At 41.9% G+C, this 144,179-nt stretch overlaps 2 protein-coding genes across 17 annotated transcripts; one reads left to right on the plus strand and one right to left on the minus strand.

Moving 5' to 3' along the window:
* The first annotated feature begins 53,010 nt into the window (after window positions 1–53,010).
* Window positions 53,011–91,922, plus strand: LOC147627476 (uncharacterized). Of its 9 annotated transcripts, none has more exons than XR_015268246.1 (10): window positions 53,011–54,220; window positions 54,322–54,402; window positions 69,127–69,201; window positions 88,695–88,739; window positions 88,873–88,962; window positions 90,060–90,161; window positions 90,250–90,494; window positions 90,809–90,942; window positions 91,065–91,139; window positions 91,451–91,922. XR_015268246.1 is itself a non-coding variant. In XM_086814375.1 (8 exons), exons 1-8 carry the CDS (start codon window positions 53,267–53,269, stop codon window positions 91,470–91,472), a joined length of 1,614 nt encoding a protein of 537 aa, XP_086670501.1. In that variant the 5' UTR covers window positions 53,011–53,266; the 3' UTR covers window positions 91,473–91,922. The 9 variants fall into 9 exon arrangements, 5 of the variants coding, with proteins under 5 accessions (XP_086670501.1, XP_086670502.1, XP_086670503.1 ...); XR_015268248.1 differs by having other exon boundaries at window positions 90,849–90,942; XR_015268245.1 differs by having other exon boundaries at window positions 90,809–91,139.
* Window positions 91,923–99,440: 7,518 nt separating this feature from the next.
* LOC147627477 (uncharacterized protein At2g27730, mitochondrial-like) lies at window positions 99,441–107,776 on the minus strand. 8 transcript variants are annotated; one of them, XM_086814388.1, is made up of 4 exons: window positions 107,447–107,753; window positions 106,570–106,609; window positions 100,326–100,361; window positions 99,441–100,170 (listed from the first exon to the last, which is right to left on the minus strand). In XM_086814388.1, the coding sequence occupies exons 1-4, from the start codon at window positions 107,582–107,584 to the stop codon at window positions 100,157–100,159; spliced, it is 228 nt and encodes a 75-aa protein (XP_086670514.1). In that variant the 5' UTR covers window positions 107,585–107,753; the 3' UTR covers window positions 99,441–100,156. The 8 variants fall into 8 exon arrangements, with proteins under 8 accessions (XP_086670514.1, XP_086670512.1, XP_086670511.1 ...); XM_086814386.1 differs by having other exon boundaries at window positions 100,326–100,461; XM_086814385.1 differs by having other exon boundaries at window positions 100,255–100,361; window positions 107,447–107,751.
* Window positions 107,777–144,179: the final 36,403 nt, after the last annotated feature.

The raw sequence follows: 144,179 nt of genomic DNA on the forward strand, positions 1-144,179 counted from the left end.
ATAAAAATGAGAAATGGTCAGCCATACACAAAGGAGGTTATGGTCAAATTTTCCAGAATTTTGTGAAAAAGAAAGTTTATTTTTATGTTATTCCAAAAGAGTAATTCCCACCATTTTTGCATCTAAAAGAAATACTCTAATTACTCCATGTACATATTCACCTACGAATATGCATGGATATCACTGATATTAATTATTAAATTTGATTCTATGCATAGAAAGATGCATAATGGAATTTTTATTAAAAAAGTGTTATTCTTATTAAATTTGATTTTTATGCATAGAAAGATGCATAAAGGAATTTTTTTTATTATAAAAGTGTTATTCTTATTAAATTTGATTCTATGCATAAAAAGATGCATAAAGGAAATTCTTTTTATTACAAAAGTATTATTCTTATTAAATTTGATTTTTATACATAGAAAGATGCATAAAGAAATTTTTTATTATAAAAGTGTTATTCTTATTAAATTTAGTTTCTATGCATAGGAAGGAATTTTTTTATTACAAAAGTGTTATTCTTATTAAATTTGATTTTTATGCATAGAAAGATGCATAAAGGAATTTTTTATAGTAAAAGTGTTATTCTTATTAAATTTGATTCTATGCATAGAAAGATGCATAAAGAAATTTTTTTAATTACAAAAGTGTTATTCTTATTAAATTTGGTTTCTATGCATAGAAAGATGCATAAAGGAATTTTTTTTATTACAAAAGTGTTATTCTTATTAAATTTGATTTCTATGCATAGAAAGATGCATGATGGAATTTTTTTATTATAAAAGTGTTATTCCTATTACATTTGATTTTATGCCTAAATAGATGCATAAAAAGATTTTTTTCTTAAGTGTCATTCCCCATTGAAGTTGCTTTTTATGCATAAATAGATGCATAAAGAATTTTTATATCAAAATTAGAATTCTCTTAAATTCTATGTTTAAATTCTATGAGTATTTGATAAATGATTAATTAAATACTCTAAGAGAGAAATTTCTATCGTTTTATATTCACATGGATTGTAAAAAGAAAATCCAGGAACTCTATCAAGATCAAAATATTCAGATAAATTTTTAATCTATTCCTCATTGGAATTCGTATCTAGTTTAGAAATCAGTCAAGTGAATATTCAAAGAAAGAAATTCAATAAAATAGTAACTGAATTATCAAACCTTTTTGAGAAAGATAGTTCAGGAAAAATCTTATCCGACTCGAACCTTGAATCAGACTATGACCAAGACCAAACTCTTTCATCAGTTTTGAGGAAAGAAGGTGTGACCAGTTTAGAAAAATACACTCAAAACTCCCGCCAAATCTAAAACTAAGTTTGAGACCCTTCGAATTGATCTATGGATCAAGGTTATAGAATTCGAGGAATTCTAGTATGAAATTCAGAATTCCGATCATGAAGTTTTGGGGATACTGATTCAAGAAATACTCCTTGTATTCAAAAGAAAATCATACTGAAAACTTGCATAGAAACCCTGTTTTCTTAAAGGATTGTCTTACGCCAGAATGCTAGAGGGAGCATTTCGTATATGTTTTTCTAAGGGAAGTTCGGTTGCAATCAGTTGGCGGGGAGTGTTTAAAGGACGGCTCACGCTACAAAGCCTGCCTAGGTCTTGACCAGCCTCGGTATGGTTGAAAAAATGGTGTGCTTCCGGTACGATGGGCGAGGGCCGACGAAGCGGTCCCTGAGTGAATAGATGTGATGAGATGTGAATCGGGATGTAAATGATTGATAGGGGATGTGAATGGATGATCTGTGATGTGAATCAGGATAGATGTGAATGAATGGATGAGATGTAATGTGATGTGAATCTAGATGTGAATGAATGAGATGTGATGACATGTGAATCAAGATAGATGTGATGACATGTGAATCAGGATAGATGTGAATGACATGTGAATCAGGATAGATGTGAATGAATGGATGAGATGTAATGTGATGTGAATCTAGATGTCAATTAATGAGATGTGATGACATGTGAATCAGATAGATGTGAATGAATGAATGGATGGGTTGTGATGTGAATAGATGTGATGAGATGTAAATAGATGTGATGAGATGTGATGCGAATAGATGTGATGAGATGTCATGTAAATCAGTTAGATGTGAATGAATGGATGGATAGGATGTGATGTGAATAGATGTGAAGAGATGTGATGTGAATCACATAGATGTGAATGAATGGATGAGATGTAATGTGATGTGAATCGGGATGTGAATCGGGATGTGAATGAATGAGATGTGATGACATGTGAATCAGATAGATGTGAATGAATGGATGAGATGTAATGTGAATGAGATGTCATGTCATGTGAATCGGGATATAAATGAATGATATGGGATGTGAATGAATGATATGGGATGTGAATGGATGATATGTGATGTGATGTGAAACAAGATAGATGTGAATGAATAAGATGTGATGTGAATGGATGAGGTGTGATGTGAATATGGGTAGATGCGAGTGGATGAGGTGTGATATGAATATGGATAGATGTGAGTGGATGAGATGTGATGAGGATAAATGAGGAAAGATGTGATGAGATGGAAAATGATGTGATTGGATGAGAATGGGAATACATATGAAATGGATGTGGATTAAATAATGTGGATATGAATATGGGTAGATGCAAGTGGATGAGATGTGATGAGGATAAATGAGGAAAGATGTGATGAGATGGAAAATGATGTGATTGGATGAGAATGGGAATACATATGAAATGGATGTGGATTAAATAATGTGGATTGATGTGGAACAATGTGGAAAGACGAGAGTTTGTTATAGAAACTATATTTATAACCTATTTTTTTAAATAACTGTTTTATGTCAATAATGCTGGGGAAGCATTTTGACCATCTTGTGAATGAGGTCGTGGAGACCTATCTGTTAATTTTGCAAGAGCTGAACGGAGAGTCAACGGAGGACGTCTCGTGTAGCAAGGTCGATCGAGGTCTTGACCAGCCTCGGTTTGATTTAAATGGTGAGCTTCCGATACGGTGGATGAGGGACTAAGGAAGCGGCCTATGAGTGAATTTTGGTTGAAAAGCGATAAATTGAGCAAAACCACAAAGAGGATGAATGGGACGAGTCCCTATGATGATGTTCGTAACTATGGAGTTGCTGAGTGAAAAAACAGGCACATTGTGCAAAGATAGCACGAGCATTGATGGGGCAAAGAAGAATATGCCACATAACTATTGGGCTGAGACTGTCTACAACAGTTTATATCATGAACAGGACTCCTACTGCAACCATACATGATGTAACGCCAGAGGAGAAGTTTACTGGCAAGAAATCTAATTCATCTCACTTGAAAGTTTTTGCATGTATTGCATATGTGTATGTGCTAGATGAGTTGCGTACTAAGCTGGATCCAAAGGCCAAAAAATGTGTGTTTATTAGGTATTTCCTTGAGCAAAAGGGATATAGATGCTATAATCCTGCTACACATGAATTGAGTGTAAGTAGGGATGTTGTATTTAATGAGATGAGTAGCTAGTATGCTACTGAAAAATATGTTGTTGGGGCTAATGTAAGTGGAAATGTGGTTGCACAGAATGCAAGTGAGCAATCACAGTCATTGAGTGGTCCAGGAGAGTCCTCATCCAATGGTTCTGTTGATAGACCATGGAGTGGCAGGCTACGTTATAATACCAATCCTGGAAATGTAGTTGGTACATCACATAAAGGTAAAGAGAAAGTGGTTGAGCCCCTTGGTATGCCTAATATTTCTGCAGGGCATTCTCTTGTTGATGAAGAGTCTAATGGCTCGGAGATGAGCCTTGATGAGGAGCTTGGGATTCCAACAATGAGGACACCTGATGTGAAGAAGGCTATGGAAGCCATGAATGCAAAGTTACGAAGATCTAAAAGAGTCAAAATCCTGTGCAGAGGTTGACGTATGATGGTTATGTGGCACATCATTATGCTTATATGGCAAAAGTTGTGCAGGTTGTAGAACCCACATGTTTTGATGAGGCTATTGAAAATGTGTGTTGGGTGAAAGCTATGGATGAGGAAATAAATGCATTGTATGGAAATGAGACTTAGGATTTGGTGCCATTGCCTGAAGGCAAGAAAGCTATTGGTTGTAAGTGGGTGTATAAGGTGAAATATAACAGTGATGGTAGCATAAGCAGGTACAAGGCTAGATTGCTAGCCAAAGGATATGCGCAAACACATGGGATTGATTATGAGGAGACATTTTTCCCAGTTGTGCAAAGATGGCAGCTGTGAGAGTTTTGATTATGGTGGCTACAGCTAAAGGATGGTTTTTACATCAGATGGTTGTAAAAAATGTGTTCTTGCATGGTGACTTGCAAGAAGAAGTGTATATGGATTAGCCACCTGGTTTTGAGGATATAGGTCACTGGGAGTATGTATGTAAGCTTTGTAAGGCTTTTTATGGGCTGAAGCAACCTCCACAACCATGGCATGACAAGATTGCTAAGTATCTTGTCACTATTGGTTTTCATATGGCAGATGTAGATCACTCTTTGTATGTGCGCAAGAGTGATAAGGGTATTGTGATCATCACCATCTATATAGATGATCTTATTGTTGGGGGTGATGACTTGGATGAGATTGAGCATGTGAAAAGTCTTCTCAAAAGGAAGTTTGAGATGAAGGATTTGGGAGATCTACGCTACTTTTTGCGAATTGAGGTCATTCGTACACCTGATGGTATTTGGCTGTCACAAAGACATTATGTATTGAACATGCTGTTAAAGTATGGGATGGCTAATTGTAAGTCAATCTCAATGCCATTATGTATTGAACATGCTGTTAAAGTATGGAATGGCTAATTGTAAGTCAATCTCAATGCCATTAGATCAAAATGACAAGCTTAGTGCAGATGCACGTTATGTGTTGGAGGATCCCACTATATGCAGGAAGATTGTGGGGATCTATGTCACGATCAGCAGGCCGCTAGATTTGAGTTACACTGTTTGCTTAGAAAGCCAATTTATGCAGGTTCCACGTAAACCACATCTTGGCAGTGTGCGATGCACACTTCGGTATTTGAGGGCCAGTGTTGATTATGCATTGTTTTATAGAGCAGGTGTACCATTAGAGCTATATGGGTACAGAGATGTAGATTGGGCAGGTAGCATCTCAAACAGGAGATCTACCAGTGGATTTATCCTTTCATTAGGGAGTGGTGCTGTGACATGGAGCAGTAAGAAGTAGCCCACAGTTGCCTTGTTGAGTACAGAGGCAGAGTACAAAGGAGCTACGATGGCAGCGTGTGAGGTAGCTTGGTTACGCATGCTACTTGCCAATTTAGGGTTGTATGTGGAGTGAAAGGTTGTCATATATTGTGACAATCTTAGTAGTATCCAGTTGGCCAGGAGCCCAATTTTCCATGCGCGAACGAAACACATTGAGGTACATTACCACTTTATCAAGGAGAGAGTCTTGGTAGGCAACATCAACTTGGCCTACGTCAACACACAGGATGAGGTCGCTGACATCTTCACGAAGGCCTTAGGAGCTGAGAAGCTCCGTAGATTTCGAGATATGCTTGGAATTCATGAGCTGGAGTTGAGCTTGAGGGAGAGTGTTGAGATTTCAAGCTCAACATGAGCTGACACCACTCACGAGGCGTCCGGAGGGATGACCGTTCGACATTTACATTACTAGCAGGTATGGTAGCTAGCACCGACATATCTTCGCCAGAGATTCTATAGCTGGACTACAATGACTAGTCCACACCTACCCACTCCACTTAGCGTGTTCACATTATGGACCACTTGTATATGCTCTATTATGTGTGTTAGTCACTTTCTCTTCTTTGTAGACCTCTTTTGTTATATGAAGAAGAAGAATAATTTTCAGCCTCTCACCTTGTGTGTTCTCCTCTAGGGTTTGTGTGAGTGTGTGTGCTTACAAGAGCTCAAGCTCTCTTCTCCCCTACATCTTTTCATAGATGACTCTCTAGGTCCACTAAGCACCTATGATTACTACTCTACATGATGTGAGATAGTATGATTACTTCCTACATCTACATCTTTAGTTACCTTCATTGGTGTATACCAACTACTCATCTCATCAAAGACATCGTTGCTTACTCACATCTCACAAGTGGTAAGGTTATAGCATCTATAACCTTTTTGCTACCAAAGCATAACCAATGAAAATGCATTTCTCTGCCTTTGGATCCAACTTAATTCTCACTTCATCACACGAAATGAATATATGTAATACATCGAAATGCTTTCAACTGAGATGTATTTGGTTTTATGCCTGTAAACTTATATTCAAATGTAATTCCATGAACAACTACAGTGGGAGTCAAGTTAATAATACAAACAACAGTTGCTCTACTGCTTCACCCCAAAAAAATCCAACATATTCTTTCCAAACATCAAGGCACAAGTAACTTCTACAATGTGCTTATTTTCCTTTGTGTAACACCTTTCTGTTTAGCGGAGTGTGCTTGCATTTGAATTGTCTCTTGATTCTCTGTTTTCTCAAGAAACCACTAAACTCATTAGAGAAATAGTCTCCCCATCATCTGATTTTAGGCATTTTATCCACATACTTTTTTCCTTCTCAACGTAGGCGTTAAACCTCTGAAAGTGAGCAAATACCTCACTTTTCTCCTTCATGAAGTAAACCCACACTTTCCTAGTGTGATCATCAATGAATGTAAAATAGTACGAGCATAGTACCTGCAACCTCCAATTGTTGTTGTCTTGGTCGGTCCCTATACATCATAATGTAAAACATCTAATGACCTTGTATTGACATGCTTTTCTTGTAGGTAAGCATGTTTGGCCTGCTTTTACCAGCCCGGCATGCTTCAAATACTTTGTGAATACCATCAATCTTAAACTTTGGTAGACTTGCCACAATATTTTTGGCTTGCATAGACTTCAGTCGTGCTGTATATTCACATGACCAATGCACTTATACCATATGTCAATATCTACGAGACAACACTTATCTCATGTGCAAACATGGTTTTCTTCACCTCAAACATATTAACATCCAAAGTAAACATCTTGCCATTTTTGTTACCCTTTGCAATTAAGCAGCACTGATTTTTGAAGTCTTCCATAGAGCACCCTTGAGGATTGAACCTCACTTGTAGACCCTACTCAATACAAACCAATTTCTCTGTAATATTGAGAACATGAAGTACATCTATTGCAACTCTCAGATTCTGTGCACAAACTGTCCTAACCAAAATTACAGCACAACTCTGCATCAAAGTAGAAATGGGGCATACACTGTCAAAATCGACATTTTCACATAGTGCTTGTGGTGGAAAACTTGTAGAGAAAAAAACCAAGGCCCGAAATGGCCTCAAATCCAAATTTGAAAATTACCAAGGGCATCCTACATACCTTATCTACACAATATAATGCCCCTTTTCTTCACCGCCCGCGAAGGGTATCTCAAGATGTGACAGTGCACATTATTGTTGTGCTTGCATGCTACTCTTGCCTAGCAGCTACCTATAGAGATTTGTTTCCAAATCAAAGGGAAAGAGAGGAAGTTACCCTTACCTATACCGCTTCCTTTGCTTGCCTCTTGCTTTCTTCTTGATCTCTTCACATGAACTGACACTTTGATACCATGAGAACAATGTGGGGGGAGGATGAGCTTGATCTCCTTGTAAGCAAACACACACACACACACACACACACACACACGAGTAGACAAGCACACAAAAGATATGGTTAGTTGAATTTTATTCTATTCTCTTGGCTTCTCCATACCCATATTATTAAGAGATAAAAGCACATACTATAAGGGAAAATACTCTCCTACTATAACATACAAAGGTTGGCCCAGCGAGTCATCAATGTGAGCTTGATATCTCAACATTTATTGCAGCACTAATTGAGTCATCAATGTCCACAGCACTAGTTGAGCTTGATATCTCAACAATTATTTCCCATCACCACCTCTCATGCCTATGACAATGTGGATTGTGGTTATAAGGGGAAGGAAGCTCCTCCTCCACTTGATGTGCTTCCTCCTAGATTACCACGTCACCTTCACCATCATCTTCTTATCATGGATCCTTTGGCTCCATAGTTTGTGAGACATAAGAAGAATCATATTTTCTCTTTAAATCCACTTGGTTCTCTTAGCATTTAGCACATACCCAAAGTGGTCACAAACAAAGGTGCTTAAATTCACAATTAAAGGTCCGTTACTAAGGTATTGGTTTCATGCCATGCCTACCTGAATCGTCTAAAGACCTTCTTACCTCTAACAACCATTATTTGGTATTTGTTAGGCATTTTGGTTGCTTGAACATGGTATGCCTCATAAAGGAGACCTTACAAACATAATCTAGCCAACACCCATCATGTAGTACATATAAAGGGTGAACCATTGATGTACTACATATAAACATGAGCTACCAATACCCATCATGTATTGTATATAAAGGGTGGACCATTGATTTTTATAACATGCTTGATTAATGAATTGTCTCAAATGGTTACCAAACTCTTAGAAAGTTCTATTGCCAAAAAACATTTTCACAAGTTTTACATCTCTTTGAGAAATCACATTTCTTCTACGTTCCAAGTGTTCCCTTATAGTTCCTCAATATTTTTTCCATGTTTAATAACCAACAAGTATTAAATATCAAGCTAAAGTTTGATATACAAGTAATATACATGTAATAAATGCAAAAAGGTGAAAGGGTACACAAACTTGTTTTCTTCCAAGTGTTCCCCTTATAATTCCTCGATATTTTTTCCATGTTTAATAACCACAAGTATTAAATATCAAGCTAAAGTTTGATATACAAGTAATATACATGCAATAAATGCAAAAAGGTGAAAGGGTACACAAACGTGTTTTATTCACTTTGGAGAGGATTAGGCCAAAAACAATTGAATTATTAAAAAATTCAATGTAGATGGCTTAGGACAGGAGTAGAGTAATAGTGCATAAACACCATTAAGATTTTACAAAGGGAGGGCTTCTATTCATAGGAAAAAGTGAGACTCTAACCAAGCAAACTGATTCTAGAATTTTCTAGATCCGCTTGGTTAATTTTTGACCATTTTTGGGTCTGTTCAGCTTACTTTTTGGATCTTGTTTTGAAACAGGAGAGACTCTTGCTTCAAACAAGAGTAGAACCCTCAATCCCTCAAGCCAAAGGAGAACTTACAAGCTTCATGTAAGCTAATTTTCTTACTTTGTTTACGAATTTTAATAAAAAAATCTATGATTTTCTTTATTTTTATGTTTTGCAAAAGATTGAATTAAATTCAAATGCTATGCCTTTGATGAAAAGGCCATCCCCTTCTCTTCTTTACATTCCAACCTTTCTTAATCCTAGAAAGATTAACTAAGTGATTAATTAAACTCTTCTTATTATTTACTCTCTTGAATTTAGAAAATTGTGTAGATTAGAATTCTATAATTCTAAATTGGGTTAATTAAGTTAAGTAAAGAAAGATAAAAATTAGAAATGGTCAGCCATACAAAGGAGGTTATGGCCAAATTTTCCAGAATTTTGTGAAAAAAAAAGTTTGTTTTTATGTTATTCCAAAAGAGTAATTCCCACCATTTTTGCATCTAAAAGAAATACTCTAATTACTCCATGTACATATTCACCTATGAATATGCATGGATATCACTGATATTAATTATTAAATTTGATTCTATGCATAGAAAGATGCATAATAGATTTTTTTATTATAAAAGTGTTATTCTTATTAAATTTGATTTTTATGCATAGAAAGATGCATAAAGAAATTTTTTTATTATAAAAGTGTTATTCTTATTAAATTTGATTCTATGCATAGAAAGATGCATAAAGGAATTTTTTTATTATAAAAGTGTTATTCTTAATAAATTTGATTCTATGCATAGAAAGATGCATAAAGGAATTTTTTTTTATTACAAAAGTGTTATTCTTATTAAATTTGATTTTTATGCATAGAAAGATGCATAAAGAAATTTTTTTATTATAAAAGTGTTATTCTTATTAAATTTGGTTTCTATGCATAGAAAGATGCATAAAGGAATATTTTTTTTAATTACAAAAGTGTTATTCTTATTAAATTTGATTTTTATGCATAGAAAGATGCATAAAAGAATTTTTTTTATTATAAAAGTGTTATTCTTATTGAATTTGATTCTATGCATAGAAAGATGCATAATGGAATTTTTTTATTACAAAAGTGTTATTCTTATTAAATTTGGTTTCTATGCATAGAAAGATGCATAAAGGAAATTTTTTATTACAAAAGTGTTATTCTTATTAAATTTGGTTTCTATGCATAGAAAGATGCATAAAGGAATTTTTTTAATTACAAAAATGTTATTCTTATTAAATTGGATTTTTATGCATAGAAAGATGCATAAAGGAATTTTTTTAATTACAAAAGTTTTATTCTTATTAAATTTGGTTTCTATGCATAGAAAGATGCATAAAGGAATTTTTTTATTACAAAAGTGTTATTCTTGTTAAATTTGATTTCTATGCATAGAAAGATGCATAATGGAATTTTTTTTATTATAAAAGTGTTATTCCTATTACATTTGATTTTATACATAAATAGATGCATAACAAGATTTTTTTTTGTGTTATTCCCCACTAAAGTTGATTTTTATGCATAAATAGATGCATAAAGAATTTTTATATCAAAATTAGAATTCTCTTAAATTCTATGTTTAAATTCTATGAGTATTTGATAAATGAATAATTAAATACTCTAAGAGAGAAATTTCTATCGTTTTATATTCACACGGATTGTAAAAACAAAATCCAGGAACTCTATCGAGATCAAAATATTTAGATAAATGATTAATCTATTCCTCATTGGAATTTGTAACTAATTTAGAAATCAATTAAGTGAATATTCAAAGAAAGAAATTCAGTAAAATAGTAATTGAATTATCAAACCTTTTCGAGAAAGATAGTTCTGAAAAAATCTTATCCGACTCGAACCTTGAATCAGACTATGACCAAGACCAAACTCTTTCGTCAGTTTCGAGGAAAGAAGGTGTGACCAGTTTAGAAAAATACACTCAAAACTCCCACCAAATCTAAAACTAAGTTTGAGACCCTTCGAATTGATGTGTGAATCAAGGATATAGAATTCGAGGAATTCTGGTATGAAATTCAGAATTCCGATCAAAAGTTTTGGGGATACTAATTCAAGAAATACTCCTTGTATTTAAAAGAAAATCTTACTGAAAACTTGTATAGAAACCCTGTTTTCTTAAAGAACTGTCTTATGCCAGAATGCTCGAGGGAGCATTTGGTATATGTTTTTCTAAGGGAAGTTCGGTTATTGCAATCAGCTGGCGGCGGGGAGTGTTCAAAGGACGGCTCACGCGGAAAAGCCTGCCCATGTCTTGACCAGCCTTGGTATGGTTGAAAAAATGGTGCGCTTCCGATACGATGGGCGAGGGCCGACGAAGCGGTCCCTAAGTGAATAGATGTGATGTCATAAGAACCGAGATGTAAATGAATGATAGGGGATGTGAATGGATGATATGTTATGTTAATGAATGAGATGTGATGACATGTGAATCAGGATAGATGTGAATGAATGGATGAGATGTAATGTGATGTGAATCTGGATGTGAATGAATGAGATGTGATGACATGTGAATCATGATTGATGTGAATGAATGAGATGTGATGACATTTGAATCAGATAGATGTGAATGAATGGATGGATGGGATGTGATGAGATGTGATGTGAATAGATGTGATGAGATTTCATGTGAATCAGATAGATGTGAATGAATGGATGGATAGGATGTGATGTGAATAGATGTGATGAGATTTGATGTGAATAGATGTGATGAGATGTGATGTGAATCAAATAGATGTGAATGAATAAATGAGATGTAATGTGATGTGAATCAGGATATGAATGAATGAGATGTGATGACATGTGAATCAAATAGATGTGAATAAATGGATGAGATGTAATGTGATGTGAAATGGGATGTGAATGAATGAGATGTCATGTCATGTGAATCGGGATGTAAATGAATGATATGGGATGTGAATGGATGATATGTGATGTGAATGAATGTGATGTGATGTGAAACAGGATAGATGTGAATGAATGAGATGTGATGTGAATGGATGAGGTGTGATGTGAATATGGGTAGATGCGAGTGGATGCGACTGGATGAGATGTGAATGAATGTGATGTGATGTGAAACAGGATAGATGTGAATGAATGAGATGCCAGATGTGAATGGATGAGGTGTGATGTGAATATGGGTAGATGCAAGTGGATGAGATGTGATGTGAATATGGGTAGATGCGAGTGGATGAGATGTGATGAGGATAAATGAGGAAAGATGTGATGAGATGGAAAATGATGTGATTGGATGAGAATGGGAATACATATGAATTGGATGTGAAAATGATGTGATTGGATGAGAATGGGAATACATATGAATTGGATGTGGATTAAGTAATGTGGATTGATGTGGAACAATGTGGAAAGATGAGAGTTCGTTATAGAAACTGTATTTATGACCTGTTTTTTTTAATAACTATTTTATGTCAATAATGCTAGCGAAGCATTTTGAAAATGATGTGATTAGATGAGAATGGGAATACATATGAATTGGATGTGGATTAAGTAATGTGGATTGACGTGGAACAATGTGGAAAGACGAGAGTTTGTTATAGAAACTGTATTTATGATCTGTTTTTTTAAAATAACTGTTTTATGTAGTGAAGCATTTTGACCGTCTTGTGAATGAGGTCGTGGAGACCTACCTGTTAATTTTGCAATAGCTGATAGAGAGTCAACGGAGGACGTCTTGCGTATAGCAAGGTCGGTCGAGGTCTTGACCAGCCTTGGTTTGATTTAAATGGTGAGCTTCCGATACGGTGGATGAGGGACTAAGGAAGCGGCCTATGAGTGAAGCGCTAGGTAACCTGCAAAGGATCCTAGAGGTTGCTGACCATACGATGCTCGGGCTTTGGGTCGCCGAAGATACCCACACGTGCATCGTGGAAGATATTGGAACAAGGAGTAAGAGTTGTTTTCTAAATTTGGGCATGGATCTGGTTGATTGACCTTGCTGGTTCTCAACAAATGAGTCCATGGCTCTTTTATATGGATCTGTTGGTTGATCTTGCTGATCTTCAACGGAGATTCCATTTTGATTTTTTTAAGTGAATATATTGCCGGGTACTATGAGCTAGGAACTATCAAAAAGGCCCCTGAGTGGACAGGTGGTGAGCGTTCTAGTAGCCAATTATGCCATAGGTACACTGATGAAGGAAAAATTAGAAATTAGGATTCAACCAGATATTTTGGAGGATTATGATAAGTGATACTATAGTTCCATTATAAGATTGTTTTAAAGATAGCTGAATGTATGAAAAAGGCAATTTCATACTGGGTGTGTAAGTGGTGTGACTAGTTTTAAGTTTGCATGACTATCCGGCTAGGGGGCCTGGGAACTCTTTTCCCTGGTACCCGAGACAAAACCTAACCAAATTCTTAAATGGATCCCATCACTACAGTGGTTGGGCGATTGGCTAACCCATGGGACTGGATGGCTAGATTGATGGATCCCTCAAATGAGACTCAATTCTGTTATGATACGATAGATGAGTAAATCCCATATAAAAATTGTTCTATGGAAAAGAATCAATGGCTGTGCCTCTTAATGAGGAAAAAAGCATTGGTCTCTATGATCCAAGTGCAAGTCTTTTCCTTGATCTAACTATGGGACTTACGGGTTTGGTCAGATCAGTTCTGTTAGTTAAGGCTCTTGACTATGTTAGAGTAAAAATATCCTGGAGGAATCACCTGTGCTTTCCGGGCGAGGGAAGTTTTTCTGGGTTCGGTTTTGGAAAAACCGAGGGATTAGTCTCTTGTCCAGATATACGTGGGCAAGGCCCCAAGTGAGGGACCCTGCCCCATGCAAGAAGTGCTACTTCTGCTGCTAGTACCCCAGAATTCGTTGCCCAGAGGGGACAGGGATCTTTCACAAATGCTTCCTCCAACATTCTGGCGTAAAATAGTCCTTTAAAAGAAAACAGAGGTTCTATGCAAGTAAAATTTTCAGTTTGAGATTGGTTCCACAAAACCCTTTTTCCTTAATCCATAATTTCATAATGAGAATCATTGATCTCTCATCACGGTAATATACCCATCATTTTACTTGAAGATAGATCAAGTTTCTCTATCTTCATTCTTTTTATCATTATTTTTATAGAAACTAATAAAGCCTATTGATTCTTGGTGATTTCGGTCATCAAGGGAAAACTAGGTTAATTCAACGGTAGTCTACTCTTTATATTAAGAACTGGAATTGGTCACAAAGTTTTTGCTTGATTCAGATCGAGAGATGGACAAGTAGTTTACTGGCCGTCCCTCTCATAGTCGTGGCCTAACCAAAATCATTCGATTCAGTTCTAGCTTTGATTCTAAAGATTTTCTTCAGATAACATCTACTGAACTTCTTCTAACCATAAGAAAATTCCAACTTTATGAATTTCATTTGTTCTTAACCATAATAGATTAATAAATGGTTTCATATGAGAATATCCGATTTTTATGAAAATACTCTTCTTCCATTTAATCTAATTTTGGGTAAATATCACTTTGGTGATTTATCCACACAAAATATCTAAAAATATTCTTTCTACCACTTAATTTATCAACCCCAATTCTCTAGGTGGAATTATGGTAAAAATTCCTCTTTTGTTACCAAAATTTAATTTAAATCTTTCTCTAATTAAATACCATAAAAATTCTTCTTTTAACTAAATACAAATATCCATTTTTTTGAATAAGTTTACCATAATTTTATTAGCATAATTTTTTTATGGAATTAAATCATAAGTTTACCATAATTTTATTAGCATAAAAGCATAAAAAAACCATTTTCTTAACCTCTAGATTAACTAGCATAGAGTTTGATTTTTGAATTGAGAATTTATCAATGAGAAGCATCCATTTGAATAAAGAATTAGTCATAGGATTGACTATTCTTTTGGGAGAGAGAGATATACATAAAAAGCATCCTAATTAAGCATAAAGACCAACTTTTTTATGATTAATCATTAGAATTCTTATAGAAAGCTTGATTTGCATTGAAAACAATTAATTTGAAACTTCTCAAGCTTGAGAGGGGTTGAGAAGTGAAATCATTGAGAATATTAATGAAAACCATGAATTTACTTCTTACCTCTAGATTTTGCTTGCTTCTTTATCTTAGAAGGAAGTCCCCAACCAATCAATTGGTTTAGTATGTTGAGAAGAAAGCTCCAAGGATTGTTGAAGAGAGAGAGAAGCTCCAATCTCTCCAAAAGTAGAGGATTTTTAAGGGATAATAGAAAATATGAGTATTTTAATGTAATACTGACATGGTATAGTTCACAGATAAGAATACAAAAGAATGAGGGTCTATTTACAGTAGGTGAGGGAGGCTACTAACTGAGTCCAACTAAGTTCTAGAATTTTCCAGCTTCAGTTTGGCTAAATTTTTGACAAGATTTGGACCAATTTAGCTCCCATTTTGATCCAATTTGATCCAATAGAGAGGAGAGATAAAAAATATCTTAATATTTTTGAATTAAAAACCCTCCCACACATGTGAAGGAGGCGCCTACCTCAAAGGTCCCCCTCTCCTTACCAAGGTGTCAAAAATTCATCATTCCTCCAAAATATCTCATTTTTTAATAATATCTCTTAATTTTTAACTAATAAACCTTGTACTCAGTCAACTCTTCATCTTATGTGAGCATTTACTCATTTTTGGGTATTTTCTTTTATTCATTGGATTTATCTCAACCTCAATTGGACCATAATCCAAATTTTTTTGAAAATCTCAACCCTTAGGCTAAGGTCACTTATATCATTTTTAATTGATTCCTAATGCACCTTGGAGAATTTATTTTGAACTTCTGTTTCAAGGAAAAAAAATTTGATATTTGTAAAATTTTTATATCCAAAAATATCTCAATATTGAATTAACTCTCTCTAGAATTTTTCTTCTCTCTAGACAAAAACAAGGAGAAATAATATTTTCTTGTATTCAAAAATAGGGAATGATTATAGGGGATTGAGGTAAAAGCTTATTCTTTATTCAGGCTGAGGAGGAATCTTACATCCTCTCCCACTTGAAAAATGCGAGATGTCCTCATCTCGCAAAGTGGGGGTAATCTTTTGCCAACTCTTCTTCTTTCTCCGAGGTGGCATCTTCTAGAGAGAAGAACTTCCACTTTACTAAAAATTCTCTAAGGACTCTGCTCCTAAGAATCTTTTCCCGAACATCAAGGATTTCTTTAGGTTAGAGTACCATCTAGCCTTGAGTCATAGAAATCAATTGTTCGTCATCAAGCACGTGACTCCGGCTCGGTACATATTTCTTAGGCAAACTGACATGGAATACATTATGTACCTTGAAATGGGGAGGCAGAAGAAGTTTATAAGCTAGATCGCCCACTTTCTTTATAACAGCATATGGCCCACAGTATCTGGGAGAGAGCTTCTTGTACTTCCCTAAAGAAGATAAGGAACTTCTTTTTGGTCGTAGGCGAATGAAGACCGTATTTGATTCCTCAAACTCTCTCTCTGATCTCTTTTTATCTGCATACTACTTTTGCCTATCTTGGGCTGCCTTTATATCTTTACACGGATTGATTGCATTTGCTGGTCCATGTCATCAAGCATTTATCTAGACATCTCGACTCTGATCAATGGGTCGGACCAAGTCAACAGTGTAAGGAAATCTTGTCCATACAAAGCTTTGAAAGGACTCATCCCAATGCTTCAATGATAAGAAGCATTGTAAGCAAATTCAACCAGATGCAAATGGCTTAACCGCTTCATCTGAGAGAGGAATGTCTAGAGGCTGCAGTTTCTCTCTACCTTGACTCTCTCTCTACCTTGACTCTCTTACACATTAAGCATTTTCGCACATGATCAAGTACATCCTTTTTGAGTCCTGGCCTGAAGAAGCTTTTCTTCACAGACATATAGGTTTTTATAAACCCTGGATGTCCAGCTATCAGGATATCATGGGCTTCTCTCAGAATTCTTCCCTTTATTCCCTCATCATTGGGAATGCATAGCTGATTATTATAATACATGCATCCTTCATCCGATTTGTACCCAAAAACTTGACTCATTTCTTGAGGAGTCTTGCTTTCCTACACAAAGGGGTAGGAATAGGGGCAAAGAATTTGTCCTGCATGATTTTCTCCCTTGCTTCAGTGATCAATGGATTTGACACCACTGTAATTGCAAGCAAGAAGGCTTTTCTACTGAGCGCATCTACCACCACATTTTCTTTCCTCGGCCGATACTTCATTTCAAAACCAAATTCCTGTAGGGTCTGCATCCATCTCCTTTGACGCATGTTGAGATCCCTTTGGGTGAAGATCCACTTCAGACTTTGATGATCTGTCTCATCAAGGTGAACCTCTGTCTCCCAAAAGATAATGTCTCCACAACTTCAGAGCATAAACTACTGAGAGTAACCCCAAGTCATGGTGGACGGCATAATTTCTCTCATGTGTTCTGAGTTTTCTGGATTCATAGGCCACTGCATGACCTTCCTGCATAAGAGCACTGCCTAAGGCAAACCCAGTGGCATCAGTAACTACCTCAAAGGGTTTGGTAAAATGTGGTAATTTAAGGACAGGGTTGGTTACTAAGGCTGTCTTTAGTTTATCAAAGGCACTCTGACACATTGCAGTCCACTGAAAAAGGGTACTCTTCTTGAGAAGGTTAGTTAAAGGGGATGCTATCTAAGCATACCTGGGTATAAAGATCCTATACCATCCGGTTAATCCTAGGAATCCTCTAACTTCCTTTATCGTCTTGGGTTCCGACCATTCTACGACTGCTTGGATCTTTGCATGGTCACAAGAGAAATCCCATCTTTTGACACTATGAATCCCAGGTATTCCACCTGGTCAATAGAGAAAGAACACTTGCTCTTTTTTGCAAAGAGTTGGTGTTTCCTTAGGATTTCCACGACCTTGCGCACATGATCTTCATGATCTGCAGCATTCTTTGAGTATACCAAGATATCATCAAAGAAGACAAGAACAAAATGATCCAAGTAGTCTCTGAGAATATCCTGCATAAGATGATTAAATGTCGCAGGGGCATTAGTCAATCCAAACGGCATGACTGTGAACTCATTATGCCCATAGCGAGTATTGAATGCTGTCTTCGGGATGTCCTACTCCTTGATTCTGATCTGGTAGTACCTGGATTTGAGATCTATCTTTGTGAACATTTGGGTCCCACTTAACCAATCCAGAAGTTCATCAATCCTAGGGATAGGATACTTATTTTTAATTGTTAATTGATTCAATCCTCTGTAGTCAATACAGAGTCTTAACATTCCCATCTTTCTTCTTTTGAAAGAGAACGGGCACACTCCAAGGTGAGACATTGGGTCTGACAAATCCCCATTCTAACAGTTGTCTTAACTGCTCCTTAAGTTCTATGGCTTCAGGGACTGGCATTTTGTATGCACGTCTGGGGCTATTGGCTGAGCTCCGGGGGTTAACTCAATCTCATGATCTACTTCGCGAGATGGAGGCATCTCAATCAGCTCTTCGGGGAACACATGTGCATAATCACTTAACCACTTTGGTTCTTTATCCTTGCATTTTATGTCTATCGGATTCATCTTAACGACATAAACAGCTTGCCTCTTTCTGAGCCCTTTTAACAATTTAGAAGCCTTGACTAATTGCAGCACTGGGGATCTGGAAATTCCAATTCCTTGAACTTTATTCCTGTGAAGGTCAAGGAAAGAGATAGTTCCATTGTGACAATGAATGTCAGCTTGATTCTTATGGAGCCAATCCATTCCAAGGATTCCATCATAGATTCCCAAGGGTAGGACTCTGAACTAGCATTCTGTTACGTTCCCATCTAGACTAAACTGAATAAGGTCTATCTCAAGGTGTGTGAAAAGAATCTTTCCACTGGCCAATGCCACTTGCGTAGGTTTCCCTGATTTTTGATTTAGGACTATCTTACGCAGACATCCTGGGGAAATAAAATAATGAGTACTGCCCTGAATCAATCAAAAGCTTGAATTGCTTACCCTGGTACTCTGTTGGAGTCTAGAGGACTGAAAATTGAAGGTTATTCCCCTAATGCTCTATTGCGGCATAGATCTGTCCTTTTTCTTCCTCCACTTCCTCAGCGATAGTGATGGCTCTAGCCGCTACAGTCTGAGGTAGAACTCTCTCTTTTTGGTTACCCCAATTCTGGGAGGGAGTTCGGAGACTGCTTTGCATGGAGGCTGTAGACTGAGCTGGCGGGGGGTTGCCCTGATTTTGGCACTGGGGACCCTGATTGGGGACTGATATGAATGAGTCTCTCTCTGAATTCTCGGGCCTTGGCTTCCTTGAGAAGTCTTGCTTTCCTACATCAAAAGGATAGGAATAGGGACAAAGAATTTGTCGTGCACGATTTTCTCCCTTGCTTCAGTGATGAATGGATTTGACACCACTCTAATTGCAAGCAAGGAGGATTTTCTGCTGAGCGCATCTACCACCACATTTTCTTTCCTCGGCTGATACTTCATTTCAAAATTGAATTCCTGTGCAGGGTCTGCATCCATCTCCTTTAATGCATGTTGAGATCCCTTTGGGTGAAGATCCACTTCATACTTTGATGATCTGTCACATCAAGGTGAACCTCTATCCCAAAAGATAATGTCTCCACAACTTCAGAGCATAAACTACTGAGAGTAACTCCAAGTCATGGACGACATAATTTCTCTCATGTGTTCTGAGTTTTCTAGATTCATAAGCCACTGCATGACCTTCTTGCATAAGAGCACCGCCTAAGACAAACCCACTGGCATCAGTAACTACCTCAAAGGGTTTGGTAAAATATGGCAATTTAAGGACACGGTTGATTACTAAGGCTGTCTTCAGTTTATCAAAGGCACTCTAACACATTGCAGTCCACTGAAAAAGGGTACTCTTCTTGAGAAGGTTAGTTAAAGGGGATGCTATCTGAGCATACTTGGGTATAAAGATCCTATACCATCCGGTTAATCCTAGGAATCCTCTAACTTCCTTTACCGTATTGGGTTTCGACCATTCTACGACTAGGATATTTGCGGGGTGAAGAGAAATCCCATCTTTTGACACTATGAATCCCAGGTATTCCACCTGGTCAATAGAGAAAGAACACTTGCTCTTTTTTGCAAAGAGTTGGTGTTTCCTTAGGATTTCCACGACCTTGCGCACATGATCTTCATGATCTGCAACATTCTTTGAGTATACCAAGATATCATCAAAGAAGACAAGAACAAATCATCCAAGTATTCTCTGATAATATCCTGCATAAGACGATTAAATGTCACAGGGGCATTAGTCAATCCAAACGGCATGACTGTGAACTCATAATGCCCATAGCGAGTATTGAATGTTGTCTTCGGGATGTCTTGCTCCTTGATTCTGATTTGGTAGTACCCGAATTTAAGATCTATCTTTGTAAACATTTGGGTCCCACTTAACCGATCCAAAATTTCATCAATCCTAGGGATAGGATACTTATTTTTAATTGTTAATTGATTCAATCCTCTATAGTCAATCCAAAGTCTAAACGTTCCATCTTTCTTCTTTTGAAAGAGAACGGGCACACCCCAAGGTGAGACACTAGGTTTGACGAATCCCTGCTCTAACAGTTATCTTAACTGCTCCTTAAGCTCTATGGCTTCAGGGACTAGCATTTTGTATGCACGATGGGCTATTAGCTGAGCTCCGAGGGTTAACTCGATCTCATGATCTACTTCGCGAGATGGAGGCATCTCAGTTAGCTCTTCAGGGAACACATATGCATAATCACTTAACCACTCTGGTTCTTTAGCCTTGCATTTTATGTCTACCGGTGGATTCATCTTAACGACATAAACAACTTGCCTCTTTTAGAGCCCTTTTAACAATTTAGAAACCTTGACTAATTACAACACTGGGGATCCAAAAATTGCAGTTCTGTAAACTTTATTCCCGTGAAGGTTAAGGAAAGAGATGGTTCCATTGTGACAATGAATGGTAGCTTGATTCTTATGGAGCCAATCCATTCCAAGGATTCCATCATAGACTCCCAAGGGTAGGACTCTGAACGGGCACTCTGCTACGTTCCCATCTAGACCAAACTAAATAAGGTCTGTCTCAAGGTGTGTGAAAAGAATATTTCCACTGGCCAATTCCACTTGCATAGGTTTCCCTTATTTTCGATTTAGGACTAACTTACGTAGACATCTTGGGGAAATAAAAGAATGAGTACTGCCCTGAAACAATCAAAAGCTTGAATTGCTTACCCTGGTACTCTGCTAGAGTCTGGAGGACTATTGACGATTATTCCCCTGATGATCTATTGCAGCATAGATCTATCCTTTTTCTTCCTCCACTTCCTCAGCTATAGTGATGGCTCTAGCTACTGCAGTCTAAGGTGGAACTCTCTCTCTTTGGTTACCCCAATTCTGGGGAGGGAGTTCGGAGACTACTTTGCATGGAGGCTGTAGGTTGAGCTGGCACTTTTCTGGGGGGGGCTGCCCTGATTTTGGCATGGGGAACACTAATTGGACTGATACAAAGAAGTATTTCTCTGAATTCTGGGACCCTAGATTCCTTGTCCCACATAAGGAGATGGGCAATCCTTGAGCTGGTGCCCAAACCCCTGACATCCGCCGAAGCACCCATTCTCATTTTGAAGCTCTTCCCTTTGCATTCTTGAAAGAGCCTGAGTTCCTGAGAAAGAACTTCGAGGGAAAGGTCTTCCTTCATTCCTAAAACTTCCCGACTCCAGATTCTGGTTGGGACCTTGGTGTCTCTTTGGAGGTGGAAGGTTGGAAGAACTTCCCGGTGTCTGGAATCTCTTGAAGGATGAGGGAGCTGCTTTGGCGGGACTTTTACGATGAAAGCTTTGGCGAAGTCCTTTGCCATTCTTACAGCTTCTGCCATGGAAGCTGGCATGGCATTCTTTACCAGGGTGTCTAAAGGTTCATTCATTCCCCGAATGAACCTAGCCATAAGTTGATCTTCGTCTAGTGGTGGTGAGTACTTGAGGAGAAAGCAAATGCCTGATGATATTCTTCAATGGTTTTGCTCCCCTGGTTTAGCTCTAAAAATTCTTTCATCTTGGTTTCTAAAAATCCGGGGGGACAAAATCTCTTCCTTAGATATGCTTTAAGATCATTCTAGGACTGGGTATTCCTATCTAGATGGTTAGTGTCACAATGGTTTCTCCGTGCCACCCTGGCTGTTTCCAAAATTTTCAGCCTAGCAGAGCCATTTTCCTCCTCTCGTTGTATCCGGTGACATCAAAATATTCCTCCATTGCTTCAACCCACTTCTCCACAGCCTTTCCCAAGTTCTCCCCTTCACCTTTGAAGGGTCCTGGCTGAGTTCTGTGAAGAGCCTTACGAATGTCAGGGTCAAGCTCTTCTTCATCAGTGAGAGGATCTGGCTGACGGTTCCCTCGCCTCATGATTCTGGTAAAAATGATACATTATTAAATTTTTAATTTGATTTTGTCCACAAGATCCTAAGACTTAAGAGGTTTGGAAAATAATTTCTTAAACAAGATAAATGATCTTATTGGAGATCTATGACATATGTTCGATTACAGATTTGCTTCAACAATTCGTCACTTAATAACAATCACTTATACAACAGGGAATTTTCCCACAAAACATTTCTTTATTTATATAAAGGTTGCAATATGTACATAGAGCAGCTCGGCTCCAGAAGTCAAAATCTCCTTGAGAAGCGCATAAGACGGTGATACTAGGTTATAGACATGCCCTGATACAAATGTTCCCTTACTGCCAAGGGAGCTACTATCTTCTCCTTTTAGGAATAAAGCGACTAAGGAGTCTGTACCCAGTCCGAAACACCAGATAAGTGTGGAACTTCCATCTAAAAAACCAAATTCTTTATTTAAAATTCTTCATTAATAATGAAGCTTAAGGAATGAAAATACAATACGTAAATGCTCTTTCTGAGTTTTTATTATAAATTTCTAATTTTTCCTTATTAGCTTTCAACAAAGCTCTGATACCAGCTGTGAGACCCCTGTCCCCTCCGAGGACGCTGGCGGCGGAAGCAGGGTCAGCCTCTTGCACGGGGTAGGGATCCACACTCGCCTCACCTACTACGGATATCCGAACAAGAGATTAGTCCGGCGGTTCCTCCGAAACTGAACCCGGAAAAACTTCCCTCGCCCAGAAGGCACGGGCGATTCCGCCAAGAAAAAACATCTAACAGGAGAATTAATCTAACGAGTCAAAGTCTTAACTATTCAAACTGATCCGACCGAACCTAAAGTCACATGGTCAGATCAAAGAAGAGACTTGCACTTGGTCCATAGAATCACGGCTTTTTTCCTCCTTTAACGAGGCATAGCCGCCGCTGATTCCCTCCCACAGAACAAGGGTCTTCCTAGGACTTAATTTAACTAACGTAACTAATCGCAACTTATTTGTATCACAGGAATCCCCCGATCCAGCCTAACTAGCCCATGGGTTAGCCAACCGCCCGCCGACCACTATATTGGTGGGATTCCTTTATAAAGATTTGGTTATGTTTTGCCTAGGTACCGAGGAAAAGAGTTCCCAGGCCCCCTAGCCGATGTTTCATGCAAAAATTAAGGTAGGCATACCACGTACACACCCAATATGAAATTGCCATTATAACAGATTCGGTTGTCTTTAAATCAATGAAAATCATAGTATTACTGATCATAATCCTCCAAAATATTGAGTCCATTGTATTACAAAATATGTCATCTAGACTCTCCATTGAAGAGACCAGCTGGCCAACCAATGAGATCCAATATCAAAATTTGATTCACAAAAGTCATTCTTTTTGGTCCATCCAAATCATTCTCGATGCACGCATGGCTGTCCTAGCAACCACGAGCCCATGCATCACCTGGTCAGAGACCTCTAGAATCCTACTTAGGTGTCCTAGCACTTCACTCAGGTACCACTTCATCGGTCCTCGTCCATCGTACCAAAAGCATCGTACCAAAAGCGTACCATTTTAACCGTACTGAGGCTGGTCAAGACCTCGGTAGGCTTTGAACCGAGTGACGTCCCTCAACCACTCCCCGCCAGCTATTGCAACGAAATGCTTCCTCCAGCATTCTGGCGTAAAACAGTCCTTTAAAAGAAAACAGAGGTTCTATGCAAGTAAAATTCCCAATTTGAGATTGGTTCCACAAAACCCTTTTTTCTTAATCCATAATTTCATAATGAGAATCATTGATCTCTCATCAGGGTAATCTACGCATCATTTGACTGAATATCCAACTAGATTCTTGGTGATTTCGGTCAAGGGAAAACTAGGTTAATTCAACGGTAGTCTACTCTTTGTATTAAGAACTGGAATTGGTCACGAAGTTTTTGCTTGATTCAGATCAAGAGATGAACAAGTAGTTTATTGGCCGTCCCTCTCATAGTCGTGGTCTAACCAAAATCATTCGGTTTAGTTCTAGCTTTGATTCTAAGGATTTTCTTTAGATAACATCTAACCGTAAGAAAATTCTAACTTTGTGAATTTCATTCCTTCTTAACCATCGTAGATTAAGAAATGGTTTCATATGAGAATATCGGATTTTTATGAAATTACTCTTCTTCCATTTAATCTAATTTTGGGTAAATATCACTTTGGTGATTTATCCACATAAAATATCTAAAGATATTCTTTCTACCACTTAATTTATCAACCCTAATTCTCTAGGTGGAATTATGGTAAAAAATTCTCTTTTTTACCAAAATTTAATTAAAATCTTTCTCTAATTAAATACCATAAAAATTCTTCTTTTAACTAAATACAAATATCCATTTTTTTAAATAAGCTTAAAATTCCTCTTTTTCTCATTTAATGATTGGATTCCGATTGTCATGGGAATTCCTCTTTTATCATAAAATTAATTTATCTAAAATTCTTGCTTGTAATATCCCTGCCCCCTCCGCGCAACGAATTCTAGGGTGCTAGCAGTGGAAATAGCACTTCTTGTGTAGGGCAGAGCCTCTCACTTGGGGCCTCGCCCACGGATATCCGGACAAGAGACTAATCCCTCGGTTCTTCCAAAACCGAACCCAGAAAAACTTCCCTCGCCCAGAAAGCACGGGCGATTCCTACAAGATATTTTTATTCTAACGTAGTCAAGGTCATCACTAACCAAACTGATCCAAACGAACCCGTAAGTCACATGGTTTGGAAAAGACTTGCACTTGGATCATAGAGACCAATGCCTTTTTCCTAATCAAGAGGCACAGCCGTTGATTCTTTTCCATAGAACAAGGACTGCCCAGGATTTACTTCATCTATTGTACCATAACAGAATTGAGTCTCATTTTAGGGATCCATCAGTCCAGCCTAACCCCATCCAGTCCCATGGGTTAGCCAACCGCCCAACCACTGTAGTGATAGAATCCGTTTAGGAATTTGGTTATGTTTTGTCTCGGGTACGAGGGAAAAGAGTTCCCGGGCCCCCTAGCTAGTGCTTCATGCAAACTTCAAGATAGTCACACCACTTACACACCCAATATGAAATTGCATGTTTCACAGATTCAGCTAACTTTAAAACAATCTTTTAATGAAATCATAGTATCACTGATCACAATCCTCCAAAATATCCGATTGATTTCTAGTTTCCAATCATTCCTTCATTGGTGTACCTATGGCGGCAACCCGAACGCTCAACACCTGTCTACTCAAGGGCCTTTTCAATAGTTCCTAGCTCATAGTACTCGGAAATATATTCACTTATAAAAATCCAAATGGACTCTGCATTGAAGATCAGCAAGATCAACCAGCGGATCCATATAAAAGAGCCATGGACTCATCCATTGAGGACCAGCAAGGTCAATCATCCAGATCCATGCCCGAATTCAGAAAACAACTCTTACTCCTTGTTCCAATATCTTCCTCAACGCACGCGTGAGTATCTTCGACGACCCAGAGCCCGAGCACAGTATGGTCAGCACCCTCTAGGATCCTTCGCAGGTCACCTAGCGCTTCACTCATAGGCCGCTTCATTGGTCCCTCATCCATCATACCGGAAGCTCACCATTTAAATCGAACCGAGGCTGGTCAAGACCTCGGCCAGCGACCGTGCTACGCGAGACGTCCTCCGTTGACTCTCCGTCAGCTATTGCAACTTTATCACTTAGGTCTCCACAACCTCATTCACAAGACAGTCAAAATGCTTTCCCAGCATTCTTGACATAAAACAGTCATTTAAAAACAAGTCATAAATACAATTTCTATAACGAACTCTTGTCTTTCCACATTGTTCCACATCAATCGACATTACTTAATCCAAATCTAATCATATGTATTCCCATCGTCCTTCATCCATCCAATTATATCATATTCCATTGTCCTTCATCCAATTCTCATCCAATTACATCATATTCTTATCCAATTACATCATATTCCATCGTCCTTCATCCATTCTCATCCAATTACATCATATTCCATCTCATCCAATTACATCATATTCTCATCCAATTACATCATATTCTCATCCAATTACCTCCATCTCATCCAATTACATCATATTCCATCGTCCTTCATCCATTCTCATCCAATTACATCCATTCTCATCCAATTACATCATATTCTCATCCAATTACATCATATTCCATCGTCCTTCATCCATTCTCATCCAATTACATCATATTCCATCGTCCTTCATTCATTCTCATCCAATTACATCATATTCTCATCCAATTACATCATATTCCATCGTCCTTCATCCATTCTCATCCAGTTACATCATATTCCATCGTCCTTCATCCATTCTCATCCAATTATATAATATTCTTCATCCAATTACATCATATTCCATTGTCCTTCATCCATTCTCATCCAGTTACGTCATATTCCATCGTCCTTCATCCATTCTCATCCAATTACATCATATTCCATCGTCCTTCATCCATTCTCATCCAATTACATCGTATTCCAATTACATCATATTCCATCGTCCTTCATCCATTCTCATCCAATTACATCGTATTCCAATTACATCATATTCCATCATCCAATTACATCATATTCCATCGTCCTTCATCCATTCTCATCCAATTACATCATATTCTATCGTCCTTCATCCAATTACATCCATTCTCATTACATCATATTCCATCTCATCACATCTATCCACATTTATCCTTATAACATCTCATCCATTCGCATCTACCTATGTCCACATCTCATCACATTACATTCATTCACATCTAATCCATTCATATCTACCCCGATCCACATCACATCACATCCATTTCACATCACATCTCATCCATTCACATCTATCCCGATTCACATCACATCTCTATTTCACATCACATCTCATCCATTCATATCTATCCCAACTCACATCACATCCATTTCACAACACATCTCATTCATTCACATCTATCCCGATTCACATCACATCTCATTCATTCATATCTATCTCGATTCACAGCACATCCATTTCACATCACATCTCATTCATTCACATCTATCCCGATTCACATCACATCTCGTTCATTCACATCTATCCCAATTCACATCACATTCATTTCACATCACATCACATCACATTCATTTCACATCACATCTCATCCATTCACATCACATCCATTTCACATCACATCTCATCCATTCACATCTATCCCGACTCACATCACATCACATCCATTCACATTCATCATATTCATTGTATCCCCATTCCATCACATACATTCTATCCACATTACATCACGTCCACATCATATCTCATTCATTGTATCCCCATTCCATCACATACATTCTATCCCCATTCCATCACATACATTCTATCCACATTACATCACGTCCACATCTATCCACATCATATCTCATTCATTCCATCCACTTTACATCACATCCACATCATATCTCATTCATACACATCCCATCTCATTCATCCACATCCATCCAATCATTCACATGCATGACTATCCACATCTATCCATACATTCACATCTATCACTTCACATCCACATATATTCACATCACACCACATTTCATCCACATCTCTTTACATCACATCACATCTCATCCACATCCACATCACATCACATCTCATCCACATCCACATCCACATCCCCTTACATCAGATCACATTCACATCCACATCCCCTTACATCACATTCTTTCACATACGCATCCACATCCATTTACATCATATTCTTTCTCATACACATCCACATCCATTTACTTCCTATCTCACCCTTTCACATATCCTCTCATCTCATCATTCACATCCACATTCATTTTCATCACACCACATCCTATCACATCCCATTCACATCTTATCGCATCCATTCACATCCTATCACATCCATTCACATCCTATCACATCCCATTTATATCTTATCACATCTATTCACATCCCATTTACATCTTATCACATCCATTCACATCCTATCGCATCCCATTCACATCTTATTCCCATTTCGTAGCTTTTCCTACTTCGATACTGATAATGGTACTTTTTCTAAATTTCTACCAATTGTTTGGCTTAGATAAAGGTTCTTTTTCTCGACGATTATTTCCATATTCTTTCTCAATTTCTCAAATGAATTATATTCAATATTCCTCTTTTGAATAAAAGAATTCATGGGATTTACAAAAATCAATTCTACCCATATTTTCACTTTTGATAATATTCATAAATTGAATTATACTAAAAATTCATCTTTTTCCCATTTAGTTTCTTGGATCTCAAATATCATGGGAATTCCTCTTTTTACATTTAATTGCTTGAATTCTAAATGTCATGGGAATTCCTCTTTTATCATCAAATAAATTTATCTAAAATTTCTCTTTTCTTTAATAAGAATATCCATTAATTCAATATGCCAAGAATTTCACTTTTACTATTTAAATGATTGAATTCCAAATGTCATGGGAATTCCTCTTTTATTATTTAAATATTTCTCATAAAATAAATTTATCTAAAATAAAATATCCATTAATTCCAATATACTAAGAATTTCACTTTTACTATTTAAATGATTGAATTCCAAATGTCATGGAAATTCCTCTTTTATCATTTAAATATTTCTCATGCATAAAATAAATTTATCTAAAATTTCTCTTTGAATTTATATAAAATATCCATTAATTCTAATATGCTAAGAATTCCACTCTTCTTATTTAAATGATTGAATTCCAAATTTCATGGGAATTTCTCTTTTATCATTTAAATAAAATTATCATAATTTTCTCTTTTCTTAATTATTTAATTATACATAAACCTTAAAAATTAGTTTTCCATTGAATGTGATGAAAATCATTCTTTTAGCCTAGGATATTCAATCCTAGAATATGGTAGGAAGTCCTCTTTTCACATTATGCATAAGAATGAATTATGTATCAATTTCTTAAAAAATTTACCATAGCTCCGCTGCTATTACTGATAATTTTTAATATTTTTGAAAAGAATAAGACGTAGTAATGTAATTATGATAGTATAACTATCTTTTAACCTTAAATCCAATTTATGGATTTAACTCATAAGATTACCATAATTTACTAGCATATAAGTATAAAAACCCATTTTCTTAACCTGTAGCTTCACAAGCCTAGAGGTTGATTTGTGAATTGAGAATTTCTCCATGAGAAGCATCAATTGAATAGAGAATTGGTCATAGGAATGACCATTCTTTGGGGGGGAGAGAGATAAACATAAAAAGCATCCTAATTAAGCATAAATGTAAACTTTTCTTAATTATTCATTACAACTCTTAAGAAAAGCTTGATTTGCATTATAAACACTTTAATTTAGAAACTTCTCAAGCTTGAGAGGGGTTAAGAAGTGAGAACATTGAGAATAGTTGAGAAAAAAACCATAAAATTACACTTTACCTCTTGTTTTTGCTTGCTTCTCTATCTTAGAAGAAGCCCCCAACCAATCAATTGGTTAGTGTGTTAAAAGGAAAGCTCCAAGGATGGTTGAAGAGAGAGAGAGAGGCTCCACTCTCTCCAAAAGTAGAGGGTTTTAAGGGATAATAAAAAATATCATTATTTTAATGTAATACTAGCATGGTATAGTTCACATATTTTTTTACAAAAGACTAAGGATCTATTTATAGGTGAGCGAGGCCTCTAACCAAGCCCAACTGGGTTCTAGAATTTCCTGAGTTCAGTTTGGCTGAATTTGGACAAGATTTGGACCTAGTTTGGCTCCCTTTTGATTTGGTTTGATCCAGGAGAGAGGAGAGATAAAAATATCACAATTTTATTGAATTAAAAACTCCACCACATGTGAAATAGGTGCCTCCTTGAAGTCTCCCCCCTCCTTACCAAGGTGTCAAAAATGTATCATTATACCAAAATATCTCATTTTTTTAGTAATATCTCATAGTTTTTAACTAATAAACCTTGTACTCAATCAACTCTTCATCTTATGTGGGCATTTACACATTTTTGGGTATTTTCTTTTATTCATTAGATTTATCTCCTCCCCACACTTGGATTAATCCTATTGACCCATAAGAACCTTAATTGGACCATAATCCAAATTTTTTTGAAAATCTAGACCCTTAGGCTAAGGTCCTTTATACACATTTTCAATTAATTCCAATTGCACACATTGGAAAGATCTTTTTGAGTTTTTGTTTCAGGGGAAACCATTTTAGACACCAGGAGGATTTTTATATCCAAAAATATCTCAATTTTGGATTACCTCCCTCTAGACATTTTGGATTAGCTCCCTCAATTTTGGATTAGCTCCCTCAATTTTGAATTACCTCCCTCTAGACATTTTCTCTCTCTAGGCCAAAACAAGGTAAAACAGGATCTTTCTTCTATTTCAGAGAGGGGAATAATTACATGATAAGATGTCCTCATCTCACAGCTGGAGGACAAACTCTTTCCCTTAAGATCCAACTGATTATGGGATTCCTTATAGTCTGGTCAACCCAACAGAATCCTCGGATAAAGATCCCTTCATATAGAACTCATTATCAGATAACAATTCATTCAGAACATATCATTCGTATCCTTAACACAATAATGGTCCATTAGACCGAAAATTCCATCTGAACATTCCTCCATGGGAATTTCAGTTATGCAGGTTTTTAATTTGTCATACCTTAACTTAATCCACTGGGTCAAGTGTTAACAGCAACAATCTGTCAGCACAATCCACTAATCTCATAGTGATTTGTTGAAGTCATTATCGTCATTCCAGTTATTAACATCATTACTGGGATTCATCCCATTCATCCTCATTGTGGTTTTGTTCAACTTATCTTCTTTCAACTAGAATTCACGAATCATCATCTTTTAATCAGAATCCAAATCAACTCATCAATTCTCAACCAGAATTTTAAAATCATATCAACCAGCATTCGAATTCATCATCTGGATAGCATTTTTGCTTATAATTTCAAGGTCTTAGATTTACTCGTATATACTGCCAGTAAAGAGTTGCAGTTATACCCTCGGTATATACGGGTCACGGTCCTTAGAATTATAAGATAAATACCATCATGTCTAGGCCTCAAGCAAGTCAGGGATTCCATACAATTCCGGTACTTCCATCTGAAGACCGAATTACCTATTTATGAATCTTCATTCTGAATATCAATTTGTATGAATTTCATCACATAATTACAACCTTTTACTGCTACTTCATAAATTTTTGACATTTCTAGCTTCTCGATTGATCTATTTTAGCCAAATCGCTCTAATACGAGCTGAAAGCTACCTGCCCCCTCCGCACAACGAATTCGGGGGTGCTAGCAGCGAAAGTAGCACTTCTTGCGCAGGGCAGAGCCTCTCACTCGGGACCCAAAAAAACTTCCCTTGCCCAGAAAGCACGGGTGATTCCTCCAGGATATTTTTATTCTAACGTAGTCAAGGTCATCACTAACCAAACCGATCCAACCAAACCCATAAGTGACATGGTCAGATCAAGGAAAACACTTGCACTTGGATCATAGAAATTAACGCTTTTTTCCTCATCGAGAGATACAGCCGTTAATTCTTTTCCATAGAATAAGGACTATCCAGGATTTACTTCATCTATCGTACCATAACAAAATTGAGTCTCATTTAAGGGATCCATCAGTCCAGCCAAACCCCATCCAGTCCAGCCTAACCCCATCCAGCAGTCCCATGGGTTAGCCAACCGCCCAACCACTGTAGTGATAGAATCTCTTTAGGAATTTCGTTATGTTTTGTGCAAACTTCATTATAGTCACATTCACAAGACAGTCAAAATGCTTCCTAGAGTAATAGCATGATAGTTTAATTCATAGATGAGAATACAAAGGAATGAGGGTCTATTTATAGGTGAGGGAGGCCACTAACTGAGTCCAACTGAGTTCTAGAATTTTCTAGCTTTAGTTTGGCTGAATTTGGACAAGTTTTGGACCAATTTGGTACCCTTTTTTATTTGGTTTGATTTAGGAAGAGATAAAAATATCCTATTATTTTTTAGTTTAAAACTCATCCACACATGTGAAATAGGCGCCTCTTGAAGGGCCCCCTTTTCCTTACCCATGTGTCAAAAATGAATGATTACTCTAAAATATCTCATTTTTTATTAATACTTCATAATTTTTAACTAATAAACCTAGTACTTAGTCAACTCTTCATCTTATGTGGACATTTACTCATTTTTGGGTATTTTCTTTTATTATTTGGATTTATCTTGTCCCCCTAACACTTGGATTAATCTTATTGGTCCATAGGAACCTTAATCCAAAATTTTCAGAAAATCTTGACCCTTAAGATAAGGTCTTCTAAATCAATTTTTATTAATTCCAATTGCACCTTGGAAAATATATTTTGATTTTCTGTTTCAGGAAAATATTTTTTTGATATCTATAGAATTTATTTATCTAAAAATATCCCAATATTGATTTACCACTCTCTAGAAATTTTCATCTCACTAGGCAAAACAAGGAAAAATAATATTTTCTTGTATTCAAAAACATAGAATGATTACAAGGGATTGAAGTAGAGATTTAATTAATATTCAGTCTAAGGAGGAATCTTACATCCTCTCCCACTTGAAAAATGCGAGATGTCCTCATCTCGCAAAGTGGGGGTAATCCTTCGCCAACTCTTCTTTCTCCCCCAGGTGGCGTCTTTTAGAGGGAAGAACTTCCACTTTACTAAGAATTCTCTGAGGACTTTGCTCCTGAGAATCTTCTCCTGAATGTCAAGGATTTCCTCAGGTTGGAGTACCATCTGGCCTTGAGTCGGAGAGATCAATTACTCATCATCAAGCACATGACTCGAGCTAGGTACATATTTCTTAAGCAAGCTGACATGAAATACATCATGTACCTTGAGATGGGGAGGCAGGAGAAATTTGTAAGCTAGATCACCCACTTTCTTAATGACAGCATACGGCCCACAGTATCTGGGAGAGAGAGCTTCTTGTACTTTCCTAAGGATAAGGAACTTCTTTTTGGTCATACTCGAATGAAGACCATATCTGATTCTTGGAACTCTCTCTCAGATCTCTTTTTATCTGCATACTACTTTTGCCTGTCTTGGGCTGCCTTTATATCTTTACGGATTGATTGCATCTGCTGGTTCATGTCATCAAGCATTTGTTTGGACATTTCGACTCTGATCAATGGGTCAAACCAAGTCAACGGTGTAAGCCAATCTTGTCCATACAAAGCTTTGAAAGGACTCATCCCAATGCTCCGATGATAAGAAGCACTGTAAGCAAATTCAACCAGATGTAGATGACTTAACCACTTCTTCGGTTCCCTGCCGCCGCAGCATGATCGAAGGATATCTTCAATTACTTGATTCACCCTTTCCGTCTAGCCATCTGTTTCGGGGTGATAGGCTGTGTTGAGATTCAAGAAAGTTCCTACTACTTCAAAGAGTAGTCCAGAATTTCAACACATCCATTTCACAACACATCTCATTCATTCATATCTACTCCGATTCACATCACATGACATCACATCCATTTCACATCACATCTCATTCATTCACATCTATCCTGATTCACATCACATCCATTTCACATCACATCTCATTCATTCACATTTATCCCGATTCACATCACATCCATTTCACATCACATCTATCCCAATTCACATCACATCACATCTCCCTTTTGATTTAGTTTGATCTAGGAGAGAGGAGAGATAAAAATATCCATTTCACATCACATCTCCCTTTTGATTTGGTTTGATCTAGGAGAGAGGAGAGATAAAAATATCACAATTTTATTGAATTAAAAACTCCACCACATGTGTGAAATAGGCGCCTCCTTGAAGTCTCCCCACCCCCTCCTTACCAAGGTGTCAAAAATGTATCATTATACCAAAATATCTCATTTTTTAGTAATATCTCATAGTTTTTAACTAATAAACCTTGTACTCAGTCAACTCTTCATCTTATGTGGACATTTTACTCATTTTTGGGTATTTTCTTTTATTCGTTGGATTTATCTCCTCCCCACACTTGGATTAATCCTATTGGCCCTAGGAACCTTAATTGGACCATAATCCATAAATTTTTGAAAATCTAGACCCTTAGGCTAAGGTCGTTTATACACATTTTCAATTAATTTCAATTGCACGTTGCAAAGATCTTTTTGAATTTTTGTTTCTGGGGAAACCATTTTAGACACTAGGAGGATTTTTATATCCAAAAATATCTCAATTTTGGATTACCTCCCTCTAACATTTTCTCTCTCCAGGCCAAAACAAGGTAAAACAGGATCTTTCTTCTATTTCAAAGAGAGGAATAATTACAAGATCAGAAGGGGAGATTCTTACACCTGTACACCTCAAAAGCTGGAGGGAGGAATCTTACATCCTACTCCACTTAAAAAACGTGAGATGTCCTCATCTTGCAGCTAGAGGACAAACTCTTTCCCTTAAGATCAAATCATTCTAGGGTTCCTTATAGTCTGGTCAACCCAACAAAATCCTGGGATAAAGATCCCTTCATATAGAACTCATTATCAGATAACAATTCATTCAAAACATATCAGTCATATCCTTAACACAATAATGGTCCATTAGAACGAAAATTCTATCTAAACATTCCTCCATGGGAATTTCAGTTATGCAAGTTTTTAATTTGTCATCCCTTAACTTGATCCATTGGGTCAAGTGTTAACAGCAGCAATCTATCAGCACAATCCACTAATCTCATAGTGATTTGTTGAAGTCATTATCTTCATTCCAGATCATATCAACCAGCATTCGAATTCATCATCTCGATAGCATTTTTGCTTATAATTCATCATCTGGATAGCATTCGAATTTATCATCTGGATACATTTTTGCTTATAATTTCAAGGTCAGATTTACTCGTATATACTGCCAGTAAAGAGCTACAGTTATACCCTCGGTATATACGGGTAGTCACGATCCTTGGAATTATAAGGTAAATACCATCATGTCTAGGCCTCAAGCAAGTCAGGGATTCCATACAATTGCGATACTTCCATCTGAAGACCCAATTACCTATTTATGAATCTTCATTCTGAATATCAATTTGTATGAATTTCATCACACAATTACAATCTTTTACTGCTACTTTATAAATTTTTGACATTTTTAGCTTCTCGGTTGATCCACTTTAGCCAATTCGCTCTAATACGAGCTGAAAGATACCTGCCCCCTCTGCGCAACGAATTCGGGGGTGCTAGCAGCGGAAGTAGCACTTCTTGCGCATGGCAGAGCCTCTCACTCGGGGCCTTGCCCATAGATGTCCGGACAAGAGACTAATCCCTCGGTTCTTCCAAAAACCGAACTCGAAAAAACTTCCCTTGCCCAGAAAGCACGGGCGATTCCTCCAGGATATTTTTATTCTAACGTAGTCAAGGTCATCACTAACCAAACTAATCCGATCGAACCCATAAGTCACATGGTCAGATCAAGGAAAAGACTTGCACTTGGATCATAGAAACCAACGCTTTTTTTCTCATCGAAAGGCACAGTCGTTGAATGTTTTCCATAGAACAAGGACTGTCTGGGATTTACTTCATCTATCATACCATAACAGAATTGACTCTCATTTTAGGGATCCATCAGTCCAGCCTAACCCTATCCAGTCCCATGGGTTAGCCAACCGCCCAACCACTGTAGTAATAGAATCTGTTTGGGAATTTGGTTATGTTTTATCCTGGGAACCACGGAAAAGAGTTCCCAGGCCCCCTAGCCTGCGCTTCTTGCAAACTTCAAGATAGTCACACCACTTACACACCCAATATGAAATTGCTTGTTTCACAGATTCAACTGACTTTAAAATAATCTTTTAATGAAATCATAATATCACTGATCATAATCCTCTAAAATATCTGGTTGATTTCTAGTTTCAAATCATTCCTTCATCGGTGTACCTATGGCATCATTGGCAACCCGAACGCTCACCACCTGTCCACTGAGGGGCCTTTTCAATAGTTCCTAGCTCATAGTACCCAGAAATATATTCACTTATAAAAATCCAGATGGACTCTCCATTGAAGATCAGCAAGATCAACCAACAGATCCATATAAAAGTGCCATGGACTCATCCGTTGAGGACCAACAAGGTCAATCAACCAGATCCATGCCCGAATTTAGAAAACAACTCTTATTTCTTGTTCCAATATCTTCCTCGACGCACGCGTGGGTATCTTCGGTGACCCAGAGCCCGAGCACCGTATGGTCAGCACCCTCTAGGATCCTTTACAGATCACCTAGCGCTTCACTCATAGGCCGCTTCGTTTGTCGCTCATCCACCGTATACCAGAAGCTCAAGACCTCGGCCGACCGTGCTACGCAAGATGTCCTCCGTTGACTCTCCGTCAGCTATTGCAACTTTATCACTTAGGTCTCCACGACCTCATTCTCACAAGATAGTCAAAATGCTTCCCCAGCATTCTTAACATAAAACAATCATTTAAAAACAGGTCATAAATACAGTTTCTATAACGAACTCTCGTCTTTTCACATTGTTCCACATCAATCCACATTACTTAATCCAAATCCAATCATATATATTCCCATTGTCCTTAATCCATTCTCATCCAATTACATCATATTCCATCTCATCACATCTATCCACATTTATCCTTATCACATCTCATCCATTCGCATCTACCCATGTCCACATCTCATCACATTACATTCATTCACATCTCATCCATTTATATCTACCCCGTTCCACATCTCATCCATTCACATCTATCCCGATTCACATCATATCTCATCCATTCACATCTATTCGGATTCACATCACATCCATTTCACAACACATCTCATTCATTACATTCATTCACATCTCATCCATTCATATCTACCCCGTTCCACATCACATCACATCTCATTTATTCACATCTATCCCGATTCACATCACATCTCATCCATTCACATCTATCCCGATTCACATCACATCCATTTCACAACACATCTCATTCATTCACATCTATTCCGATTCACATCACATCCGTTTCACATCACATCTCATTCATTCACATCTATCCCGATTCACATCACATCCATTTCACATCACATCTCATTCATTCACATCTATCCCGATTCATATCACATCCATTTCACATCACATCTCGTTCATTCACATCTATCTCAATTCACATCACATCCATTTCACATCACATCTCCCTTTTGATTTGGTTTGATCGAGGAGACAGGAGAGATAAAAATATCACAATTTTATTGAATTAAAAACTCCACCACATGTGTGAAATAGGCGCCTCCTTGAAGTCTCCCCCCCTCCTTACCAAGGTGTCAAAAATATATCATTATACCAAAATACCTCATTTTTCTAGTAATATCTTATAGTTTTTAACTAATAAACCTTGTACTCAGTCAACTCTTCATCTTATGTGGGCATTTACTCATTTTTGGGTATTTTCTTTTATTCATTGGATTTATCTCCTCCCCACACTTGGATTAATCCTATTGGCCCATAGGAACCTTAGTTGGACCATAATCCATAAATTTCTAAAAATCTAGACCCTTAGGCTAAGGTCCTTTATACACATTCTCAATTAATTTCAATTGCACATTGGAAAGTTCTTTTTGAATTTCTGTTTCAGGGGAAACCATTTTAGACAATAGGAGGATTTTTATATCCAGACATGAGTGTCCTAGCAACCGCGAGCCCATGCATCACCTCGTTAGAACCCTCTAGGATCCTCCTTAGGTGTCCTAGCACTTCACTCAGGGACCGCTTCGTCGGTCCTCGCCCATCGTACCGGAAGCGCACCATTTTAACCGTACCAAGGCTGGTCAAGACCTCGGCAGGCTTTGCCGCGAGCGACGTCCCTCAACGACTCCCCACCAGTTATTGCAACAACGAACCTCTTCTTAGTTAAACAAATACCAAATGCTTCCTCCAAGATTATGGCATACAATAGTCCTGTAAAAGAAAACAGAGGTTCTATGCAAGTAAAATTTTCAGTTTGAGATTGGTTCCATAAAACCCTTTTTCCTTAATCCATAATTTCATAATGAGAATCATTGATCTCTCATCACGGTATTCTACCCATCATTTGACTGAATGTCCAACTAGATTCTTGGTGATTTCGATCAAGGAAAAACTAGGTTAATTCAATGGTAGTCTACTCTTTGTATTAAGAACTGGAATTGGTCGAAGTTTTTGCTTGATTCAGATCGAGAGATGGACAAGTAGTTTACTGGCCGTCCCTCTCATAGTCGTGGTCTAACCAAAATCATTTGGTTTAGTTCTAGCTTTGATTCTAAGGATTTTCTTCAGATAACATCTATTGAACTTCTAACCGTAAGAAAATTCTAACTTTATGAATTTCATTCCTTCTTAACCATATTAGATTAAGAAATGGTTTCATATGAGAATATCGAATTTTTATGAAAATACTCTTCTTCCATTTAATCTAATTTTGGGTAAATATCACTTTGGTGATTTATCCACATAAAATATCTAAAGATATTCTTTCTACCACTTAATTTATCAACTCTAATTCTCTAGGTGGAATTATGGTGAAAATCCCTCTTTTGTTACCAAAAATTTTAAATCTTTCTCTAATTAAATATCATAAAAATCTTCTTTTAACTAAATACAAATATCCATTTTTTTGAATAAGCTGAAAATTTCTCTTTTTCTCATTTAATGATTGGATTCCAATTGTCATGGGAATTCCTCTTTTATCATAAAATAAATTCATCTAAAAATTTTCTTGAAATTAAATAAAAATATTCATTATTTCAATTATACCAAGAATTCCACTTTTACCATTTAAATGATTGAAACCCAAATGTCATGAGAATTCCTCTTTCATCATTTAAATTTTCTCATATATAAAATAAATTTATCTAAAATTTCTCTTTAAATTTAAATAAAAATATCCCTTAATTCAATTATGCCAAGAATTTCACTTTTACTATTTAAACGATTGAATTCCAAATGTCATGGGAATTATTCTTTTATCATTTAATTTTTCTCATGCATAAAATAAATTTATCTAAATTTTCTCTTTAAATTTAAATAACATATCCATTAATTCAATTATGCCAAGAATTCTACTTTTACCATTTAAATGATTGAATTCCAATTGTCATGGGAATTTCTCTTTTATCATTTAAATTTTCTCACGCATAAAATAAATTTATTTAAGATTTCTCTTAAAATTAAATAAAAATATTTATTATTTTAATATACCAAAATTTCTCTTTTTCCATTTAATTACATGGATCTCATTATCATGGGAATTCCTCTTTTTGCATAAAAATAAAAATATCAAAAAAATTTCTTATCTTTAATTAATTATTTATGCATAAATACTAAAAATTAGTTTTCCATGAATGTGATCAAAATCATTCTTTTAGCATAGGATGACTAATCCTAGAATATGGTAGGAAGTCCTCTTTTCACATTATGCATAAAAATGAGTTATGTATTAATTTCTGAAAATTTTACCATAGCTTCGCTGCTGCTATTACTAATAATTTTTAATATTTTTAGAAAGAATAAGACTTTGTAATACAATTATGATAGAATAACTATCCTTAGACTTAAATCCAATTTATGAAATTAAATCATAAGTTTACCATAATTTTATTAGCATAAAAGCATAAAAAAGTCATTTTCTTAACCTCTAGCTTAACTAGCATAGAGTTTGATTTTTGAATTGAGAATTTATCAATGAGAAGCATCCATTTGAATAAAGAATTAGTCATAGAAATGACTATTCTTTTGGGAGAGAGAGGTATACATAAAAAGCATCCTAATTAAGTATAAAGACTAACTTTTTTATGATTAATCATTAGAATTCTTATAGAAAGCTTGATTTGCATTGAAAATAATTAATTTAAAACTTCTCAAGGTTGAGAGGGGTTGAGAAGTAAAATCATTGAAAATATTAATGAAAACCATGAATTTACTTCTTACCTCTAGATTTTGCTTGCTTCTTTATCTTAGAAGGAAGTCCCCAACCAATCAATTGGTTTAGTATGTTGAGAAGAAAGCTCCAAGGATTGTTGAAAGGAGAGAGAAGCTCCAATCTCTCCAAAAGTAGAGGATTTTTAAGGGATAATAGAAAATATGAGTATTTTAATGTAATACTGGCATGGTATAGTTCACAGATGAGAATACAAAGAATGAGGGTCTATTTATAGGTGAGGGAGGCACTAACTGAGTCCAACTAAGTTCTAGAATTTTCCAGCTTCAGTTTGGCTGAATTTGGACAAGATTTGGACCCGTTTAGCTCCGACTTTGATCCAATTTTATCTAGGAGAGAGGAGAGATAAAAATATCTTAATGTTTTTGAATTAAAAACCCTCCCACACATGTGAAGGAGGAACCTACCTCAAAGGTCCTCCTCTCCTTACCAAGGTGTCAAAAATTCATCATTCCTCCAAAATATCTCATTTTTTTAGTAATATCTCTTAATTTTTTTAGTAATATCTCTTAATTTTTAACTAATAAACCTTGTACTCAGTCAACTCTTCATCTTATGTGAGCATTTACTCATTTTTGGGTATTTTCTTTTATTCATTGGATTTATCTCATCCCAACACTTGGATTATTCCTATTGGCCTATAGGAACCTCAATTGGACCATAATCTAGAAATTTCTGAAAATCTTGACCCTTAGGCTAAGGTCATTTATATCATTTTTAATTAATTTCTAATGCACCTTGGAGAATTTATTTTGAGCTTCTATTTCAAGGAAATATATTTTTGATATTTGTAAAATTTTTATATCCAAAAATATCTCAATATTGAATTACCTCTCTCTATAATTTTTCTTCTCTCTAGACAAAAACAAGAAAAAATAATATTTTCTTGTATTCAGAAATAGGGAATGATTACAGGGTATTGAGGTAAAAGCTTATTCATTATTCAGGCTGAGGAGGAATCTTACACATTGCTTATGAAAGCCTTGTAGGCTATTGGTATGCCTGGAGTCCTACCAATTTGTTTGTGTAAGCGAGGTCTGACTTTTGAGTCCTTTGTGGATTTTTTTTACTGTCCCCAAAAAAGGGTAGGGTTTCCCAGATTAGGCCATGTACACGCCGAGAGGCCTACATGCATAAAAAAAAGATTATTGTGTGTTTTTGACCCACTTTTTACCATGATGTATCATAGTACTGTGCGACATGGCATAACGCCATGGACCTAATGGAAAGTTCCATTTATAGGATTTTGTGGTCTCTCTTCCCTTCATGCTTTCTTTGCAAGGTCAAACGCATTTGCACACTCCATATTTCGTACACTACCAAAGGTATACCTGGAGAACCAATTGAACATCTCAGCAAGATAGTTAGTGCGCACTTGTCCTCCTCCATGCCGCGTGTCCTTGAAATAAACTCCTCTTGCACAATAATGGGACTTCTCCATGCCTTGTGTGCTAAACATATCTACATACTTATTCATGAAATACGCACCATGAGCATAAAGAATATGTTGCAGTTAAAGTTGGATAGAGTTAGCCATGGAAACATGGTACAAGAGAAACATTATAAATTTAGAAGAGGCATACCATGTAATGTGTTATGTTCATTTCTCCCCAAGGTGTCACAACGGACTTTGTGAACTCAAGTAAATTTGCTTGGAATTGAGTCCTCTGCTCCGTAGTGGTATGGCTTCGATTCATTAAGCATAGAACTTTATTGAAGGTTGCCCACACTTGTCTGTGTTGATTAACGACAATTGGATCGCCCTCATTATCAGTTGTGACTTTGCACAAGTCATATTATTCTTCTTCTCCTTCTTGTGGGGTTGGTTTTTGAGTTGAACCTTGGGCACCCACTTTTGTGTACCCTGCAACTTTGGGTATTGTTTGTGTAGGCTTTGTGGGACTGATGCTTGTTTTGTTTTATGAGTTGATGTTACTGTATTCGGTAACAATGCTCACTCATGCCCCCCCATCCAAGATTGTTGTGACCTAGAGGTCGTCAAAGGTTATCATCAATGCGACATTGACACTCGCAAAGTATTGTCTAAGCTTATTTACTCGAACTATGGGAGTGCCAGTGATCTCGTGGGGTTCAATGCGTTCTTCTTCCTCTGACTCACTAGAGCTGTCGCTCTATGTATTCTTACATGCCTGCCCTAAGGCGTTATTTACTCGAACTATGGGAGTGCCAGTGATCTCGTGGGGTTCAATGCGTTCTTCTTCCTCTGACTCACTAGAGCTGTCGCTCTATGTATTCTTACATGCCTGCCCTAAGGCGTCCCTCCATCCAACCCTTCAGATCTTTCCATAAGCTTGGGCTACCTTAAAGCAAGGTGCCAATGGAGATCCAGATCTGAGAAGAGTGGAAGGAAGAGAGACTAGCAATGTCTCTAGGAGCACAGGTTGTTCCGTGAGGAAGGTCACGATTGGCTTGTTCTCAAGCTCTTAATTGTATAAGGTGTTTAGATGAGGATCTCTGTGTATGTTCTTTTAAGGTGTTCATTCCCTAGGTTCTTGAGATATTCAGCTACTCGGTTTCCCTAGTGGGGGGTAGCTGCGTAGTGGGTGATGCTACTTCTGTTGGCCTATAAGGGGGTGACGGGTCTGGGAGCTCTCTATTATATACCTGAGCCTATTTAGAGGGTCTTATGTTGGAGACCAAAGGGCATGGCTCAAGGTAAGAAGTTGGAGACTCATCTTCTATCTGAGCTTGGCAATCCTTGACCAATTCTTGGGCTGCCACCAAGAGTCTTTCCTTTTCCTCAATGGGGTTAAGGTATTCGACAAGCTGGTTAGTGTCAATGGAGCTGGTTAGTGTCAATCGGTTCCCTAGCTCGAGTGGCTAAGTGTAGCAGATGTTCCTCTTGAACAGGTTGATGCATATGTGGTCGTGCCATCTTTCAAACCACTCTTAATAACCCTCCGGCTATCCCCTTTGCCGATTTTTTATGGTTTTCTTTCTTGAGTGTCTAGTTGTTCGTGTGCTTGTTTCAGGGACATTCTTTGAAGATAAGACCTTTGCGTGTCCCTGGTCTCACGAGGTTGATGCCTCTGCTACAGCATGAGCTACAGCCCTCTATCTATTTCGCAATCTAATCATGGCATTGAGAGGGACCGTATGGATGAAGCCGTCTCTTACACTCAGTAGGTTAATGCTGGTGCTCGGATTAGCTTCACGAGCTTTTCCTATTATCCTTGGTTTTAGCGAACAATCCTTATACATATGGTCTATCCACACCCAATTCATAAAGGGGTTAACGTGGAAGCGTCTACAAAGGTACTTTCCATCCCTTTCTTGATTGGACACACAGACACTCGGTGAGGTCTTGCACAATGGTAACATTGCATGGGTGGTCGTTTAGCCATTGTATTCATGTCTGGCCCTGTGGGATTGGGGGGCGACTAAGTATACCAAGAATATTTCATCACCCTCCATCACATAGTGGCTTAAAATTTGGGAGGGTGGATTGGTTGGCTCCAAAGGTTTGTAGGTGGGACCTTCAGGAATTTCCCCCTCATCCCCTTCTTCGAAAAATTTCATTAGGGTTAGCTGACGAACAGGTGTGTGAATTGTGGCAATGGGGGTTGAGGTGGGAGAACTGGGGGTGGTAAGGGCATTTCTAAGAATTCCTCTTTGGGCCACTTCTTGGCCTGGGCTGAGATACATTGTGAAGTGTAGGTGTTGGCAAAGCCAGTGGTTACCTTGGGTTTGCAGGTAGGGCTTGAGGTAGAGCGCGGGCTTGAGCAGCACTTTGTGATAGTAGTTTGTGATTTCATGATTGCCCCATCTTTGGCAATATGTGTAGTAGAGGGTGGAACGGGGTCACAAATGGGGACACTCTGTGTGTTGATATGGTTAGCTTGATAAATCGCGCACCATACTAGCTCCCTCTTCGGAGAGAGGGGTTGGCCAACCCAATCCCTGCCTTGGCCAGTTCTCAAATGTTGGGTCATTTGTTGCATTAATGCAATGGCCAATTGCTCCACGTATTGGACTCCTTGCTCTTTCCTTCAGACTTGGTGCTGGTGGTCTCTTGAATAAGGCTTCTGATGTACTCTCATGGAGTTCTTGGGAAGGTGTTCCCTTTAAGTTGTCCTCAGAGTCCATAGCACTCCTACAACATTGCTCGAAGGAGGTATGTGCCAAGGCATACAAGGAATTGTGTAGGGGTACATCATCTAGACCTTCCAGAAATCTCCTTATTAGCTTTTCATCAAAAAACTTGTCTTTGGCACTGTCAAAACAATGGGAGTGCAAATATCTGACTCTATCTCGGATGGTTTCACCATCCTTTTGTATAACATTATGTAGCTACTCAACAGGACTGCATCTGGTTCCTTGATGTTGAGAATATACAGCCTCTTTCAAGGCTTTGAAGGTGGCTTTATCTTATGTTTTCAAGGACCTAAACCATTGGCCAGCTTTACCATCTAGGGTGAGGCTAAAGATACTCTTCTTAACTTGACCACTTGACCTTCCACATGCCCAAAGGCTTCACAGATCTGGTTGAACATCTCTAAGTGTGGGATGGGATCTCCGGTCCCATCAATCTTAGTGATTAGCTTTGAGATGTTTGTGGGTTTGTTCCACTCTAGTTTGAGTCCTGGTATTGGTTGAGCTGGTACATGGGACGTGATGCCAACAACCACCCCCTCCCTATTTCCATGGCTATTCTCAACATTTCTAGTGTTAGCCTTGCCATGGTTGTTGGAGCGGGTGCTACTTGGGGAACAATGGGTGGAGGAGCTGGGCCATGTAGATAATAGACCATTGGAGATCCTTGTCTCATGGGTGGGTTGGGTTGTGCCTCATGTGGCCCCATGTGGTACCCTAGGTATGTCCCTGGGGTGGGTATTGTTGATATACAGGTGGCTGAGGCTGATATAATGGGGCCGAGTAGGCCCTTTATCTCTAGTATGACATTTCAGGCCCTTGGGGAGCGGCATTTGGCCCCGGGTTTTGTATGGGTCTTTGTTTGGCCCCGATATGAATCGGTCACCCTTGAGATGGACATGGCTCTTCAGACTGGTGGATGAGTCTAGGTTTGATGGCTCTCACTTTTCCCTATTTCCATTCTAGGATCTAGAGGTGGCATGGGCTCTCTTTCTTGTTAGTGTTCCATACCTCTCGCCTTGGATGTGGCTCTTCCGATTGTGTGTTTCCCAGAATAAAGTTGTGGAGCCTCGAAGCAAGGCTTCTCTGTGAATGTGTAGAAGAGGTAGGTGGTCTGTCCATACACTGAGCTTCAAGTTCTCTTGTTTTAAGGTCAGGAGTGTCTTGTCTCGTGTTGGGATAATCTTTTCTCTCACTGGTACTATCAAAGACAAGCATCGTTTCGCTCTAAGCTAAATTGACCGATGGATCTGACCTTATGAACGAGGGAGCTTTAGGAGATTTTATATCGTCAAAGAGAGGGGTTGTTTCGCACCAATTTTTCCAAACATAAGTGCATGAATGTGTGGAATTACTACTGTGCATGCCCCCCTTGTGAACAGTCTTTTTTTTAAAATGGTACGACCGTACGCTTTAACATGGTAAGTGCGTATGCTTTGTGGGGGACATGGTCCTATGCTTCTCAGAAGGAAGATGACATGAGCGTACGCTTCCTAAAAGACATGGACATGGCTTCAGAAAGGAACGGGCGTGTGCTTCTAAATGAGGAAGGTATAGGCGGCGCGACAAAAATGACACGGGCATGGTAAGGTTACCATGGGCGTATGCTTTAGAAGGGAGAGATGGTATGGGCGTGACAAGGTTGCCATAGGCGTATGCTTATAGTAGCTAGGTCAAAAGTGATGGAATAGACATGGCAAGTTTAAGGGCATTAATGGGCATGGCAAGGTTGCCACAGGCGTATGCTTTAGGGAAGGAACGACCGTGTGATTCAAATGGTACAGGCATACGTTGTAAGTGGTACATGCGTTCACTTCCAGTTTTCAAAGATTTTAATGCTGCAAGTCTGACTACCACCTACAAATATTCTCTAATAGTGCAACTATACCCCTTGTTTAATGCAATTTATGCTTACTTAATGCAATTATTCCCTCTTTACTACCCACTGCCAAATTAATGGCTAGAGATCTCACAAGATTTTCCCATGAGAAATGGAACGGGCGTGGCAAGTTTGCCACAACCGTTCACTGAGGATGGAATGACCATTCATTTCTCAGAGGTTCATCCAGAATGTAAATTTTGCCTACTTCCCTCCTATGACTTTTGCAGATTCAGGTATCTACCAAATATTTTTTTGAATTTTTGTTTTGATGGGAAGCTAGGGTAAATTAAGATTAATTTAATGATTAAACTATTGTGCAAACTTAGCAAAAGATGAACAAAAAATCAAAAATTGTATGAATGTCAACCAAAAATTGAACACTTACTTGTGTCTCCCACACTTGGTGAAGACTACAATGCTCCAATGCTCCGGTTGATCTCCATAGCTCCATTGAACACAATCAATCAAACAAGCAAGAAACTCAAACAACATGCAACTAACCAATGGATTTGCACTCCAATCAGGCAAAATAAAGACTCTAGCACATGAAATATGTGGAGGACCCTATGCTAAGTGCTAACCCCAAAGATGTTAAGCTAAACATACAACCTTGCACACAAGAGAGGGAAAGAAGAAGAGAAACAACCGTGCAAGGGTCAAGTTGGATATTTGCACTTAGCCAACCCTAATGAGGGTTAACTCCCCTTTGTGAGGCTGCTAGGGGTTTCTCCATGAACAAGAGATAATAACTCTGCTGAAATTGGCGCATCGCTGACACCAACAGCTACATCATTGTCACTCCTTTCACTTAGGCCACTCTCATGCCACACAAATGCATGTTGTAGCTGAAATGTGTCATCCCTGAACTCTTCAACCAGCTTCTCTTACTTTGCAAAAAAACTCTCCCACCATGCCAGAGAGCTCGCTGGAAAATACACATGATTTTCTTTCTCACCTTTTTGTGTCTCACTCATTGTAGAGAGTAGCATGTACTTTGCTCGTTTAATTTCACGATAAGGAACAAATAGTAAAAACTTCAAACCCTCTACTGGCAACCAATCTTCAGAGTTTGAGTATTTTTGGATGACATGACAGTATGTTCCTCCGCTTGCTTGATTCTAAGTTGATTCTAAAAACTATGATCATTGAGCTGTGTAAATGATGGCATGTTAGTGGCCTCGCCAGTTGCAAAGTATCTAAAGTCATATGTTTTTTCCATGATTTTGATGGAGGGCTTAGGAACATATGCATCCTCTAATAAAAGGTGTAGATCTATGGAATGTCAAATGCACTTTTCTCTACCAATTTGATTGAGAACCTGGTTTAGACTTTCTTTTTGAAGGTAATAAAGTTTCCCAACCATTGCTTTAGGAAACAATATTGGGGGGTTTCATGTGTGCTCAATGTTAAAGAAAAACTATCTTGTGCCACATTTGCTAAGATTTTTTAAATTCTTAGATTGCTTATACCAAATACCTTCAAGAAACTTGCTCTGCAAACTGGAAGATCTGCGACCGCATATTTAGTACAAGGTGGAGTGTCACACACACAACATTAGGAACACATTTTGTGGACCTCTCCCTGAACTGAAAAAATTCCTACACTCTAGTTGGATTTTCTGGAATCCTAAGCTCCTCAAACAATTTCTAGCACAATAAAAATCTCTATATGTCTCTCAAATTGCTAGCCTTGAAAAAAGCCGCTGCTTTCTCTCACCTCTTACCCATTTGAGGTTATCATTGCTCGTGATCTCTCTCATTGACTGCTGGTACATTCCCATTAAGCTGTTGTGGTTCTTGTTCGACCATAGCAAAAGAAACTCTTCTTGAGCACCATCTAAAACAAGGAGTTTCTTCATTAGCATTCAAATTTATGTTTACAAAATGTGTTAGCAAGATAGAAGGGCAAAAGGGTTATGAATTGCTAGGACTACTTAGAAGCTCCATTTGCTAGAGTGTGACAATCAAAATGAACTAACTTGGACTTCTGAAGGGGTGCCTTAGCAGGGTTATTCCTTTTTCAATGGAAAATAATTTTAATATTTAATTAAATAAATAATTCTAAATTTAGAAACCATGAGGCTTTAAAAGGGGAGGGAGGGGTTCATTTTCCACATGTGCAAGTTGTTTTTGGAGCTTTGGAGCACTAGACTATCTTCTCTACAAATGTGTCTTTTTTTGTGCAAACTCTACTTAATGGTAAGCGTGTCTTTTTGAAATTTGATTTTTTAAGGATCTTTTTTTTAATCACCACTTGTGTCACACCCAAGTGGAGATTCACAAGCTAAGTGAAGAGCAAAGAAGGAGGGAGCTATGGAAAGCTCAACCTTCACTCCATGCCAACATGCATGCAAGAGGGATCTTGGTACATAGATAAGAGAGGGGAGAGGAGAGGAGAAGCTAGATCAACACCATACCTATATGCATGCAAGAGGGATCTTGGTACATAGATAAGAGAGGGGAGAGGAGAGGAGAAGCTAGATCAACACCATACCTATCATGCACCAATCAAGCATGCAAGCATCTACAACACAAGCAAGCATCCACGAGAGAGAGAGAGAGAGAGAGAGAGAGAGAGAGAGAGAGAGAGAGAGAGAAACTCAATTGAGATTAATGGGATTGTCCCTTTTCATATTCCATAAAATGTCTTATATACAAGAGCTCTCATTTTACAATGGCCGGCCGCCCATTTACAATTTGGGGCCCAAAACTAGCTTCCTAGCTCTATGTACTTCTCATTTCTATGACCGGCATAACACAAGCCGCCGTAAGCTTGGTCATCCCATGTCTCTTTTATCAATTAGCACTTTGCGCGGTTACAAAAAGATAAGTTACAAGAAGCGTGGCCATCCTTGAAAAATGATGTTAACCAGAGTGGTTAACAACAAGTCAAGGAAGAGAATGATAGAATCTTAAAGTTGGGTTTCATTTATCTAGTAGATAAGGTGACTTGGCTGTCACCCATACTAATAGTTTCAAAGAAGAATGGGGAGTTGCGGGGATATGGGTTATAGAAAATTGATTGCATAGCAACTTGGATGAATCGTTTCCCACTTTAATTCACAGACTCTATCATGGATGTAGTAGGTCATGAAATGTATTCTTTCTTAGATGGCTTTAGCGGATATAATTAGGTTTTGATGGCCTAGAAGATGACCTTGGTGATAGAATAGGGAGTTTTTGATTCCAATGTGATGACTTTTAGCCTTAAGAATGCTTATCAACATTTTAAAGAATGGTCCAAACGATATTTTACGAATACTTGGTCAATGTTATGAGAGTGTTCTTGGATGATTTTAGTGTTTTTAGCAAAATAGTGGAGCATCTCTTATGTCTGTGGCCTGGCACTGTGTTTGGAAAAATGTCATTTTGCCCGCCTAAGCCTAAATTCGACTAAATGTGCCTTTGTGGTGGAGTCCTTCTGGGGTGGCAAATAGTGTTCGCGCAGCCAGAATTACAATGGATTCTAAAAAAGTAGAAGTGATTAAAGCTTTGAGGAGGGGGCACCTTACAACATGAAAGAATTAGGGTGATTCTTGCGGGCACCTCACAACATGAAAGAATTAGGGTGATTCTTGGGAACGATCAAATGGCATAATCGATTTCTGAAGATGTGGCATATCCCATGCATCTCCTTACAAAGAAGAAGGTATCATATGATTGGACATCACAATGTCAGTAAATTTTCAAATATTTACAGATTATGTTAGGTGTTGCCTAATCATTCAACCCACCGGATTGGTCAAAACCATTCCATGTATTTGTTTTATTGATGCATCTGAAGTGGCAATTAGGAGTGTGCTCATGCAAGAATCTGATGAAGGATGGTTCTACCTAGTGTATTATGCTAGCTGGATGTAGAGTGGAAAGAAATTACTCCACTATGAAAGAGAACTATGAAAGGGCAGCTCTTAGGGTGATTTATTTTGTTAACAAATTTTGGCATTATCTTTTGGGCAACAAATTTACTTTTAATGTGGATCACCAAGCCTTGTTGTTCTTGGTGTGAATAAGCTAGAAGATTCTTATTAAATACCTAGACAAGAAAATACATAGTGCATTAAAGAGACCTATAAGTTTCTGGTAAATGGTGCAATAGAGAGATTTATAAGTTTTTCCAAACTAAAATCTTAAGAATTTAAGGTTGAAGTACTAAAACACTATGCATGATCTTGCTCAATAACTTCATAGTGGAAGACTAGTTAGTCTTGTGTTACTTGGTAGGAACAAATAGTATGGCAAACGCTTGCATGGATCTTCATTGCCATTTTTGTAAGTGTAGAAAATGACCATGTATGCTATCACATGGAATTATCTAGCATACAATGAGCACCCATGGACCTTTGGGACCTTGGTTCCCAAAGCTTCAAGGGGATAGAGTCTTCCAAAGTCATTTTGGTGCTGCCTCTATCTACAAGCTATGGACCATGGCTACCTCACTCAAAGCACCATGGTTTGGGTGAGTGGTTGTGTTTGATCACCATTCATATTTGTTGCCAACCACAACTAATGTAGCCATGCATGTATTTGGTATTCCACCAGTATCTACATGTTGGGAACTCAACAAAAATGTCTCCTACAGCATAACAAGCCCCTTATCCTTATTATGTTCCCCTTCCACCTCCTTTATTTATACCTCCAAGCTCCCTGCACCCCCCCCCCCCCGGGCGGCCTAGAATGATCCATGTAGCACTTCAAGTGATTCTATTTGGCCCCATGGCGCGTGAGTGCTCATCTTGTTTTATATTGGTGGACACACTTTATAGATATTCTCTTTATAATAATGTGATCTTTTTTTGGGAGAATATGAAAATATAAATGGTGGCTATATTTTGTTTTTTGTTAATGTGAATGCATCTTTCACAAATGTAAAACTCTCAACACGAGAGAGAGAGAGAGAGAGAGAGAGAGAGAGAGAGAGAGAGAGAGAGAGAGAGAGAGAGAGAGTTCTACTAACTTCTACAAAATACTTAAGGGTTTATGAGACCAAAAGTGTTATAATGTGTATGAAGTGACAAAATCATGGAAAATAAAACACATGATTAAATAACTGGGGCTGAGAGAAGAAACAAATGTCTTGTAAGTGCCACTGGTACAATGCTACAATGGCACAATGTAATGGGATCTAGTGGGTCCTTGACATCTACAACTATATAGAGGGTCTCCACATCAATCGCCTATGGAGTGCCTATGGAGGGGCACTCCTATATTCCTGGAGGTTCTCTTGGATCTGAAGTTGTGGGGTGGAGGGTCTCCTCAGATTAGTGGGTCTTGATTGTCTAGCTTTCTCCACCTAAATTGTTGTGTTTAGGGAGACATCTTTTAGGCGGGTTGGTACATGTGTTGTCAGTGTGTGTTGCCTAGCCCGTCGAGTAGGGGCATCCATGTCAAGGCTATCTCATGGTCATCTCAATAAGAGCCTCCTCTTGGGTCACTCTGAGGTAGGGGCTATTCGGGTCAAGGCTATCTCATAGTCATCGACAAGAGCCTCCTCTTAGATCACTCTAAGGTAGGCGCTATTTGGGTCAGGGTTATCTTGTGGTCATCGACGAGAGCCTCCTCTTGGGTCACTCTAAGGTAGGGGCTATTCGGGTCAGGGCTATGTTGTGGTCATTGACCTCCTCCTGGGTCACTTTGAGGTATTTTTGACCTTCCTCTCTATGCCTCTTTACATAGCTGATCTTGGTTGCATAGCTGACCTTCCTTTCTATGCCTCTTTGCATAGCTCAATTAGGTAGAGTCCCAGACATTGCTTGTATGGGAAAGTAACGACCTAAGAAATAGTGGTAGTGGCCCAAAATGTTCCTTGAAGAGGCAAACCTCCCTCGTGTCTCGTGTGCATTGTGTAGCATCCGGGTATGGGCTATGTCGTGGTGGTAATCAACAAGAGCCTCCATCCTAGGTTGGTGAATATGAAAGAAACTCATGAATGAGGTAATTGTGGCCTGCCTTTATGTCTCTTTGCATAGTTGATTTGTGTGACAGTGTAGCTCAATCAGGTAGAGTCCTAGACATTGATGATCTAGGAAAGCAATGACCTGAGATAGTGGCCCAAAACCTTCCCTAAAGAGGCAATGAAACCTCCTTTGTATCTTATAGTACACATTGGGTGTCTACTAAGATAGTGCTCCTCTGTCTTAACCTATCTTGCAAAGTGAATCGATAAATCCTTTTCTCTCTCGTAATGACCTCTACTCGCCCAGTCTCCACCCCCATAAATGATGGGACCTCATCTGGATATAGTGTAGGAGAGAGCGGGCTTCCCACCTTAATCCCAATAGTACTACTGATGTCCTTAGAGAGGCCACCTACTAGTGCCAATAGCTTGCCAATCATGGCCTCATATAAGGCCATAACCCCCCATATCATGTCTAATGATGGAAAATGAAGCTCTTGTAGTAGGTGATCCATCAATCGGTATCAGGGACAATAAAGTCCCTTGATCAAGAGACAAAAAAAGCCTGCAAAACTACAATATACTCGTGCTTTATTAACTCATCTACCAACCTTGAGTTTATCAATCACTAAGTCAACCACCTTAAGTTCGACTTCATCCTAAACCTAATGGCCCACACCTCACATCTTATGATTAACTCTCTTTAATGTGTACAAAATACTTGCATGCACTTGGGAGAAACCACGACCATGATATTTTCTGCCTCCAATCCTGGAGTCACTCTCATCGTCCAAAGCAATCTCCAGGTTCTATCTTGCACTTGCCATTCCATACAACATCATTAGGTCACCTTTTCTCTCGCCTATATCAATTGACATGCAACTCAGTTTTTCTTCGGACATTTTGAAGGGAATTAATTCTAAGTGTGCTGATTTTGGAAGAGTGAAGGGAATTCTAAGTGTGCTGATTTTGAGAATACACGCGTATTTGAAGTGACCGTCAAGATGGCCACTGTCCTCTGCTCAGTGGGCGGCCACAGTGCAGCAGCGAGGGGAGAGCACCCACCAGTTCCTCCTCCTTTTTCTTCCACTCTCTGGAATTTCGAGCCAGTGAAGGTGAGAAGTAATGTAAGAATGGGATATGCACCTGACGAATGGCGCAAGGTCTATGCTTCTCCGCAACTACCTGTGAGAAGGACAGCCCTCACACATGAAGAGAGGGCCATCGATCGTTGGCCAACTATCCATGGCTATGACTTTGAACAGGAGCGTACCTCTGGCCACACAAAATCTCTTGGTCCCCACACAGAAGCGCCCAGTGGTCGCACACAAGCATTCAATGGCCGTACGGAGTCTGTAAGCTATGGTGAGATGGGGCTTAGAATTGAATCGCATGGAATCAGGCAAAGAAGGCAGGAAACCAAGTTCCTGGGTGACCGTCAAAAGGCCAGATTGCTTGGCAGTTTAAGGTCAAATGCAGGAGGAGCTGCGGGTAATGCACGCCCACATGAAGCTATCGGTCAAATTGGCCTTGAAGTCCAAGAAAAAACTGTTTATGCTGGCGGTCCTCGCCCATCATATGAGAATGGAGAGGCATCAAGATCCGAGTTAGGGACTGAAGGGGAGGCAACCAGTGTGAATGGTGGTGTCCTTTCGGTAGCAGAGCAAGAAGTTGTGAAAGGGGCATCCCCTCAACAAAGAGGGAGTGGCAAGCACGTTGCAAACATCGGGAAAGATACTTCCCAAATGAGTGTCGAAGAAGCTTTTGGGCTGTTGAAGGAACAAATTGAAGAAGATAATAGAAAACTGCTTGCAAGGGAGGCAGAGGTCGCGGCAGCGGTCATTGCAGACAATAGGAAACCATTGAAGAGGTCCAGGGTTATAGCCAAACAACTCATTAGCCAATCCTCAGCAAGGGCTATTGGATTTGTGTCACAAATGTGGGTCAGTGCAAGACTTGTAAGTTATTCCATTTTTTAAACCAAGGACCCCTCTCCTCTTTCTTTTTATTTGCTTAAACGGCTCATACTAAACTTCCAGAACTCTTTGGTTATTTGTAGTGTAAAGTGGTGGCATTGGAAGTACGACCAAGTTTACTATCTGGAGAGATTGATGGAGTTCTTCTTGATGATGTCTGCCAGGTTTGGTTTAAACTTTCCATCAAAGTGTCCAAGGCTGTGTAGTCGAGTTAGTAAAGGATTTCAGTCTCTAGTCAGATGCCTGAATTCAAATCCTGCTGGCTGCAGCCATATGGTGCGATAACTTATATGTAAATCAATCTTTCGTTTCCTTCAAAAGTAACGAGTCTGTTACTTAAGTTGTTCTGGTTTTCTGGCATTACAGACTTATGCATCTGTTAGGTTTCTGATGATGTTAGCCAATGTGGCTTTGAATCTTATGTTAATTGCATCAATTTATATCATTATTTTCATGTCTTGGATGGCAAAAATAAACCATCCACAAAAGAAAAAAAACGTACTCTGCAGAAGGTTGATCAAGCTCAAAACTCTGATACCAATGTTAGATGTGGAAGCTTATGGAATCTTTTACTTGATAAGTAGAGATTTTTGAAATTGAATTATGAGAGAGAGAGAGAGAGAGAGAGAGAGAGAGAGAGTACACAGTATTGGGTCCCAATAACCCTCAGAAAGGGTCCCTACCCGTAGGTGTATTCGCTTGTATTGCTGTATGTATTTCAGGGCTGTAAAACCCTGAAATACTGACTAATAAGATTTGCAGAATGCTAGTGTCTTGGGCATAATCTCTATTGGTGTAACATGCGGAAGCTCTGGGGTTCTTCTTTCAGCCCTAAACACCATCTAGAACATGCTGATGCAAAAACGCAGACAGAAGGGAGAGTAGAGAGAGAGATATGCTGGAAATTCAGTATATTCATATGGTACAAAAAGGTACCTAATCTACAGCCCTAGGCTGCCTTCTTGAAAAGGTGTAAATCACCAAAAACAGTCCTAAATTGGGACCCGCTCCCTAGTGGAGTGAATGACTCTTACAATGAGCATATGTGCCTATTTATAGGCCTTGGGACAAGTGGAGAACTGGCCGACTGCTGGTCGGCCAGCAGTCGTGGAATATATTCCATAAAAAATGCAGCGTTTTTTGATCTAGACCAGCCGCCTCTGATCAGGTCCAGCCGACCACCTTTGCAAGCAGCCGACAGCACAACCACATCCTTCCATGTCCTGCTCCAAGTCCGCACTGGCCTTTGCTGCACTTTGTGCTCTGATACCACTGTTACATGCGGAAGCTCTGGGGGTCTTCTTTCAGCCCTAAACACCATCTAGAACATGTTGATGCAAAAACGCAAAGAGAGATATGCTGGAAATTCAGTATATTCATATGGTACAAAAAGGTAGACTCTTACAATGAGCATATGTGCCTATTCATAGGCCTTGGGACAAGTAAAGAACTGGCCGACTGCTGGTCGGCCAGCAATCGTGGAATATATTCCATAAAAAATGGAGCGTTTTTTGATCTGGACCAGCCGCCTCTGATCTGGTCCAACCCGCCTCTAATCTGGTCCAGCCGACCACCTTTGCAAGCATCCAACAACACAACCAGATCCTTCCATGCCCTGCTGCAAGTCCACACTGGCCTCTGCTGCACTTTGTGCTCCTCTATCTGGTTCTTACTCTTTTTCTGGCTGCCTCTTCTGAACCAGCATCTCAGAATGTCCATGGCATTTTATGCACATGACATCCCCCTCTACTAAACTTGATGACGGGATTGTGAGTGTGAGACGGTGTGGACCACACGAAGAAAACAGAAGCAAAACGTGTGGAGGCAAGGAGCAAAACGATGGAGCTCAAAAAATGAAGATAAGTTTGTTACAAAACTTAGGGCATATAATAACCCTAACTGGTGCCCGTTTCACATAACGGTAAGTTGGGCGCCTTATTGGGCGCGGGGAAAAAACCTCACTTAAAGTGAGTAAAAAGTGCCCGGCCGGTCCTAATACATTGGCCACTGCCCATAATAATGTCAGGACATTATTTCTAACACCCCCCTGCAGTGCCAATGTGGGTACAAGGCATGATGTCAATCAATTAAAGGAAGTAAGCCTAAAGCTTTGCGGAAAGCTTCAAACTTTTCTCGAGGTAAAGCTTTGGTGAAAATGTCTGCGACATTGTCATGTGTTGGACAATAGATCATGCTGATCTCCCCTGCATGAAGTCTTTCTCTGACATAATGATAATGTATCTCTATGTGTTTCGTTCGTGCATGAAACACAGGATTCCGTGCTACTGCAATAGCACTCTGACTGTCAGTGAGAATCGGAGTAGGCTCCTCCAATAAAGGATGAAGATCTGCCAAGAGTCTGCGTAGCCAAACACATTCCACTGTCAATGTGAAAGCTGCCCTGTACTCAGCCTCACAAGACGAGGTAGCTACTGTAGATTGTTTCTTGCTCAACCATGAAATGCATGAGTGTCCCAAAAAGAAACAATTACCACTGGTAGACTGCCTTGTGTCGAAGTCACCAGCCCAATCTGAATCACTGTATGCATGTAAATGCAAGTCACCCCCCCTGGGAAACATCAAGCCATAAGACTTGGTGCCTTGCAAGTAACGAAACACACGCTTTACAGCTTGCCAATGAAGCAACCGTGGGCTGTGCATATATCTGCTCACCTGGGATACTGCATACTGAATATCCGGTCTGGTGTTGCACAAGTAAATCAGGCACCCAACAGCCTGACAATAGAGAATAGCATCAAAAGATTCACTGCCATCATGTACTGTAAGTTTCAGCCCTGGTTCCATAGGAGTGGAAATAGGCTTACAATCTTGAAATTTGAATCTTTCCAACAGTCTCTGTACATACTTCGACTGTAACATAAAGATACCCTTCTCACTTTGTATGAACTGTATGCCCAAGTAATAGTGCAACATACCCATATCTGACATCTCAAAAGCAGATTTGAGTTCGGACTTAAAATCTGAAATTTTATCCGCATCAGTACCTGTGAGCAACATATCATCTACATAAAGAATGATTATCAAAATATCCCCCCCATCTCTCTTGATGTAGAGGGTGCTTTCAGTTGGACTGTTGGTGAACCCCTGGCTAGTCAAAAATGCATCAATCTTTGCATACCAGGCACGCGGTGCTTGTTTTAAGTCATATAAAGCTTTCCTCAACTTGCACACCTTGTGCTCGTGACCAGACATAGCAAAACCAAGAGGTTGTATCACATAAACCTCTTCCTCAAGATCACCATTCAAAAAGGCTGTTTTTATGTCCAACTGATGTACAAACCAGCCATAATGTGCAGCCATAGCAACAACAACACGGATGGTGGTCATCCGAGAAGTGGGGGCAAAAGTTTCTTCATAATCTATGCCCTTTTTCTGAGCATAGCCCTTAGCAACCAGCCTTGCTTTGTACCTGTCAATGGTACCATCTGGTTTGCGTTTAACCTTATAAACCCACTTTGTACCAATTGCCTTCTTGCCAGGAGGCAAATCCACCAAATCCCATGTATGATTCTTAACAATAGAATCCAATTCAGCTTGCATGGCCTGCATCCAATGCTGATTTTCACTTGCATCTTCAAAACTCTCAGGTTCCTCTTCATCCATAATAGAACTCACCCAAGCTGACTCTGAAAAGTGAGAGCTTTCAGCCTCACGTGTACTCCTACGTGTCCTACCTGGTAATGGAGCAGCAAGTCTACTCTCTTGAAGAGTCTGTATAGCCCAACGAGGAATGGTTCTAGCTTCTTGCAAAGCTGTCCTCTCTTGTACAACAATATCCTCTTCTGCTTGCTGTATGTCAGGCTCAGCCTGGGGCTGATTTAAAGCATCAAACACACGAGGTGGTGGCTGCAAATTCTGAAATTCAGCCGGTATATCAGCTGTGGTCCCTATGCCAATGGGTATCAACCCTTCAAATACATCAAAAGACTCCTGAGGTTGCTGAAATTTAAATTCAGCAATGGGTTGTGCTGAATTCTCTGCAAAAACAACATCTCTGCTCACAAAAATCCTGCGTGTGACAGGATTATAGAGACGGTACCCTTTACTTTGACTGCTGTAGCCAACAAAGATGCACTTTATGGCTTTATCATCAAGCTTCCCACGAAGCTCCTGTGGTACATGTGCATAAGCCAAGCAACCAAACACACGAAAATAATCAACACTAGGTTTCCGATCAAACCAAGCTTCATAGGGTGTAACAGATCTGAGTGCCTTTGTAGGGCACCTGTTCAACACATGAGTGGCACACATAAGAGCTTCCACCCAAAATTTATGTGGCAATCCCTTTGCTTTCAGCATACACCTGGCCATCTCCATGAGTGACCTATTCTTTCGTTCGGCCACACCATTCTGCTGAGGTGTATATGGTGTAGTACATTGGTGTACTATGCCCTTCTCTAAACAAAAAGCATCAAATACTTTAGATAAGTATTCCCCCCCTCTGTCAGTTCTGAGAGTCTGCACTTTTTGTCCTGTTGCATTTTCAACCATGTTGACATAATGTCGGAAATGCATAAAGACGTCAGATTTGTTCTTCAAAGCATACACCCAGGCATATCTGGAAAAGTCATCAATAAAAGTAACAAAATACCAATGACCTCCCAAGGATTGTGTCCTCATTGGACCACATACATCACTGTGAATGAGCTGCAATTTGCGGACAGCTCTAACAACTCTATCCTTTTTGAAAGCCTGACGATGCATCTTTCCCAAAATACATCCCTCACACACATGTCTGGGAGGAGTCTCTAAATTAGGTAGGGCATCTACCATTTTCAGCTTCTGAAGTGCCATGAGACTGCCATAATTTACATGCCCAAACCTGGCATGCCACAACTCTGCATCCTGCATAGCAGATGTAAAGGTAGAAACAACACATGCACTGTGCCTCTCATAAGGATCAAGACGGTACAAACCGCGACATAAGGTCCCTGTAGCAACCAAAGCAAAGTCACTTTCCCTGTCACGGACCATACATTTAGTATCCTCAAAGGAAACAACCAGCCCTCTCTTTGCAAAAGAAGACACTGAGAGAAGATTCTTCTTTATCCCAGGCACATACAATACATCCTGAAGGAGAAATTCTGAGCCATTAATGGCTGTAAGCATAACATCCCCTGTGCCCTGAACTGGATACGAAGCATTATTTGCACATGTAACCTTTCTGCCACATGAAGAAGGTACCATCTTGCCAAACAAATCCTTTCTGGACGTGATGTGCCTTGAGGCACCACTGTCAAAGAACCATACATCACCACTTTCACTCACACTGAGTGAATGAACCTGATTTGAGGGATCATAGCTGCAAGTAAAGAAGCACCAATCCTCTTCCACAAGATTGACTGTGGCATCATCTTTCTTGTTATCCACATCTGAAGAGTCTTCAACTGAATTACCAGACTCTTTCTTCTTTTCCTTGGCTATCCTCTTATGACATTCATGAATATAGTGACCTGGCTTCTTGCAGTAATGGCACTTACCCTTCTTTTTAGGTTTCTGTGCATCATCCTTCTCTTGACTAGATGGCTGTCCTGATTCTGACTTAGGCTTATATGCACCAGATTTTCCTTTGCCCTTGTTCTTGGCAAATAATGCTTGCTCACCACCTCTTTGCATGACATTTTTCCGAGTCTGCTCTTCCTGCAGCAAAAGTCCAACCAAATCCTGAAAGGATAGAGGGACTGGATTACCCCTCATGGACAAGTGAAGAGATGTATGAAAACCCAAATAAGAGCTCGGCAAAGAGTTAAGTGTAGTGGTGACCATCTCAGCATCAGAAATGATTTCATCAATATTCAAGAGCTGTTCTCTCAAATCCTGAATCTTCGTAAGATGATCCTGCATAGAATCACCCTCATCCATGCACAAGTGTGATAGTTCCCGCTTCAAAAAGGCAACTCTAGCCTCATTGCGAGCCTGATACATGTGCTCCAAAGTATCCCATGCAGCCTGAGATGTCCTGCATGAACGGATATGCGGAATAATGGACCTCTTAACTGAAAGTGCAATCAAAGAGAGTGCCTGAGCATCCCTGGAATCCCACCTAGTTTGTTCCTGTGTAGGTGCTTGAGGAGCTGGTAGTACAACCTGCTGCCTGCCATGTTGTGGAGGGGTAGCTGGGGCCACATGCATAGGCCTTGCCTCAGCTCCACTTACATAATTCCACAAATTCTTTGCAACTAGCAGATTCCTGAGCATAAAGCTCCACAGGGAATAGTTGGTTCCATCCAACTTATCTTCCTGGGCTAAAAACCCAAACACATCAGCAGTGTTCTGTGCCATGAGAGCAAACTGTAACCTGCAAAAGAGACTGACTGCACAAGAGTCCACAAATATTGCTCGAGACTGTCTGTTTCACACAGATAGACAGCACAGCAACAAAAGCCCCAAATTTCTGGTGGCTCAAATTTCTCTGATTCCCACAAAAAACCTGTGGGAGCTGTCACAGATTGTGCAGCAACATAAAAACAGCAAAAGCCCCAAATTTCGGACTTGATTTGCTGACAAAATTCACAGTTAAGCTCCAAAATACAGCAGGTAGACTCACCCGAGTTGCTGCTGCAGATTGCTGAGTACGAACTGATGCAGAAGACGGTACAATGCTGTACGGAAGGCTGTACGGACAGCAAACAGCAACCAGCAGGTGCTGTACAGAACTGTACGGACAGAAAACAGCAGATAAAGCTGTACGACAGCTGTACGGCTGCTGTACTATCAGAAAACAGCAGCAAAACTGGTCGTACAGACCTGTACGAACAGAAAAACAGCAACCAGCAGCCACACGTGCTGCACAGATGCTGTACGGCCTGTAGAAAAACGACCAGCACTGCTTTTTGCACCAGAACAGTGCCCGAGACACACAGAAAGCAGTCGCCCAGGTCTGTAGAAGGAGGGCGACCTGTTTTTCAGCACCAGAAGCAGGCGACCAGCACTGTAGAGGTGTTTCTTCGCGACGAAAGTGCTTCACCAGCAGTAGGGAAGGCGGGAGCAGGAACAATAACCAGCTCTGATACCAATTGTGAGTGTGAGACGGTGTGGAGCACACGAAGAAAACAGAAGCAAAACGTGTGGAGGCAAGGAGCAAAACGATGGAGCTCAAAAAATGAAGATAAGTTTGTTACAAAACTTAGGGCATATAATAACCCTAACTGGTGCCCGTTTCACATAACGGTAAGTTGGGCGCCTTATTGGGCGCGGGGAAAAAACCTCACTTAAAGTGAGTAAAAAGTGCCCGGCCGGTCCTAATACATTGGCCACTGCCCATAATAATGTTAGGACATTATTTCTAACAGTCCAACCTGTTCTTGGATGACTGTCATCATCCCACTCTATTCCCGGAGTCCCTCTGTCATCCATCCAACTATGGCAACCCTTTTCACTGAAAACTTGGCCCGGTCTCGAAAACCACTCTGACTCTGAATAAGATCTATGCATCTGTTCCATCTAGTCCCCAATCCATTCCTGCCCTGACTCTGAACACTGTCTTGGTCTTCATTCTTGAGAAATGAGTCTGGCACTCTCACATCACCCCTTGGAGGATAATCCTCCCTTGGGACCGTTGCCCGAGAATCTATCTGGCTCACAGGATTGCCATCCCCTCTGGCTTTGTAGAACACCACCAACCAACCTGCTGGGAGTCGTATCCGTGTACTTTCTTGTACCTTGGACCTGTACACCATCATATGGGACTGATTCAGTGTTTAGCTTTGCTGAGCCTGATGCTCTGGTACCAATGTAACACGCGGAAGCTCTGGGGGTCTTCTTTCAGCCCTTAACACCATCTAGAACTTGCTGATGCAAAAACGCAAACAGAAGGGAGAGGAGAGAGAGAGAGAGAGATGCTGGAAATTCAGTATATTCATATGGTACAAAAAGGTACCTAATCTACAGCCCTAGGCTGCCTTCTTGAAAAGGTGTAAATCACCAAAAACAGTCCTAAATTGGGATCCACTCCCTAGTGGAGTGAATGACTCTTACAATGAGCATATGTGCCTATTTATAGGCCTTGGGACAAGTGGAGAACTGGCCGACTGCTGGTCGGCCAGTAGTCGTGGAATATATTCCATAAAAAATGCAGCGTTTTCTGATCTGGACCAGCCGCCTCTGATCTGGTCCAGCCGACCACCTTTGCAAGCAGCCAACAGCACAACCACATCCTTCCATGCCCTGCTGGCAAGTCCACACTGGCCTCTGCTGCACTTTGTGCTCCTCTATCTGGTTCTTATACTCTTTTTCTGGCTGCCTCTTCTGGACGAGCATCTGGGAATGTCCATGGCATTTTATGCACATGACAGTTGGACAGCTTTGTGATGTTTGTTTAGGCTTCTACAGGCTGGTTACACCTGCGTTTTGCTTCATAGCTGTGTTAACTGTTGAGGTCTGCCTCGGGCATTAGTATCAACCTTGGGTGAGCAAGAATGATGAGAGATGTTGTGACATGGGCTGAGAACACGCTTATATATGGGCTGGTATGCTGGCTGACTGGGACAGGGCAGGCCAACATGCTCCTTGGACAAGTCATGGTCATGGGCGCCTGGTTAATTGGGCCATGGGCCCTGGCTGTCTCAGCCCGTGGCCACCCAAACCCACTATGGCCCCACATTCGTTGGCCAAGAGGCTGCTCTAAGGCCATAAACATGGTTTTGTCTATGTCCTCCCAAATGGTGTTGCTAGGACTTTATTCAAAGGTTTGCACACACTGGGATGAGACATTTGACTTTGACATGATGATGGGTACCCGACTAGTGGCCTAGTAAGTGCTCAGGATGACACGATGCAGCACATCATACAAGAAGGTTACAATGGTGTGTGGGACGGGCATCGGTGCTGATGTGCACGGTGGATGACTACCCCTTGTTGGTGCTACACCGGTGACTCGTCCTTGAACAAGGGCTCACAAAATGCTTGGTGTCTGCCTTAGGGCCCTTGCACTTGACTTGGTGTAGTATGTCCACGGCATCCAAGTGCGGGATGCCTGTAACATCCCCTCTTGCTCAGCTTGACTATGGGGTCGGAAATGCCAGATAATCCTTCAACAATGCGGGATCTTGCGTCAGCTTTTTGGGGGTCTTGTGTACTGAATGTTGATGCCAGAATGTGGTACCCCCTTGGGTTGTCGGGAGATACCATGGTCTTGTGCTTCGGTAGCCATTGGGTTGTGGCTTTTGGCCAATTAGGTGAGTGGCTTTGTTGGGCAAGATGCTCAGAAATAACATCCTCGGTGCTACCGTAATCAAATAAGAATATGATAGGGTGTCTTGCTAAAGTGCCACGACATTTACGGAGACTCGCTAAATCTGGTCACCGTTCTGCCCACTGGTGTCAAATCTAAGTGGGTTTGTTGGGCAAGCTGCTCAGAAATAACATCCTCGGTGCTATGGTAATCAAATAAGACTACGATAGGGTCTCTTGCTAAAGTGCCGCCACGACACTCAAGTAGCTGTTCTTCCTTTACTTAAAGACTCATTCCATCGCTGTGACATGGGGAAGCCTTTACTTGCTTGATCCAGCCCTAAGCCTACTCATTAGGAACACTAATGCAAACACAATGATTAGATAGCAAAGATAAAAGAGAGATGAAGTGTGTTTTCAGTATATTGATATGATACACAAAGATGTCTTTGATTGTGGTTTGTGGCCTTCCAAAATGGACTGAATTCTGACTAAAGGACCGACTACTGACCTGCCCCATGTGGGGATCGGATAATCTAATGATTGACTAGCCTTGCTATTTATAGGCTCATGGGAACACCCCTACAGTAGCCCGATTGATGTCGTCCAGCCCCTATCTGAAGCCTTATGACCTGCTGGTTCTTTGACCTTGGGGGCTTCTTCACCTTCGCTTGTCAAAGCCTATTAAATGCCTTAAACTGATACTACACTTGTCACCAGGGATTAGCCATGTCCACGTGTGTGCACGTGACATTCCCTCTTGCTAAACTTGATGACGGGATTCGGCTGTCATTATCCCTTGTCTGCACATGGACTCCCAAAACTTGTCATGTGTCCTTGCTGGCAACCTTGATTGAAAACCTTGCCATTCCTTAGATTCCACTCCAAGTTTGATGTTGAAAATTGTGCATCTGTTCCACTTTGTCCCCTTGCTTGCAATCTCCCCGTCCCTTAACACAACAATGGTCTTCGAGGATGATCTTGCCTTTGCTCCACTCTTGGAATTGTTCCTGAGAGCCTTTGGTATGCCCTTTTGAGCATACAACTCTCAGGGTTGCTTTCCCGTGGTTTTGCCTGCTGCCGACCAGCCCCATGAGTGCTACCATGGCTGCGTCTCTTACTATGGATATGTGCACCTTCTTGGGACTTCTAGTGCTTAGCTTGGCTGAGCCTGATGCTCTGATACCAATGTGACATGCGGGAGCCTTGACTTACTCTCTCTCTCTCTCTCTCTCTCTCTCTCTCTCTTCTTTATGCATTTTGTATCAAGCATGTTCCAAGATGATGTTTAGGGCTGAAAGAAGACTCTTAGAGCTTCCGCATGTGACATTCTTTGTTATGACCATAGTCACAAAAAACGTGTTTCATCATTTCGAAACCTCTTGGCCAGGGAAGCTTCAAAAAAAAAAATCACTTTTTTTTTTTGGGTTCCTTTTGTAGTAGCAACTTGAGTGCCCATGTACATGTGTGTGTGTGTGTGTGTGTGTGTGTGTGTGTGTGTGTGTATAATGTATAATTTTTTGAAACCTGCGGTTTTTTTAGCGATAGACAAAACACTTTTGATTTTTCTTTGAAACCTTGAAACATTTCTTGTGACTTTTTGGTTATGACCAACATATGCTTGCTCCGTTCAATATGAGCTGAAACCTATGAAGCCATCTCATGACTAAAATCACGTTTGCACATGTTAAAGGTGTGACTGTGAAAGCACACATGAATTCCATATGTTGGATTACTAACTTCTATGGATTGAATTATAACTCATACCTATGTTGAAAGCAGCTATGACCCTATCTAATGGAGTAGTAAGCTTGATAGATAACTTGCTTGAGAGTCGAAGATGACATCCATTGTGCTGCTGCAATCAAACAAGACTACAACTTGTTGATCTCCTCTTTGACCATGGCAATAGAGTAGTTATGGTAACTCATCTGCCCATGTGGAACTCTCTACTTGCTTATCTTCGAATTCCCTGGAGGATCAATAAAGCAAGGCTGACCATTAACTATGGCTGTGGAAGAGTTGGAAGCAAAATATGTACGGTGTCCAACGGTGTGGAAGAAACAACATTGATTTTCTTGATGAAATTGCTGCACGTCAGTTTGGGACAAGTGGGCCCCTGTGACCTGTCGTGTCTTTGTGTGCCTTCTAATCTGGGGTCATGGTTGGCTTGGTTAGTGCAATGCACTATGGGCTCCCAATGCTTGGGGTTGGACCATAGAGGATTTTATACTATGCCCAATCTCCCCTTGCTTGGAGAGTTTTGAGCGTGTTGACTGGGGTGGACTTGGGCTTGACATGTTTGTATTTCATCTCCATGTTTTTTTTCCGGGAAAAAGATCCTTCAATTAGTTAAAGAGAAAACAGCCACAAAGGGCTAAGTATAACAACGAAGGGCTAAATACAAACTCGCCTATAAAGGCGGGAAACAAGTGATCATAAGGGGGAGAGATGCTTCTCCTCTGGCTGGCCGCTTTATGAGGAGAAAGCTATCTCATACAAGGGGGGGGGGGGGGGGGGGGAGAACAACCACACAGGTGGTATGTAGTACCAAATGGGGTCATGGCCTCTATCTGTGAGGAAAGGGCAAGACCTCCAAAGTGTGAAGAAGGCTTCCCACCACTTTCGCATGCGGTCAGAACCTCCCTCCAACTTCCCCCACTGACCGCGGAGGGTGTGAATGATGTCGAGCCATATGCTCCTTATGGTCTCAGCCGGTGGAGTGTGGGTACCCTCGATGGCCTCGCTACATCTAGCATGCCAGATGTGCCAAGCTGCTATGCTATTGCAAATCTCCCAGTGCTGGCATGAGCCTGGACACCAAACACCTACATGTGGGGCTGTGACTGGTACTACTGCAATACGATGGTGGGAGACCTGAAGGGCATGGCCTCCCCCATCCTCCTCGTAAGTCCTGACCACTCTAGCCTCAGTGGCCCAAGCAACAATACCCCAAGTGATAATTCGGGTCGATGCCCTATCCATAGTTTGCAAAGATGCGGAGAATCCTCTGCCAAATCTGTTGAGCCTTCGGGCAATCCCAAAGGCAACGTCACTGAGACTCCTGGGGGTGGCCGCACCTCGGGCAAGCTGCTGACTGCCCTCCGACTGCCAGCCAAGTACCCACTGCCAGACTCCCGTGTGCCGTCAACCAGAGGAAGAGAGTGATCTTCCTCGGCCGAAAGCTGTCCCAAAGCCTCTTCCAGAAATCTGAAAGGAAGCGGTATGATAGGCCCTGAGACTGCTAGTGTGCTGTTGTTGCTGGTGTGCTATCTATCTCCGATATCTGGATCCTGCGGCCGAGCCTCGTTGTATATGCAAAGAACCTCGTTGTATATGCAAAGAAAGGGGCATCCAGAGTCTCCACCCGATCTGTGGGATCATGCCACGTCCACTCTCTAGGGTCCCATTGCAACCGCGTGAGAGGTTGGCACTGCGAAATCCAAACCGCCAAAATCTCTCCCTGGCCACCTTGGCCGGTGCTGGATCTATTTGCTATGCACGTGCCCGAAAACCAATCACCCTCACCCTCTGCAAGGTGCAGCCTTTGAAATCCTCCAAGGGGTGCTCTGATCTCTCTAATTTGCCATGTAATCCAATAGAAAAAGTGAGTAGACAACTGTCCTCATCTACTCCATTGACCACCACGAGAATATCGTGTTTGGTGAACACGCCTAGCCACATCGGGGGGGCCGAGTCTGGAATAGGAGTCAGCCACTCCAGAGGAATAGCTGAGTCAATGTAGATGCTGAGCCTGTCTCTACCTTGGATCCCTCTTAGTTCTCTCTCCTGCTCCTCTTGAGGTAACTGCCTACGTGCAACCCTATCTCCAAGAGACCTGGCTGGTCCCATGCTCAAGGCGCCCCATTCATCTCCATGTTTTGCACCAATGTGACAGATTGGTGAATATTTGTGGAGAAAAACTCCGGATGTCCATTTGGAGTAGCTGGTCCAATTCCAAGAAGAGAATTTTAGCGTGTATAGAAAATGATTTAGAGCTGGATCTAACTGGGCATTGGAACTGCGGGAAAGTAAGCTGTAAAGTGATGCAACTAGGAATAAAGAGTATTAGGGTCGAGTTTACAATCACACTTTCTAAAGTGGATCTTTTTGGTAGATGGTTGGGTGCGACTGATGGTGTGGAGGCGTAAAGAGATGTTAAGGAACTTCCTTGGACATCTATTGTTAGCGTGGAAGTGGGCTTTGTCCTCCGCTTTGTGTCCAGCTTCTTCGGCCTTGCGGCATTCTTCCTCGGTAATCTTTGCTGCATTATTAGCTCTAAGGCGGTCTTCCGTGCAAATCTGGACTCTTCAGCTTCGCATTGCCTCTGTTGTTCGACCTCGAACTCCAGCGGAAGAGGCTCAAGTTCCATGGCCTGTTGATGTTCTTTATCTTGCTAACTAGAGTATGGTTTGGAGGTCCACCTGTAGTGGTGTAGGTGATAGTGTAGAAATAGGGTTACTTATGAAGTGTTCTCCGGGATTGGAACTTTTAAAGTCTTCTTTGGTACTGATGCTCCTGCTGGTGGGTGGCTCAAAAAATTCTGCATGAGCAGGTGCTTACCACTATCCACAAATCGTGTTAGTGTGCAGTTCCTACAGATCCCTGGAGCATCCATTTAACTATATCCACTAAACCTGCTGGTAGGTGAGCACTTCCGGGTTTTCCCTAGACGCAAAAAAGGCGTCCACTAGAAAAACGTGCTTGCAGCTTTCTTGCATAGCCTTAGATCAACGCCAAAGCTCTGATCCCAATGCTACATGTGTGTTGCGTGGAAGCATTAACAATGATTTAAGGTGTGCATTAATGCGTGCAAATGAATGATGAGGAATAAGAGAGAGAGAGAGTGAACGAGCCAGGAGAGAGTACTCCCGATTGAGTCCCAACTACCCATTTATGGGCCCCCACCACACATGCTGTATTTACTTGTATTGCGAGATTTTAAATACAATGGGTAATCTGAGTGAGCAGACCTCTTGTGGCATTGTGCATTAGTTGACATCGGGGCTGTCTGATGGCAGAAACTTGCTCACCACGACTGGATTTGTGTTAGGGCAGGGTGCTTGTAGAGCTTCAGAAGTTTGGACGCGTTTCTCCTGCAAGGAGGAAACATGGGGGCTGATCTTTGCTGTGGGAAGTTGCTGGACTGGTGCAGTACAAAAAGGGTTCCTTTTCTTGAACTTGCAGACACATTGGTTTCTAGGAAGGACAGGCATGACTGCAAAGATAGAACAATAAAATCGTGCCACCCAGCACTAAATCATTTCGTGAAGAGTTGTAGAACCATAGAAGCTGTAGTATTTTCAAGGCTTGTGATTGCTCTCATACCAAACATACAAATTAAGCAAGAAGTGTCATGATTAAATCACTGATGTGGTATGCTTATTACTAACTGAACACGTAACCTGTTGGGTAAGGAGGTACTATCTAAGTGCGACAAGTACGACCCAAGATTATGACTGGACTAAGAGTAATTAGGTATTGTATTCAATGATGATGTTCAAAAACTTATTGTAAAAATGTAGTCGTGGACAAATTGGTGCCTGTGCTATATGGTTTTGCCTTTTGAACGGACTTCAGTTGGCACATTATTCTATGATTTAGAATGTGATGGAGGTGGCTCGAATATTCAAAATGTCACAGCATTTGTTCATTGTTCAGATCGGGACATTACTTTTGTTCATTCTCTTTGACAGGTTGGCGACGTCATTCTGGTGAGTGATGAAAGTGCTCTGGAGAACGAGATGGCTGCTTTAGATTGTGAAACTCTGGTAGGTTCCAGAATCCGAACACTATGCGGTGCTATTTTGGAAAGTGCTGAAAGAATATTTTCATTCAAAAAACAAAAAAAAAAACAAAGACAAGACAACTATCAAATAATCAAAGAGAAGATGGGGTAAAAATCTCATGAATTTTCTTTCTTGTGGAGAAAGATCCTCTAGATTTAATGTCATATTGTTAAGGTTTGTTTTTTTCTCAAGTTTTTGATGTCAAAAAGCTTGTGGTCTATTTTTGTTTGCAATATTTATGGTTTATGCTGCCCTTTTACCCAATCTGTAGCATGTTATTGTGTAGGGTGTGTGTAACTGGTACCTAGCACCATTATTATATGAAAAGGTTGGCCCGCTCCCTTGTATTCTTTGAGTGGAGTGTCTGTAGAGTGGCTTCCTCAGTAGACACATAGCATTCTTCAGTGAAGGAGTAGGGAACAACGGAGTCCTGGCTGTTCCTACTTGAAACAGTGGAGGCCGATAGGCTGACCCCGCATTAGAGAGCAACCCGTATGAGCTGTTCCCTTCATCATCTGTGTCAGGCTCGTATTTCCTGGAGTGATGATCTGGATAAACTATGACTCGAGAAAAATTTATGTTGCCACAGATAGTGACAGACTGCTACAGGGATCTCCTATAATCTATTAGAATACTACTCCTTAAACCAAAGGGATTCAGGGCTTAGAAGAGAGGTTGGAGACGGATACCCCACATGGTCACCTTGGAAAAAATCAAATGGTCCTATTTGTCTTCTTCCCAAGGGTGGAGATGGGATGTATAACCCAGCTGAAGCCATCATCCCCCCCCCTCCCCCTTTTTTTCCCCCCTGCAAAGGGAATTTCTTTACAGTAGTGCCTCTTATTTGCAATTCCAGACACCTTCAATGTGGACAAAGTTGTCCCGGATGTAGCCCAAATACTCCCAACACTGCCCCCATATTGCTGATGTCAGCTTTGGAATATATACAATGCTGTTGCCCTCCGTACTGTCAACACAGCTGGCCATATTGGTTGCACCTGTCTGATGTTGCCGGTGGCTGTACAGCTGATTGTACAGCCCCTTCCATTGCCACTGCTGCTGCTGTTCACACGACTGGTTGTACAGTTTGTATAGCTGGTGCAGCTGCTATCAGATGAAAAGCATGGGGAATCCTCCAATGTTCTGGCAATCCAAGTTTATAACTCACCTCATTCATCTTTTGTCGTGTAATCCTGAAAGGTCCATAACACTTGTTGGAAAGTTTAGGGTACGTGGCCTCCTTCCCAGACCGTTTCTTGGGGCTAGCATTTTTGATTATCAACAACAGTGAGTCCTCTTGTTTGAGATCCATGTGTTGTCGATGCTTATTGGCAACCTTATTATGCTTCTCCTAAGAATTTCCAATGGTTGCACCTAGTTGTGCATTAGCCGTTTCAAGATCCTTGACATGTTGGTGAGCAGCAACAATTGTTTTTTTGTTCAGGTAGGCGGAAGTATTGCCTTACCATATAACACCTTAAAAGGAGTTTTCCCCAGCCTGTACCACAAATGTCACACATTTTCCGGCCCACATCATCTTACCTCTTCGATGCCCTCAATGTTACTAGGGTTCTTAAAAAGTTACATATGGGAGAGCAAAAGATCGTGAGCATCTACGCACAGGACACTTTGCCCACAGGCACCATGATTTGGCTTCCATTCTTGCAAGTTTTTTTAGCAGAGCACTTTGTGAAGGCTTTCCCCCCTCTTGGACCACCAACAGTATTGTCTCCATCCACAAAGCAGGAGACATCATGGATCCATGTAATTAGAGGACTATCACGATTTCCCACCCAATGGCCAACATCTATGGAGAGTAATAGAGGACATGATGAGCTCTATAGCAGAGAGGATGGGGCACAGAGCATCAGGCCAAGCATGCTTCAAGAGAAACTTCTCCATACTGGACCATATCTTTACTTTATGGGCTATCATAGAGGAGGCAATTCTCTGCACTTCCGATGGACAGGCTCCATAGTGTGGACATGACACCTCATGGGAGCAGATGACTTACATCTATGCGAGGTCATGTGGATTGGCACATCATGGTAGGGGACTTCTGTGTACACCAAGGGCTAGTAAGTTGGATCTGGTAGGTGGGGGACTTTGGTCCGCGCTTCGATTCAATGTACAGTATTCCAGTTGGCCCCACGCCGTAATGTCTACACCCGGAATGACCGCCATCTACAAGCTAAATGAAATTCATTCTAATCTTTTGCTTAGGTATTGTTTTGATGATTTCTGAGCATGGAAGATGCATCCTAGCACTACCATCAGAAAGCATGGAAGATGCATCCTAGCACTACCATAAGACAACTATTTGTCATTCTCTTTTTAAAGTGCTTGCAAAAGGGGGGGATTTAGAGGCTTGAAGGGTAAGGGGAGGTGTGTGTGTGTGTGGGAGAGAGAGAGAGAGTTCTTTGACAAGGAAAAAAATAACGATCCTAACGCAAGGTCCTCCCCTACTACCTGTCAGGTACGGCAATGCCCACCACTACGCTTTGCACAGGCTGCACTCTCTCTCTCTCTCTCCCTCTCCACACCCTACACCAATTGCACGTGTTACCATAAGCTACATAATCTTTGCGATGGCCTCATGTGAAAAAACCTCATGTAGTCATGGGTGAGGAATGGCTTTATAGCATAGGTCATTACCTACAAAGAATTATATGAATAATTCCATTATATTTCACCGTAGTGGAAAAGATTTTCAATTTCAAGGCAAACGATTGGAAGTGTCTTTTTATTTGTTTGAGGAGTCAAAATGATTGATGGACTGCAAGGATGTTGATCCATATGGAGTGGGTGTAGAGGCTAAGAAGATCTAACCGGATAACCCGGTGGTTGTCTTCATGAGAGAGCTGGAGAAAAGGGGAGTCCAAACTGTATTCAAGGGGTGGGAGGTGGTCCAAGTGGAGCCCATATTCGGAGAACCAAATGGAAACTCGAGCATACCATATTCCATGGTGGCCCTCGAGTGCTAGCTGTCTCGAGGGATCCAAGGAAAGCATGGGGTACATGTGGCAATCCATTCCACTGATGTGATGGAGGTATGTGACTATCTGGAAGAGTACATCCACTACCACTAGGGCTGTAGCAAATTTTGTGGATAATCTTGTGTGGGACTGATGGTTTGGTGCGGATCATACAAGAGAACATCATGACCTGGGGCCCCTCTACTCACTGTCAATTCTCATTAGATAAATTTGGCCCCTAGAAAGTTGCGCCATACATCAAGGCTGGTGTGGCGAGGGTGTCAAAAAGCCAACCCTTGGTCCTTGGCTCTTGGAGAGCACTACCACTCAAGTAAGTTCAAGGCTGCATATCCCCATGTCACTTTGGCACATGCTGCGGGAACCATGCTGAAGCGTGGGCCACTGAAAGTGACACCAAGTTAGCCATAGGATGAGACAATGTCCACAAGATTCCCTCTATATATGAAGCTCAATCTGGGTGTGAAGGGGCAGGAGGTATTGAAGACCATTACCTTGGTTTTACCAAGGTCAACAATGAGGTTCCAATGAGTGCAAAAATCTTGTAAGGCATCCAAATGTCTCTGAAGGCCCTCGGCTGAATCTAAAAGGAGGACAATGTCATCTGTATAGAGAGTAGTATGGGGATCAATATGCATGCTAGTGTGGAACCAGCCCTGCCTAATTTGTCAATGAAGCTCGAGATCTCATCAATGTAGAGGCCAAAAAGAGTGGGTGATAGAGGGCAGGCATGTTACACCTCAATAGTGCTAGAAATCTCTTGTGACATACCTCTTGGGGACACATGTAGCAAGAATACCACAAGGGGCGAACTGTCGATCTGCTCCTGCGAGCTCCGCTTCATCCCCCTCCCGTCTACCTTCCTGCTGCTTCTCGCCGTCGTGCGCCCCCCTCTCCCCCCCCGCATGTCCCCCGCCATCCCCTCCGCCTCTCTCCCCCGCCTCCTTCCGCGTTTCCTCCCCCGCCATCTCTCCCCCCCGCCTTCTCCTCCCCCGCCTCCTTCCTCGCTTCCTCCCTGTTGGGGTAAAGGCATTATGCCCACCCTTATAGTGTGTACAAGCCCATAAGTTATAGTACATAGTACACATAGTGCTGAATTCTGAAGGTGCTGGTCGTACCCTGATCTGGTTGCCTTTCTCTGCCCAGCCAACAGGCGTGGGCTGCTCAACTGCTGCCCAGCAGCTGGGCGTAGGCTGCCCAGCCAGTCCCAGCCAGTAGTGTGGGCTGCCCAGCAGCCACGAGGGCTGCCCAGCCAACCAGGCGCAGCCAGGCGCCTACAGCAGCAGAATCAATACACGCACTACAATAGCGGTGAACGTGTAGCGAAAACATCTGTAGCGCTACTAGGTGGAGGCGGCGAAGGCGAGCTCGTAGGCGTGGTGGTGGTCCGCGTGAGTAAGCGAGGCGCCTGGCCACAAGGCGTAAGACACGTATGCGAAGGCAGTAAGGCTGTATGAGCGCTGGGCGTTAGACGGCGATTCAAATCGTAGGCCCTTTCAACACCTGCCCGACTAGCGATTCAAGAAAGTCGCCTAGTCGACCTGCTCAAGCCCGACTTCATAGCAGCCAGCCATCCGTACATCAGCTACAGCTACAGCAGCATCAGCTACACCTACAGCAGCTTCATCACCCCCCTTCTGCAACAGCATCAGACTTTCTACAGCAGCATCAGAAAACCCCCTTTCCTCAACAAAAAATCAGAAAATTACCTGAGGTATTTGCTTCAATTTTTTGGAATTTGCATGTCCAATTTGCAATTGAGCAGGTACAATCATCAATTGAGCAGGTCAGGTGCCGAATTGCTCAATTTTTGAGCAAAATTGGCAAAATTGGGTGACATTGGTCACAATCAGGATCAATTTGCAGGAAATTGGATGTCAAAATTTGGGGCTTTTGATGTAATTGTGCAATTAAGCATTCATACATGCTGTATGAAGTGAGAAATCGCACATTCGGGCAAAATTGCAGCAAATTGCAGTGCAAATAAAGGGGCTTTTGTGCCGATTTGGTTGATTTGCATGCAGGCAATCGCATTTGATGCTTTGGGCAATGTGTTGATGCCTGACAAGCACTCAATGTGCTTGTAAATCAAGGGGCTTTCATGTATTGGATGTATATGTGGCCAGGGGGAAGCACCGTGAAGACTCTGGATGCCTTCATGTGCGTCAATGTACCATGTATGATCAGCAATTGATCTTAAATCAAGGGGCTTTTCAAGATTTTATGCTTGTTGAGCTTGGCAAAGCAGCAGGCAAGACTTTTATGCCTTGAATCCTCAAAAATCAGCTTGCAGTCAAGGGGCTTTTGCCCAATTTCTGTTCGGGACTGTTGTATGCAGTGTTCGGGACTGTAAAAGTCTGATTTTCACTCATTTGGACAGCCAAGAGAGCATTTATTGCTACTGTACCTGCTGGTACAGATTTGGTACAGCTTTGTACAAGTTTTGGCATGGCTGTACATTGATTTGAGTGAGGAAAAGGTTCAATTTCAGCTGCTGTACTTGTCGGTACAGGTTTGGTACATCATTGGTGAGCAATTGGTACTGTTGTACAGTACTTTGGAAGGGCAACAGAGCACATTTAAGGTGCTGTCCTAAATCTGCAGCAACCAGATTTTGGTGATTTCATCACATACAGTGGGAGTAAAGTTGCATTCGTGCTTCCGCAGTGGGAGATAAAGCTTGGGAGAACAACTGTGAGCACTTTGTGTGCTTTTGGTGCAGTGTTTGCACATTTTGCAGGGAGTCAGGCATTGACAGGTTACATATTGCTATGGCAACCACAGGTGAGAGCTCTTCATTGCTTCACATCAAGAAGCTTGAAGGCTCACATAACTATGATATTTGGCAAACCCAGTGCTATAATGTTTTGCTCCAGAAGAAGCAACACAAGCCTATCAAAGAAAGGGGTGTAATGCCCGCTTCTCTTACTGCTGAAGAGTGGGAAGATATGGATGAGTTGGCAAGATCCACCATCATGTTGTCTGTGTCAGACACTTTACTTTTCAGCATTTGAGAAGAGAAGACAGCTTGGGGAATGTGGCAGAGATTGCAGGACTTGTATGCCCAGCAAAGTGCCTCAAGCAAAGTGTATTGGTTGAAGAAACTCATAGGTCTTCAGATGAAGGAAGGGGCGTCTATGGCAGCCTATCTAAATGAGTTTAATGGTATTGTCAGCCAAGTTATAAATCAAAAGTTGGCAATGGACGATGAGTTCAAAGCCACTTTTCTCTTATGCACTTTGCCAGAGAGTTGGGACACATTCAGGACAGCCACTAGCAATTCGAATGCTATGCTGTCATATGCAGATGTTGAGGGTGCTCTTCTTCAAGAAGAGATGAACAGGAAAAACAATTCTGTTGGAAAGTCCAATGCAATGAATGCACGTGGGAGATCTCAGCAAAGGGGTAAAAGCCAAGAACGGGGAAGGAGCAAGTCCCGCTCCAAAAAGGACTTGGAATGCCATTATTGTGGCAAGAAGGGACACATCAAAAAGCAATGCTACAAATGGAAAAATGATCAAAAGGAAAAGGGAAAAGGCAAAGACAAAGACAAAGATGAAGCCAAAGATGTAAAGCCAAAGGGCAAAAGTGGAGTCAAGATTGAAGAAATCAATGTGTCACATGCAGGTGACAGTGAGGATGAGGTCCTATTCACGTCTTCACTTGATGCCCATTCACTTCTTACAGGTGGTCATGGTATGCACTCATGGATCATTGATTCAGGTGCCTTCTTTCATGTCACAGGTTGCAGAGAACTGTTTGTCAGGTATACTGCTGGCAATGAAGGAGTAGTTTATTTGGGTGATAACCATGCATGCAAGATTCTTAGCAGAGGTGATGTGAGGCTTGTGTTTTCAGATGGCTCACAGCTTATGCTCCATGATGACAGGCATGTGCCTGAGATCAAGAAGAATCTGCTTTCTACTGGACAGCTTGATGATGCTGATTATGTTACCACATTTGGTCGTGGAAAGTGGAAGATTAGTAAGGGCTCACTGGTTGTTGCCAGAGGCTCTAAGGTGGACACTCTTTACTTCATGCATGCAGGTGTTTGTCACCATGCTAATGTAAATGCAACCGAGCTGCTGGAAATCTCTATGTGGCATAGCCGGTTGGGACACATGAGTGTCAAAGGAATGGAGCAATTGTCTCGTTTTGGTTACTTGCCTTCTCTAAAGTTTTCAAGTTTTCAGTTTTGTGAGCATTGTATATATGGTAGGCAACTACAGTGCCCCCACAAGAAAGCTCTTGGACAGAAAGATGCTCAGTTAGAGCTTGTGCATACAGATGTATGTGAGATGCCTCAGCTTTCTTTGGGAGGGGCAAAATACTTTGTGTCTTTTATAGATGATGCCACACGCAAGGTGTGGGTTTATCCTTTTCGTTTGAAGAGTGATACATTCTCAGTGTTTCAGAAGTTTGTTGCTCATGTTGAGAATCAAACAGGCAAAACACTGAAGGCTTTGCGTTCCGACAATGGTGGAGAGTATATGTCCAAATAGTTTCAGGACTTTTGTGATGCTAAAGGCATCAAGAGGGAGCTCTCTACTCCTTATGATCCTCCACAAAACGGGACAGCAGAGAGGATGAATAGGACCATTCAGGAGAAGGCCCGTTCTATGTTGTCACATGCTGCATTACCTCATGGTTTTTGGACTGAAGCTGTTATGACAGCCGTTCACCTTATAAAAGGTCACCTAACACGAGGCTTGGTGGGAAAGTGCCAGAGGAAGTATGTACAGGGAAGCCTCCGTCATACAAGCACTTGAGAGTGTTTGGTTACGTTGCGTATGTGCACATACGCAGGGAAATGCGCACCAAGCTTGATCGTAAGTCTCACAAATGCATATTCCTAGGATATGGTGACAAAGGTGAAATGGGGTATAGACTTTGGGATCCCGTGAATAGAAAGATTATACGCAGCAATGATGTCATTTTTTATGAAACATGCATGTATAAGGAGCCTGCAAGGCAACAGGAGCCTAGCAGAGTCATCTTTGATGATGATGGACATCATGGACAACAACCAAGGGCTGTAAATCAGCCATTACAGCAGCAAAACCAGCCCTTAAATGGTGCTGAAAATGGTCCAAATGGACAGCTAGACATGGCAGAAGATATCCCTATGGATATACCACAGTTAGAGGAGATACCGGGCATGATTTTTCAGCCTTATGGCATGGAACAGGAGCCACCAATAGGTGATATGCAGGCCGGACAGCAACCTGCAAATGATGGTCATTGGGTACGGAGGTCCACAAGACCCTCCAGAGCCCCTGACAGGTTTGTTCCAGGGGTTGACTACTTGATGCTTACTGACTGTGGGGAGCCCTCATGTTATAAGGAGGCTTTACAGAGGGCAGACAAGGCTCTTTGGGAGCGTGCCATGAAGTCAGAGATGGATTCTCTGCACAAAAATGGAACATGGAAGTTGGTGCATTTGCTTGCAGGCAAGAAGGTTTTGCCATGCAAGTGGGTTTACAGGCTCAAAGTTGCACCAGATGCAAAGCCAAGATACAAAGCCAGGTTAGTGGCTAAGGGCTTCAAGCAGGAATATGGTGTGGACTTTGATGAGATCTTCTCTCCAGTGGTCAAAATGACCACACTTAGAGCTGTGTTAGCTTTGGTTGCACGTGATGATCTGGACTTGATTCAGATGGATGTGAAGACTGCTTTTCTTCACGGTGATCTCCATGAAGAGATATATATGCAACAGCCAGAGGGTTATGCAGTAAATGGAAAGGAGAAGCTTGTATGCAAGCTGAAAAAGAGTCTTTATGGGCTCAAACAGGCACCAAGGGAATGGTATCATAAATTTGATACATTCATGAAATCCCAGAAATTCAAAAGAAGTGACATAGATCACTGCTTATACACCAAGAAAGCTTTGGATGGCAGTCTATTGATCCTCATCTTGTATGTTGATGATATGTTGATTGCCGGGAAATCTCGTAAGGAGATGGATACCTTGAAGCAGAGGCTGCATCAAACCTTTGATATGAAGGATTTGGGTGATGCAAATCACATCTTGGGTATGCGGATACTTCGGGACAGAAATCAACATGTGTTGTATTTGTCTCAGAAGGAATACATTGGCAAAGTTTTGCAGAGGTTCAATATGGACGGGGGGAAGAAGACTAGTACTCCTTTGCCTCCATATGTGAAACTCAGTGCTATGGACAGCCCATAGTCAGATAGTGGCAGGGGTGATATGGCCAAGATTCCGTATGCTTCAGCTTGTGGCAGTCTCATGTATGCCATGGTTGCTACTAGGCCGGACATTGCATTTGCAGTGGGAGTGGTTTCTAGATACATGGCCAACCCTGGCAAGAAGCATTGGGAAGCAGTGAAAGGTGTCATGAGATACCTGAAGGGCACACAGGATATGTGCATATGTTTTGGCAAACAGGATGCATTAGTGCATGGTTACACGGATTCGGATTATGCCGGTCATCCAGATAACCGGAAGTCTACTACCGGTTATGTGTTTACATTCACAGGAGGTGCTGTGTCATGGATATCCAGGATGCAGAAGTGCACTGCCTTATCTACTACAGAGGCCGAGTATATTGCAGCCACAGAGGCTTGCAAGGAGGCATTATGGCTATCTCGGTTAGTGGTTGATTTGGGTTATACAGGGGATATTCCATTGTTGCATTGTGACAGTCAGAGTGCCATCCAATTGGCAAAGAATCCTGTCTTTCATGCAAAGACGAAGCATGTGGATGTGAAGTATCACTTCATCAGAGAGGTGATAGAGAACAAGCAAATTCAGCTTGTTAAGATTCGACAACCCGGCTGATCTGTTGACAAAGAGTTTGCCTCCGGAGCGGTTTGCTCATTGCAGACACTTGATGGGCATTGGATGAGGCCAGTTTCAGCCTTGATATGGCCTTGTATATTATCATGTACATGCTGATTTTTAGTTTTCCTTCATTTAAGGGCACTTTGCCTTTAAGTGGGAGGTTGTTGGGGTAAAGGCATTATGCCCACCCTTATAGTGTGTACAAGCCCATAAGTTATAGTACATAGTACACTTAGTACTTTTAATGTACTAAGTGCACTATGTGTACTAGTGCAATATACATGTGTGATAGGGGAGTCACACACTCATATCATGAGTTGACTTATCCCCACAACTCTCTCTCTCTCTCTCTCTCTCTCTCTCGTTCTCTCTGTGTATGTCTCCCACATGAATCTCTAACCCTAATTAACTCTCCCATTCACTCCCCCGCCATCTCTCCCCCCCCGCCTCCTTCTTCGCTTCCTCCCCCGCCATCTCTCCCCCCCCCACCTTTTCCTCCGCTTCGCGGCTCTCCCCCCCGCCTTCTCCCTCACCTCCCCCTCCGTCTCGCCCCTCCTCCCACCGCTAGCTCCCCTGCCTTAGCTCCCCCCCCCCCCCCCCCGCCCCCGCCATCCTCTCTCCTTCCGCCTTTCCGTTTCCTCGTAGGGCTGTGTCCCTCCCGTTGGTGACCCCGGTTTCTGGCCTTTTCCCTCTGGAGGACTCCATGGAAGCCGCTCCGACTACCCCTGCCGATTCCGGTCTCCGTTTGGAGTTCACAGATGCAGATCATCAGTTGTTTGTCTCCACAGTATCCGCTCTTGAGGCCTCCTCCTTGGTCTGCAAGATAGTGGGTAGCCGTCCGATGCGGAGAGAGCTTCGCGACCTTCTGCAAGGCAGCCTCGTTGGCGTGCCTGCCAAGATCGTCAGTGTCGATTTTTTGGGACGTGGCTACTACCAGGTGGATTTCGAGTCCCCCCAGGCAGCTCAGACGGTGCTGGCTCGGAGCCCCATTGCCCTCCGCTCATCCCGGGCGTTCCTGGCGCGATGGACCCACAGTTTCGACCCCGCTTCTGACCCGCTAGCAGGCGCGACAGGTTTCCCCATCACTATCTGCTTTCCTGGACTCCGCAGGGAGTACTTGCCCCTCTTGTCATCCATTGGCAAGGCGTTCGGGCAGGTGGTGGAGACGCCTCAGACAGCGGCTTCAGTGATAGCTCGGGCAGCAGGACTCCCGGCCATTCGCGTTGTGGTTCCGTCACCGGAGTCCCTCCCGAAGACGATCCTCCTCCCTTGTCTTTCTGGAGGACATCTGATACAGCGCGTGGAGTATTCGGGCCTCCCCGGCCAGTGTTACATCTGTCGGGAGATGGGCCACCTCGCACGCGCCTGTCCCCGCAAGGGGGTTCATCCTTCACGCTCTGCCGCCTGTGGACCCCCTTCAGGAGGCCCGAGGGGTGGCCATCCACCTCAGAGACCGGACATCCCTGGCTCGTCTCAGCAGGCGCCATCATCTGACGAGCAGGCCCCGGCGGAGGATGCCGCGCAGACCCAGGAGGCTGGCGGATTGCAGGAGGTTCGCCGGCGGAAACGCCCGGCCCGCAGGGACCGTCGCAGACGCCAGCAGGCAGCACAGGCTGGCGGACAGCGACTCCGGCTGGCGTCCAGGCACCTACCCGCACTTATGCTCCAATTAGGGATAGGCGGCCAGCAGGTCCCACCCCGATGGACGAGGATTTAGTCTCAATGCCCGTTGAGGCCGCCGGTGGAGCCCCCCACGTAGAGACCCCGCTCCCGCCCCCCCTCCGGCGGGGGCCCCGCCCCCTCCATGGAGCAGATTCCTGAGGATCCCGGGCCGCACTCTGCGACCCCCGGCCCCTCTTCCCCTCACTCGGAGAGCACTCCTTCCACCCCCCCCTCTCCCCCCCCCAGCCTCCCCCCCTTCCGCCTCCCCCGGCGGCCCCCCCTAACACCTCTCCTCTGGCAGATGCCTCTCCATCCTCTCCTCGCTCTCCCCCCTCCTCTCCGCGAGCCACCATCCCTCCCTCGGCCTCTCCAGGATACTCCTCCAGACCACCCACTGCCCCGGGGCAGCGCAGTTGGGTAGGCCAGAGTTCAGCGGCTGTTCCACCGCCACTCCGGGCCGGTGGAGATGGCGATCCTAGCTTCGCCCGCCACAGAGTTCTCTCCAGCCTCCCCTGGGGGGCCCCCGCGAGTGATGGGGCTCCCAGTGGATTACGGTTTTTTCAGGTGTCTCCAGCTGGATGCTGGCCCGTTCGAGACACTGGTCGTGCCCTTGCGAGTTTGCGTGGTGTGCCATCCCTCTCGTTCTCCTTCAGTGGTGAGCAGCATGGTGGCCTTCTCCTTTCCTCTCAGTGTTTCCCCAGGCACAGCATGGGATTGCAACTCTGTAGAGGAAGTTTTGCGTGATCAGATACTGGAGTTTTCTCACCACTTCAGTGACTTGGGGCTCACGGACCTATTGCAGACCCGTTTACACTCAGCCCGCATGAGCTTGTTTGGTATAGGAGATTGGCGGGCGGATCCGGTCCACACCTCAGTTGAGGCGGTGCTATTGATTCTCCTCCACGCCGCCCCGAGGATGCAGCCTACCTTTAGATACATATATGCAGAGGATTGGTCTCACGCCTATGCCTTGGACAAGGCGAAGGTGGAGTGGGGCTGGACACAGAGACAGGTCACCCTCTTTTTGGAGAGACTCCGCACCCGGACAGACAGTGACTATTCTCCCTCCAAGCCGGCGCCCAAGACTCACAGAGTGGAGGGCAGCTCATCCGGGCTGGCTGAGAGGGGTGAGCCAGTGGCGGCTGCTTCACTTGACATAGCTCATCCATGAGGATCCTCTCATGGAACATCCAGGGTCTTGGTGGATCTCGTTGCTACATTGGTCGGGGCAGACTTCGCCAGGAGATCCAGAGGGCTCTCATTGGAGGACCCATAGATATCCTTTTCATCCAGGAGCACCACCTTTCTGCCCGGCGTACCCGCACCTGCGGGAAGATCTTGCCGGGCAGGAGTCACACTTTTTGGTCACCGGCATATGGCTCCCAGGTGAACCAGGGTGGAGTATGCATCTCAGTCAGCGAGCAGCTTCTATCCGAGGTTGTGGATTCTGGCACTCTGGTCCAGGGTCAAGCGCAGTGGATCATCCTTCGGGTTGGGGAAGACCGCATTGGCTTCCTCAACTTCTACGCCCCTAATGGGGCGACCGGGAGAGCTGAGTTCTGGAGCACCATTAGGCAGTCCCTCCCCATGGCAGACCATTGGTGCCTAGGGGGGGATTGCAACATGCTGGAGGATGCAGCGGACAGGATGGGGGGCAGTCAGGAGACCATTCATGGGCCGGAGCTCGCTGCCTGGGAGGAACTAGTGCTGCAGGTGAGAGGCCAGGATCCGTGGACTCTCCCGGAGTTTGGCAGGTTGCAGGGGAGTTGATCTTTCTCGCGCTCGGATAGACGGGCCACAGGAGTTAACCTTTCTCGCATCGACAGGTTTTACATTGATGAGTGGGCTTGCGATAGAGGTGGCACTGTGGGTATACTTGCAGGCTCCTCGTTTTCAGACCACTTTCCAGTGCTTCTCCAGATCGAGGACCCTACGAGAGGAGAGCGAGGCCAGAGCGTCCGGATTCCAGATTGTCTCATAGAGGAGCCCGAGATTGCGTTGAGCAGGTCTGGCAGGAGCTTCAGTTCAGGAGAGGATCGGCAGCCAGCGATCTTGACAGGGGTTTGCAGGAGATCAGTAGGATGCTCAAACAGGCTGCCCTGGACCGTCTGGAGGCTTTCAGAGAGCAGGAGAGGAGCCTGCGGAGGAGTCTAGCTTCCCTTCAGAGACTTCAGGAGAGGGATCCTACGAGCCCTTGGATTTCAGAGCAGATGGAGTCAGCTCGCACAGAGATCAGATCCATCGAGGAGAGGAGGGTGGAGTTCCGATTCCATGCTCGGGCTTCTTTTTGGACACAGGCTGGAGACAGAGTGACTCGAGATTTCTTTGAGGCGACAGGGCCTCGCTTCAGATGAGAGGGTCTCAGGCGTCTTCGGCAGGCTGATGGCCAGGTAGTGGTGGATCCCCCCAGGGTTCGGGCGATCGCCACAGATTTTTACAGGGATCTGCTCTCTGCTGAGCCAGCAGATGACAGGGTGAGAGAGGCTCGGGAGGCAGTCTGGAGCTTCACGAGACCGGTTGTGCCGGCCCATTTGCAGCACTCCCTTCTCTCCCCCTTCTCGGATACGGAACTGGAGGAGGCCCTTCAGGCACTTCCTCGAGGCAAATGCCCAGGAGAGGACGGTCTCTCAGTGGCTTTCTTCCAGAGGTACTGGGGTCTCTTGCATAGGGGTTTCAGATTGGCATTCCAGGAGATCATGGAGTCGGGAGACATGCCGGACAGCATGGCAGAGGGGTTGATCCCATAGTCACATGGGAACGCCGTTCCATTGGTGTGGAACGGGGGAACGTGGAGGAATGGAACTTGGGAACGGCGGAACGTGGAGCAACGTTTTTTTTATTTTTTTATTCCCTGATTTGCGAAACGGCACCGTTAACGTTTTTTTTTTCCACGTTCTGGCCGCCGGCAGCGTAATAGCGTATCCTTCTTTTTTTTTTTTGAATAGAAGGGTTACGGGTGCCCAACGTTTTGGGCACCCTTTGTATTTTAAAAAAAAAACGTATACCTGCTTTGAGCGCCGCCGCCGACCCCTAAAAAAAAACATGGGAAAAAAAAATAGATTATGCAACGTTAAAAAAAAATGTTGAAAGACGACCTGCCAGGCTGCCCTGCAACGTTCAAAAAAAAAACGTCAATATCAACGTTAAAAAAAAAAACGTACCTCTCTGAGAACTTATAAAAACCTGCAGAGTGCAGCTGCAAGTACAGTGTGCATAGCCAAGTACAATCTCTCTCTCTCATTATTCATAGCCAAGTACATTGTACAATCTCTCTCTCTCTCTCTCTCTCTCTCTCATAAGGGAACCAAGACAGCTTTCTCTCTCTCATAGCCAAGTACAATCTCTCTCTCAAAGCCAAGTACAATCTCTCTCTCTCTCTCTCTCTCTCTCTCTCTCTCTCTCATATAATGTCTACTCATGTGTATTGAAATATGATAACGTGTCGTTCCGGATCCCGTTCCGGATTGCAAGGGGTCCCGTTCCCGTTCCGGATTGGCCCCTCATTCCCATATCCGTTCCTGTTCCCTGGTGACTATGGTTGATCCACTTGATCCCCAAAGAGGGAGGAGACAGACTGGGGATTAGACAGTGGAGACCGATCACCTTGCTAGGCACGGCCTACAAGGTCCTAGCTAAGGCGATCAGCAGGCGGCTTCAGCCTCACCTTCCGGACATCATCCACTCCACGCAGACTGGCTTCATCCAGGATAGGAGCATCTTGGATAACATCTTCTCTTTCTGGGAGGCTACGGCTTTGGCTAGATTTCGGCAGGAGGATCTGGCAGTGCTCCTACTCGACTTCGAGAAGGCATATGATCGGGTGGACTGGGCCTTCTTGGAAGGCACTATGGAGAGGATGGGCTTCCCCCCTCAGTGGATCCGTGGGGTCTCTGCACTCTACACATCGGCTCATAGCCAGGTGCTGATACAGGGCGTGCGCGGAGAGAGGTTCCAGCTCTCGCGCTCGGTGCGGCAGGGGTGCCCCTTGGCGCCCTTTCTTTTTCTTTTTGTGGCGGAGGCCATGAGCACTTTCTTGACGGCACAGGATACAGGTTTGCGGGGCCTCCAGCTCCCCATCCGCACCTCGGAGGAGCTCCTAGACTCGGAGTTTGCGGATGACACTGCTGTCTATCTTCAGGGAGGGGAGGAGAACCTCCGCTGCTTTGCCTCAGCCATGGACAGGTTTTGCAGAGCCTCGGGCGCTTTGATCAACTGGCACAAGTCGTGTGGGTTGTGGGTCAGTTCTGTGCCCCCCCTGACTTGGAGGCCAGTTGATGGGTTTCAGTGGCTGCCCCCCGGCACTACAGTGCGCTATTTGGGATGCTATGTGGGCATCGACATATCTCCGGAGCAGCAGATAGCCCCCCTTCTTCTGAGCATTCGGAAGAAGCTTCTGTATTGGAGTACCGCTCGTTTATCTTTGGCTGGCCGAGTGGTTGTGGCCAACCAGGTTCTGCTAGCTACCATGTGGTACATCACTTCTTGCTGGGCCTTCTCTCGGGCGTGCATTGGCCAGGTGCAGAGGCTCATCAGGAACTTTCTTTGGTCCGGTGGCGACGGGCGGCCCGCCAGGGCCAAGGTGGCATGGGCTGTGATCACTCAGCCGAGGGAGAGAGGCGGCCTGGGCATAGTTGATCCTATTTGTCAGAGCCGGGCTTTGCTTGGCAAGTTGGTGGTTCGTGGCCTCTTACCAGGCGCTGAGCCGTGGAAGGAGTTTCTTGTTTCCAGGATTCTCAGCCGCACTCCTTCTCTTAGCGGCCCCTGGACCCCCAGCATCAGGTGGATCTTTACAGAGCAGCGATCCAGAGGAGTGGGCCTTGGTTTCGAGGAGCGTTTTGCAGCTAGCCTTCTGAGGGCCTGGGAGCATGTGAGGCCGTCACTCTTCCAGACTCCCCCGGGCACCGATGAGGAGCGCCTGAGGCAGCCATTGATCTGGAACCCCTTGATCCGACTTCCCAGTGGTCATATGGTTGGATCGCGATCTCATGTGTCGTGGGGTCCGTTGAGCTCCGGCCCAGCCCAGTCCTTAGACGACTGGATATGTTTTCAGCAGCTGCCTCTAGAGGTTCAGGAGAGGAGACTCAGCGGGATGAGGGGCAGAGAGTTGATGAGGCAGGACAGTGGCGGACTCCAGTACAGGACCCTCCACCTCCACAGTGGATGGGCGTCTTTACTCGGCATGAGGTCCTTCTAGCGGTCTGCGGCTCAGCAGAGAGAGTCGCCCCACTCACCTTCGAGGTGGGAGAGGGAGGCCAGCTTCAGAGGACCCGACTAGATTTGGATGAGTTCCAGGGTTGTATCTTTCAGAGGGTGCGGGTGGTCGGCTTTCATCAGAGACAGTGGCATGTAGACCCCTCACCGGCCTCGATAGGGGAGGACTATTCTTGGAGATTATGGGCTTGGGACAGCAGGCCTCTTATTCGCCTTCAGTGGGATCCAGGCGAGTGGCTTTGGCGAGATCCCTACTCCGCCCCTACCAGCCCAGGCACCCCCTTTTTTCAGTACACAGCGAGGCTGGGGCGGCGGATCCAGAGGCACAGGATAGCGGGCACCCCGGCAGCGGCTGAGCATTGGCGGCGATAGGGGCTCTCCCCTGCCTTCCTTAGGGACTTCTGGCAGCACCTTTGGTCCAGCTTCCGGCCCCGGAAGGTGACGCTTTTTCTCTGGCTTACAGCGCATAGAGGACTGGCTGTGGGGGCTTGGCTAGCTTTCGGTAGACACCCAGCGTCCTGCCCGCGGTGCGGCCATGCACAGGAGTCGCAGCGGCATTGCTTATGGGATTGCCCACAGGCACAGCAGGTCTGGCAGCGCGCTCTCAAGATGGTTTTTGCAGGCTCGCCAGGTGAGATGATGGTGACGTGGGGTGCGGTGGCTTGGGCCACGGACAGCGGCCCGGCCCTTGGATACGAGGACGTCCCTAGCAGTGTGACCATCCAGGTCTCTGACAGGGCGATGGCGGTGGTTCCGACGCCAGACTTCTCTTCGGCAGTTTCCCAGGAGGGGGACGGACATAGATAGGAGATGATCAGCAGCATGACGGCTTGGCACATATGGAGAGCCCGATGCAGGGAGGCCATAGACCGCCAGGCGACTCCACCGGCGGAGGTCATACAGGCCCTCTGGGTGGACATCATTCACACCTTGAGAGGACACTGAGGGAAACTTCAGGGCGACTCGGATCGCATGAGAGATCGCCGCAAGGTGTTCCTCCGCACTTGGCAGCCTGGCTCTTTTCTCATCGCGAGGGGCGAGGATGTCACTTGGCACTACAGGCCTCCAGTTTGGCTCTTCTCACCTCCCGCATGTACTACTAGGTACCCCCCCCCCCCCCCCCCCAGAGAGCGGCCAGCCACGGGGGTGGAGCTCCGGTGTTCACTGTGTTTATTATCCCTCCTTGTGAGGTGAGCTTTGTAGCCTTATGGCGTTTTCTCATTAACTAATAGAAGGATCGTTTTTCCAAAAAAAGAAAAAAAGAAAAAAAAAAGACATACCTCTTGGGGATCTCACTCATCCGATGACAGACTTGTAGAGGGCAATGATGCTCCAAACCATGTGACATGCCAGATGGGACTCCTATCTCCTATAGATGGTGTAGGAGATGGGCTCGGGGTATAGTATCAAGAGCTTTGCGGAAATCCACAAAGCAGTAGTAAATCCTCTGATGACGTGCTTTGCCCTCCTCAATGGGTGAAGATGTGGTCAAGGGTAGAGTAGCTCCTTCGAAAGCATGCCTGTCTCGAGGCTCTGCATCCTTGTCTCTCTACAAATGAACTGAGCTCTGCCTCTAACACCAATCCATAGAATTTGGCCAATGTGTGGCCCAATCATTATCGTCTTGTAGTTATTAGGATCAAGTGGATCTACTGCTTTGAGGATGGGGGTGATGGTGTTAGTGGACCAAGAGGGTGGAAATCCTTCACAAAGGGCTCTATTGAGCATGTAGGCTAGTAGGGGTGCGAGGGTATCATGGGCGTGTGAGATGTACTCGGCAGTGAGTCCCTCGTGATCCTAGGCCCTCCCGTTACGTAATCTACGGATGGCCTTGAGGACCATACCCTTCGTGAAGAAGGCGGAGGCGGTGGAGTGGGGATCCAGGGGTGGGGCCAAAGGTGGCTTATGGGGGATATGATAGAGGGAGCATGCATAGGAGTGCCATGTGTCCGGGCAGGTGATAGGTGTGGGCGTTCTCGGAGTTTCCTCCAAGCTTGTTTGCCGTCTGGCCCTAAGAAGAGTCGGTATAATTCATCCTCTTTCCGAGCATAGAAGTCCGGTTTCTTGCATTGGGTGAGGCATTGTGAAATCCGTTGTGCTTGGCACTTCGTGATTTGCCCAATGTGTACCTCATGCTCAAGACGGGAGCGTGTGGCTCGGCATTTGTTCCCATACCAACAGTTATAGGGCATAGAACTGCAGGGTGGCTTGGCGGTAGACTTCCGCGTGCAGATGAAAGAAGCGGTGGCAGATGTGGAGAATGCTGGTGAGCTGTGATGTGAGGGCGGGTGGACAAAAAGATCCACATCCTGGAGGTGGCAGTAGATGTGGCCGGAGTAAATAGGGTCAAGCTTGTGATCAAAATGGACTTGGTGTAATGTGAGATGGGGGGTGATGGTGGTGGAGATCTGGACCTTCTCATCAGCTCTAGATCAGGTGTATTGGTTTTCTCTTGCCGAGAGACGAAACATTTTTACATAAAACCTGAAAAACTCGAAACATTTCTTTTGGCTATGTCATATTGAGTCAACATTTTAATGATTTGCATATCCAAAGAATGTTCGCTCATCAATTAAATACGACCTAAATCTTGTAAGATTGTCTTCATACAGAAACTTTGCAATTGATTCAGCCTCGTCATCTTTTAATGGTCGTCATTCATCACCTTGATGCAAGATGTCATGAATTCTTGAGCGGAGGAGGAGTTTGTATAGTCACTCTAAAGTTGCACCCCCGATTTGCAGTTCACATAACTCTTGTAGCATCTTTGTATGGAAAGTCAATGGAATATTGTTCTTGTGCAGGTTGGTTATGATCTTGTCACAGAAGATGGGAATTATCTAGGAAAGGTAAGTGATATGATGGTGGGCCCTTGGTCTAGCATGTGCTTGAGAAGAACCATTGCCTCTAGCTCTTCCAACTTCCAAGGTTTGGATTTTCTTATTGCTTTGAAATTCTGATAAAGCTGTTTTTCCATGCAAGGTTCGTGATTACAGTTTCAATCTTCAAGACGGTAAGGTCACATCGTTGGAGTTTGACTCCTTAGGGTTCTCTTTGGTGCCTTCAAGTTTGGTAAGATCTGCCTCCAACCTAAAAATTTCTGGTTGTAATTAGTGATTGCTTTGGACTATTTGCCTTGCTGCTTGGGCAAATGAGTAACAAGTGGCATTTGCTGGATTTTTCGGACATCTGATTCTTTTCATCACCTAGTTTGGAACGGCTGTCTTGTTATAAACATGGGGGAATGGTCATAAATGAGTTCCATAAGCCCCTCGTTGTAAACCAAAAGATCTCTTTATTGGTGAATTGCGAACATAAAATAGTCATGGCTGCTTCTCTTCAAGAGATTGAAAGGGGTTGCTCGTCCATGGCTGGCTGCTTTTGGACGGACACTACGTATTTTGCGGTGGGGGGCACAGCCAGTTTGGAGTCATTAACATCCACCATTGTGAAGCATGGAATGTAAGTGGCTTCCATACCTTTTAAATGTTCAGTCAGGCTGCACCAGCGCTCCAGGGCTGCACGGGAATTGCCCTGTGCGCGTTTCCATTGGCTGTGAAGCTATTAATGTGATTTTAGTCCAAACTGTGTCAACTGCTCCTCACTAGTGGGAGAGAAACAACCCCTTCCATGGCATCCTTGCACCAGGCATGCCCAATGTGTGAAACTATGAGATTCGTGATAATCTCTCACTTGCAGTCTTGGGGTGCAGAGAATCACCACAGTTTCAGTGGGACCTGACAGGCTTCTTTGGTAATGGTCATGTGCTGGTCCAAGGGAAGAATCAGGCCTTCAATGTCCTCCTTTGCATCATATGCGTTACTTGTTCATACTTTTAAATAAAAGCACATTGAAAAACAAAGGACGTGAGTCCTGCTGCTTGAAGCCCTTGCTTTGGAGAGAGTTGACATCAATGTGGAACAGAGTAGAGACCTTACCGGGTTCTGTTAGAGATGCTCAAGAGCCCCAAAAACAAGTATATACAGCTTTTTAAACTGCATATTGTGTCTTGGACAGCCACAAATGGTGGAGAAGCCAAGCAAAAGATTGAAAAAGAAGTAGAGAAATGGGTACAGTTACATTGAGTAGGTTCTCTCTTGCATTTTCTGTTCTTTTTAGTTTTGTTACTGTTGGCCTGTATGACCGCAATGTGGACAAATGTCTGTCAGATTAGTACGTACCGGTTGGATGCTGAAGAAGTAACCGAAGTTTTGTCTGACACCATTTTGGTCAAACAAGGATCTGAATCACGCATCAGAAGGCTAACCAAGGTTTTTGTGAGATGATTTACTGTGTGTTTTTGTTGTTCGTTCCTGTTTTTCATTATAGAAAGGTTTACATTGTTGTGTGTTTTGGCAGGGGTTTTGGCAGCTCCCTAGAGATCAGGAAAAAGCTCAAAGTCAAAAGACGGCAAGAAGCCGAAGACCCAAGAGAAACCCATCTGCAGGCAAGCAAATGTTTCCACAGTCCAGGCAGTTGCCACCAAGCAGGAGCTCAGGTTTTCTTGAGGAAGCTGAGTTGGAAGGTCTGGATACGGATACAAGGACAGAACTAGGAGATCGTCATTGGCTGCCAATGGACTACAGCTCTCCACAATACAAAAGGTAGGTAGTGTGACGATTATGATCTGCCTGTAGGTCTCTCTCTGTACATATATGGTACCCAGTGTGCTCTTATACGTCACCCAGGAGAAGTGTTCCATACTCTCAAATAGTGGCTAAAGAAGACTCTTCCTATTCTAAATAGTGGCTAAAAAAGAGCACTCCCAGGTTGAACTTTTCTCTAGACATGGTTTTGTAGTTTTAGCAATAAAATTTCATGTCAAAATATTGGATTATCTCATAATATATATACATCCATGCCATTCTTCTGTATCCTGACTGAGCATACCCGATCCATTTGTGTTTTCTTGGCATAGATTATATGTGTAAGCTCGCTCTTGCAAAATTTACTGACAGATGATACCTCGAGGAGATCAGCACATTCTTCATTATCAGAACCATTTTCTACTTAGAGAACATAAAAAGCATCATTGGCAGCTACTACTTTGAAGTAAAAGATAAGATGCTGAAATCACAACCCTTTGTTGAAGTAACACGATTTGTTCTTTGTAGATAATTTACTTTGCCAAGTTGAGCAATGTAGAACCCACTTTCTTCAGTGATGCTTTGTAGGAAACAAGGCCCATATACACCTACGACAAAATTGGAGTCTAGAAAGTAAATGATTGTAAGACTTTCAGATGACAGGTAGATTAAGTTTAGATCTTTTGCAATGATTCTACATATGCTTGTTTATTGCTTCCTGGGCTATAGCCCAGCAGTAGCGCCCATGCCTCCCAGCGCGGAGGTATCGGGTTCCAATCTACCACTAGGCCCATGCCTCCCAACGCAGAGGTATTGAGTTTGAATCTACCTTAGTGGTATTGAAGTCTTATACCCACTCACTTGAAAAAAAAAAGACACATGTATTAAGCATGTCATGAAGCTTTACCATGGGGTTGTTTTTAACACCGATCACTGTAATTACTAATAACTTTTCTTGTGTGGTGAAACTACAGGTTTAAGGAGGACCATTCTTGAATCAGTGAAAGTACCATTCCTTGTGTTACATTGAAGTGTTTTGAGATAGAATGGATATGTGAAAATTTATTTTTATGTCACAAGTGTTTACTGACATGCCCTTGCAAAAGCCTGCTCCTTCCTCTTTTGCCCCTCTTTTAAGTTGATATGAAGGCAAAGGGTTCCGATACCTTGTAGGATGGTGAAATATAAGGGTTGGGTAGAATCAATGGCTTCCATATAAGTGTAGAGGCTAAGGGATAGTGGCATCAGTGAACCACGCTTGTCATTGTTGCGTATATATTAGGGTAATTTTACTGCCCTCGGCAAATATTTTGATAATTCTCACTAGTGCATCAGTTAACTGGCCGTGTGATAGGCTTATTACTACTGAGCTAGAGGGCCCCTTTGTGTTCATCCCTGTTCACATGATATGCTTTCCTCTAATTTTAATAAATTGTGACTTCACCACGAGGGCATGTGGGCAATCTTGTAGAGCTTTTCACTAGGAATATTGAACTATAAATGATTGACAAGTAGGCATTTGCCAAGTGGCAAATAGATAGTAGTAAGTTGTGAAAAATGTTGTATTTGAGGAGTGGCAATGGCGTGTTGGGATGAGTGGTATGTGTACCACTGGAGAGTTGTGTGTGTGTGTGTGTGTGTGTGTGTGAGAGAGAGAGAGAGAGAGAGAGCCAGAGAGCGCGTGTTTGTGTGTGAGTACCTTGTGCATTGTGCGTTCTAATTTCTTGCTTCCATGTGTGAGAGGAGTGACAGAGTGAGAGAGAGTGAGAGTGAGAGGAGGAGTGTGAGTGAGAGAGAGAGTGAGAAGTGAAGCACTGTGCTGAGTGACACATCAAAGAAGCAAAGCAAAGGAGCCAGCTACCAAACGGAAGTTGTGCTTCGGAGCTAGGCTCGGCTCGAGACGGGTAAACAAGTAAAGTTTCCTATGACGTATTATTCACATTCTAGCTCAAGCTTAAGTGCAAAGTGACATCTTTGATACCATTACTGAGGAATGGCGTGTTGCCTTCTCTCTTTAGCATATACTAGCATAACTCCGTATGGATGAGTAAACTTTAGCATAACTCCTTATGGACGAGATAAACTTTAAACATGGCGCTTAGGTGGGGTATGTGAGAAGAAGGAATGGTTTAATTTTTGCATTTAGAATTTTAGAAAGTGATTTTTGTGCTGTTTAATCTTTTAAAATGAGCTTCATACTTCCAATTGGCAAATAAACAGCCTCAGTCTACTACACTTCGAAACCTTAAAATCCAGAAGAAAAACTAAAACAAATCTCAAAATTGGAACAACATGCAGCAATTGTATGTGAAAGAAAACCTACATGATATGATTGGGGATAAGCCTATCTTAAAGGCCCTATAAAAAAATCCTTGATTCCCAACCTTTGACATGGTTAGATCGTCTCTCATTCCAACCAATCAATGTACTTGCGCTCTGATTGAGCCTTAATATCTGAAATCCACATCCATCTGAATGACAGTATACCTAGCAATCCAAGATCCTCCTATCAAGCTAGATTAAAATTCCATCACTCTGTAGAGACACAAGGAAGTGTTATTGGCCTTAGATGATGACATGATATTCCTTAAAAATATCGGCCAATGAGGAATCCATGGAGCCAAGCGGAGAAATCGATAATATGAGCTTGAAATATGGGGTAACTGAGGGAAGCACTAGTCCAATTATACCACCTTCTCCTAACACAACCTTCTAGGGAGAGCATTGAGGGAACAAACAACCATAACTAGTGCAAGAGAAAGATGAAAATATCTCCTCTCTCTCCTATTTTTGGGTCTGTTCAGCTTACTTTTTGGATCTTGTTTTGAAACAGGAGAGAGGAGAGATGAAAATATCTCATTTTATTGATTAAAAATTGGGGGTAATGACGAGAAAAAGGTGCCTACTTCACGAGAGGAGATCCCCACACTGAGGTATCAAAATTCAGTTTTTTAATTCTTTTCTTTGGTCCTTAGTCCACTTTTCATCTTATGTGAGCATTTACTCATTTTTGGGGGGTTTTTCTTTTATTCTTCAATTTATCTCCTCCTTACACTTGTATTGATCCTTTTGGCCCATAGGAACCTTAATTGGACCATAATCCAAAATTTTTTGAAAATCTAGACCCTTAGGCTAAGATCCTTTATACCTATTTTCAATTAATTCCAATTGCACATTGGGAAGTTCTTTTTGAATTTCTGTTTGAGGGGAAACCATTTTAGACACTAGGAGGATTTTTATATCAAAAAATATCTCAATTTTAAATTATCTCCCTCCTCTAGACATTTTCTCTCTCTAGGCCAAAACAAGGTAAAACAGGATCTTTCTTTTATTTCAGAGAGAGGAATAATTATAAGATCGGAAGGGGAGGTTCTTACACCTGCACACCTCAAAAGCTGGAGGGAGGAATCTTACATCCTTCCCCACTTAAAAAACGTGAGATGTCCTCATCTCGCAAACTAGAGGACAACTCTTTCCCTTAAGATCCAACTGATTCTGGGGTTCTTTATAGTCTGGTAAACCCAACAAAATCCTGGGATAAAGATCCCTTATATAGAACTCATCATCAAATAACAATTCATTTGGATCATATCATTCATATCCTTAACACAATAATGGTCCATTAGACCGAAATTTTCATCTGAACATTCTTCCATGGGAATTTCAATTATACAAGTTTTTAATTTGTCATTCCTTAACTTGATCCACTGGGTCAAATGTTAACACTAGCAATCTATCAGCACAATCCACTAATCTCATAGTGATTTGTTGAAGTCATTATCATCATAGGTGTGTCGTGAGCACAATCAACGGGGATCTAGACCACCACAGTTCCTCATCTTTATGCACCATCAATTCCACTAGACCTACTGTACAGATTTGTGGGAACTACAGTAGCTCCAAATGTTTCCACCACCATGTACTCCTATGGCTCTCTACTGTGGATACATACAACCATGAGTAGGAAGGTTTTGGTAAGGGAAGGACCAAAAGGTGGATACATACAACCATGAGAGTAGGAAGGTTTTGGTAAAGGGGAGCTTGTAGAGGAACAAGAGATCGTAGGGGGACTAGCCAGGTCAAGTGACCAAACTCGTGCATAAGTTCCAAGGTGATCACCGACAAAACCTGGAGATCTATGTATAGATTTGTGAAACCTTTGGTGAGCTAGGTAGCTCGACCCGTGTTAGTGCATTTAGCTTAATCCTTGATGGTAAATTAGGCAAGTGGTTTAGATCATTAAAAAGCCCAAGGAAAGAGCCATCCATCATCATGAAGAGGAATCAATGCACGAATATATAGCTCGGATGAAACACCTGAATCTGAGGTTTGAGGATAGAGAGAGGATGAGCGAAGATCAATTAATGTCATGATTTCTTCAGGGATTACGTAACACAAGCTTGTTGCCGATTAGCCCCATTAAGTTGGATGACAATGTGATGGGAGACTCTTGATAAGGATTCCGCCACAAATTCCCCATCAATTGTCTCCCAAGTAGCTCAAGTATCTAGCCTAGTTCCCAAAGAAACACATCTCCCACAGATGTCAACTGCTGACCTAAGCGCATCAACACTTCTGCAACAGTTGGGACCCAAACTCAAGGTCATAGGAGCTCGAGGCCAGAGACATGCATGTAAAAGCGCGTGTATAGAGGCAGTCAAACACGCTGATACGAGGGCTTATACACACGTTTTGTCAGTTTAACTGCGCTTATACACGTGCATTTCACAGAGTATCCACGTATATACACACGACTTTTACAAAGTTGACGCGTCTATACACGCGAGTAGAGAGCAAAAAAAAAATCCAGAGAGTTGTATTGGAAAGTCGTGGGTGCCGTATATCTAGGTGAAGCAAAGCACTAAGGTGGTGATGATGCAAGGTACAAAGGTTGGGATGATGGCCATTAGTGAGGCTTTGGAAAAAAAATATAAAATATATACATTAAATAGTGGCCAGCTTTGGAATAGCCAGATGGAGGCCCTATTGGCTGCCACCACTGTGATTGTCTAGAACGTGGTGAAGGCGTGAAGGCAGGAAAGGTGGCCGCTTGGAGCCGAGGAGATGGGGGTGTAAAGACAAAGAAAAACCGCCTTGTGAGAGACCGCCCTGGGGGGGATTCAGCAGGCAACGGCTAGAAAGGAGAAGGGCTGCCAAATAGAGAGGGAGTCGGCCTTGAAAAAGCGCTGTAGAGCAGAGAGCGTAAAGAAGAATAGGAGCCGCTTGGTACAGAAGGAGCCACCTTGTGCTCAAAGGTGACTCTGCAGAGCTGGCGTGAAGGCGTGTGGTCGCCTGGACAGTGGAGGCTGGGTGAGCAAGTGAGTTGAGGGTTGCCGCCTGGCGGGTATTGTTGGTGAAGCTGGTGCAAGTCGAGGCTGATAGAGGAGAGTCGGCTTTTGCTGATTGACGAAGGCAAAGGGAGAGTGCCCCTTGTAAGGTGGTGTGGTTGCCCTTGATGTTGCTACAGTCTTTTTGAAGGAAATATTAAGACTCCATGGATTGCCTAGAGGATTGTCAATGATTGAGATTCTTTCACATACCATTTTTGGACTTCATTCTTCAAAGCTATGGGAACCTCTCTAGATCTCAAGACTACCTATCATCTAGACATTGATGGGCCAAACCGATGGCCAAACCGAGAGAGTGAGGTGATCAAAAATATCCTTTGAGAATTTTGGGGATGAGAACCCAAAAGATGGATGAACTAGCTACCCTCTCTTCTTGCACAACACCTGTTGATGAGAGAACGTGGTTCTTATGCTAGATCAAGATGAGTGAAGGAGAGAGACCCACAAAATACAAGAACACATCTTGTTTATTAAGTTGCTTATGAATACAACTTGGCCTTGGCTCACACTCAAATGCCTTCTAGCTCCACCTTTAAATAGGTGAGCTAGTGGACCATAATTCCATTCACACACACACCCTTCTCCTACCCTTTTACATGACGAGTGTTTTCCTTTGAAATTGGGTATTGAAGGGAGATTAAAAGAGTGTAATGGGCTCATTAATGAAGAAGAAAACCAAAAAATTTGTGATGTTTTGGCTTGAGTAGAAAGAGAATGGCTTAGGAAAAATAAATCAAACCAAGGTGATATTGATCCCAAACAACACCTAGAGATCTTTGCGCAAATCTATGAAAGCTTTCGTGCTACAACACTTAGCTTAACACCAAATGGTAGATTAGGTCAATGAAGCTGGATGACAATATGAAATAGACTCTTGATAAGGGAACGCTCTCCCCAGTAGTAATTATGGGTGTTACATATTACGTGGAACTTAGAGAAATGTTCTTCTTTGCAAGTGGATGTCAACATGGATATGAATTTTGGGATAGCATGTTGAAGCATCATGCAAAAGAAGGGCAAGTTATAGTAAAGCTTTATGTAGGATGTGGAGATTGTGCTATGGTAGCACACAAATTAGGCATGAACATTGTTTGTATTGATCATGAAGAGGATGTTGTGGAGTGTCTTGATGAAGATGTCATTGTAGTGCAATGAACATATTTGTTTACGAATATTAGGTTTAACAGAAGCTTGATGAAACCAGACTAATTACGTCACATTGACTTGTGGTCGAAAAATTACGAAGAAAACATTGGTTCGACAATAACTTAAAACAAAAGGAACTAGAAACGGGGGACCTTGTCCTCATGTATGGTGTAGGGAGCACTAGAAAAAAGAAACTAAGTACAGAGGGTTAGGAGCTTTCCGAGTGTCCACGATCACACCTAAGGGATCAGTTAGAATTGAGGCAATTGAGTTCATACAAATGGAGGGTTACGTCAATGAAAGCAAGCTTAAAAAATATTGTGGACCACTGACCCAAGAGATGCTCTTGCAAGAACATCTTTTAAAACAATGAAAGAAGCTCGCAAAAGAAAAAGTCCAGCAAGCTCAAGAAGAAGAGGCTAAGGCAAGAGAGACCAAGACCAAACAGATACTCCAGAAGAGGATGCTGCATGTGAACATCGCTTCACTAACTCTCCTTGACGAAGATGAACTAAACATTAAGCCAGCACGGCTCAGGGTGGGAGTATCTATGGCTAGATGTCATGCAACGAGCATTGCATTGATAGATACGGGATCAAGTCATAACCTGATCTCATATGAGACATGGGTAGCTCTAGATAAAGTGCACCTTGAGGCAACCAATGCACAAGTACGAAACTACGAAAGCTGAGGGATTTCTAAGTGTTCATGTTTCCATTAAAAATAATTCCTTGGCTGGAAAGGTGTTTGTTATGCCTGCAGGATCGATGGAGGAGGAACAACAATCCCACATATGCCAGTTGATGAGCTAAGCGCTACAAAGGAATCTAGTACAGTGTGTTGTATGCTTCCAAAACCATACCAGTACTCAATGTCCTCAACTTAGGCATAAACCAACACCTTATTGTGCACATTGTGTATAATGGGGTAATCACAAAGTCAATACCCTCATGTATCAATCAAGGTCCCTACTAGAATTACTATTTCCTTCATAGTTGCATTACTCCACACCACACCCGAAAAATCCAATCCCGACTTTTGGATTCCGCATTCCTCCGCCACCCTCACTCTTCTTCCACACTATGTTGAGCCACCCAAAAGTGTGTAATTAAATGACCTTATTAAAAGTAGGTTTCCTCTCGAACTCAAGTTGATATCCGGACATTCTTTTCCTGTGAACACCTCAGAGCTATACGAACAATAAAAGGTTTGACAAAATGCTTGTTAAGTTTTATAATTTCAAGTCAAGCCGATATGGTGAGAAGGATTTATGTAAGGTTTTATAAAAGTAATCTTTGCATTGTGTGCACTTGGGCACCACCAAAAGTTTCGAGCCAAAAAATTATCATTAGGTGTCGACACACGGAGCAAGGCTTTCTGTAACCACGTTAGTAGCTCAATTGGTAGAAGAGGACGAGCGTTATCCCATGGTAGTATGCTACACACTAGTACTCTCATCTTCTAGCAAAGTTGTTGAGCCACCCAAAAGTGTGTAATTAAGAGCATGGCTGTACTCACTAAAATGGGTAACAAGTGTTCAGGACATGATGTCAAAAATCCTCAAAGTTCAAATAGGAGATAACATTGCCACCAAAACATAAATGACATGCACAATAACCTCAACCAAACCATTCGAAGGGCCACATAAAATATACACCAATCGAAGGCTCTTGTTTTTAATGACTATGACATAAATCTAGTCATCAAGTGAAAGTAGACATTTGTGCTCATGCTTTTGACTACTCAAACCCAACTCACATAGTGGTGCAACGAACACCGTGCACTGACATTAAACACTAAGAAATATCAATTGACAGGCTTAAACCTGTGAGGATATTATAACAAAATACACAGAGGGCCCAAATCCTTGCTCAAAATATGCCTAGCTACCTTCACAACAAGACTCTTGGAACAAGACAGAAAAAAAAACAAGCGATTTGCTATGTTCAATACAACAAAGAAAGAACGTCTCCTATTCTTAAAATGAGAACCAAGGGCTCAAGGAAAACACCTCATAGAAGCACATATTTGCAGACCTATTAGAGATTACACAGAAAGGTAGCAAGATTTTCAACTACATTAATACAAACTAAGCCATTGCAGAAACTGTTAACGTAAACACTTCTCCACAACATTAACGATCCACTACTTGACTAGGACATTGCAGAGAATGTGTATTACATTCTAGAAAACTTCCCACTTGTTACACAATGCTTTCAAAGAAAGAATGAGTTCGAATTGACAGTAAGGACAAAACACATTTTAAACTGCATATAAAATGCTTTCCTCAACAAAAAACACGGCCACTAACAGAGTATGCAGTAATATACATCACAACAAAGATGCCAATCGAAATAGGGAGCAAATGCAAAACTAGTAGTAGCCCCAATTTGGGAGCAAACTATGTTGAGATGAGAGCACAGAAGGCATGTAGTGTTCAACGTGATTTGAGAAATGATTGCATCATGCAGTTTGACTTGACAACTTTGAATACACCATTAAAGTCAGTTATAAAATAAGTGAAGCACCAAAAGCAGGGAATGTAACATGCAGGACATTGAGACTGAAGACTCAAGAGCATGCCCAGTACACTTATCGACATTCCTCACTCCATTACAACTGCCTATATCTACTGGATTGTCCTCCAAACCTAACAGCAAACAAGTAAGGTCAATTGGCTCTGGAACTCTTGGTTGGCTATTACCTTTAGTAAAAGATGCTTCAAAACCAGTACAAGACGAAACAACAACCTGCCAAGTAGCTTTTTCCTTTTTCAAGTTGTGTTCTGTAATCCAGTTCATGGTTAAGAAACTTTGCAAGCTGCAAACAACCCCAACCAAAGACTAGAGCTCTATAAACCAGAACCTCCGGATCAATGCCTGTCCAAAACCTTGAGAAAGTTTCACATGTGTAGAGGAAGAGTCCTTAAGAAGTAGGTAGTGCAACAGAAGTGCTCAATCCTGCAGTGTTCTCAAGTCTAGCTTTCCCACAACAAACAGCACAGCAAAAGCACTGAGCTAATTCTTTTCTTCCTCTTTTTTGGAACTGGGGCGAACCAGCCACCAACCACCGGCAAGAACAGCAGTAACACCTGCAAATACTGCTAGGTTCTTCGAAGAATCTGTCGAAGGTCCTGGAATCGAAGAAGAACCAGGTTCAGAGGTAGAGCTCCCAGCTGCTGGTTCCTCATGTTTGATTCCCTGACAGTGTAATTATGACTTTGATTACAAGAGGGCAGACTATTGATGCACACCAAACATGTTTCCTACAATTGTTCAACGTACTTCAATGAAACGGTTGAAGCCTGAGAACAAACTTTCCATCCTAAAAACAACAGCCAGGGAATGGGCTAAACCTGCTTGGCTTTCTCGAGCTTCTCTTTCTCCATTTTCTGGAAGGACAAATAAGCTGGTGAGTATCAAACAGCAAGAATGTGCTACATATGCACCCTGTTGGTTCCCAGAATTTGACAGAAACCACCCCCCAACCACCTGTTCCAAGTTCTCAAAACGCATGAACATTGCACAGTACAGTAACAACACTAAATCAACTTTATGACAAACATTTCAGCTGTGGCTCTTAAAACACTGGACCAAAAAAAAGCCATCATTATGTTAAACGTGTTAGCAGTCATCTCCTGTCTGTACCATATTACTCAGTAGGGAGTGAAGGCCTTTATTGTGGGTGTGTCCGCCTGGTTAGGAGCTTTCTCCATTTTTCCTCATTGTCCATGTTTTTTTCCCAGTTTTGCTAGGAGTAGGGGGGCTGTATGAGCTGGCCGACTGCTGTACCTGCTGGCCGACGTGTATCTCCTGGCCGACTGGTGTTTTTCTGCTGGCCGCCTCATACTATGCTGGCCGACTGTTTTTATGCTGGTCGACTAGACATATTTCAGTCGTGGGCCCATCAGGGGACTGTCGGCCCAGTTGCTGCCCTTTTTATATATATAGCATGCCTTGGCCCCCCACTCAGTTTGTACCAGATTCTGGTGTATATAAGAGTTTATACCACCCTCTCCTCTCTTTCATTTCTGTACTTCTGCTCTCAGTACTTTGTCTCATTTCCGCTGCCCGTTTTGAAATGTATCAGAGCCCCAGGTGGCTTGAAACTTAGAGACAACGAGAGCTTGAGGGTTTGCTGTTTTTTGGTGCTGATTGGAGAATTTCTGGGCTGTTTGGGATGTGGAGAAGCAAGTAGAAGGCGGCCATCATTGCTGGTCAGCCACCTTGCATAGCAGTTGCAGCCTCTTCTTCAAATTTTTTTCCCACCCACCCTCCTGACATTCCCGATGGACCAACAGTTGGACAGGACCAACTATGGCATCTGGAAGGTAATGATGGAGTCTATCTTGGAGTCTTATGATTTGGCTGATTTCATTGTGGTTGGAGTTCCAAGGCCAGAGTTGGAAGAGGAGGAGCTTTCACTATCCACTAGGAAAGAGCGGGAGGCTCAGGCCCAGTTGTGGGATCGTGTCAATGCCCATGTGCATTCTTTCATCTTCCTTAATTGCACACCCCAAGTGATCAATCACATCAAACACATGACGCTGGCCCGAGGGATTTGGCAGCACTTGGCTTCTTTGTACAATAGGGTATCACCCATGAAGAGAATTTCCTTGGAAGTGCAGATGCAAGTGATGAATCCTGCAAAGTCTTCGACGATGAGAGAACACATCACCAAACTCCAAGCTCTTCAGCAAGAGGTTCTTCAGGCTGGGAAGGAGATATCTTCAGAGGATATGGCCATCACTTTGCTGTCTCATCTTACCCCTTAGTACTCAGCTTTCTATTCTTCTTTGATCACCGGTGGGAGGCTCAGCACCATTACATGGGAGGAGCTCATGCCAATGGGTTTGGACTAGGAAGAGCGATTTACGAACCCTCCATAGGGCGGAGATTCTAAGGCTTTGACTCACCAACGGTCGAAAGGCCACAACAACAACAACAACAAGAGCAAAGGGAAGTTTTCACCAGCGAAGTCTTCTGAGAAGAAGCCCGACTCAGAGCGTGGTGCTTTGAAGGCCGAGCGGACCTATAACCATTCTAGCCAGAAGGGCCACTTATTGGAGGAAATGTCCTCAACAGAGCACCGAGAAACGTGCCGATTCCTCCGCTGCAGCTGCAAAGATTCCAACTTTTGTGCATTTGGAGATTATGGACACCGGAGCTTCATCTTCTTCGAGCAGGGAGACAATTGATCTCACTGCTTGGGATACTCGGGAGTGGATTCTAGACAGTGGTGCTTCCAAGCACATGACTCCTTCCCGAGAGTTATTACACGATCTTTGAAGGCAGACAGGTCACATCTTTATTGGTGACAAATCCACTATCCCCATTCACAGTGAGGGCAGGTTGGAATTATTTCCCGATGGCAGAGGGGGGAAGCATTCCTCCTAGGTTCTTTATGTTCCATCTGTTGGCTTTCATCTTTTATCAGTGCATGAGGTTTGCATGATTGGCATGCGGGTGGAGTTTGATGAGCATTTTGTTGCTCTCCGAGACAAAGCAATAGGCCACATTGTTTGGAAAGGCGGAGTGGAGAATGGGATTTACCAACTCTCAGCACTCTCTTCTCTGACAGGTACTCAGCTCGATAATTTGTGGATGGCTTCAAATGTTGGCAGTAAGCAAGGACACTACAATTCTTGCATCTGTGGGAAGTAGCAGAGGGAGTCTTTTCTGAAGCAAGCTACTAGGCAGGCTCGAAAAACCATTGGAGTTGGTACACATTGACTTGTGTGGACCTATGCCGACCCTATCTTTGGGAGGTTCCTTGTACTTCATGCTGCTTGTGAATGATTGTAGCAAGTTTACATGGATTTATTTTCTCACCCAGAAGGACCAAGCCTTTGCTCGGTTCAAGGATTGGCATGTTATGGTGGAAAAGGAGTCTGGATTACTGGTGAAGACTGTTCGGGCTGACAAAGGAGCGGAGTTTTCTTCTAATGCTTTTGTACAGTTTTGTGCGGAGCATGGCCATTGGCATCAAGCGGGAGCTGTCAAGGTCGCCTTCAGAGAATGGAGTAGTTGAACGAAAGAACAAGACCGTGGTGGAGATGGCGAGAACAATGTTGGAGCATTGCGATCTTTCTCGTCTACTTAGGGTTATCCATACCCTCAACCGATCTCCGACAACTTCAATACCTAAGATGACTCCATTTGAGGCTTATTTTGGCAAGAAACCAAATGTCTCCCATTTTTGTATTTTTGGGAGAGAGGCCTATGTTCACATACCAAAGAAGTGGAGGGAGAATGTGTAACTGTTTGGCCCTCCTAGCTCTATTTCACATGATAAAACCCATGCCTGGACACCAGACAGGTGGAAGAAGACATGGGGACAGGGTCCATAAGGTTAGATTACCAAAAAGCACCATTCTTGGTCAAAAAGCAAAAGTCAAACCGGGTTGACCGCAAGCCAAGGGCACCATTGGAAAGAGGAGATTGAGCCGGATCAAAAAGCTAAAAGCCAATCTTTCAAAAAGCAGCTCTAGGGCCAAAAAGCAAGGCCCTAAAGCTAGAAAAGAAAAACAAGAACTTTCGACTAAAGTTAAGTAATATTTTACTATTAAAAAGACCAAAAGCAAAGTAAAAGACAAAAGCATCACATTTTGGCAAAAAGCAAGGCTTTCCCAAGTATAAAAAGGCTTGAACCACTTTTGTAGCATCATGAAGGAGTTTGTGGAGTGTGTGTGGGCATCATTATGATCATGGAGAGCTTCTTCTTCGCCATCAACACCTTCTCCAACTTGCTTTTCAGATGTACGGTTAGCCCTAGACTTGTATGGGCATATGCATGGGTGATATGGACGCGTGTACGGAGCTGTGGTCAGCGTCGATCGTGTTCTGGCCGCCTTTCCCAGGAGGACTCCAGTGTAGCCCCTCTTTTTTGTGTGCTCGTCGCCCTCTTCAGAGGGCCGCGTAGATGATCTTGTAGCTCACGACACCAGCGTGGCTGGGACGTTGAGCGAGTTGTAATGTTAACTATTAGTAGGATCTCTCTCCCGGAAAAAATAAAAAATAAAAAAATAATAATATAATCAGCCCGTCCTTAACGATGTGTGAACACACCAACTTATAAACCTTATAAGTCACTTTGATGAATAAAAATCCATGCTACTTATCTTTTGCGGCCATCTTTCAAGCCAAACTTTGCCAGTAAATGCTCCAGCTTCTTTTGTGGAAATCCCCGTTCACACCTTGGCTCCAATCAATGTACGAAACACTGGTCAAGACTAGTGAAGGGACCAACTTGGTGACACCGGGATAGTTCCCGCTCGCCTTCACCGGCTCGACATCGAGGGGACTTCCGGTTTGTCAAGTTCTTCCTCCATGCCTCATGAGGAACGAGCTCAATTATTGAAGCTTCTGAAGCCTCCCAAGTTCAACGGGAAGATAGACGGAGAAGTCGTCACCAATTGGACCCGTGAGATGGCCGCCACGTTGGCAACAATAGGTGGTTCAGATATTTTCCAGCTCCATTTGGTGTGTATGGCTTTGATGGGTGCTACTCTCGTGGTGGGAAGACCACCTTAGGTACCACTTGCTGGGATGATTGTCGCCCGCAAGGCGGCCTTGAAGCACTTTATTCCCATAGATTACCAGCGTGAATTGAAGAAACACTAAGAGCGTTTTATCCAGAAACGCGCAGAATCAATAATCAACTATCTCGCTCATTTTTGGAAGCTTTTGCTCATGCTCCCAAGGACTGTCTGTCAGTCGGAGCAGGTTCAGTGATTTGTGGATGTTTGAAGCCGTCTTTGCACACAGACGTTCATGCACATCGGTCCCATGATCTTTCAAATGTGGTTCGTCTTGCTACAACCCTCGAGATGCGGGAGAGTTCCAAGTCTAGGACTCAACAAGGAGTAGTAGCCAGTCCAAGGCCAAGGATGGTAAGGACAAGGCAAGTGGGGGAGCCTTGGTGATGCATCTCACCCTGAAGAGCGTTGCACCAGGATGGCTACTAGATAGTGCATTTATTGTGACTCCACCGAGCACATCGCGAAGGAATTTCTGAGAACCTTGGAGGAGCAATATGAGGCGGCCGCTTCTTCAAACCAGAGGAGCAGTCTAAGAGCATGCTACTTCAAAACCGGAGGATGAGTGTGAAGGAGATGCATGTGTGCGCGTCTCGGCTTTTTTCATTTCTTGGGTCGAGCCCACACCTAGGGTGCTTCATTTCCAAAGGCCATAGGCACCAACAAAGGAAGTTTTCAGCCAGGTCTCTGAGGGAGAGTCTTCACAATTGCCATTTTGTGACACACCTACGAGTATGCAGGGTAGAGCGAGACATCAAATAGCAGTCGATGGGTAGGCCAACTAGGAGCATTGGAGCATATATATCTTAGTTACCAAGAAACGGGAACGGGGGGAATGTTTTGGCCCCCCGTAACGGAAACGCGAATGGGGGAATGCCATGTTAGCAAATAAACTAATGGAATTCTGAAAATGGTCATTTTAAATGATGGAACTTTAAGTAGGATAGGCTAAAACTTTGAAAATTAATGTTATGTATGCATAGTTGAGTGTGGAAAAAATAGAGGAAAATGCCCTTTTTTTAACATTTTGCCCGTTTTAAAAGGGTTTTAAACGGGTTTTTGGGCCCATTACCAAGGGGAATGTTTCAGAACGTGGAGGAACATGGGGGAATGTTTCCCCCTGGCCATTCCTTGTGGGGGAACATTCCGGAACGTTCCCCCACGTTTCGGAACATCCAAGACTGGGGAACGGCGTTCCCCTGTTCCCTAGAGGGGGAACGGCTATATATGCATAGGTAGCCAAATCGTCATATTCATCTACTTTCCTCACTGTTGGGATTCATAGAGCGTTTCTTTATAGGCGAAGTGCTAGCCAGGAGTGTACAGTAGGTCACAGGGCTGTCATTTGAGGTCTTCATTCTCAGCCACAGCTTGTACTTGAATTTCAGTTGTATTACTTCTTTCTTGTACATAATACAGTGTAGTAGTTTAGGACTCATGTGTGATGTATCTGTGATTCCGTCTCACTCTTCCTCCTATCTCTGGAAAACCCTAGCACACAAGCACAAGTGTTCTACGGAAGAATCACCCTATTTCTAATGTTGATGATTATCCAGTGATAGTCAAATCAAATGACTATATGGCAGAGTTGCAAAACTAGAGGCTGGTGCATCTCTGACTCCAACCCCAGCACAGTAAATTCAGGAGTGGAAAAGCGTAATTGAACCTATAAATGTAAACAATAGCAATCATTCTTCACCAGACGTCTGTCTCCCAGTGCACTGTCCAGGTTGATACACGGCCTTCCTCCCTAAAATGCTTTTTTCTATTCTTGAACTGGCCTCCCCTCGTACAGATCCAAGTTCGTAGCGGAGCGCCTCAAATAATATACCACCCTTCAGAGTAAAAAGGAAAAAAAACTAATTGACAATTACATCAGTGCATTCCATGTGACAACACACCATCCAGACATTGAAAGGATGATTATCACCACAAAAACACTACTACAAAACACGTATAGACTTCAAAGTTCAAGGTCATGATGCCAAAATACCCCAAAAAACAATGAACTTTCAGTCTCTGAGGAAGTATAAAAGCACAACAGCAGGAAAAAAAACTATGCCTGAAATATGCTGCAAGACACAGCAACCAGGACGCAAAGCCTGCATTGGCACACATGATGAAATCAGTAGATAACCAGACGGACAGGATCAAAACCCTGAAAATAATTTCTGAGAAGTTTGCAGGAACATGGAAATGGATGCTAGGCACACAATCACAAGGGAAAACCATAACTGTGGCCAGTTGGCACCACAGGTCAAGAAGTGATCACAAGGGGAACCCATCATGGTCTCCACTCATACCGCAGGTCAAGAAGTGACCCCTTCAGCTCCAGCCATTGCTGACATGCTGCATATCTGTTGCATTCCAGATGAGAAAGTTTCCTCCGAGCGAGGTATGGATGGTCAAAAACGGAGTGTTGGTCCACCCATTCTGCCACAACCTCGTGGTTATGCCAGTCGTCTGACCGACAGGAATGAACATCCCAACCTCCCTCCCCTTGTCCATCGTGGCTTCTGGTCGACAGAGCAGAGATCTCAGCCGTACAATGAGGAAGCCTTCTTTTGGCAGAAAATGCAGGAGATGTCGCCGACTCAGCCCTGCAGAATGCATTCCCCACAATGCTGACGTGGTGTTTTGAAAAAAAATTGGTTGCCGCTGCCATATTCGGAATCGTCTTGCTGTTGCTGTTGCTGTTGCTGTTCCTGTTACTAGTCTGGCTGAAGCTGTTGGCTATACTCATGCCAGTCGGGAAAGGCCTGGAGTTGGAGAGGAGAGGAGACCACCAGCGGGACTCCAGGGAAAGGCCTTTCCGTACTCCTTGCTGCACGCAGCGGATACACAGAGGGGACAAACCAAGCAATTTCTCTCTTTCCTCTAACGCATGTTACCCCTTACATTACCAGAGCAAAGCAAGCGAGGGTGAAAAGGAATCATACCTTTATATACATGTTCTCTGCAGCACGCTCCTCCTCGTTGAGAACCCTCCCATCGCTGAAAGCTCGAGACTGCACTCCGCGACAGAATGTCTCTGCGCGCTTGGCGCCCAGGCGAATGGCAACAGCTCGCAACGCCATGATGGCTAACGCAGAATGGTTCTCACAGAGAGGTGAACCAGGGTCTCTTCACAGTATACAATGATTTTCCTTGCGGACGCGATCTGTCTTTAATACTGTGTTGTACAGATTTATGTGTTTGCGGACAGTCTTGTCGATCTTGTTGATGAATCAATAAATGCCATTTGCACTTAGGACTCAGGAGTAATGGTTCTCGTCCAAATCCATCATAAATGCTATCTTCACATTCATTGCTTCCCAAAAAAAAAACATATTTTTCAACCAATCAAAATAACGACAACTCTTTAATCTATTTGGTTTTTGTTTCCAAAATCTCTACTACATACCGATTTCATAACTAAAATATATGAAAAATTATTCCTTAAAATAAGGGTTACTTACATTGGGTTCACAAGAGGGTGGCGGAAATGGGAGCCTAAAACCCCCATTTCCGGGTGGAATCCATCCTGTGCATGCTCTTCCGCCGCCACCCCAAGGTTCACACTTTCTCGGCGGAAAGAAGTTTAATTTACCTGCTAAACCTTAATAAAGAGAACCATATAAGAACACACTTGGACACAAAAATGGAATATTGCTCATTAATGGATTCTTGTGCTACAAATCCAACTTTTCTCACTAATGCGTGCCTCGGCTACAAATACTAGGTGGAAGATGATGATGAATCCATGTCCGCCAGCGCCTGCTCACCAAATACTTGTTGAATATTCACTCTTGATTGCTCTCGATACATTGCCCTAGCAAGGTTGTCCCGTCCCTCTAAGCTTAAGGCAAGGTCACTAGCACCTTCATTGCCTCTTTGCGCACGCTCCATTGCCTCCTCAGTTTCCACTCCTCTCGTAGCTCGTAATTCCATCATTGAAGTAGTCGCACTTCTTCGATCCTCTTCCGTATGGCCCGAACGTGCTAATTCAGCTTCCGCCTCTCGTACCCGCTCCATATCAAAAGCTTCTCCATGGCAAATACAAATGTTATGGAGCACAAGGCAAGCAGCAACAACATCTGGCACATACTGTAAATTCATGTCACACCTTTTCAACAAGATACGAAACCTAGCCTTAAGCATGCCAAATGCTCCCTCAACAGGCATCCTAGTGCTTGATTGAATGAAATTCCAATAATACTTCTTTCGTGACAAGCCTTCTTTGCATCCTTTGAAGGGCACTAGCATGTATGGTCGTGCCGGGTAAGCACAATCACCAACCAAACAAAAGTTTCCTAGTTCACCTCTTACACACCTTTATAGTTCACTTCTTGTGAAGTTTAAGGAGTCATGAATTGACCCAGCCCATCCTACATCATCATAGTTCCATATTGAACAATTCGAAGCTACGGTCAACTGCAACAAAATTGAATGGAACCCCTTTCGATTGAAGTAATCCACATGGTTGTCTTTCGGGGCGATGATAGGGATGTGGGAACCATCAATAGCACCAACAACAAATGGAATGCCTCGTATAGCCTCGAATTCACTAGCTAGTGTGGTGCTAGAAAAAAACCATCCTTTAGTATAATTTTATGAAAAACCTATTATAATTTTTCCTAGCCTTGAATTTAAAGATTCAAAATTTTAAAATTTTAATTATAAAATCGGTCAATCTATGCAATTTTTTGAATAAAAATGGGTTGAGCTTAAAGGTCATCCTTTTCTTCACTAGATAGAAAAAGAAATAATCCTTCTTTTCACTAGTTAGAAAAGAAGTTTATTATGATATTGGTTGTAAGCCAAATTTTAAAATGTAACAGTTGTGTCCCATGCACGACTTAGCAAGTTGAACTCTCATAAATGCTTAACTCCTATTCGTTGAGACTCCACAAGTAATACCCAAAATAGCTGAACTTAGTATAAGAATGACTAACGACGAATGAGATTCTGAGTGCTTGAAAAAAACGACATTCTAGTGTATTTGTATCAGCCTCCTCAGGACTAAGTGCCACGGGTCTTAAAGACCCTTGTCAGGTGATATCAATGGATGGCATTGATCAAAATCGCGATGCCTTTTTTGGACTGTCGGATAAAGTAAAACTAGGGCCAGTAAACTAGGGGTGAAAAACATAGAATATAATGGCTTGAAACCACATGATTTTGTTGCTTTGAAGGTATAATGTAGTGGTAAGATGTTTCCAATGGTAACCTGAAGTCTCGAGTTTAAATCCTCCTTTGCACATAACATTTTACTCCAAAATTTTCTAAGTCCCAAACCCAAATTCACTCCTTGTTCCATGATGTAAACTAGGAAGTAAACTATGCATGCTTAGTAAACTAGAAAGTAAACTAAGATCGCTTAGTAAACTAGGAAGTAAACTATGCCCGTTTAGTAAACTAGGAAGTACACTATAATCGCTTGTAACCTAGTTTACTGGCCTTAGTAAACTAGGATCGCTTAGTAAACTAGGAAGTAAACTATGCCCGTTTAGTAAACTAGGAAGTACACTATGATCGCTTGTAACCTAGTTTACTGGCCTTAGTTTACTTTATTTGATAGCCCAAGACGTCCCGATTTTTTATCAATACCATCCATTGATATCACTTGACAAGGGCCTTTAAGACCCCGTGGCACTTAGTCCTGAGGTTGTATTGGCCAGAATTAACAGAAACCGAGTGGCATATTAAGGCTGGGTTCAGGCGAGGTGGCGACAGTACGCCTGCAGCATGTACACGCCAATCGATTGGCTCCAACTCTGCACGATCTGTTCACACGAGGCGGCGGCAGTTACCAGCAGCATAGCCACGTCGCGATAGAGATCGCAGTGATTATTTGCCGACCCCCCCCCCTCGCCTTTGGATCTGCCGCCCTCCACGTAGGAGGCATGCGTTGAGTTGGCCACCACCACCATTCAATTTTTAATCCCTTTTCTCTTCTATTCTCCAACCACCCAAACGTTCCAATTTCCAACGTTTGTATTCCCAACAATTTCCAACGTCCACATCTCGAGACCAACGTACCAAAACTTCAAAAGGGACCCTATAAAATGTGACCATTGTACACTGTCCAGCCCTTGACAAAAAACCAGAGAGTACACCATTTCTTGGAAGCAGCGAAGTACAAACTTTTGGAGCTCTGTAGACTGTGACACAGGTGAAGATGAGCTTATGGATTAATGTTGCAATCTATTACAATGTTCCCTCCCTCTTCATTTTTTAGTGGGTGCAATGGTGTTTATAATTTCACACTACTTAATATATGGTGTACTAATGCTCCTTTATAAATGTGTGTTTGCAATTGTAGATTCCTCTTGGAGAGAGCATTGCTACGTCCGAACAAAAGGTGACAAATGAAGACATGTCGACTTGCTTCTTGGGTTGTGTTGAACGCATTGAGCGTATGCTAAACTTCTCTCTCTTCTTGTATGTTGTAGGTACCATGGACTCCAACATGCCGAACCAATTCATTGATTCCCAAAGGGACGATGACGACGCCATTCTCTCCCAAGCCACATTCCATCAACTAAACTTCTATCCTTTCCCCCATCCACCTTTCCCAATGCCCCCTCATGGGTTCACCGCCGCCATGCTTACCTCTCCCTCCCCTGGCACCTCCTTCTTATTTAGGCCTCCTAACCATAGCGTCACCCCAACCCTTATTTTCTTGCCCTATTTTGAAGCTTCCAAGCCCTAGAAATACCTTGCTTTTTGCTTCAAATCTTTAATCCATAGCCATGGCTAGCACTTGAACTTGTTAGAGAGCTTTAATACTATTACATTGGATCACAACAAGTAGGGTAAACCCCCTCAGGAGCTGGCCACGGTTTACAGCTTGTGGGAAGGAAGAAAATCATCAATCTCATCAACATTGCTCTAATCCTTGCCATTGATGCTTCCTACCACTTAGCAATGGTTCATTTCAACCATCTTGGGGCTATTTAGAGATTTTCTTGGTGATTCTTGGAGTGAAGAAGGGAAAAAACCAATAATTTGTGCTTCACAAATCCTCAACATAGAGCTTCAATCTTCAGCATCCTCAAGCATTCAAGCTATCAAAAGGCTATTGGTGAGTGGCTATTACCATTAACTCATGATTTGATACATTTCTTGAAGATTTGGAGAAAGATTTAGGGTTTGTGATTTGAAAACCCTAATCACTTGACATTGGCTAATCCTATATAAAATTAGTATTACCTAATCATCATTAGACTAATGATGCCATTATGCAAACTAATGCTTCACATAAGCCATTGAGCAAACCCTAACTCTCAATCTTGGAAGTTTGGCCAGTTTGCAAGAAATTTCCATGCAATGGTGATTACCATGGCTTCTCATATGCTATTGGAAGTCCTACATGGTTAATTACCATGGCTTCTCATATGCTATTGGAAGTCCTACATGCTTAAAGATCATTGGCTTTTGATGGCATGTTGATGGTTGATTGTTTTTTGGATGCTATGGGCATATGTGGCATATTCTTGGTGTGATTCAAGGTTGCAATTGGCATTGTCCGTCATCACTTGATGCTTTTTGGTTGAATGCTATTGTAATGATGATGAAATGATAAGCATGAGTCATGCTTAAAAGTGATCTCACCATCTATTTGAGTTTCACATTGTACTAAACTTCTCATTTCTAGCTACTAGTGATGTGTGAGGGTACCCTGGTATATGGAGGAGAGACCGGGGGGAGCATGGCCTGAACTCACCATGCCATGGGTGTTGTGGTAAAGCGGTACGGTGAGGGATTAGGTATTGGTGGTGAAGACTTGGCCCAAACCTTAAGCCTTGGATTCTAAACTGGGGTAAAGGTGTTGGAAGACCTTGGCGCCGGGAGATTGGCAAGCTTCAATGTGCTTCATCGATAATCATTTTGTTGGTAATTGCATTTGGAGCAAAACAATGGCACAAGCAAAGTGGCATCGACAATCATCTTGTTTTGGTAATTACATTTTGAGCAAAGCAATGACACAAGCTTCAATGCGCTTCATCGATAATCATTTTGTTGGTAATTGCATTTGGAGCAAAACAATGGCACAAGCAAAGTGGCATCGACAATCATCTTTTTTTGGTAATTACATTTTGAGCAAAGCAATGACACAAGCAAAGGGGAAAAGATTGTAATTGTTTGGTATATGCATATTGCCTATGCCTGGGCATCATTTGTTGATCACATTTTGGATTGAGTTTCGGTAGCAATTGCCCAAAGGTTATGCCAAAATTTCTAAAATTTCCATGTATACCTGTAACCTAAACCCTGAATTCAGTCATAGGTGTTTTTAGGTCTTGCCTAGGGCATTATACCCTCTTTTAATACTCCATAAGTACTTCACATCAAGCTTTGAAGATCTTGATTCCGACATCGTTTAGAGGGTGAAATTAGGGTTTTCTAAAAATCATCAAACCCTAATTTAGTCATAAACCCTAGATTGTGTCACATGGGTCTTTACATATCTTGTTAGTACTTCATTAGACCTTCCAATCAAGCCCTTAACTCTCTTTTTCTGTTTTCATTTGCTAGGTCAAAGTGACATAGTTGTCTTTTTTACAAAAGTCAAAACAAAGTCGACTTTTACTTTGACTTTGGTCCAAACTCTTTGCGAGGATAATAATACTTGCTAAGATAGTTCCAACAAGCTATAGATCATCAAAATCGGTCGAGTTTTGGTCATCTTATAGTCAACTTTTCATTTTCAGTAGTACTTCATAAACCCTAAAACAACCGAGTACTTGCCTCATTTGGAAACTTTCTGTTTTTGCATATTGTGTGAGTACGCATCATTAGCTATCCATAGAGACCTTGAGCACTCTATTCCAATCTCGTTTGACCTTTCATCCATTCAATTCAAAAATTGCAGCTATGTTAAGGAGAGGGTATATTTTCGGCGAGTGGTTTCTCTCTCTACACTTCCTTCCCTTTATTGTCTCTCTATGGTCTCGCACATTACGACTCATGGGGTGACAGTAGAGGAGAGGAGTGGATGGATACAAGAGCACTATACACATTGCAATTCATTTACAACTATCAATGTATATCAAGTTAAAACTACCATTGCAACTTGTTTACAAAGTCACCATATTATGATCTTAAACTTCCATTTTGTATTCCCTAGAAAACTTACAAGGCCACAACATTACATGACAAACACCTACTACGACATGACACGATCATTTGTACTTCTTTACAAAGATACCATATGAAAGCATTTTGGGCCTCAACTATCATCTTCGCCTTTTCCATCTACCCTAACTTGCGAACGAAGGTGGAAACTTCAACTCTTTAGAGGATCCTCCTTTGTCTCTTCAATGATGCTGAAAGCTCTCCATATCCTAATCGCTGAAGCTGCTTTCACCTTTAACATGTTCTTGTCTACAAGGTCTACCGCTTGGCATGTTTTCAGCTTCTTGTAGAGCTCATTTACTTTAGACATTGTTGTCCATGCCTCCAAAACGGCATCCGATATGGGTTTCTTTTCTTTGAGTTGCATGAAAGATTGATGAGCTTTACTTAAGATGGTTGCAAACGTAGTAGTATTAAAGGGATTACTAGATGAAGCCATAACCATAGAGTTCACAAGGACTATGCTACAATATGAAGATATAAGGGGAGAGTGGTGTGGGATGTGTTTAGAAGAAGAGTGTCTAGAAGAGCATGGCAATCTTTACTGTTTTTATAACTTTAAAAGGAATAAAAATTTACTTTTCGAGCACTAGAATTCTTATTTTAAGCATAAGAAAAACTACTTTAAGCACAATTGTTATTATTTTAATGTCTTGATCATACACTCTTTCTCTTTAACTCTCTCTCTCTCTCTCTCTCTCTCTCTCTCTCGTGTTGTTAAGATCTCACTCCAATTGCATCATCTCTCTCAAAAATCTATGCCATGAAAGAAGCAAAAAACAAAGCCATTGTCATAATATGAGTGAACAACAATAACGTCTAAAACCAATATATTTCAAACATTACAAGCTACTAAAATACATCAATACGGATGTTGGACTCCCCGGTGGAATAAGGGAGGTGTTATAGGGTAGGGACCTCTACCAAATGGTGCAAGTGCGGGTGGAAAAAGTGGCCTTGCAAAATCAGGCCATCGTGCCCATGAGAGAACTGCAAATGAAGTTACGGGGGATGTATGTGGCAAGACATGTCGATATTGGGGGTTCATTGGAACACTAGGTGTCCATGACGAAGCACTAGATTGTGTTGGGCTCAAGGGTACCGAGAGGACTGGAGGATATGGTGCCCCCACATCCATCTGATGTTCTCGTCGAACAATCTCACTGACCTCACCCCTGAAAAACTGGTTACCCAAATCATCGTGCACAATGGCAAGTGGTCGCAAACATGAACTAAGGCACACCTTGTCGCTCTCCACACTGATGCAATGTCATGCATGCTCTAGCCATGGACCTAGTCTACCAACAAAGCAATTTAGGACTACATCCTTGCCGATCAGTGAACGTCTCAAGTAACCACCTGCCATAGTAGAGGCCCACAATTACCATATGTACAAATGGATGACAATGTCTAAGACATTGATTATATAACGATTTCACTACTTGAATCATGCACATGATTACCTTGCGAAAGGCTTGCTATGCTCAACAGTATATCGGATGGGATCCCCATTTGCATCCAATTGGTATGGGGAGGTTTTCTCTTGTGCTTTTGACTCCAAGAAGGTATTATCGCGCCAACCTCAAAACCTCCGCAATCTGCAGCTACCTCGCCTCCCCGCCTACTATCATACTTTGGATGAGTGGACGTACTCTTACTGGGGTGTATGAAGATAGCGATAACCAAAGCAGAGACCTACTTGCACACACTAGTAAGTACTTTAGGGAGGGAAATCATTGAGCTTGACTTTCACAAAAACCAAAGAATCCTGCACTCACCTCGTCTTAGCCATCTTTTGACATGACATAGAGATATCGTGAGACGCGTGAGAACAAAGTCCTTCGCAATGTGACCTTCCAATTTCCTACCTCCCACACAGCAATCCCCAAGTGCTCCACACATAGAGTGCACACCATAGTGCTATCGGCATGTAGGAACTCTGCAGCAGCAAGCACAAAAGCCTACTCAAGTATCTCCCGAAAAACATTCCACCGAGGAACCTCTAAAGTGCCCTTGTGGAGACACTTATCTGTAGGAAAATCAACCCACACCAAGTGCACGCCTCCAAGGCTATCGAAGGCGTCCATGCTTCCCCACCTTGTCAGAGATCCCATGAATTGTTACAATACTGCAAGATTCCTAGAACAACAAAGCATGTAAAGGGAGTGTAAACGCTATAATGATGATGAATTGAGAGAGTCACTCGCACGCCTGAGAGATCGTACTTGTGTTTTTGCTTTCCCATAAGTGCGAGACGGAGGTGATCAATGTTCGAGCTCAAAACTAAGTGCATGGGGTTCACCATAATGGGACGGTAGTCTACATTTACACAACACCAAATACATGTTATGAGTGTTGATGAATAAATGATCTAATGAATGCTTTAACACGTTAAGTTTACTTACTAGATCCCACCAAGAGGTCCGCCTCGTCATCTTTTGAACTCTCCGACCCCTGCTCTTGGGTCTCGCCATGCGAAGGGGTCACCTGCTCTTTGCCTTGTGCATGGGACTGCCGCTCATCTTCATGCTCATCATCCTTGGAATGGTTGTCCTCAGATTCCTCATATGAGTCATCCCCTTCCCAGGGGCCGTGACCTTTTTTAGGAGGATGGAGGTGTGGATTTCTTACCAATTTTCTTCTCGGGGGTATTCTTGCTCAGTGGTGGCAGGCTTCTTGCCCTTTCTAGCCACTACATTCAACCAACATTAGAACTGTAAACTGCCAAAAAACAGGCTTCATACCTCGTACAAATTAAATACTATGCACAAGGAAACGTATTCTTGCCCTTTCTAGCCACTACATTCAACCAACATTAGAACTGTAAACTGCCAAAAAACAGGCTTCATACCTCGTACAAATTAAATACTATGCACAAGGAAACGTATTCTGAAACTGCTCTGCCTCCTCTGGAGGAAACTCCCCCTCTGGGTAGTCTAACCACCATGGACAAAGTATCCATGTGTCCTTACCCCGAAGCTCGTTGATCCACTCTTCGGGGTACGATCCTGTCTCCTCCACCTCAGACAACACCCATGCATCTTGAGGGTGCTCAGGAATGTAGACCTGATCACGTACACTACTTCTCCACCACCACCTAATACACAACCATTAAAGAGGTCTAAGAAACCAATACAAGAAGCAGGTTAGCTTCTCCACCATGCAAGGCAGAAAAAAAAAGAGTTGTGGTAATTTATAAGAGGCGTCGTGTTGTGGTTGCTGGTAAGGATCCAAGGTAGCACGCATTTGTCCTTTCCACCTAACGAATGCCTTCTCAAAATGAGATTTCATGTAAGATTTAAGAGCATCGGTGATACCTACTCAAGAGTCTTCTGTGGCTCTTTCGAGCATGCCAGCTCTACAGGTGAGCCCACCGCCTCCAGCTTCGCGTACAATTTGAGCGTGTACTCGGTCAATTGGAACCAGTACACGTGACGATGGATCCACATGAAGAAGGCTTTGTTGGATAGTGGAATCCGCACATCCCTCATAGCAAACTCGCCACCAGCTAATATGTCAAGTAGCCTACATTTCCTGCATTGTAAACAAGCATTAGGTTTCTAATAATTTTTTTAAAAATGTAATGCATCAAGAGAGCTGAAGATCTTACTCTTCATTTGAAACATGTGCTTGAGAAATCTCGGCTAGCTTCGGTGTAGTGAATTTGCTAGCCTTTTCACCCCACCCTATGAGATCACTTTTTTAAAGAACTCTTTCCCACAGTCGGGGTTGGCAATTTGTGCCAGCTTATGTCCCCTTTTAGCGAAGAGGACCTCCGTCTCCTTTAGGGCATCCCTATAGTTCTTGTCGAACAATTCTGCATCCATCATGTATTCTTTACTCCCTCGCTCAGGCAAGCCACTAATCTTGGCTTGGAACATGGCATCAAAGTCCGACTGCAGTACATTTATATTTATTTAAGAAACATACTTCGAAATGAAAACATTAAGAAATACATTTCGAAATCAAAACATATTGCAATGCACATACGCCTTGAAAACTAATTGTGACAAGAGTGCCATGGGAAGCTTTAACTACTTGGATCTGTTGGGTCCCCAATGAGTTAGCGCTTTTTGGGCCCATGCATGATCAACATCACTAAACTTTGACAACAACGATTGTGGATCAACAAGACCCACATGCTGCATCATAAATATATCATGTGCCATTGTGTTCGGCACATGAATGGTGGTGACCCTGAAAAATTTGCATGCATTATAAATAAGGCAAAAGATGACATACACAATTTATGTTTATTTCATATACACATTGTACAATGCACTTACTTGTTGATCATGTGCAACACCAACGATTTCTCCGCCTCTTCTTCCTCAAGGAATTGGACCACCCTACAATTTACCTTGGGAATCCTCTCTTTTTTGACTCGATTGGTATTCACCCATTCTTTCCAAGCTTTGAGTTGATGGTTGCCATCCCAAACAACAAACATCTTGCCAACCATGTGTTTCCATTCTTCGGTCTCCTCTAATATCGCGTCGAATTCACCTGACAATGATAGATCATGGTCGACTGCACTTTGAGACGGTCTAATGGAATGGGGGCTTTGCTTGGGAATCCCTCTGAGATAATGAATGCCGCCATTATCAACTGGTACTTTCTCTCCTTGACGCTTTTGATCGGCCCCTCGACAGAATCCTTGTTCGTGCAAATTGCTGGGTTTGCAAGGAGGCTATAAAGCGGCACTCTAGGAAGGCGGGTTTGGTTGTCGACCAAGTGGTCCTCCACCCAATTCGTACAGATGTGTCAATCAACCACTTGGCCAAAACTCTCTTTCACAAACTCCTCTTCTTCTACAATCATGGCATTACTGGTGGCCACATGGCCATTGAAGAACCAACTTCCATAGTCAACTACAATTATGAGGTGTTTATCACCTCACTTGATATGGCCACATGTGATGCCCACATCTTGTGAGAGAATGATCTCATCTTGCAATCCGGTGAACCCTTTTGATTGCAAACGAGTTCGAGGCATTTTTTCTTGAATACACATCCATATTACCATGAATAGTTCTTAAATTAGTCTTTTGTCATTTAACATGTGATGCAATTATTTTAAATTAGTATTTAAACTTCATTAATTTTTTATTCCAATTACATGTGATGCGATTGGAATTGTTATGCTATTCATATGAAGTTTACTTGGAGAAGTTTGAGGATCGAGAACTCTTCCTTCAGCGTTGAGGGCAAGTGAGGACCGTTACCGCTTGAGGGCATTCCAACCATTGAGACTGGTTCCAATCGTTGAGAGAGGAAGGACGCCTCTTTTGTGGTGGAAGAGTGAAAGAGCTTGACTCTTTGTGGGAGGGGTTGAGAGAGAGAGAGAGAGGGAGAGAGAGAGAGGGAGGACAACTGTTGAGTAGCGAGAGAGGAGGGCGAGCGAGAGAGGGGGGAGAGAGAAGGGCGAGCGAGAGAGGAGGGCAAGCAAGAGGAGGGTGAGCGAGTGAAAAAGGAGGGCTTTTGAGGCTATTGAGGGATCTTTTGTGAGCCCTCAACACTGGCTATTGAGGCTATTGAGGGATCTTTTGTGAGCCCTCAACAGTGGCTGTGCAACGGCTTAATAGCCATTGCACAACCAACCATGTGGCCACGCAACGTGACCTATGGGGCCACGTGCCACGCATGATGCGACAGGTCACAGGCCTCGTGGCCTTTGCCATGCACGCGACAAAAGCCATGCGGCGATGCCACATGGACTAGCCATGTGCAATGCCCGAGCATGGACATTACACTTGGCAAGGCCATGTAGAATAAACAGTCCACGAGGCTTAGCCATGTGTAATGCCTGCGCTTGGGCATTACACGTGGTTGAGCCACGTGGACTGTTTAATCCACATGGTATGGCCACAACACGCATGCATCTACGTGGCGATGCCACATGGTTTGCCACATACACGCATGCGTCTATGTGGCGATGCCACGTGGATTGTTAAGTCCATGTGGCTTTGCCACGTGTAATGCTCGAGTGTGGGCATTATACGTGGCGTAACCTTGTGGACTTGCTAGTCCATTGGCTCGCCACATGAACTAGACAGACCACGTGGCATGCTACAATGTGCCATGTGGCTTGCAAGCACACGTGATGCTATCTAGTTGGCACCATGTGTGCTAAGCATGGTGCCCACGTGGACTGGGCCACTGCGTAATCCACGTAGGTGCCACGTGTAGTGTCGTGCATGTGGTGCCACATGCACGGCGCACTACATGTGGTAGCCACGTGTGATGCCCATGATCGTGGGCCTCACCTGTGGCAGCCATGCGTGGCGTGGCCATGCCACGCATGGCTATTTGATGCCACGCATGGCTATTTGATGCCTTCTGCCCACTCTCGCACCCTCCTCTTGCGCCCCCTCCACCTCCTCTCACGTCCTCCTCAAGCGCCCACTCCACCTTCTCTCGTGCCCTCCTTAAGTGCCCCCTTCACCCTGAACCTCTATCAAGCGCTTCCTCCTCAAGCACCCCCTCCTCAAGTGCCTCCTCATCCCACGGCTTCCTCAAGTGCCTCCTCAGCTCTTCCCAAGGGCCCACTTCTGTGTTTATTTACGCATCATGACCACACCATTGTTAGAGGATATTACCATAGAGTGTGTCATGTTGCAAGGATACATGGCGCTTGATGAGATATACAAGAATGACTCAATCAATCCCGACTTGTACTAAGCTAGAGCGATTTCAGGGAGTTTATTATTGGAATTGCAGTAAATAATCAAAGGAAAGGAGAACGACCTAGCAACAATGATAGATATGTTTGAGCTCAGATTATTAAGTGTAATTTCTTATTGGAGGACATACAGAGTCATTAACGATGAGAACAAGCAATTAATTAGGAATATGGCCCAATCAATGGTTACCCATCGTAGAAACTTATGAGTGTGTTTCCTACTAAGTATTGAGGTTTGTAATAATGTTGGCATTACTTCATAATGCAACTTCTTTGATGTAGAAATAATGTTGGCACTAATTCATAATGCTAACTTCTTTGATGTAGTAATAATGTTGAGACTTCTTCATAGTGCCAACTTCTTTAATGTATTTGTCGAGTTTTTTAGATGGTTATGTTTTTTGATGTTCATCTTGTAAACCATGATGAAGCAGAGTATGGAGAGAAATAGAAGAGAGATGATTGGATGCTAATTTCAAAAAATAAAAAATAAAAAATATATATATTATTTTTAAGATTTTTTTTTAAAATTTAAATAAAAAACATAATTAAATTATAACGGTCTAATTAAAAATAGCCAACTTTTTTAAGGGTCTTAATCACCATTCAGTACTTGTGTACTCCCTACCTATTGTACCATTCTTTTTTGTTCTTATGTACTTCATTTTTGCTCCTCTTTACATTCCCATCTTCTAAGAAAGAACTTAGTTTCAACAATGAATGGGTTGTGGTGGGGTGAGTGCAAAGTTTTTACATGAGCAAGTAGCTCCCTACTCATTTTGTGGATTGCAAGCCCTAGTAAGTATTGGGACCCAAGATTGCACATCTCTCTCGAGGAAACCTCTAATCATATGGGGGAGGAGTTCTACATACTTAAGGACTCTCTATCAGCCAATTACTCGGTAATAATTGATTCTTCATTGAAGTCAAACCCAGAACCAATAGCCATCTTAGACAGCCCGCCGCCCAGAGGTCTTCCAACTCTAAAGAATGTGATAGATTTATGCAATCCCTTTCAAGATAACAAGGATACTAATGCATCAGGCTCATCCAAGTGCTGCAAGAGGATAAGGTAAGAGCATTTTAGAATACCTTTTCAGCATGAAGAAGGGAAACATATTAACAAAGATTTTGCTAAATGTCAAAGACATTATCAAGGTCGTGGAGATTCCTAGACAATACAATGGTGATATTGCATTTGAGTTCCCACCGACCATGGGAACATGCCCAGGAATGGACTCCATGGAGCATAAGTGGTCAAAGCTGCAAACCTCTAACATTGCCTTCCCTAGAGTATGTCGGCAAAGCCATTGTCTACATGCCAAAGGCACCAACAATGCGTCTGGGAAGCACCTTTGCCATTACTGCTCAGTTCCAACAATGTGCATTGTTACATCTATTATGTGATGCCCCTCCAATGAGATGATGAGCAGATTAATGATACACATCGGCACCCATCAACATAATGTACGTGTAGGCACATCAAAGGCACTAAATCATATGACCAGACAAATGGTGTCCAGGGTGCTAGGGGTGGATCGCAATGCTGAGGCAAGGAAGGCTCAAATATGTGTGGCAAAAGAAATCATCATGGCAGCACTAGTGCAAGAAGGTGGTTCCTCACATTTCATTGGGGAACAAGAGTTCATCAACATTGCAGAGGAGATGGGACAGTGGAAGATAGCTAGTAGGCTAATCTGGTTGGGAAATTTGGTAGGTGTAGATAAGATGCATTGTAATATTTGAACAATTTATTTTTTAAGTTTCGAAGGTCAGTCACTGTAGCCCGACAAGACCCTTCAAAGGAGAGTTTTGTCTTGGATGCACTTTTGAAGCTGAAGTGAGGGTGCACTTACGAAATTTCCCACGGAAGCAGGGTCCCAGGTCAAGGGTCCTTAGGTGAGAAGTGCTATGTTTTCAAGATGTCCACCATTAGACCCACTTTAGGGTTGGATTGGGTGAATTGAATGCGATGGACATGCGTTGATATAGTTCGACCACACCCGACGAACACTAGATTGGGTGACCATGACTTGTCATGTATATGATCCAAGGTAGCAAATTACCAATGTAGAGTATTTAGGTGGTTAAAGCAAGCTAATTTTCACGCAACATACAAGATCTTCTCACCATTGCGACATGTGAAATGAAAGAGGAGGATATGGAGGCCCAATGTCTGTTTTGGGAATGCATTAATGAAGTGATGGCCAACCATGCTGTGAGAGGGCATATTTCTATGGTTTCATGGCAGACAAGGCTCAAGCAAACTGGAATGCAGTCCGACATGTGTTCCCGACATGTGTTCAATGGTGGAAAAAACGTCTTAACAGATAGGGAGAGGTCTTGCCTATTTCATTTGGGAGCAAAGCATGGTTGCCCACACAACAAAGTATGTGTGTGTTACGTCTCAAGGAAAGCACAAAGCAATGTGTGAGAAGTGGCGCATGGCTCCTACTAGTGAAGCTGCATCAGTGGAGGCTTGATTGACATCAATGGGGGCACAGTGGTCATGTGATGGGACAAGAATTTGTCAGCAACAATGGACTCTTGGTTGAGCTGGTGGGAAGTGCATATAGCACATTGGGGTTCAGTCATGACAATGATAGAGAGAAATAATGATGGTCCAAATACCCAAGAACAAACCTAGTAGAAAGCAAGCATGGAAGTTGGCTGGCAGGGGAAGGATATAAATGCAAGATTTCTCTTTACGATGCATGTACTACCGATATGGCGAATGCAATTTTACATAGCACAAAGGCAATCTCTTACACTCGAGGCAAGCACATAGGGAGAGGCCTAAGCTTGGAGAAACTAAAAGAACGGTGCTCTACAAGCCCTAACCAAGTGGTCCGAACAGTTAATCAGGAAATTGAAGGAACACCCATGTACAGGCTACCTACCCCTCTCACTGGTGACAAAGAAAGTGCATGTCACAAGAGACTGTCAAGGGTCGTGATTGATATTGATGATGAGGCCACACATCGACCAAAGTACAACACACATGTAAGAGACCATGAGTATTTTGGGAGGCCACGGAAGATCAATTTCAAAGAACATGATATTGCAGAGCTCCAAAAAGAACTGCAGAAGTCATAGAGGGCAATATCATTGAGCGCAAGGTGAATGAAGCAATGTGGGCAATCAGAAGGACATGCATTGGCAGCAAGGTTACATGGAGTAGAACGCCTCATGGGGGTAAGAGGTGTGGGCAACACATAGTCAAATCTGCAAAAGGTGTGCCTGCACCTTCCTTTGAAGGCTATCGCAAGCACCCTAATGGTCTCATTAGACAATGGATGTGGTTCTGCCTTGACCATGTGCTTCATTGCTATATTGTAGACAACAACATAGGCCCAAAGCCCAATACACCACCCAAGATATGACTAGTTGCTATAGGAACGAACCTCGCAAACGAGGAGGTATATTCATTGTGGGAAGGTGGAGAGCAGGTGGAGAGCAAGAATGCAGAAGGTGTTGTACCCACCCCATCGCGTAGCAGTGGGGCTTCAAGGTTCTTTACAAAACTACAACTTTAAAAGATCTGCTACATGGGTCAAACATAGAGGCTGGTGGGTCAAGCATGTGAAATGGCATAAGAGTCAAGTACCGCACGTCAATATCAGAGGAAGCAGCCAAGAAAATAAAGGCTGATTTGAAAATGAAAGCTATGTTAGTAGAAGAAGTGTAGAGAGTGGAGCACAAGTATGAAGTTTTCAAGATCGAATCACACGGGGATGATGCACACATGGGAAAATATGATGTGCATGTGAAAGACGAACCGTCTTGTACATGTCTAGATTTTACAGATAGAGATGCCAAGAAGCAATCGTACCTTGCATGCAAGCACTTGTACTTCATTTGCTAGGCTTAAGTCAGAGCAAGAATATGTTCATCCACCAACTTATCCTATCTGACCTTGAGCTTTACAATGCATTGTCTCATAGGAGAACATACCCTAATTTAGACATTTGAATGCAAGGATAATCAGTTGAGCTTCTATATTTTGGGATAACGCATATGGATTTCACCTCATTATAGAGGGTTCTATTGTGCAATGTCTATCTCCTTCAAATACATACTCGCTCTTTTCCAAACAAGTTCAAAAATATGCATTTCTTATTGTGGTTCCAAAGTTTGAGGAAAGAAACCTTATTAATAACATTTAAAAAAACAAATATAGTTTTTTATTTTGAGTGTTGAACCTCTCTCACTGCTATAAATATAGAGGCAAGCTCCAAAGCAATTTGCTATACACCATTGCCACCAAGCCTTGTTAGTAGAGTAAAACAACCTAAACCCTCCTTTTTGTTTGTGATGCCCTCATCAAATGTTAGCATTGAAGTTGTTGCTGCGCGTATCTAGAGGGAGGCCATTGATGTGGAGATCAAGCAGATCATAAATGGTGCACAAGCATGGGAAGGTCTCACATCCTTTCCACTTTCTGGAAATGATGAAAAAATATCTCAAGTTAAGGACAAAGTGGTAGGCTTAATTGCAATTTGGCGAGTCCATGGTTTTATTAATGAATCATCTAAGCATGTCTTGCTAGAGTAAGTACAAAAGGGTACGAACACCGTTCGCTTACTTTGTGCTGCCTACACCCCAGAGAACAAGCGAGGCCCATAGTAGTAAAGATGTTGGTTCTCGCATTTCTATATTTGGAAGCATAAGGAGCCAAAGTGTAAGGATGTGCTATGACAAAAGTGTCCATGTCTTCAACTCTGCCTTCATGAACACACCAATGAGTTGGAGACTCCTCTACATCATCAGGAATGAAAAGTGTGAGACCAGGAGTAATTTCAATGCTTTGGGGTTGTTATCTCCTCTTCCTCTCTAAACAACAACGGGAAAGAAATTGCTTAAAGTCAAGAGGGATTTTCTTTGTTCTGAAAAAGCCAAGCAAAATGTGGGAGGTGAAAAAAAAGGTTTGCTAAACAAAGTTGAAAGCAAGATGAACAACTCACCGTGTTACCAAATAACAACATGTACTTCTCCAACACTTGGGGTTTGGTTGAGTCTAGATGGTAGAGCACTACCTCATCCCAATTAGAGCAATATAACTTTTTAATCATTATTCTCTGCATGTGAAGCATGGTTTTTTGCCTAATACACAACCAAAGAAATTAGAGCTGATGAAACAAGTAAAACTTCAAAAAACAAAAGAGTTAATTTAACAAATAAACCTTTTAAATTCTTCTCCCATTTGCTCTAGAGAAATGATTCCACCCTTCACGCGTGAGAGAACTACAATGATCAATGATTTCTCACAAATTCCTTGCAAATGTCGCCACATTGTTATCTTCATTTCTTTGGGAATGGGCTTTGGTGCTTCATTACTTGAGGCACCTTTGCCTTTGGAAGCTATAGAGGCGACCTGCTCAACTTTTGACCTTTTAACTTTCCCTGCTCATGTAGCTTAAAAATATCTTCTTGTAGATCCCAAATTTCTCCATCACAAAAGGCAAGTTGAAAATAGTTATCATATTGTTTCACATTGGGCTGCCGACTTACTCCACGGCCACCTTTCTTTTTTAATTCAAGACCACGCTTTTCACAAAGTGCATCTCAAAACTTGTCATCAATTTTCTCACCACGCTTCAAGGAATCAATCTACTCATTATGAAAGAACCTTATCTTTTAAATGAAAGTCATTTCCATTCAAAAGTTTGAGTCAAAATTATGGTCAAGGGAAAGTACCTTTGCTTCCTCATTTGTTAAACCAGCATACACCCAACACATTACCATTTTGTAAGTATCAACATGCTTATATTTGACAGCAAGCTCTTGCTTGGCAAGCAAAGAATGAGTGCCCCCAAGAACCCAATATTTGTAAGACTCAAAATTGGCCTTAACCCAAGATTCCTTATTCGGTTTTTGTTGTGTATCCTAAAACAAGCAAGGGTAACATAATGGCATTCGGCTTGTTTTTCATTTTGTACTTTAGATTATGAACATGATGTTCAACAATAGCACGAATCTCTAAGGGTCTTCTTCCTATTTGGGGATCAAGTGGTGGATGCTTAATCACACTTATGGGCAAGAATATAGGCAAAGGATCCACCATGTTATTTTGCTTGACCCTCTCTCTTAAAACATTGAAAGAGCTTAAATCTCTTGTGTTGGGTAAGGGGGCACCAGGGCCGGATGGAGCAATCTCTAATTCAAGAAGAAACTTAGAGTCCTTTGATTTACTTGACTTTTTGCTTTGTTTCTTGCTTGTGATAGGGGTTTGCATCAATGGAGAGGGGGGTGTTCTTTCTCAACCTCCTCATCACTTGAAGAAATTGACTCTTCTTCTTATTTGAGACAAAAAAACCTCTAGCACCTCCCTGTAGGCTCTCCCAAATGTCTACAACTAAAAACAATGAAATCAATGATATATTTAAAAAAAAAAAAGAGACAAAAATTCAAAAGAGAATGAAAAGGCACCCCTTTAGAAGTCCAAGTTAGTTCATTTTGATTGTCACACTAGCAAATGGAGCTTCTAAGTAGTCCTCATAATTCACAACCCTTTTGCTCTTCTATCTTGCTAACACCTTCTGTAAACACAAATTTGAATGCTAATGAAGAAACTCCTTGTTTTAGATAGTGCTCAAGAAGAGTTCCTATTGATGTGGTCAAACAAGAACCACAACAGCTTAATGGGAATGTAGTAGTCAATGAGAGAGATTGCGAGCAATGACAATCTCAAATGGCAAGAGGTGAGAGAAAGCAATGACTTCTTTTAAGGCTAGCGATTCGAGAGACATGTAGAGATTTTTTTTGTGCTAGAAATTTTTTGAGGAGCTTAGGATTTGAGAAAAACCAACTAGAGCGTAGAAATTTTTTCAGTTTGGGAGAGGTTCACAAAATGTGTTCTTAAGTTCTTGTGTGCGACACTCCACCTTGTTTACTAAATATGCGATCTCAGATGTTCCAGTTTGCAGAGCAAGTTTCTTAAAGGTTTTTGGTATAAGCAATCTAAGAATTAAAAAAATCTTAGCAAATGTGGCACAAGAAAGTTTTTCTTTAACATTGAGCACACATGAAACTCCCCAATATTGTTTCCTAAAGCAATGGTTGGGAAACTTTATCACCTTCAAAGTAGTCAGAAAAATAAAGTCTAAACACCACTCTCTGACTTCCCTCTTTTCTTAAGAATATGGAGATAAGATTTCTATCACATCAAAATTCCCAAGAAGAGCAGTGGGTGTTTGCCAAATATGTGCAGAGTTGAAAGCAAAGTGAGACACAACAAAGACTACATAAGAAAAATTTAAGCTAAGTTTGAAGTTCTAGATCTTTTAAAGTGGATGCGTTGGTTATTTTTCATTAGTTTTTTATATTGAAAAAATATTGACACTCTTGAATCTCTTTTGTAGTGCCCATTCTACATGCCTTGAAGATCCATAGGGAGTAGCAGAGCACAGAGTGCCAAAAATTAGCAAAGCATAGGAAAAAGTGTTTAGAGAAGAAGGAAAAATATTTAGGCCTTGTTATTGATGGCATGGATCAAAAGAAAACCATATTGCCTCATTTTATGAGTCCTCCTAAGAACCTTAAGGATGAAAATTTTATCCAACTCCATGTTTTAGGAGCCTTAGTTTTCAATGGTGTCAAGTCATCAAGGATCTTTGTTAATTTTCCTAACATTCATAAAGATCCTAATTTGACAATCACCATCATTCAAAATATCATCGAAGAATGGCAAGGAAAACTACCACCCATTCTCTACTTACAACTGGATAACACTAGCGGAGAAAACAAAAACCAAGTTCTCCTTGTGTACTTGAATATGTTGGTACAAAAGAAGATATTCAAGAAAGTCAAGCTTGGGTTTTTGTTGGTGGGACACACACAAGACTAGATTGACCAGAAAGGGAAATTGAGTAAATAGATTGGGACTGAAGGTCCCGGCGGTTGTTCTTAATCAAATTGGCAAAGAAAAGTGCATTTGACCTTCCACATATCTACATCTTGTTAGAGGATGCATATGTTCCCAAGCCCTCCATCAAAATCATGGAAGAAACATATGATTTTAGATGCTTTGCAACCAGTGAGGCCACTAACATGCCATCATTTGCACAGCTCAATGATCATAGTTTTCAGCATCAATTTAGAATTAAGCAAGGGGAGGAACATACTCTCATGTGGTCCAAAAAATACTCAAACTTTGAAGATTGGTTGCGAGCAGAGGGTTTGAAGTTCTTACCATTTGTTCCTTGTGTCGTGAAATTAAACGAGAAAAGTACATGCTGCTCTTCACAAACGAGCGAGATAGAAAAAGCTAAGAAAGTAAATCACTTTGTTGATTTGAACTACAATGCTTGAACGAGATCTTAAGAAACGATTTTTCGATTTCACTTTCAATCTTCCCAATTCAGTTTTTAAGGATGAAAACATTTCTTAAGGGGGAGGAAATGCGATGTGCTAATAAACGAGACAGGGAAACACGCAGAGAGAGGACTGTGTACGTGTGTGCATGGGGCTTAGGGCAGCTCGGTTGTACAAGAAGCACATGAATCTAGACCAGTGTGAAGGCCATTACTTACTAAGTATGGCAAAAAGGAGAGAGTGCCGAGAAGCACACGGAGATAAGGTGATAATACATGCTGCATCCATATGTGTATTTTCCAGTGAGCTCTCTGGCATGGTGCAAGAGTTTTTTTACAAAGGAGGAGAAGCTGGTTAAAGAGTTCAAGGATGACACATTTCAGCTACAACATGCATTTGTGTGGTATGAGAGTGGCCTTAGTGAAAGGAGTGACAATGATGTAGCTGCTGGTGTCAGTGATGCACCAATTTCAGTAGAGTTATTATCTATTGTTCATGGAAAGGGAAATGTATGTTGGTTCCACGAAGAGTAGAAAGCATTGATAACAAGAGAAAGAATGTGGGAAGGAAATGTAAATGAGCTAAGTGAGGGCACAATGATCACGGTTCTTACTACCAATGATGAAAATGATAATCCATTTTGGCTTGCAACAAAAGTCACAAAGATTTTCAAAGAGCAGGATGTATTGAATAATGTGGAAGTGCATTGGTATTGAAAAACTTGAGAAGATCCATTAAAAGGCAAGTACAATCCTGAGATGCTGCTACAAGTGGTCCAAGGAAGACCACAAATGGATATCACCAAACAACTCGAATTAGATGCAGTTGTCACATGAAGCATAACATGCAGTTGTCACCCTAAACCCCCTTGAAACACATCCAATAAGAGATTACCTAGTGAACCGCAACTGTCGTGAGGATATTTCCAATGGCCGATCTCGTAACCCTTGAGGTCTCAAAGCTCTACAGCTCCTTGTTGAGAAGCAATTGTGCCGTGCCTCCTGCGAGCATTGTCACACTGCCACGTGCATTGCACTACGAGTACTCGTCCCTCCTCTCACCTCACTTCACTCACACATACTCACTAGCATGCATTAGGGAGAGATATTAGCAAGAGCAAGACTTTATTGCCCAATGGGAGAGTATTCTTGTATTATGAGAGATATTCACTTATATACATAGCTATAAGTGTTCACACTCACTTAAACTATGGCCGACCGGGCACTTTAGGCTCACAAGAGTCCTAATGCTATTACAATGACTACTCTCATAATATATCCATGAAGTAAATCACTTGGGACTTCATCCTAGCTTGCTACCACACGCTCTTGAAGCGAAAATCACCATAAGTATTACATAGGACCATTGTGGGCGCCCGTCCAAGTTGTAGATTTGGACACCATTGCTTCATATCTTGAATGTGACCTTTTGGTGTATCTACCTTGACTCCTTGATGTAAGATAATGGTAGTAGCTCTTGTTAACCCTAGAAATGGGTTAACACATGCATCCCTTAATTCAATGTCAAAGGTAATGTTAATTCTATATTGATTTTAATTGTTTGGTAATTCTTGTGAACTTAAGTTTACATAGTTTGTTAAGCTGTCCAATTCTCTTGTAGATTCAGGAGGATGGTACGTGCTTCTAGGATCAACGATTCAGTGCAAGGAGCATAATCAAGTATCCTAGAATTGAAGAGGCAATGAGCTTTTGAGTTCTTCCATGGTAGTCGTTTTCCTGGGCAAGCTTTGGATGAGTGAGAGCGGTGTTACATATTTAAAATGTCAACCATAGGGCCTGCATTGGGTTTAGATCTAGTGAACTGTATGTGCCAAACAGGAGATGGGGATTTGAGGAAGACTTGGGTTTGTTTTGATTAAGTCAAGCGTGTGCAAGGATGGATAACAATGGCTGCACATGTATATAATCCAAGGTACAGTTTGGTCTTATAAAGTTCTTAAAAAAATTGATCTTGTTTTTAGTACTTTTCCAATTATTATACGATGGTATGAAGCCTGCAAGAGTTCATTACAATTGTAACTTGCGAAATGAAAGAGGAGAATAAAGTGGCACAAGTGCTTCTGGGAAATGATTAGCAATGTTGTGGTCCAAAAAGGCTTTTCCAAGCTAGATGTTTTTAGCTTCATGGTGGCTGATGAGGCTGGCGAGGGTAGTTAGGACAATCTATAATAATGGACCAGAGAATATATTGGAAGGTCGTGAGCATTCGTGTCTTTTTCATTAGGAACAAAGCTTGAACATCCATACAATACAATATGTAGTTAGGAATTTTCAGGAAGAGCACACTCTAACCCCCTGCTGGTGAATCGTAACTATCTCGTGAGGATATTTCCAATGGCCGAGCTTGTAAGCCTCAAAGTCTCCAAGCTCTACAACTCCTTGAGAAGCAATTCCATCCCGTCTTTTGTCACGCTGCCATGTTGCACTACGTGTACTCATCCCTCCTCTCACCTCACTTCACTCACACACACTCACTAACATGCATTAGAGATAGAGATTGGTAAAAGGATCAGCAAGAGCAAGACTCTATTGCACAATGGGAGAGTTCTTTGTATTATGAGAGATGTTCACTTATATACATGGCCATAAGTGTTCACACTCACTTAAATTGTGGCCGGTCGAGCACTTTAGGCTCATAAGAAGCCTAATGCTATCACAATGACTACTCTCATACTATATCCATGAAGTATATCACTTGGGACTTCATCCTAACTTACTACCATATGCTCTTTAAACAAAAATTGCCATAAGTATTATATAGGACCATTACGAGCGTCCGTCCAAGTTGTAGATTTGGACACACACCACTGTATGACCTTTTTGTGTATCCAACTTGACTCCTTGATGTAAGATAATGGCGGTAGCACTTGTTAACCCTAGGAATGGGTTAACATTCTCCCTTTCTTGATGCTGATTGTGTCCTCATGATCATGTTGAATATATTTTTATGGTTGTTGTTCCTCCGGAAGGAATAAGAAAGGCTAATTAGTAAATGAAAAGGTTATGGGGGGCTAGCGAAAATTCCTAATGGGGTGGGGGGTTGGGGTATTTGCGAATGATTGCATTTTTATTTGTGTGAGTTTTGTTTTGGGCATTTTGCTCACTTGGTTTTTTGGCAATCATAAGCAGAGTTACATGTGTGTTTTGGGCATTTGCTCACTTGTTTTTTTGGCAATCATAAGCAGAGTTACATGTGATTTGTGTTAGTGGGGAAACTAAGAGATGTTAATAATGGGAGAGAAGAGAAGGATGATCCGAAGGAACGTAGACAAAATCATTATTACGAGATTGTGATTTCTCAGTTCCTCATCTGATTCATTGAAGTGACATTAACCATTTGAATAAATTGGCCTTGGATGAAGTTTCTTTTTGTGGCAAGATTCGTGTCAGATGTTGTTGAGTAGGACTTGTTCTTCCATGCTTCTTTTCAAGTGCTTTTTTATTCTTTTATGTATATTTAAGTGCCCTGCAAATATACATGAAGTACAAGAACTAAGTCATATAGACTCTTATTGAGCTGCTCTTATTGGAGTAGCCACTTGTTTTGGGGCGAGGCTTGAAAGGATTATTGCGACTTGTGAGGCTATTATAGATGTGTTGTGAAGATTTTTTATTTTTGTTTGGAGATACTTGCAATTTTGAAGAAAAATCCCAGGCGATGGGTTGTACCATTGACCAGGCTTACACCCACCATAGCCCCCCCATCCACAGATGTACCTGCTGGAAGGTTGTTGATGAGGATCTGGTGGATATGTCCTCCAGTGCATGAGTATGGATATGTACTCATGGAGCAGCTGCTACATTAACTTATCCCCAAAAGAATAGTAACCTATAAGCTTAACAAGAATGTAATGGCTTTTGAAGATCGTTGGGGCCATTTGTGTGACTCCTTTGTGTGTGTGTGTGTGTGTGTGTGTGTGTGTGTGTGTGTTTTTTTTTTTTTGCTTGCTATGACCACCTGGCAACACATTCTTGTGGCTACTCTCCTTTTTGAGAGAATAGGTTCTTAAGTTTTCCCCGTAGCTTTTGTACTCATGTTTCTCATCCAAAGGGGTGAAAAGAGCATTGTGAGTTTATCTTTGATGCACTCATAAGTCTCCATTATAGACGTGAGAATTGATTCTTGAATTTGTGGTTCAATTGTTGTCGAGGCGGTAGGCATAGTTACTGGTTGGTTGACATTGGGTTTGAATGAACACACAAGCTCTTGTGTAGGTGCTGAATGCACGAGAGGGGTTGAGTGATTTGCTTGGTGTTGTTGGTTCTCCATTCTTGTCGAATCTTAGGTGAAGCTATTGAGATTCAAGTCGGTGATGAAGCTATATTCACTTTGTTTGATTTTGGCAACCATATGGAGTATTACCATAATATTACCCTTCTTGTTGAAGCACGTTCACAGCAGGCACCCATCTTTGAGGAACATTATAAATTGGTGGTTGATGCTTTTGGTGCCGAGGGTTCTTTCTTTGTGTAGGCTTATGAGAATTTTTGATGTGCCTAGGAATCCAAGCTTTGGTATTTCCTTGGTAGTACCCTTGTGCTTGTAGTAAGCTTTTTGGTACCCACGCTTGTTGAGATGTTGGAGTTCTTTGAGGAACTCCCATAGGCTTTTGTGGATGATGTTGTGGAGTACTTTTATTTTTCCTCGGCCTCTGAGTTTTGCTTTGAGGAAGACTTGGAGGAGTGTTCAAGGTGACTGTTTGCATAGATTCATCAATTGAATACAACGAGTCAGTTAGCCAAGTTTCACCTAGGATGAGATCATACTCAAGGGGATCTGGGGTAACATGGAATCTAAATTCCACATATCCACCAATTGTTTGAGTAGCATAGCTAAAGTAACCTGGAACTTCAATGTTTTGTCCATTGGCACCCCTCCTTGAAACATATCTAGCAAGAGATTACTTGGTGAACCGCAGTTGTCGTGATGAGAATCACTGGCCGAGCTCGTAAGCCTCAAGGTCTCCAGTCTCTACAACTCCTTAAGAAGCAATTCCACCATGTCTCCCACGAGCGTTGTCACACCTACACTATGTGTACTTGTCCCTCCTCTCACCTCACTTCACTCACACACACTCACTAACATGCATTAGAGAGAGAGATTAGTAAAAGGATTAGCAAGTGCAAGACTCTATTGCACAATGGGAGAGTTCTTTGTATTGTGAGAGATATTCACTTGTATACATGGCCATAAGTGTTCACACTCACTTAAACTGTGGCCGACCGGGCACTTTAGGCTCATAAGAGGCCTAATACTATTATAATGACTACTCTCATAATATATCCATGAAGTACATCACTTGGGACTTCATCCTAACTTACTACCACACGCTCTTGAAGCGAAAATCGTCATAAGTATTACATAGGACCATTTACGAGCACGCATCCAAGTTGTAGATTTGGACACCATTGCTTCATATCTTGAATGTATAACCTTTTGGTGTATCCAACATGACTCTGTGATGTAAGATAATGGTGGTAACTCTTGTTAACCCTAGGAATGGGTTAACATTCTCCCTTTCCTAATGTCGATCATGTCCTCATGATCGCATTGAAGATCTTTTTGTGGGTAAAATTGGCAAGTTGATGGCTTTTGATGTTGAGTGACGTTTAATGGTCGTTGTTCCTCCGGAAGGAATAAGAAAGGCTAGTTAGTAAATGAAAAGGTTAGGGGTTAGTGAAAATTTCTAATGGGGTGGGGAGGTTGGGATATTTGCGAATGATTATTTTTTTTATTTGTTTGAGTTTTTTTTTTTTGGCTTTTTGCACACTTGGGTTTTTGGCAATCATAAGCAGAGTTACATGTGATTTGTGTTAGTGGGGAAACTAAGAGATATTAATAATGGGGGAGAAGAGAAGGAGGATCCGGAGTTGCAAAATTATGATTTTGAAATTTCTTATACGAAGGGGAAGGATAATGTGGTGTCTAATTCACTCTCAAGAATGTGGGCATGTACATTGCCATCATGGAAGTGTATAAAGATTGGACTAAAGACATCCAAGAGGAGTACATGTTGCATGAGGAGACTTCACAAATGATGCAAAAATTACAGCTTGGTACTTGTGAAGAGTTACCTTATTTTCGATTGCAAAATGGACTCTTTTACTTTAAGGAGAAGGTGTATCTTGTACCTCATTTGACTTTCAGGAAGAAGGTGTTGGATGAGATGCATGCTTCTCCCATGACGGGACACTTAGGATTGTTTAAGACTTATGATGCCATCAAAAAGATCTTCCATTGGAAAAGCCTTTGGAGAGATGTGAAGGAGCATGTTGCCAAATCTATGCCTTGTCAACTTAATAAGGATCCCACATATAGAAGCCCAGTGATTTGCTTCAGCCTTTATCCATTCCGGAGGGTAAATAGACTCATATAGCAATGGAATTCAAGAAAGGGGTGGGACAACATTTATGTTGTGCTTGATCGTCAGGGGTTGACTAAAGCTACTAAAAGTGAGATACTCTTTGCATCCATTTTGTGCCTACAAAAGTGAGATACTCAGCATCTATGGTTGCATGACAATTCATGGAATATGTGTTTCGGATGCATGGCATGCCGCAACAAATAGTGAGTGATTGGGATGTTAAATTCATGGGCGCATTTTGGTGTATATTGTTTGAGATCATGGGTACTCAATTGGCTCCAAGTACGGTCTATCACCTGCAGATTGATGGTCAAACCGAGAGGGTAAATAAATGGCTTGAGACTTACTTGAGGCATTATTGCTATGAGATGCAAAATGCTTGAGATAATTAGTTGCATTTGACTGAGTTTTCCGACAATAGCACTGACCATGTGAGCATTGGAATGTTGCCTTTTGAGGTTATGTATGGGTATATAGTACATGTGCCTATTGTAGCATTCAAGAATGACAATGTGAATCCCAATGCAAAGAAGAATGTAAGCTTTTTTGCAAACATGCAAAGAGAACATGAAGAAGTCTCAAGAGAAGATGAAGCATTATAAAGATGCACATCAAAAACCATTGGAATTCAAGGAGGGGGATTATGTATAATTGAGGATTCCCAAGACATGTTATGGTTCTCTCAAGGGAAACACTAATACAAAGATTGCACATCATTTCTATGGTCCATACAAGGTGGTGAGAAGGGTTGGTGAAGTCAATTGCTACTTCCATCTACTACAAGAATTCATAATGTGTTTCATGTGTCTCATTTGAAGGCATATGTTGGACCAAAAGTGTAAGTCTTGGATGAGTTACCTCCTATGAATGAGGATAGTATGGTGGAGTATATTCCTGAGAGAGTGTTGGGCATGAGGGAAAGGGTACTTTGTAATTGTTCTTTGCATGAATACCTTGTTAAATGGAAGGGATAACCTCAAGATGAAGCTACATGGTAGCCTTCTCACATATTGGATGGATATGAGCACTTGTTGAATGCATTCGATGGGGAGAATTCAGCCATGTAATAGTGAATATGCTTGCTGTAATTTTTTGAAATTCACTGTTTGTTGGAGGCTAATATGATGCCCAATTGGGATGCTATTAATATATGCCCTTCATGGGGAGTGTGTAGTGCATGATGCTATGTTTTGGTGGTTGTTCGGAGAGAATTACGTGGGATTATGAAGCTCTTAAGCATGGCTATGCTTCAAGAGAATTACATGGGATTATGAAGCTCTTAAGCATGGCTATGCTCTCTTGGATAATTTTGGGACAATTTTGGGACAATTTTGCTACATGGTGCATCTACATGTATACAGTGGACATCCTCATACCAATGAAGTCAAAGAATGTTTTGAGGATGATACATATTTGGGTGGGGATAGTTTGTAATGTGGTGGTGGTCATGGATTTCTGGGCATGTTCATATGTTGGGCTTGGGGCCTAGGCGTATGGACATGGACATAATAGTTTGGGTGTGAAATGGGCCAAGGTATATAAGACAATGGCTCATAGTTGTAAGGTACCTTCTTGATATCTTTTATGAATATACATTACCTTAATTCCTATGGCTCAATCTTCCATGGTGAGCTTCTTCCATACAAGATCTAGGATGGTGACCAACACTCATGGCCATGGGTTTATGGGCATATTCATATGCTAGGCTTGGGGCCTAGGCTTATAGGCATGGACATAATAATTTGGGTGTGAAATGGGCCAAGGTATATAAGACAATGGCTCATAGTTGTAAGGTAGCTTTTTGATATCTTTCACATGAATATACATTACCTTGATGCCTATGGAAAAAGGTTGCGAAAGCAATGAGACACCTAATGGTAGTCATACAAGATGTGAGTGCAAAGGTCTCATCATAATCAATGCCCTTTTGCTGGGCATACCCCTTTGTAACAAGTCTGGCCTTGTAGCGATCATGCTACCATTTGCTTTGCATTTTAACTTGTAAACCCACTTAGTATACCAATGGCCTTCTTGCCATGAGGTAGATCTGTCAAATACCAGGTGTCATTCTTGAGTATAGAGTTATACTCATCCTGCATAGCATGCATCCAATGATCATCATCCTGTGCTTCCTCAAAGGAAACAGGTTCCTCCTCATTACATAAAGTAGAAATGAGAACATTATCCACATGAGAATAATCTGCATGATGAGAACCTGCACGAGTTCTGCTAGGTAAAGGAGCTGCCAACTTACTATCCCTCAATGTCTGCACAAGCCATTTTGGCATATACCTAGATTCTTATATGGCAGCTCTCTCCTCATCCACTACATCCTCAATAATTGCCTCATCAAAAGGCTGATTTTCAGGCTGATTTTTCACCTGCAAAAGGTTGAATTTCTACACTTGGTTGAGCATTCAATTGCTCTACATATGGCTGCCCTCCATTAAACAAATGTAGAAGCGAATCAAACATGCTCTATGAGCATACATTCTGCTGTTTTTTGCATGAAATCATGGGATGAATTGAGTTTTTGACAAAAACATCTCTAATTACCAAAATCCGCTTTGAAGCCGGATGGTAGAGTCTATATCCCTTGCTTTCTGAACTGTATTCCACAAATATGCATTTAACTAACTTATCATCAAGCTTACTGCATTGTTGCTTAGGCACAAGAGCATAAGCAAGACAACCAAAAACACGCAAATGAGCCACATAAGGCTTCCTAAGGAGTTTCAAAGTGCAAGGCCTTGGTAGGGCATTTGTTTAACACATAGTTTGCGCACATAGTTGCCTCTAACCAAAAGCTTTCACCATACATCGTTCCATCTCCATGAGAGACTTGTTCTTCCTCCAGCCACACCATTTTGTTGAGGTGTGTATGGCATTGTACATTGATGCCTTATGCCAATTTACTAATGAGGATCAACTGAGAAGTACATTGATTGAACTTGCTGGAGAATTTACCAATTGACCAGCATAATTTATTGTACATTGATTGAAAACCGAAATCGGGAAAATTTCCTATGCTCGGAAAGTGGGGATGACTCCACCTTTTTGAATTTTCTTAAAACGAATTTTTCTAACGAGATCAATTCTAAACTATCCTTCACCTGAATAAACTAGATAGAAGGAAACTATCACTGATATAATTTGATCATCTGAGTAATTTCAACGCTTTTTTCCTAATCAAGATCAGGCATAGCCGTTGATCCACTCAATTGAGAAATTTATCAGGCAATTAACTAGCTACTCGAATCCTAGCGTAATGCTAAGATTTTTCAGTTTGATTATTAAAACTCCACTGATTCTAGCCTAACCCCATCCGGCCCATGGGTTAGCCACCACCCTACCACTGGAATCGGTAGAACCAAACAAGTATGGTGTAAAATGGTGTGCTTTTGGTATGATGGGCGAGGGTCGACGAAGCGGTTCTTGAGTGAAGTGCTAGGACACCTAAGGAGGATCCTGGAGGGTTTTGACCACACGATGCACGGGCTCGCGATGCTTAGGACACCCATGCGTATGTCATGGAAGATATATATATGTATGATGACAAAAAAATTATTGTAATCTGTTACTGGATCTTGTTGCTAACCTGCTAGTCTCAACGGAGGGTTCAGAGTGATATTGTTTTGTGAGAAACAAGGATGGAATGGAAATTTTGAGTTATGACATCTGTAACCAATAATTGTTTGTCAATGGATTGTTTTATAAATTAAAGTTTAAAGAGGAGTGTGTGCGTATCTGTATTCTAAAGCAAAAGTTAAGAAAGGCATTCAATTATGGATGGGTAAGTACTTGTCTGGAATTCCAGTGGTTGGCGGTGGCTAAAACCCATGGCCCAGATAGGCTAGAATTAGTAGAGTTTTAATAATAAAATTGATCAATAGGAATACGCTTAGAACTCAAATAGTTAAACAATAACCTGAAGACTTCTCAAATGAATAGATCAACGGTCGTGCCTGATTCAATTAGGAAAAAAGTGTTGATCTGTAATAGTCTCCCTTCTATCTGGTTTATTCAGATGAAGATTAGTTCAGTATCTTGGCCTCGTTAGAAAAATTCATAAAGAAATTCAAAATGGTGGAATCTTCCCCGTTTTTCGGGCATGGAAAATTTTCCCGGTTTTGGTTTTCGGAATGACCACCAGCTTAGTCTCGTGCCCGGACATTCGAGGGCAAGTCCCCAAGTAGGAAACCCTGCCCCGTGCAAGAGGGAGCTACTTCCGCTGCCAGCAATCCCCGATGCGCGGAGGGGGTAGTGGGATCCCACAACAAGCGTGGTTGTGAGGTCCCCGCTCGGCCGCTCCACAGCTCCTGCCGACGGCGGCCTCCCGCGCGGGGCGGGGTCCTACACACTCGGGGCCTCGCCCGCCGCGGATGCCCGGGACGAGAGGCTCGCCCGGGGGGGGGCGGTCCCTTCTAGACCGGGCCCGGAACACCCCCCTCGCCTGGAAGGCACGGGCGATTCTGCCACGAAGGGGAAAAATCTTTTAACTAGGAGATTACTCTAACGAGTCAAGTCTTGACTAAATTAAAATGATCTGACCAAACCTGAAGTCACATCGTCAGATCAAGAAGAGACTTGCACTTGGTCCATGGAATCATCGCTTTTTTTCTCATTTCCGAGGCACAGCCGCCGATGATCCCTTCCCAGAGAACAGTCTTCTCAGGATTTAAACTGATTAACATAACTAATTGTATCTACTTGTTTCTCAGGAATCCTTCGATCCAGCCCAACCCCATCCGGCCCATGGGTTAGCTAACCACCCGACCACTGAATTGGTGGGATTCCTTTATAAAGATTTGATTGGGTTTTTGCCCGGGTACCGAGGAAAAGAGTTCCCAGGCCCCCTAGGCAGTGATTCATGCAAAAATCAAATAGGCATACCACGTACACACCCAATATGAATTTTCCATTTATAACAGACTCGACTAGCTTTAAGACAATCCTTGAATAAAATCATAATATTTCCGATCATCATTTTCCAAAATTCCAAGTCCATTGTATTATAAAAATGCATCCTCTGAACTCTCCGTTGTTGAAGACCAGCTGGCCAACCAAAACGAGATCCAATATCAAATTTTTGTTCCCAAAACCTTTCCTTTTTGTCCATCAGATATCTTCCTTGACGTACGCCTGGGTGTCCTAGCAACCACAAGCCCATGCATCGCCTGGTCAGAACCCTCTAGGATCCTCCTTAGGTGTCCTAGCACTTCACTCAAGGAGACCGCTTTGTCGGTCCTTGCCCATCGTACTGGAAGCGCACCATTTTAACCATACCAAGGCTGGTCAAGGCCTCGGCAGGCTTTGCCGGCGACGTCCCTTGACGACTTCCTGCCAGCTGTTCTAACAAACCTCCTCTTAGAAAAACATAAGCCAAATGCTTCCTCCAGCATTCTGGCATAAAACAGTCCTTCGAATGAAAAACAGAGTTTCCAATGCAAGTGAGATTCGAGTTTGAGATCGGTTCCAAAGACCCTTTTTCCAATAATTCCCAGTTTCATAATGAGGATCCTTGATCTCTCATGAGGGTAATCTACCCGTCATTTTATCCATTTATCCAACTAGATTCTTGGTGAGATTGGTCAGGGAAAAACTAGATTAGTTTCGGTAGTCTATTCTTTGGATTTAGTAACTGGAATTGGTCACGAAGATTTTGTCTGATTCAGTTTGAGAGAAGGACAATTAGGTTTACTGTCCGACCTCATGTAGTCTAGCTAAATTCATTCAGTTTAGTTCAACCATGATTCCTTTCAACTAAACATCTAGTTTTTGGGTAAATATTCATTTAGTGATTTTACTAATTCAAATATCCAAGATATTCTTTTTCCCACATAAATTCTCAACCTTAATTCATTAGGTAGAATTATGATGGAAATTCATCTTTTGACATTAGAATTTAATTCAAATCCATCTTTTCTCAAATATCATGGAAATTCATCTTTTAACTAAAATATCAATACCTATTTTTTTGAATAAACTTGAAATCCTTCTTTTTCTCATTTCAATGAGTGCAATCTAGTTATCATGGGAATTCCTCTTTCTAATAAATTAAATCTTTTAAAATTCTTCTTAAAATTAAATAAAAATAACCATTAATTCCTTTAAGCTAAAAATTCCACTTTTCTCATCTCAACATTTGAATTCCAATATAGTGGGAATTCCTCTTTTATCATTTAAACTTATCTATGCAAAAAGATAAATTTAACTAAATTTTTCTCTTAAAATTTAAATAAAAATCTCCATTACTTCCTTTGCACTAGGAATTACACTTTCTACATTTAATTAATTGGATTCCAATATGGTGGGATTTCCTTTTTCATCATAAAAATTTATCTATACAAAAAGATAAATTTAACTATATTTTCTCTTTAAAATTAAATAAAAATCTTCATAATGTACTTTGCACTAGGAATTATACTTTCCCTATTTAAATATTTGAATTTCAATATGGTGGAAATTCCTCTTTCATCATAAAAATTTATCTATACAAAAAGATAAATTTAACTAAAATCTTTCATAAAATACACATTATTTTAGCATTCCAATTTTTTTTCTCTAAATCATTGCAATACATGGATTTCCAATGTCATGGGGATTACTCTTTTAACATAAAAATAAATTACTAGAAATTTCTCTTTTTTCTAATTTACTAATTATGCATAAACATAAAAATCAATTTCTCCATGATTACAATGAGAATCATTCAATTAATCAAGGATGATAATTCCTAGAATATGGTAGGAAGTCCTATTTTCATATTATGAATGAAAATATTTTATGTGTTTATTTTACAGAAATTTTGCCATAGCTCCGCTGTGCTATTACTGATAATTCTCAATTTAATTGAAAGAATGAAGTTTAATATTATTGATATGATTAGAATGACCACTAATTGGATCATTATCCAATTATGGATTGATTCATAATTTCTCTATGAAATAAATATCATAAAAGCATTAAATAGCCATTATTCTGGCCTCCAATTAGACAAGCATAGAAATTACTTTTGGATTAGAGAAATGCTTCATGAGAAGCTTCATTTGGATTGAGAATAGGTCATAGGAATGACCTTTCTTTGGGGGGAGAGAGAGAGAAATGCTTAAAAACCATTAAAATTAAGCATAAAATGAAATTTATGTGTTTCTTTATTACAATTCATAAAAGAACTTCGCTTGAGAGGGGTTGAGAAGAGAAGCATTTGGAGTTTTAATAAGAAAAAGATAATAATCCACACTTTACCTTCTAATTTACTTGATTCTTTGATCACAATAGAGGCTCCCAACCAATAAATTGGTTTGGTATGTTGTAGGAGTCACCAAAAGGAAGATTGAAGAGAGAGAGAGAAGCTCCAATCTCTTCAATTTTATAGAGGTTTTTAGAGGATAATAGAAATTAAGCTTAGTTTAGAGTAATACCGACATAGTTTAGTTCACAGATAATAATACAAAGGAATGAGGATATATTTATAGGAGAGGGAGGCCACTTACTCAGTCCATCTAAGTTCTAGAATTTTTCAGATATTTATAGGAGAGGGAGGCCACTTACTCAGTCCATCTAAGTTCTAGAATTTTCCAGCTTCAGTTTGGCTGAATTTGGACGATATTTGGACCAGTTTGGCTCCCTTTTTCATTTGGTTTGATCCAGGAGAGAGGAGAGATAAAAATATCCTATTATTTTTGAGTTTTAAACTCATCCAAGCATGTGAAGTAGGTGCCTCCTTCAAGGTCTTTCTTTTCCTTACACATGTGTCAAAAATGAATGATTACTCCAAAATATCTCATTTTTTTATTACTACTTCATAATTTTTAACTAATAAACCTAGTATTTGGTCAACTCTTCATCTTATGTGGGTATTTTCTCATTTTTGGGTATTTTCTTTTATTCTTTGGATTTATCTTGTCCCAACACTTGGATTAATCTTATTGGTCCATAGGAACCTTAATTGGACCATAATTAAATTTTTTGTAAAAATATGGACCCTTAGGCTAAGGTCTTCTGAATCAATTTTAATTAATTCCGATTGCACCTTGGAAAATCTATTTTGATTTTCTGTTTTAGGGAAACATTTTTTTGATATTTGTAGAATTTATTTATCCAAAAATATCCCAATATTGATTTACCACTCTCTAGAAATTTTTATCTCACTAGGCAAAACAAGGAAAAATGATATTTTCTTGTATTCAGAAACATAGAATGATTACAAGGGATTGAAGTAGAGGCTTGTTTGATACTCAGGGTGAGGAGGAATCTTACATCCTCTCCCACTTGAAAAACGTGAGGAGGAATCTTACATCCTCTCCCACTTGAAAAACGTGAGATGTCCTCATCTCGCAAAGTGGGGTAATCCTTTGCCAACTCTTCTTCTTTCTCCCAGGTGGCATCTTCAAGAGGGAAGAACTTCCACTTTACTAAGAATTCTCTGAGGACTCTGCTCCTGAGAATCTTCTCCCGAACATCAAGGATTTCCTCAGGTTAGAGTACCATTTGGCCTTGGGTCGGAGAGATCAATTTCTCATCATCAAGCACGTGATTCGGGCTAGGTACATACTTCTTAAGCAAACTGACATGGAAGACATCATGTACCTTGAGATGGGGAGGCAGAAGAAGTTTGTAGGCTAGATCGTCCACTTTCTTTATGAGAGCATACGGCCCACAGTATCTGGGAGAGAGCTTCTTGTACTTCCCTAAGGATAAGGAACTTCTTTTTGGTCGTACTCAAATGAAGACCATATCTGATTCTTCAAACTCTCTCTCTGATCTCTTTTTATTTGCATACTGCTTTTGCCTGTCTTGGGCTACCTTCATATCTTTACGGTTCAACTCTGATCAATGGGTCAGACCAAGTAGACGGTGTAAGGCAATCTTGTCCATACAAAGCTTTGAAAGGACTCATCCCAATGCTCCGATGATAAGAAGCATTTTAAGCAAATTCAACTAGATGCAAATGACTTAACCACTTGGGTTCCGTGCTGCAGCATGACCGAAGGATATCTTCAATTACTTGATTCACCCTTTCCATCTGGCCATCTGTTTTCGGGGTGATAGGCTATGCTGAGATCCAAGAAAGTTCCTACTGCTTCAAAGAACGCAGTCCAAAAATTTGATGTGAATTTGGGATCTCGGTCACTTACTGTCCTCCTGGGTAAACCATGCAATCTGAAGAT

The sequence above is a fragment of the Cibotium barometz genome, chromosome 20 (genome assembly GCF_041138505.1).
Source record: "Cibotium barometz isolate CiBa-2024 chromosome 20, ASM4113850v1, whole genome shotgun sequence".
Classification (NCBI taxonomy): domain Eukaryota; kingdom Viridiplantae; phylum Streptophyta; class Polypodiopsida; order Cyatheales; family Cibotiaceae; genus Cibotium; species Cibotium barometz.

Bases quoted from the DNA above. Each gene is read 5' to 3' on its own strand.
- LOC147627476 (XM_086814375.1), top strand. From the start codon at position 53,267: ATGGCCACTGTCCTCTGCTCAGTGGGCGGCCACAGTGCAGCAGCGAGG. The intron at 69,202-88,694 runs GTAGGTTCCAGA...GTTCTTGTGCAG, and splicing joins CTTTAGATTGTGAAACTCTG to GTTGGTTATGATCTTGTCAC. The intron at 90,495-91,450 runs GTAGGTAGTGTG...GTGAAACTACAG, and splicing joins AGCTCTCCACAATACAAAAG to GTTTAAGGAGGACCATTCTT.
- LOC147627477 (XM_086814382.1), bottom strand. From the start codon at position 107,584: ATGGCGTTGCGAGCTGTTGCCATTCGCCTGGGCGCCAAGCGCGCAGAG. The intron at 107,332-107,446 runs GTATGATTCCTT...CGCTGCGTGCAG, and splicing joins CAGAGAACATGTATATAAAG to CAAGGAGTACGGAAAGGCCT.